Genomic DNA, 144,179 nt, shown 5'->3' on the forward strand with positions numbered 1-144,179 from the left:
ATTCAAAGCTCTCGAGGACCTGAGAATATCATTTTCTAATACTCTCCTCCATGTAGCCCATGCTTTGATGAATAAGGACTCCTTTGTGTCTCCAGCATTTCCTCTGTACTTTTGTTTCCCCTATCTTTGCTCACATGATTCTCTGTTCCTAGAATGTCCTTATCTTTACTGTTTATTGAATCCCCACCCATCTTTTAAAGCCTAATGCAAAGGCTGTCTCCTCCATTTATTAGCTTTTCTTAAAGTCTCCAACTGGTAACAAGCTTGCTATGACCTGACCCTGCACTTTTCTTCTACGTCCTTTATATATTTATTGTGTGTTTCGTAGCATTACAGTCATTTGGCTAGGTATCATGTCTCTCCATTAGGTGTTAAACTCCATGAAGGCATGTCCCATGGAACATTTATTTGGTCATGTGTCATCTTCCTACTAAACTTTAGGCTCCATGAGGACATGGACTAAGTCTCATTGCAACTTTTTGTTCTTCCTAGGGCTTCCTAGGATTTCCAGGTGGTGTCATGGATAGAGCATGGGTCCTGGAGTCAGGAGTACCTAAATTCATATCCAGCCTCAGACACTTAGTAGCTGGGTGACCTTGGGCAAGTCATTTAACCCTGTTTGCCTCAGTCTTTCATCTGTAAAATGAGCTGGAGAAAGAAATGGCAAACCACTCCAGTATTTTTGCTAAGGAAACCTCAGATGAGGTCATGGAGTGTCAGAGATGACTGAAAGACCTCAATAACTACAACAATGAGGCTTTCTCCTAGGAGCTAGTACTGTCCTTTGCATATGAGAGGTGTATAATAAATGTTTGTTGGACAAGAAAGGGAGTAGTGTCTTTCTGGAAAAGGAACTGGGCTCCATTTGTTGCTTGTTGACTAGGCACAGTAATCTGTGGTTTGTCCTCTTGTCAATGACCATCTACAAAAAGCTGTAGCACCCAACTCTGCCCAAAACAAAGGACTACCCCAAAATCTTTCTCCAAGTGTGATCCCTGATAAAATACAAAGAAAATCTCTTCACTCACCAAGTGTTGGCATCTGTTCTCAGTTTGGGGCAATTACTCAGAACCCCAGATGAACTCTGGAGGAATGACTCTATTAAACTTTCACAGAATCTTAGATTCCTGGAGAGAGTCTAAAGAGTTCTAAGTCATTGGCCGGTTATCGTAAATATGTGCATATCAAGGGCCCCATCCATGGGGAAGAAAATAATCTAGAAGTGGGGTATGCCAGCATCCTATATTGAGGGTGATTTTTCCCCCTTCTATAAAATTGGGATCATAATAGGACTTACTTCCCAGGGTTATTGTGAGGATCAGATAAGTAATCAGATGTAAAAGCACTTTGTAAAGCTTAAAGCACCATATAGATACACCTTATTATTATTTCTTTAATACTTGCGAGATCATATGCTCTAAAGCCAGTGGTAGGGAACCTGCAGCCTTGAGACCACATGTGACCCTCTAGGTCCTTTAGAGTAGCCCTTTGATTGAATCTGAACTTCTCAGATCAAATCTTCTTAGTAAACTCTTTGTTCTATAAAACTTGGAGTCAGTCAAAAGTTTGCACCCGAGCACCTAGAAGGCCACATGAAGCCTTGAGGCTGCAGGTTCTGCACCCCTAATTCTAAACAACGTGGACACTTTCTTCACAACTTGAGATTGTAGTTCCTCTATGACTTTGTAGATGGACTTCAAGACTTGCTGTGGCAAAAACAAACAAACAAATAAATGATTGATCACCCTCTGGTCAAACTCTGGTGCTCAGATGATCTCTAGACAGCCCATCATTGGCTTCACTTGACTTTTCTTTTTAACAATTGAATTTCAGATATGGAAGGAACTTTTGTTGTCATCTAGTCCAGTTCCCTTTACAATGTACCCATAAGAAATTATCCCAATCTTTCTTTAGATATCTTTAACGAAGAGCAACACATTACCAAGTTTTTTCTGGACATCAAGCCTGAATAGACCCCTTTACAATTATCCTCTGGAGCTAAGTCAAATTCTTTATCTACATTACAATGTTTTCAATACTTGAAGACAGCCATCATGTCCTCCCCAAGTTTTCTCTTCTCTGGGCTAAACATGGCCAGTACCTTTGCCCAATCCCCATGTGGCATGAACTCCACCATCCCATTTGCCTTTTTCTGGATACTCTAAAGCTCATTCCTGTCCTTCCTTAACTTTGTGCCCAGAACAGAACACAATAGTCCAAATGTGGCCTGTCTAGATCAGACAGAACATGGTGGGACTATCACTTCATTAATTTTAGAAACTTTACCTTTCTTAATGCAACCCATGATCGTATTATTATTCTTGGTGATCATATTAATCAATTAATCAATAAGTTAATCACTATCTAGTCATTGCCAACTGTGGCAGTCACTTTCTTAGGACCTGGGGAAACATACAGAGAATGAAACAACCCCTATTCTCCAAAAGATTACGTTTTATCAGGGAGAAGACAAGTAAGCATTCATACATCCAACAGTATGCAATACAACAACACAGTCTATATGTATATACATACATACATGTACACATATATATTATACATACACATATATGTATACATACATGTGTGTGTACATAGATGCAAAATACATATTAATTAATCCAGCAATAAGCATTTAGGAATTGTTTATTTGGTGACTATGAACTATGCCAGGTTCTAGAAAATAAATACACACAACAAAACAGCTGCACTCTCAAAGATATTACATTTAATTGTTGACTCTTATTGAGATTATGAGTTGTTTTTCAGTCATATCTGACTCTTCGTGACCCTATTAGAGGTTTTCTTGGCAAAGACTATGGAGTGATTTGTCATTTCATTCTTTACAGATGAGGAAACTGAGGCAAACAGCGGTAAGTGACTTGCCCAGGGTCCCACAGCTAGTAAATGTCTGAGGCCAGATTTGAACTCATAAAGATAAGTCTTCTTGATTCCGTGGCTGGCAGTCTGTCCACTGCACCAACTACCTTTCCCTAACTGAGGTTATAGTTCACTAAAAACTTCATTTCTTTTGCACATAAAAGTAAATAATGCCTCAAATGATTGTTATTTCAATTCTCTCTACCACAAAGGTTGGAAGCTTTGGAGAAAGTCAAATGTGAATACGTACGTATGTTTAGAGATGTTGAAATTGCTTACCACCTGTCTTATCAACAGGCAATCTTTCATGTAGATCTATCCCAAGGAAAAAACAAATGGAACTACTTAGACAATTTTACTGTTTTTTTGTTTTATTTTTGTACTTTTGGCAGGCTTGCCAGGTTGATTGAATCCAAGGAATTAAGAGTCTGATTTGAGGCATGCCTCATCACAATTACCCAGCCTCCTTAGTGCCAGGGAGAAAGACTCTCCATCAATACTTCTCAGGCGAAGATAAGTCAGTTCTGCTGTCTTGTCTAGTCTCTGTTATTAGAGCATGAAGCCAGCGCTCTGTCAGCCTCAGGCAGAGTCTTCCCAAAGAAGATGCAACTTTGATCTGGTGTCTGAGGCCCTTTGCAGTTACCTGGAGCCTCCCAAATGCCTGGCAATTATCCGTCTGTTAGCTTCTAGGGTTGAACATGCTCTCTGGCTTCATGCTGTTTTTCTTATCATTTTTTCCTCTTGCAAAATCATCTTTGGTTTGATAATGAGAGAATGTGATGAGACACAGAGTAGGGAGGAAAGAAGGGAGGTGGTAGGGTCCTTACTCAAGCACAGGAGGCTGCAGATTCCTGTCTGAAGCCACAGCTGGGGAGCATAATATAAACAACAGAATGAAAGCCCCTTGAGGACAGGCACTGTTTTTATTTTTGACTTTGCTTTTCTCATATCCAGCATAGTTCCTTATTATTTTTCCTATTTTAGTCCAGACCTGTGATTTGAATGTGTACATGGAAATCTTATTGTCGGGGTGCTTAGTAGGAAATCTAAATCATGGGGTAATGCTAGAAAGGGGGGGAATCAATGAAGAGGGGAGAATGACTATGATGATTATTTAGAGACAGGTCATTTTATGTATGTTTGTAATTTCTCTGGGGTAAGCCAAGTCACCTTAATACCCAATATGAGAAAGCTGAGGATTCTCAACTGGTGAAAACCTGGACTAAAGTTATGTTCTGAGATTTTTCAAGCATATGATGGTGTCAGGGATAAGCTAGAACCAACTTAAACAGGCTTGGGAATTAAGTGTTAATATTTCATTGTGAACATTTATTCCTCAGAAATTGGTAAATATTACAAATTAATATTTGATTGTTTTGTTGATTGTCTAGACTCCAAAGGTTTTAATGATGCAGATCAAATTTAAAAGTGTGTCATGCCTTCATTCCCCTTCCCCCAGAGTTGTTGTTCAGTCATTTCAATATTCTCCAACTCTTCATGACGCCATTTGAGGTTTTCTGGCCAGAGATACTAGTGTGGTTTGCCATTTCCTTCTCCAGTTCATTTTACAGATGAAGAAATTGAGGCAAATAGAGTTACGTGACTTGAGCAGGGTCACACAGATAGTGTCTGAGGTCAGATTTGATTTCAAGATGATGAGTCTTCCTGGCTCCAGGACTGGCACTCTATCCACTGTACCATCTAACTGCCCAGTTTTCCTGAAGAGCAGATTGTTAAAACATTTTACCATCATACTCTGAAGTGGAAACAACATGAACCAAATAGATATGCTCTTTTGTCTAGCCTCCAAGATTATACCCATTCTATGTGAATCCAGAGTGTGGGGTACTGGGACATGGACTGCACTGAAAATATACCCCCTTTAATGTCCCACACTGCTCTGATTGTTTTTTGGGCATCACTCCTCATCTTATTTCTCCTCCTTTGCTGTTCTGGGCTCTTTGCTAAAACTCAGCTCACCTGTTATTTAACAACTAGTTATGCAAAGTGAATATTTCCTATGGGTACCACGGCATACTCAGGACTGTCTTAAATGAATCCCTATAATGTCCTTCTAAAACTTTATGTTACCCACTAAACTTCTATTACCAACCCCATCTGGGCTCCTTCCAGCTACCATGTCTCTCCCCTTTCCTGCAGTCATGTTTTCTTGCCATTACTGAAAATAAAACCATCATCCTTGTTAAAACAAGGTGCCTTCGAGGTGCTCATGTGCCTTAGATCATTTTGGAATGAACTATTTTCCACTTCAACTGAAAAATGAAAGTTGTCACATCTAAAGTAATTGGGAATTGGTGGGACTTTGGGCTTTTAAAAACTGCTCCAGGAAGGTAAGTTTTCCCTGTACAAAAGCTTCTTCCTAGTGCTAAGTAAGGTCCCTTTGGAAAGTGCATTAACTTTGAGGACTTTAAGATGTAATTTTTGGAGGAACTGCTTCCAGGCATCTTGTGCCGGGGATACATGTTGATTTGTTTTGGGCCATTCACGGAGATTTTCATTTCACCCAAATGTCAGGTGTTAGCATTGTGATTGGGAGTGCAAATGGGGATAGTGAGCTTTATTACCAGAGTAATGACTATCTTGGGGAGGAGGTGGGGTGTTTATCCAGGGTGTTTAAGGAGAAAGAAGAGTAACTATCCATTCCTGTTGGAGGCAGGTACTTCCTCTGGTTACTTGATCCAGTAGCAGGTAGTTGGATGAGCAGGCTTTTGTGGTTATGTTGTGTGCTGTGGCTAAGTCTGGTGGGGTGGGCAATATCCTATTAATGGCTAGTTGGTGATGAGAAAGTTTTTCAGATGCAGCCCACTCTGTAACTCTGTATCTTCAGTCTAAGAGTATTTTTTACACCTGTATGTGTCCTTCAGCCCAACTAAGCAGGATTTTCAACTCTATAGCCCCATTTCCTTGGCCAATAAGGGGCACCCCTGTGCTCTTTATTCAAAGTTGAGTTCTGTTTTGGTCTTAGTGGATGCCTATATAATAAACTCAGTCAGGCTTCCAATCATTCCTGTTGAACTGATTTGGCTTCCATCCAGGTGGAGAATTTATGGTTAAGGTACTTGTTTGTCTGTGTCCCTTTCATGGTGGTGGATTTTTATGAGCTTGGATCTTCATTCAATTGAAAGGCTGAAGATGAAGAACCTTTGGGTATTTGGGGATTCTCTCTGTTTCTCTCTGCCTCTCTGTCTGTCTCTGTCTCTGTCTCTGTCTCTGTCTCTGTCTCTGTCTCTCTCTCTCTCTCTCTCTCTCTCTCTCTCTCTCTCTCTCTCCAATCTTATCTCTTCTGTCTCTTTCCTGTCCCTCTATTTCTATCTGCCTTCTTTCCTCTCTCTCTATCTTTCTGTCCCTGTTTCTTCCTATCTCTATCTATCTCTCACCCAGTTCTGCAGGAGAAACAACTCAGGGCTTCGGGCTTCCTTTCCATCTATATATCTGACCCTCAGTTCATTTTGTCTCTCACAGGGTTGGGGGATCAGGAAAGGAGTGCTGAAGAAGGTTTCTTTTTTTAAAATTAATTTTATTTATTTTCAGTATTCTACAATCACTACTATATAACAGATTATTTTTTCCCCTCCCTTTCCCTTCCTTCCCCCCTCCCTCCCTGAGATGGCATACAATTTTATATTATTAATAAATAATTCCAAAGTTCTTTCTCTGGATGTGGAAGGCATTTTGCCTTAAAAGACCATTGGGAATTTTTTTAAGTCCTTACATTGCAATGAAGATCCAAGTCTACCAGAAAAAAACTCTCACACACAGTGGTCGTTGCTGTGCACAAAGTTTTCCTGGTTCTGCTGCTTTCACTCAGCATCAGATCATATAAGTCTTTCCAGGCCTCTCTGAAGTCTTCTTGTTTGTCATTTCTTATGGCACAATAATGTTCCATTACATTCATATACCACACTTTATTCAGCCATTCCCCAATTGATGGGCATCCCCTTGATTTCCAGTTCTTGCCCACCACAAAGAGAGCTGCTATAAATATTTTTGTACATGTGGGACACTTTCCCATTTTTATGATCTCTTGGGGATACAGTCCTAGAAGTGGAATAGCTTGGTCTTAATAATAGGATCATAGGCTTAGTGTTCAAAGGGAACCAAGAGACCATTTATTCCAGTGTTCACATTTTACAGATAGGAAATGAAGGCCTACAGAGGTGAAGGGAGATGCTCAAAGTAATGCAAGTAGTCAGTGGTAGAGCCCAATTTGAAGCCAGGGCTCTTGACACTGAGTCTCTCATTCTTTCGAATGCACCATGCTGCCTCTTATGATGCTAAAGTTCACCTAGTCCAATTCTCTCATTTTATAAAATGAGGAAACTGAGGTTCAAAGATGGGAAGAAGAAAACAAGTATTTATTAGTCACCTACTATGTGCCAGGCACTGTGCTAAATATTTACAAGTATTACTTCACTTGTTCCTCATAACAACTCTATGTTGTTCAGTCATTTTTCAGTTGTGTCCTACTCTTTGTGACCCCACGTAGGGTTTACTTGTCAAAGATACTAGAATGGTTTGTTATTTCCTTCTCCATCCCATTTTAACAGATGAGGATATTGAGGCAAATAGAGTTGAGTGACTTACTCAGGGTCACACAGTTAGGGAGTGCCTGAGGCAAGATTTGAACTCGGGAAGACGAGTCTTCCTGATTCCAGGACCAGCACTGTATCCTCTGTGCTATCTAGCTGCCCAACAGCGTTATGAGGGGGGGGCCGTTGATATTCCTACTTTACAGTTGAGGAAACTGAAGCAAATGGAGGTTACATGACCTGCCCTGGGTCACACAGCTAGGAAGCATCTGAGGCTGGATTTGAATTCAAGTCTTCCTGACTCCAGGTCCATCATTTTATGCACTATGCCATCTAGCTATCTAAAATAACTCCCCTAAAGTCTCAGAGGTAGTGAGTGAAAGAGTTAGGATTAGAAGCCAAGACCTCTGCTTCAAGTTCCAGTACTCTGACTATGGCTCCAAGCCTAACCTTTAGCTCCATATTGTACTGACACATTTCTGGAATTCTTTTCTCTTATTAATTTCAGCTCTACATTATCAGAGAACAGGGAATATCATGATAAGAACAAGGTCCTGGCTGGGTCCTAATTATCTACCTCTATCTTCATTAATGAGTTTTCCTAATATAAAGTGAAGTCTGAATTACAGCAGGTACATTAGACATTTAGGTACATTTTCAGTGCAGTGTATAGGACTGCAACTGTGTGACTCTTAGTAGTGTCAATGGAAGCTTTGCCCTCGAATTATCACAGAAAACGCTAACATCTTAGCCTTGGGCTTAAAGGGAAAATATCATAGCATTTACCAATTACAGACCTTCTGCATATAATACACAGCATACCCTTTTACTGCCTCAGAACCTGGATGGAGCTTTTTAAAAAACCACATGAGGTAGTCACCTTACACCACAATACCTTTCTCTTGGACTAATGCAGTAGACTCCCCATTCATTTTCCTACTTTCAGTCTTTCATTTCTCCAACCCATCCTCCATGCAGATGTCAAACTGATATTCCTAAAACATAGGTTAGACTATGTCACTTTGCTAATCAAAAACCTTCAATGCATCTTCATTGCCATTAGGCTAAAATACAACCTCCTCAATCGAGCATTTAAAGCTCTTCACAATTTGTCTCAACCTCACTGACCACCTTTGAGATCTTATATCTTATTATTTCAATTATATCATCCAATGACCATTTAAATAAGGCACTATGCTACGTGCTGGGGATCCAAAGAGGAAAGAGGAAGTAGCCCTCACCCTCATGAAGTAAATATCTATCAGAGTATTTAGCATGTTGACAGATGAGTATATCCAAGTTCATGATAACTTGAGGCAGCAGGGAGTACTAGTAAGTGAAGGTGTCAGGAAAAGCTTCTGGTAGGAAGTAGCAACTGAGGTAGATCTCTCAAGACCTAAAGACTAGGCATTCTAAGAAGTGGATTTGAAGAGGAAGGGCATTCCAGGCATGGGGAACAGCCTGTGCAAAGACCCAGAGATAAGAGATGAGTGCTAAGTTTGAGGAATTTCCCATCCTGAGCTCTCCATTCCAGTAAGATTAGTTGCTAATTGTTCTCTGTATGTGACCTTCTGCATCTCACCTTTATGCCTTTGCAAAGTGTCCAGTCAATCAATTGTAGAACTTTTATTTCCCGTAAAGCATGCTGATCTCTCTAGTTTTTACTGCTCTATATCTTTTTCAATTTCTTTGTATTACTTCAATTATTTTATATTACATTTTGTATTCCTCATTCCCTCAGACTTCCTCCCCCTAATTCCCAACAATTCTCAACAAAGTATAAACTTCTTGAGTGCAGGGACATTTTTCATTTTCTTTTTTCTTTTCTCCCTTCCTTCCTTCCTTCCTTCCTTCCTTCCTTCCTTCCTTCCTTCCTTCCTTCCTTCCTTCCTTCCTTCTCTTTCTTCTCAGAATATATACATCTTGTACATAATAGGTACTTAATAAATGTTTGTTTAATTGAACTATAATTAAATGATTCCTTCACACATCAATATTCAATGCTTTCCCCCCTCATGTAACATGTTTCTTCCATCAAAGTCTTTCTCTGATTAAGAGGTAATGTGTCATAGTTGCTAGAGTAATAGTCTTGAAATCAGGAAGACAAGATCAAATCCAATCTCTGGCATCTATTATGTAACCATGGGCAAGTCATTTAACACCCATAAGCCTCAATTTCCTCATCTGTAAAATAGAGAGAGTGTTTTCTACATTACATTACCATAAGATAATAATGCATGTCAATGGTGTTGGAAACTTTAACATATTATCTATAGTACATATTATTTACTATTATGATGATATATCATCATAATGTGGAGGCAACTCTGGTTTCTCCAAGGCTATGTCAGTGGAACTCAAGCTCTGCCAGATCCTACCAAAGAAAGGCTTTGAGCATAGTTGTAGGGGGGTGTGATGGGGGGTGGAGCCAAGATGACAAAAAGAAGTCAGCAATTTTATTGAGCTCTCTCTCTCTCAACAACTTTTAAAAAGCAAATCAAGTTAAATTATAAGTGAGATAACCAACAAAAAATTATGGTAAGTCATTTTTTTCAGTCCAGGACAGTTTAGGAGGACAGAAGGAGAAGTCTGTGGTCACTGGGGTGAGAGATGGCCCATCAGTAACTGTGAGCCTTGGAAATGGCAGCAACTAGGGCAGTAACACAATGCCCAGAGTTGATAAGAAGACTTAACATTTGGTCAGAAAGAGATTTTAAGTGGACCTATGGGTATACCCACTGGGTATAAGATTGGACACCATGTGGTATCTTCATAGCTTTGTACTCAGTTCAAGGTTACAGTTTCAGGCTGGAGAAGGATACTTCTTGCAAGGAAGCAGAGACCTGCTTTGGTAAGGACCAGAGCACAGACAAGCAGGGCACTGACAGAACTAAACCCGAGATCATATCACTTTAGAAACCCTGAAAATCTATAGATCCACAGACCTAAATATGAAAACAGCAGGACATAAAAGCCTGAAACTTAGGTTAGTCTCTCCCTTGTGGTGTAGCAAGGTGTAGCAGCAAGAACCTTGATACACCTAGGATGGCCTGATAGCACAGGTTGTAGACCTGCTTTTCTAAAAGGAAAGCAACTTCTGAAGGGTCAACAACCTTCCAACAGAGAAAATACAGGCAGAGAGACCAACAGACAGGGCTTCTAACTGTCTGACCATAAGCAATATATACATCACAGATCAACAGACAGATCCAACTGTCTCACCATTATATACATAAGTAGTTATCAGAAAGAGAAGCACTGACATCTGGGTTTTCAAAGCTGAGGGGCTCCTTAATGGCTTCTCAAAGTCTCATCAGGCACATGAGTAAGTGACAAAGCAAATATTTACCTCAAAGTATATATACACTTTTCAGAGCCAGAGGGCATGACCTTGTGACCCAGTGCCTTGTTAATTACCAAAAGGTGTGGGCCTTCCTACAAAACAAGCCTCCTCTAATCAAGCTTCCCTTAATGGGCTTCACCTGAGGTCTATTAATGGGGGTTGAGGGAGAAAGATCTTTAGCTCACATTACATGGGGTGAGCAGAGGCCAACTCTAACATAAAACCCAAAGTCAAGAAATTAGCAAACGATAACTATAAAATAATCTGATATGGTGACAGAAGATCAAGACACAAACTTAGAAGACAATGACATGAAGACATCTGCAAGCAAAGACGCAAAGAAAAGAAAAAGAGCATAGATCCAGTGATAAATTGCATGTCTATTATTTCTGTCCACAATAGATATGTGTGTGTGTTCATCCTTTGTTGCCGAAGAAGACCATGCCAACAGAGAAATGATGACATGACTTGCACTTGATTTTGTTTAGAATGAAGGAGGGCTGTGCAGGTCACCAGCCTCACTTCTCCTTCAGAGCCAGAATTCAGTGACCAAATATTCATCAGGATGACTGGAGATGACCCAGGATGAGGCAGTTGGAGTTAAGTGACTTGCCCAAGGTCACACAGCTAGTGAGTGTCATGTCTGAGGTGAGATTTGAACTCAGGTCCTCCTGATTCCTGCACTAGTGCTCTATCCACTGCACTACCTAGCTGCCCCTCCAACAATAGACAGTAGCCTGGAGCAGAGTAGGAAGACTTGAATTCAAATATACTCTCTAGCTGTGTGACTCTGTATTTCTCAGTTTCCTCAGCTGTAAAATGGGGATAATAATAGCACCCACCTCCTAAGGTTGTGATGAGAATGAAATGAGATAACATTTGTAAGGTGATTTGCAAACTTTGAAGTACTATATAAAGGTTAGCTATTTTGGTAGTAAAGTAGTGCAGTAGGAACGATGCTAGACTTGGAATCATGAAGACCTGAGTTCAAAACCAGCCTCAGACACTTCCTAGCTGTGTTATCCTGGAGAAGTCTGTTAGGCTTTCTCTGCCTCTATTTCCTCAACTGTAAAATGTCGATAATATAAGAAAATAATAAATGAGAATTTTGTAGACCTTAAAGTACTACAGAAATATGATTAATATTTTATGATTTTGACTACTACCTTTGTCTAAGGACCAGCTTTGGTGAATCCAGAGACTCAGGACCAGATTGCCTACAATGTGAGGAATTTTTCAGCCATACCACAGCTCTCAAAATTGTGGAGAGGCTGAAACTGCTAACAGGGTAGTTCCCACACCAAAGAAATCCCAAATTCTTGAATTACTTGAGTTTATAATATAGTTTTATGACCCAAAGATAGCTAGTGGCAACACCTGTTTTCCAGGAAATAAGGTTGGACATGCAAAGGTTTTTTCTTGGAAGCCAGTTGGCACTTTCCAGGTAATCTGACTACAATCTGGGCAACTAAAATAATCTCTTTTCTCTTTTTCTATTACCTTTAGAGAATCTCCAGATTTAATAGTTGCAAGGGATCTCCAACCCCTATATGAAATGAATCTCCATTGGAACACACGTGGAAAGGAATTATATGTTTTCTGCTTGAAGACCTCCAAGGAGGGCGAACCCATCACATCTCAAAACAACCCATCCAACCTAAATCTGCCTCTCTGCAATTTATACCCATTACTCCTGGTTCTGTCCCCTTGGGTGAAACAGAATCAGGCTAATCCTTCTTCCATCTAACATCCCTTGAGGTACCTGAAGCCAGCTGTCTCATTCTCCTCACCACCATCCTGACTTTCATGCCTCCTTTTGTGTTTTGTCCACTTATATTGTAAACTCCCCAAGGGCCGGGAGTATTTTTTTTTTTTTAGTAATTGTATCTCCAATGCTTAACACAGTGCCTAGAATATAGTAGGTGCTTAATCAATGTCTGGTGGATTATATTATAAGTAGAAGTGCTGGGATCTGAACTCAGGTCCCATGACTCCAAGTTCAGTGCTCTTTTATGCCATACCATAAGATCATAGATTATAATTCCCTTGGTACCCCATCCAGCATTTTTTCCCCTGTTCCCTGCTGACTCTCAGTTAAACAAGGACACAGTGTGGGCATGGCAACTGTACTCCAGCCTTGGAATTAGAATCACCCAATTTTGGAGTTGGAAAGAGACCTGAGGAAAGAGTAGGAAAAAAACACAGTATCTCATTTTCCAGGGTTTGTCTTGCAAACATATAACACTTGTTAGAAACCCCTTTCAGATGCTGACACTGGGCCAGATATACCACTGCACATGGTCCTTCAGAGAGGGCAGTACTCCCTTCATCAACCCATTGGCCTCCAGCTGCATGAAGTTTATTACATAGCCTCTTGATGAAGGAAAGTCAAAGGGCTGGTTCTTAATATATTCCCAGCATTGCTTTATTTTGGGTTATTTTTGCACTTGATCCCAAATGGGAAAGAAGAGGCTGGAAGGAAGAATAAATGCATCTTTATGAAGGAGTGGAACTGGTCCTCACTTGGCATCATTGGCTCACATAGAATTCTGTGGGTTGGTAAAACATGGGGGAAAAGATTCTTTCTTTATTAAGTTGCCATGAATTGTAAAGCAGAGCTGTAAATAACTGTTCCTTTTTGGGGGTAGAAGGAAGGGGTCTTGGACTTATGATTTCTTTTTTGTGGAAAATATCTCAACAAATTTGGAACAACAATTCATCTGCAGCTTAAGATTGCAGATGTGGCTTGCCTGGTTCCTGAGAGGTTGAAGGGATCTGAGACTCAGAGACTTGGAGCAGGGAAGGACCTTAGGAGCCATTTATTGTGACTTGTTTTACAATTAGCAAGTGCAGATTCAGAGAGGTTAGATAAGTTATTGAGTCAGTTACACCAGAATCCAGGGTTTACTAACCCAAAGCCAACCCTCCAGACAGTGCTTTGATACTAACTCTATAAGAAGCTTCCATGATCCTGCTCTTCAGAGAATACTTTGAGATATAAAAATCATGTTACAGAGAAGTAATAGCAGTCATTGCAATTATACTCTGAGCCTATTATATAGGGACCTGAACAGAATCTCAGAATTCAAGGGAGTTTAGAGGTCATCCAGTCCAACCTATACCTGACTAAGAATCAATTCAACATTTCCAAATAAGTAATCCTACAAGAGTTTTCCTATAGCCTTTCAATGAAGAGGAATATCATCTCTTCCAAAGTATCCCATTATATTTTGGGATAATAGTAAGGAAGGAAGAAGGAAAAAGGGAAGGAGGGAAAGAAGGTAGGGAAGAAAATAAGGAATGAAGAATCGAAATAAAGAGAAGGGGAGGAAAGAAGGAAGGAGGTAGGGAGCAAGAGAGGAAGGGAGAAAGGAAGAAAAGAAGAATTTTCTAAGCACCTATGATTTGCCCGGCACTGTGCTAACAAATACAACCTCATTTGATCCTCATAATCACATTAGGAGGTAGGTGCCATTATTATCCTCCTTTTATAGTTTATATTTACAAGCAAATGAGGCAGATAGAGGTTAAATGACTTGTCCACGGTCATTTGTAAGGGTCCAGTAAGTATCTGATGATGTATTTGAACTTGGATCTTCTTGACCAGAGCCCTATCCATTATGGTACCTAGCTACCTATAGGCATTTTGGTTACTAGCTACAGTTTTGTCATATCAAACCTACATCAGGCCCTTCATAATGTCTCTATATTACTTCTATTCTACAACGAGTCAAGTAGAACAAGCCTACTTCTTTTTAAATATTTGCATATTTAAAGGTAACTATCCCCCTCCCCAATTTTCTTTAGGTTAACAATTCTTATGGCATTCAACCAATCCTTATGTGACATGAATTTGAGGTCTTTCACCATAATGGTCTGCCTCCATTGTTTATCATTGTTTATCCTGAAATGTCATGCTCAGAACTGAAAACAGAAGGTAAATTGCAATAAGGCAACCACTGCCTTATTCCTGGATTCTCTATCTTGCTTAATGAAACCTAAGATTACATTACCATTCTAGGTTGCCATCTCACACCAATGACTCAAAATGCCACATCATTCTGATGGCTCTATCCTTACCTCTGGTAAACCAGTGAAGCCACATGATGGGGGTGTTCATGTTGTGGGTACCATTTTTGTTTTTGTGAGTATAAGGATACATTTCCAAGCCAAGTATATTTCAATTATTCATTACGTGAGAACAAGAACTTGAAACTTCCTTAGATATGAAAGTGTTTGGATTGGCTGAGCAACTGGACCAAAGCCTTGGGCTTATACAAAAATCAGGGAATTAGTTGTAATTCAACCAACAAATCAATAAACATATATTAAATGCTTACTATGTGTCAGGCACTCTTGTAAGTGCTGAGGATACAAAAAGAGGCAAAATATAGTTTTTGCTCTCAAGGAGCTTACAATCTAATGCAGAATACAATGTACAAATAAGTACGTACAAAGCAAGCTATATGTGAGATAACTAGAAAGAATTATCAGAAGGAAGGCACTAGAATTAAAAGGAGGATTTAAGTACTTGGGGATTCAACAGAGTATCAAGCTGAGAGAGTATTTTAGCTAAACCCCTGAGAAGGAACCATTTGTGGGAGAGAAGAGTACCTTGATCCCCCTCACCTTTGATCAGAGGGAAACTTTATGAACTTAAGAAGTCAAGATGATTCGGGACTTTGAGGGAACAGGTAGCCAACTTCTGGGCACTCAATATCCCAGTGTGAGTGGGAGTTTGGGCAAAGACCCCTAGGTTTTATATGTATTATATAATGACTCCTGAAATAACCAAACTAGAAAAATACAACTTTGAGTATAAAATTAGAAAATGAAGATCATTGTAAAGTACTGTTTAAGAGCAAAGAGAAATAAGATGTCCAAATAGAAGGAATACACCACCCACAGAAACTTTTTACCTTCTTTCAGTTGTGTGTGTGTGTGTGTATGTGTGTGCCTGGATTTTAATGACAGTATAACCAAAATGGTAGGAAATGAACCCTATTGAACTAAAGGTCTATGTGGTCAATGGACAATGATGTTGACATGACAATAGTTTTTTATAGGGACCAGAGAAATATCAACTTACCTTAATTACATCTTCATCTGATGATCTACATTCCACAGATTCCAGAAGATCTGTCACAGTGCCATCCTCCTCCACTGAGACCACCTTTACAGGCACGGCTACTGTCTTCCCAGTGAGAATGGCAGTGTTCAAGATTTCTGCTTCCTGGAAGATGAAACAGAACCTGGGTTTTACATTCCTTCTCTGAATGCCTTTTCCCCTGAAATGTGCTAATTCCCTCTTTGGCCCTCCCTGCAAAGGGAATCTAATTTGCATTAGTTCCTGGAAAGGCTGGCACTATCACAGCAGTAGGGGGTTAATGAGATAGGTACAACCATTATTAGTTGTCATTACTCAAATTTCCAACAAGGTGCTCCAAAAACATGACAGAAGAAAAGTGTCCACACAAGGGAGCAAAGAAAAGAATGGCCCTAAATTAGTTCAACATAATACAACATCATGGACAAAGTCAAGGCAGGGGAAGGAGTTTCTGCACAGACAGCAATGTATGCAGCTGTCTACAAAGCTCATATTGTTTCTGGACCCTGAGAAATGTCCTCTCTCCTGAAAAATCTTCAGAGGCACCAAGCTTATTGATGTCCATGTACCTGGATGGAGGAGGGGTTATGATGAATTGGCTGTAATCAATCACCCAAACCAGTTTGTGAAAGTGGGACCAGGTCTATTTCTTCTTCTGGAACTTGCACTCCAGTCTTCCTTCCCTTGCTTGAGCAGGATCTTATGGCAGGGACTATCTTTCTACTCTAATAATAGTAGCTAGAACAGTTAGCTACATAATAGAAAACCAATCCTTGAGTCAATGTAAAGGCAACTACACTGGCATACCCAGGATAGCTGCTAGTACAGGTTCCTGGATATCCTTTACTAGGAAAGATAGATTTTTAAGGCATCGACAATCATTTTAATTACATCCAGAAGAAACAAACAGAGAAAATATAAGTAGAGAAATAAAGACCAACAGACAGGGCTTCTAACTGTCTGACCATAAGCAATACATACATCACAGATCAACAGACAGCTCCAACTATCTGACCACTACATACATACATAGTTGCATGGTTTTCAAAACCAGGGAGCTCATTAACAGCTACCCAGAGTCTCATCTGGCACATGAACCTTCTTCCAAAGAGTGAGCCCCAAAGCAAAACCTCACCTCAGAGTGTATATAACAAAGCCTCAGCTCCTGGTTGACTCAGAGTCAGTAGACATGAAACCTAAGTGACGCAGAACACTCACAGAACAATCAAGGTTCAAAAGAGATTGAGCCTTCAGATGCTCACAATTTGGCATGAATGTGGGAAACTGAACTCAAAAAGGAAAACAACAAAAAATCTCACTTTGCTTGCTGTGACAGTCAGGAAGACCTGGGTTCGAATCTAGTTTCTGACCCAAGTTATCTGTTTTTATCATATCCTTTAAGTCACTGAAATGTCCACTGCCCCAAGTAATGCTCTAAGGCTCTAAACTGTAGAGCGGTTACTTATCAGAATTCCTTCAGGGAATTTTCACAATGGGTGTGCCAAACTTGGATAAAACAAACAGGACCAAAAAAATACCCCACAACAAACCAAATGACATGAATAAATATCTGATGAAAACCTGTGCATACTCTTTTCTAGAGATAGTAAATATTCATTAAGTACCTACTATGGGACATGTACTTTGCTAAATGCTAGATATACAAAGAAAGGTAAAAATAGGGTCTTCAAGAATCTCACATTTTAATAGAGAAGACAGCATTCAAATAATTTATGCCTATGTATGACATGTATGTTTATATATATACATATATACAAATAGAGGAATCAGGGAAGTCCACTCTACCATACTGCCTGGCTTTAAATCCCTCCTCGGACTCTTACTAGTGTCATCAACCTCTATGTGCCTTGGTTTCCTCATCTGTAAAAATGTATAATAATCATTTCTACTTCACAGCTCTATCATGAGACTAAACTGTGAAGGAGCTTTTGAAAACTTATGCAAAACATAAATTCAAGCTATTATTAAATATCCCAGCAGTAGTGTCAGTCCAAACATTTGCCAGTTCATTCAGTTGTTTACTGTAGCCCTAGAGCAAAGAAAAATCTCTTGTGGGAACATGGTGCCATCTTCCATGTCAGCTCAAGATTACTATAATAACAAATAAACCTTTTGCCTGGGCAGTGAGAAAGCTTTTGAAAAGTCTTTCTTTGAGTTCATAGACATTCTGAAGACCTCCTGAGCCCCACCAGTCTTTCACCTCTTCTTTAGTAAATGGTACATGCTCTGGGTTTTGAGTCTGACCTCACTTGAGTTTGGGGGAAAAGAAACAAAATATAAGATAGAAGTAGTTGCCTTTGGGTAGAGCAAGAAAAGACATGAATCTCCCTTATCCAAAGGGCAGGAATCAGAAAGAACTTGTCACACAGTTGAACAGAAAGATTCCAGCTTCTCTCCTCTCTCCCCTGACCCCAAGCCTAAATTCCCAAGTCACTTATAAATACAGGCATATCTCATTTTATTGTGTTCCATAGATATTGTGTTGTTTTTTTTTTTAATAAACTGAAGGCATGTGGCAACCCTGCATCGTGAAAGTCCATCGGCACCATTTTTCCAACTTCATTGTATCTCTGTGTCACATTCTGGTAATTCTTGCAATGTGTCAGACATTTTCATCATCATAATATCTGTTATGGTGATCTGTGATCAGTGATCTTTGATGTTAATATTATAATTGGGATGGATCACAATCCACACCCATATAAGACAGCAAATTTGATCGATAAAAATTGCATGTTCTGACTGCTCCAGCATTGGGGCATTCTCCCATCTTTCTCCCTCTCCTCCCTATTCCCTAAGACACAACAATATTGAAAGTAAGTAACCCTACAATGGCCAAGTGTTCAAGTGAAAGGAAGAGTCAATCCATGTGGCAAACTTCATTATTATCTTATTTGAAGAAACTGCCACAGCCATCCCAACCTTCAGCAACTACCAGCTTGATCAAGCAGCTCTTGTCAACATCAAGACAAGACCCTCCAGCAAAAAAAGTATGACTTGTTAAAGGCTCAAAGGACGGCTAGCATTTTTTAGGCATAATATTTTTAAAATAAGATATGTACATTGTATTTTGGACACAAAATTATCACAAACTTAATAGACTCCCAGATAGTGTAAACATAACTTTTATACACTGGGAAACAAACAAAAAAACTCCTGTGGCTCACTTTATTGCGATATTGTGGTTACATTGTGGTGGTCTGGAAGAGAACCCTCAAAGGCATGTCTGTAAAAGAAACCAATGAAAGATCAGCAGCCCGGCCTCATTACACAGCAGGAAGAGGCATTTTATAGACTGACAGAAAGGAGAAGAATTTCTCAGCTCCCAGAATAAAAAGTCAAGAGTGCCTTTTAAACATTTGGAGATGTGGGTACATGAAGAGGAAAGGGGCTGAGGAGGAGTGCTGACTGGCAGTAGAATGCCCATCTGGGTCAAGGGTATTCTTATGATTGGAACAGAACTTTTCATTCTATCAGGTGAGATCTGGTTGGGGACTGGAAGGAAGCTTTCAGATTTTACTATTCTGCCTTTTGCCTCCTCCAGGGTCCACAGCATCCCAAAGGTTCTGGAATTCAAAAAGTGTCTCCTTCCCTTCAAAGGGCTTGTTGCTCCTGCCCAGATAAAATTGTCGGATTTTGTAGCTTTTATTTCCTTGCTTTCTCATTCTCTCACTTTTCAACCCTTTTGAAATAGGATGCCAGATGTTATTACTCAGCTGAAAGTGCGCTCTCCAAGGTCTGATCTGTTCATTGGTGATTTCAGTGGCTTTTTTCCCATCCTCATCTTGTTTTCTCTGCAGCTGGTAGGACGATATTCCTAAAGGAAGTGTCTGAGCACTCACTCCCTGCCTCAGTATGCTCTAATGGTGCCTCCAACTTCAACGATCAACTATGAACTCTTCTGATTGGCATTTAAAGCTCCAAACGCTCCTACAACCCACCTACACCTACAACCATCCACTCCCCCCACACATACACACTCTCACACACACATACACACACTCAAACACACGCATATACTCACACACATTCACACACACATTCACATACACATATACACACATACACAGATGTACTCAAATACACACACACACCTTGTCTGTGTATACTTATATATTTATTGATATACATATCACTTTATGTACATACACAAACACTCAAATTTTGTGACTCAGCTTGCATATATACATGCACACACCTAAACACACATATACACATAACTACACATCTACATATGTGTTTATATACTTGTGTTTGTTTATATTAAATATGGACATCTATACATGTATGTTTGTATATATAAAGCTATCTATGTGTGTGTATATATTTATATGTAACATACATATATAAACTCTTAAGTTCATATAGAACTCAAGTTCTGTCATTCAGCACACAATATACATACATACTTACATATAAATACACACCGGTATGACCTACATATATGTAGTTATGTACTGTGTAATCATATGAACACAGATTATTTACATATGTGCAAATGTATACATACATGTAGGCATTATACACATGTACACACATTTTTATATACATGTCATGAATCATAGAATTTGGGAGTTAAACAAGACCTCGAGCCCAACACACAGATTAAAATAATCCCCACTCTGACATATCCAACAAGAAGTTATTCAGTGTCTACTTGAAGCCTCCTCAGAGGATTCCACCTCTCAAGGCAGCTCATTTCACTTTTGGACAGCTCTCATTGTTAGGTGGTTTTTCCGCCTCAACTGGTCTGCCCTCAGGGAGTGACAGCATGCACATGTATGTATGTATACATACATAATACAGACACATATATATTTATCATTTAATATTTAACAAGTCTTTATTAAGCAGTTACTATGTACCAAATACTGAGCATGCAAAGACAGAAGTGAGACTATTCCTCCAGCTTTCATGGAGTTTACATCCTAAAAGAGTTGGCAATATGCACATAAACAAACAACCCAATCAATCAACAAAATACTATGAACATAAGCAGAACACTAAGGCTCTTATAGCCAGGGATTAACGGAAAGTCTTTATGTAGAAGGTGTTGTCTGAGTCAAGTCTTGAAGGAAGTAAGGGACTTCCTAGGAGACTAAGTGAGGAGGGATCGCCTTCCAGGCAGGAGGGGACTGAAAAGTACACATGGATGGAGAATGAAGGGAATGTCAAATGTAAGGAACAGAGAGAAGGCCAGTTTGCCTGGGCTATAATGTATGAGAAAAGGGATTAACGTATAATGATACTAGAAAGGTATTATTATATGTTATAATTTTCTGAATGTGTGTTCATTCATCAAAGATTTACTAAATGTGTATAGAACTCTGCTATAAGCACAGAAAACTATAATATAGGTAAAGAAAGAGAGAGGGGTCTTTCCAGGTATAAAACAGAGAGTAAGTAAAAGCATGGAGGTGGGACAATTCAGGTCACATTATACCAGGTACCACAGAGCAGTAAAATTTAACTTCATTGTACAATGTGGAATGGGGAATGGAGGGTGAAATATGAGCTAACGCAGGAAAAGTAGAATGGTGCTAGGTCATGGAAGGCTTCAATTACCAGGAAGAGAAGTTGGAACCTTTCTTGAAAAGCAATAGGGAGCCACTAAAGATGTTTGAGCTGGTGAATAAGGTGACCAGAACCATGAGAAGGTTCATTCTGGCTACAGTGTGATGGATAGATTAGAAGGGGGAGAGAATGGAAGAGGGAAAATCTGTTAAAACTAGTTTGCAACAGACCAAGTGGGTCATAGTGAGAAGATCATCTGAGGGTGATGGCAATGGGTCTAGGGGTGGGGAACCTGCAGCCTTGAGGCCACATGTGGCCTTCTAGGTCCTTGGGTGTGGTCTTTTGATTGAGTCCAAGTTTTACAGGATAAATCCTTTTATTAAGGGGATTAGTTCTGTGAAGTTTGGATTCAGTCAAAGGGACACACTTGAGGACCAAGAGGGCCACATGTGGTCTCGAGACTGCAAGATTCCCCATCCCTATTCTACAGAGAAGAGATGGTGAAAGATTTTCTGCATATAGAGAATCAAAAAGCAATTTTTGAAGCATTTACCATGTACCAGAAACTATACTAAGCACTGGAGATATGAAGATAAACATGAAACTGAACTCAAGGAATTTATCACGGGAAGCAACATGCCATTTCCAGGTATGAGGTAGGGGAGCAGAAGGGAGACTTAGCTTCCCCAATTGCAGTTCAATCTGTGCCTCAGTTTCCTCATCTGTGAAATCAGAGAATTGGAAGCAATACACTCTAAAGTAAGGTCCTTTCCAGCTCTAAATCTATGATCCCATGACCTCATGTTTGGGGAACAGCTGGTGGACCAGTGTGACTGGAACAGTGGGACAGGTATGAAGGATGGGAATGTGAAACAAAGGGATTTTTGGAATTTTGTGGGGAAATCTATAAATTATACAGGAAAGTGAATGAATTTAGTTGAGTAATTCATATATAATGGAATGGATTGTGTGACATGGGAGACATAGGAGACATAGGACCACCCAGCATGGTGTGCTCTCATCAGAGAAGGTGCTGTGCTCTATGAGCAAAGTAGAACTGAAGTAGCTCAAAGGAAATGCAGAAAGCACAAATTTAGAGAATCCACCCCAAATGTTCACACGAACTATTTGTGCCTGACCTGTGATGGAGCATTCTGAGATCATACTGCTCTGGTCAGCCACAGTTGGACACACTGTAGCTTGACTCTAACATAGTGATGTCATTTTGGTCCTCTTTGAGAATAAAGGACAACAACCAACCGATATGCATGTGTATATGTATGTGTATGTGCATATGTGTATGTGTATGTATGTATGTATACATCTCTCTCCCCCTCCCTTTCTCCTTCCCTCCCTCCCCCTCCCTCCCTCCCTCTCTCTCTCTCTCCCTCTCTCTCTCTCTCTCTCTCTCTCTCATTCAGTCAATGAAGTCATGTTTGGCTCTTGAAGTTTTCCAAATCCTTCTCTAGTTCATTTTACAGATGAACGAACTGAGGCAACCAGAGTTAAGTGATTTGCCTAGGGTGTGGATGTGTGTGTGTGTATTATATATATACATGTGTGTGTATGTATGTGTGTGTGTGAATATATATTATGAACACACATATATACATACTCACAAATGAGAGTCCATTATTGAAAAAACATGATATTGTGGTCACCTATGAATTCACTTAAAATTTTAGTGTAAATTTTTCAAAATGATCCAGAAATCCTAGACGCCCAACTAGGAGGAAAAAAGAATTGAAAAAGTAAGTATTACTGTTCGCTCAGTTGGCTACTTTCTCTCCTTTAAATTAAAGTATTAGAAACACACTATTTGTGGCAGCCCTATTAAACATGGGGATAAGAGAACCTCCAAACAGATAGGACTGAGCCCCAGTTGAATACTACTTTTCTCTATAGGGCTACACAGGCATCATTACTTGGAATCAGGGACCATGCCTGGAAGAGGGTTACAGCTGAGCCAATCACCAGAGAGCAGTCCCATCAAATCCACTTCAAAGCAGATAAGGGGATTCACATCATTTACTTCGCTGTGAGGGAAAATGTGAGTAAAGGCCATTTGGGGAAAGGGGAGATCAAAATTTACTGGCAGCTGAAGCTGGATTTTTACTTGGGATTTATTCACAAAGGCAGCATTTCCAATAGGGGGCCAGAGGCTAGCCCGAGGGTCCCTAGTTAGACATTTGTAAGAATTTACAGACAGGAAGCCTTGTGAAATGGGGAACAGGTCACGTGGCTGGGGGCATGAAAGGTGAATATGTCCCTAACATTTTATTAAAAGCTATTACTAGAACTCAGAGTAACTTCTAACAGATCATTTTAATGATGATCGACCTTAATTTGTGTAACTGTCAAATGGAATTGTGGGAGATGTCCAGGAGTGGAATTAACAAAAAGAATGCTAAGGCAGCCTGCTGCAGAAGACAGAGGGCCATTTGTGGAGCTGGGAAGATCCAGGTTCCAATCCTGGCTCTGACACATATTAATTGTGAAACTACAACCAAATCAGTTTCACCCCTTCATGTTCCAGGCAACTCTACAACAGGGGTTTCTTAAACTGGGCTCCATGAACTTAAAATGTTTCCCCCAATAAAGTTGGTTTCTTTTGTAATCCTATTTTTTTTAATGTATAGAAAGGTATTTTTGTAAGAAGGGCTCCACAGACTTGACTAGATTAACAATGAGTTTCATCATATTAAAAAGGTTAAGAACTCTGACTTATAAGATAATAATTTATGGATCAATCCATCAATAAACATTAATTTTGTGCCAGGCACTAGGCTAGATGCTGGGCATGCAGAGAGAAAAGTATGATGTTCCTTGCCACCTCTATCAATGAAGACAGCTTCTGAATGGCAAGTTCCTTCAACTGAAAGAATCTTAGGTCTGGACCCACAAACCCTCAAGCCATTCCCACCCTGTCTCCTCCCTCCTCCTAACCTCCCAAAGAGGAAACCCAGGAATATAAAGGTATCATAGAAAGGAGAAAGGACTCTGATTTTGGAGTCAAAGGGCCTGGATTGCTACTTATGATCTTAGGTGTCATTTAACTTATATGTCTCTCAGTTTCCACATCTTTAAAATGAGGAGCTGGAATAGATTATACCTATGATCACCTGTGGACTCAATGATTTCTTCCAGTTCTAAGTACCATATAGCTCATCTTTCCAGGGATCAAGACTTCTCCATCCAGCATTTTAAGATAAGAATTAATTCGGGCTTCTTTCTCTTCCTCCTTTGCCTGTCTGTCTATCTTTGAGTCACACACACACACATGCATATGTATATATAGAAATATAACTATGTATACACACATATATAAACATATGTTTACATACACACATATGTATACATATGTATTATATGTCTCTAGCTATACATCTACATTTGTCTATCTCTATCTGTCTATGAGAGATCGATGTGGCATAGTTGATAAAGGGCTGAGCAGGGATTAAGGAAGATCTGGGTTCATCATCAGGCTTCTGCCATATTGTACTATGTGTTCCTAGGTAAGTGAGTTAACCTCTCAGTTTATACAATATAGAGCAGATGCAGACCTGCATACACACATATATGTGTGTATACATACAAATGTACATTATACACATATGTATAAATGTCTTCATATACATGCAAAATATACATATATATGTGTATGTATGCAGGGGATCAGTGGCTCAGTGGATAGAGCAAAAAGATCTAGAAACAAGAAACTCATCTCCCTGAGTTCAGATCTGACCTCCTCAGATACTTACCAGCTGTGTGACCCTGAAAAGTCATTTAAGCCTGTTTGCCTCAGTTTTCTCATCTGTCAAATGAGCCAGAGAAGGAAATGGCAAACCAGTCCAGTATCTTTGCCAAGAAAACCCCAGTGGGGTCATGGGGAGTTGGACACAACTGATCAACAATAGATTAAGTGTATATCTATATACATAGGTACAAAATATGCATATAAATAATACATGTATATATACATTTCTTTGAGGATCTCCTGGGATGCTGAGAGATTAAATGATGTTGACTTGTCCCGAGTCTTACTGCTAAGTACTTTCTGAAGGAGGGCTTGACCTATGTCTGCTAGCTTCTAAGACTTTACTAGGTCAGACTTCTCATTAATATGTTCCCAATTGCTCTCATATTATTATTATTTAAATAGAGAGACCTGGAGATTTCTCCTTGTCACTAGGGACACGTAAATATCATTTAAACCAATTTAAGCAGTTAGGTCTTGGAGCTTGGCTCTTCTGCTGATCTGTTTAGTGGCAAGAAAGACTCAAGTTTCCCTCAGGGCAAGCACATAAAAAGAGTCTTTGATCTCAAGAAGCTTCAACTTCAGGCTGCTGCTGATATTCCAAAGCCTACCAACACCTGAGGAATCCAGATCTTCTCATTTGAACAGGTGCCAGCAGAGAAGGGGGGTGGTGACTGACTGAGCAGATTACACTGAATTGTAGAAGTACCATCAGATTTCTCATTAACATTGACACCATTTGGATTTCCCCCCTGAAATAGACATCCAATTTTCACCTGGATCGATCAAATTTTCATCATTCTACTGTTCCTGATACTTACACTCTCCCAATATTCCCACAAATTTCTGAATTGTTCTGCTACATACTTTCCAGGGTTTAGAGGAGAAAAGCGCTTTGCAAACCTGAGCATTATCCAAAGGTGACATTACTATCAGTAGGTTTTTCAGCTGAGTTTGACTCTTCGTGACCTTATTTGGGGTTTCCTTCTCCAGTTCATTTTACAGATGAGGAAACTGAGGCAAACAGGGGTAAGTTACTTATCCAGGGTCACACAACTAAAAAGTACCTCAGGCCAAATTAGAACTCAGGAAGAGTCTTTCTGACTAGGCATTCTATATCCACTGCACCACCATTTTATTATTGCTTTGATTTATTGTCCTATCTGTGATCACAGTGATGTTGGGCACTCCCTCCAAGGATGTAAATTGCAACTCATTCACATATTCTTATCCTTATATGTACTTGATATATATGTGTTTATGAATACAGGGAAACTATGTGGCACAGTGGATAGAGATAAAGACAAGAAGATTCATCTTCCTGAGTTCAAATCTGACCTCCTCAGACACTTCCTGGCTCTGTGACCCTGGATGAGTCACTTCACCCTGTTTGTCTCAGTTTCCTCATCTGTAAAATGAGCTGGAGAGGAAATGGCCAACCATTCCAGGATCTTTATTGTCTCTTCCATTAGAATGAAGCTCCTTGAGAGTAGGGACTGTCTTTTGACTTGTTTTGTATCTTCAGAGCTTGGCACAGTGCCTGTCAGATGGTAGGCCTTTAATAAATGCTTCTTGATTGATCTTGTAGGAAGGGGCAGGTTATGAAAGGCATTGAAGGCCAAACAGAAGATTTTCTGTTTCGTTCTAGAGGCAATAAGGAGCCACTGTACTTGAGTGTGAGTGTGAGTGTGTGTGTGTGTGTGTGTGTGTGTGTGTGTGTATGATGCACCTGAGGTTTTACAAAATAACTTAGGTGGCTGAATTGGAGAATAGATTGGAGTGGGGAGAGACTGGAGGGAGGAAGACCCACCAGCAGCTATTGCAATGGTCCAGATGGGGGTTGATGAGAGTCTACAACCAAGTGGTGGTAGAGTCAGAGAGAAGGGGGCAGATTTGAGAAGTGTTACAAAGATATCCATTGGCAACACAACCCAGGAGGAAAAGGCCTTCACAACCTAATCCCTCCCTGTCTTTTCAGTTTTTTTACACCTTGATCCCGGCCATGTCCTCTCCAATCCAGTGACAGTAGTGTTCTTTCTCTCACACAAGTAAGACACTTCATCTCTTGATTCTAGGTATTTTTTCTGACTGTCTATCTCCCGTGCCTGGAATTCACTCCCTCCTTGTCTCTATCTATTGTCTTCTTTTAAGTCATCTAAAAGTCCCATTTTCTACAGGAAGCTTTTCCTAACCCCCCTTTAATTCTAGTGCTTTTCTTACCTCATTTACTTCCTATTTATCCCGTATATTAGGAGCCAATATTTGTTGAGAGTGGGAGGATTGAGGAGAGAGGAAAGGTTTGTGTAATTCTGACTGTGGCTCCTCAGTACTTGAATACTTTCTATCTAATGACAGTATTAATTTTTTTAAAACCTGGAAGTTCGGAATTCTAGCTATTGATGTTCTTGGGAAGTTTATTTAATTTCCTTCTGGAGGTGATTGATGGATCCTTTCTATTTCTATTTCGCTTTTTGGTAGTAAGAGATCAAGATAATTTTCTTTGAAGATTTCTTGAAATCTTTTCCCCATAGTTTTCAGGTAGTCCAATGTATGTTTTTTCCTCCTCAATCTGTCTTTTAGAGCGGTTTTTTTTACTATGTGATATCTTAATTTTTCTCCTATTTTTAATATCTTTTGACTTTGTTTTACTGTTTCTTGTTGTTTCGTGATGTCGATTTCTGTTTGGTCCATTTTAAGTTTCAGGATGCTTGTTGCTTGGGCAAAGTTTTGTACCTCTCGTGCCAAGCTGTTGATCCCCTTTCCGCTTATTTCTTCCATATCTCTCATTTCTTTTTCAGTTCTCTGCTCCCATCTGTACTCTAATTTCACATATATGTTAGGACCAGGCTCTGCATTCTTCCTAAGAGAATGTATGTGCTTGTTCTGCTGTTGTTTTCTTAGGGTCCTGAACACTGCTATTCCAGATTCTTAGGATCAGCTCAAGCTGATGGTCTGAAAACTTTCAATACTCAGTGTTTTGATCCAGGACAAAGTCTGACCACTGTTTTCCTGATCTGAGTTCTGCAAGCTCCTTGGATCTGAGCAACAAGTTGTTTCCCTTTCCCTTTAGAGTTTCACTAGACTGCTGTTGGACTCAGTCACTATTTGTTAGCTGGGTTCTCTTTCATCTAGGATTCCTGTCTTGGTTATTTCTTTACAGTCTTCAGTCTATGCTGGAGGCTTTAACTGAGATGTTGTTCAGCTCCTGATTTCTAAGTCATACAGGTATTATTTATATCTGAACTTGCTCTTTGCTTGGTACCCAGTCTTTGCTACCTCCTCTGGTTTAAGAGGAAAAAGTGGAGGGGGATATATAGACTTTGCAGCTAGTTTGTAAAAATAAACCAACCAAACACACAAAAAAACCATAGGCTAACAGCTGACTGGACAAGGCAGCATTCTGTGAAGAGAAAATCTAGCTGGGCATACTTGGATTATCAAGAGAGCCAATCTCAGTAGTTTTATTGTGAACTGTTTTGTTGAAGATAGCGAGATTTGATTGGATGATGCAGCATTCTGGTGAGTGAAAAGATGACTGAGCTTGTCTGCTTTACCCAGATGGTGAATCTAACAGGTTTTGAAGTTCCATGGCTTAAGGAAATTTCATATCTCTATAACAACATAACATTTTTTTTGGGGGGGGGAGTGATCTTTTAAGAGCTTTTCACTGTTTTATCAGTTCAAGTGCAGAAGAATAAATTGTCCCAGCAATAGAGCAGTGATTGCTTGAAATGGAGCAGTTAGCATAGAAGTGGTTTTATGGGGAAAAGATTACTTCTGAAGAAATGAAAGATATAAAGACTTGTACTGAAGAGTTTTGAGCTGTTCTGTGCACACAGTGCTTTCCTGCTCTCATGCTTTCCTGATAGGTTTCTTTGCTTACTTCCTTCCTTTCAGAGACATTGTGTGTGTTAGTGGGAAAATGTGACCCAAGTATATGGATGAACTGTGATGTTTTGATCACTACTACATTTTACTTTATGCTAAGTAATTGATGCTATAATGATTCTTGCTTTTGGCTTATTGTTAAGTAATTTTTTTATGTTTAGGAGTTAAAGATGATATGGAGTCTGATTTTGTAGAAATGGGATAAGGTATGTAATGTTAATGTTAACAAGGTTAATAGTGGGTGGGGAGAAGAGTTAAAGATCTTTCCCATCCATAAAGAATCTTTTGTTAATTTCTAATGAGGCACTGGGTCATGATGGTCATGACGGTCATGACCTCCAGCTCTGAAAAGTGTGGATGTACTCTGAAGTTAGGTTTTACTTTAGGGCTTATTTTTTGGAAGAAGGTTGGTGTGCCAGATGAGACTCTGGGAAGCTGCTTAGGAGCCCTCCAGCTTTGAAAACCCAGATGTTGGCGCTTCTCTCTCTGTTAATGACATATGTGTTGTTGGAAGCCCTGTCTGTTGGTCTTTCTGTTTGTAATTTCTGTTTGTATTTTCTCTGAAGTTCAGGGTGCTGACTTTCTCCCCTGAACTAAGTGAATGATATATGTATTTGATTAAAATAGATTGTTGATCCCTCAAAATTTGCTTTCCTTTAGAAAAGCAGATCTAAGAAACTGTACAGCAAGCCCTTCTGAACATGCTGGGGTCCTTGCTGTTACAGGGTGGGGTCTCACAGGCTATAATGACCAATAGTAGACATGTACCTCTCCACAACATGGTTACAAGAACCTGAGAGACTTTGAATCATACCTGATTGGTGGTCATCCATCTTCAAAAACCTCAGAGCTGCCGGTGTGAGGACAGGTTAGTTGAGAGGTGAGTAAATTGTGTGTGTGTGTCTGTGTGTGTGTGTGAGAGAGAGAGGGGGAGGGGGAGAGAGAGAGGGGGGGGGAGGGGGAGAGAGAGAGAGAGACAGACAGAGACAGAGAGAGACAGAGAGACAGAGAGAGGGAGAGAGAGAGAGGGAGAGAGACAGAGATAGAAACAGAGAAAGAGAGAGAGAGCGCACCACATATATTGTTGTTAATCATTTAGTTAATTAATCAATAAACATTTATTAATATATCTATATATGTCTATATATTTCTATATCTATCTAAATCTATCTGTTTAGTAGTTTTGTAGAAGCAAAGAGCACTAAACAGTTGAGATGATAAGAGAAAAGTGAGCTTTGAAGAAAGGCAAGAATTCTCAGATTACTAAGTAAGGAGAAAGTGCATTCCAAGCACAAAGGACAGCTTGTGCAAAGCACAGAGATGGAAGATGGAACATAATGATGAGGAATAGGAAGGCTTGTTAGGTTGAAATGCAGATTGTATGAAGTAGAGTCAAGTTTAGCCATCCTGGATATCTATGCTGGAGATTGAATGTGACTGTTTTCAATGGCAAAGAAAAGGACTTGCATTCGACCTTAGCTTCACTCCCAAACTATTAGAGCTTTTTGACCAGTGTGGGAAAGACTTGATTAGACTTGGGTTTTAAAAATATCATTTTGGCAGTTTTGCGAATAATTGAAGGATAGGAATATCAATTAGTCGATAGATGAATGGATAGATACAAAGATTAATGGATAGATGAATGAATGGATGAATAGATGTTGAGTTTGAGGTGCTTATGAAGCATCTAGATGGAAATACCCAGTAAGCAGCAGCTAATATGGGCTAGAACTCAAGAGAGAGCCTAAATTTGTATTTATAATTCTGGGATTCATGATAATTGAACCCACAGGAGCTAATATCGCTCCTGTGAGAAGAGGAAGAGAGAAGAGGAGAGGAGAAGAAAGAAGACCGAAGGAAAAGAGAAGAAAATGGAGAGGAAGAGAAGGCCGAAAGTAGCACTTTGGGGTACTTCCACAGTGAGGGGATATAGCATGGTTGATGAACTAGCAAAGGGAAGTTAGAATTAACATTCATTGAGGTAGTCAGTCTATAAGCTTATAAAACTTATTAAGTGCTACTCTGTGCCAGGTAATGTACGCTCTGAGGATACAAAGAAGGACAAAAATATGGTCCTTACTCTCAAGTTTCTCACATTCTATTGGGAGAAGAAAATATGCAAATAGCTATAATACAATACACATGTACTATATGTGTATATATATACACATATTCATATATGTATATGTGTATATGTCATATATGTGTGTATATATGTAATAGAGATAGATGATAGATATCAAAGAGGGAAGGCATTGTTGGGGGGGGAGGTAGGGAGGTGGAAAGAAATGAAGAGAATGAAATGAAAGTAAAACCAGAAACATTCAGAGACTCAAGAATATGAGAGAAAGAGAGAGACCAAGAAGGATGAGGATTGAAAACAGGTCCCTGAATTTGGTGATTAAGAGATCACTGGTAATTTAGCTTCTTTTGAGTGACAAAGTTGGAAGCTAGATTGTAGAGGGTTGAAGAGTGAGATGAGAGCTATAGAGCACACATTCTCTCTCTCTCTGTCTCTCTCTCTGTCTCTCTCCCTCTCTTTCTATTTTGCTTTACACAAACATACAGATGTGTGTGTATGTGTGTGTGTGTGTGTGTGTAAACTATTTCAATATAATAGATTTCCTTTGTTATCCTATTTATTTTCATAGGTTTCACCAGACTGTCCCAGGGATCCAGGACAGAAAAGTGGTTAAGAACCCCTCAACTAATGGAAAGTTTCCTGAGCATTGGATAGACTCTCTGGGGAAAAATTAACAGAAGGACACAGAAAAGAATCATGATGGATGATGGAAAGACATAGATGACTTAAAATTCACGTCACTGAAGAGAGTACCCATCTTGATGAGATCACAGGTCCATCCAAGAATGCATGTCTGATTCCTCTGGAATGTCTTCCAGATGCATATCCCTACCCCCATTATCTGGGTTGCCATGGCTAATTAACTCAACTTTTGGTAATCAGCCTCCCCACACCTAATTAGAGGGATCTTTGAACAGTAGATTTAATCCATTGTCCAGAAGTAGTCAAATCCTTTCCAGTTTGTTAGATCCTGTCATTTTTGTACTCCCCTGGCTTTACCTGCAAGGGCTCATTGTGACCTCTGTGACACCATTAGGCAACTTCTTAAAATAAGTATGTATGTATGTATGTATCTATACACACCTACACATAAATACACATACATACATACACATGTTTTTAGTACAATTAGATAGCAAATTGGAAAACCATGAGGGACTTTTGTACTAGGGAATAGAACTTCTTCGAAATATTCCAATTGATGGGATCTGCCTCTAATGACCTTCCACTGAACCTTTTCTTATTTACCAGCATAAAAAAAGTAGGGGGAAAAAGAAGACTCTAACAAAACCTCACCAGAATTACTGGGAAACCGGCTGCTGCTTTTTTTAGGATGCTAATGAGGTGGTGTATTTTATTTAATATCATAAACTAATTATTAATTTATGTTGGAAATAAAATAGAAACTTTCACATTATAAATTATAATGTTCTATAAATGACTCGCCCACAGACTCTACACAGTCTTAGAAACTGGCATTTAAAGGATGCCATAAGCTGGCTCCCACCTACCTTTCCAGCTTTATTTCTTTTTACTCCCCCTCACAAATTCTCCTTCCTAGCCAAAATGGACTCCTGGCTGTTGTTCCCTGAACTCTACAACCCATCTTTTGTCTCCACGTAAGCACAGAGGCTCACCCCAATGCCAGAAATATAATTACACCTCATCTTTGCCTTGAGAATCCTGTCTTTCTTGAAGCATGGGAAAAGCACTGGGTTCTAATTCCACCTTTGATATTGACAACCTGGAGATTTCAATTTCCTTGTCTGTCATGAAGATATTGGACTAAATGATCTTGGAGGGCTCTTCCAACTAACTCTAGGGTCTCACAAGCCTAATCTATAAGCCTCAGTTTCCTCATCTCTAATATAAAGGGGTTGGATTAGATGATCTCTGACTTTCCTTTTAGCTCTAGGTCTTTGAAGTCTCAGCTCAGGCACCATCTCGTTTGTAAAGCCTCTTTTTAAATGTACACCCCTACCTCAAGTACTGAGTGTTCCCTTTCTCATTTTTTGTGTACTATAGTTAGATGTGTCTCCTTTGGTGCCCCCCCCCCCAGTGGAATGTTTACTAAGTGTGCAGAAGCAGACGTTTAGTAAATGTTTGTTCAGTGGTCTGGATTAGAACTGTTCCTTTATAGAAGGAGAGAGCTTCTGAAGATGGAAAGATGGCGCGTGTAAATGATCAGAACAAGGTGGCCAGACGGGTACATTGGGAAGAGGGCACACAAATGGACCTGGAACAAGAGGAAGGATGGCATTCTTCTTTCTGTGCTATTCAAAAAATCAGTGGTGGTTTAATATACCAGCTCTGCATCCAGATTTCCAAAGGCATATTTGAGGACTGCTTCTGTATGGAAACTGCAACTAGGACTTCCTAAAGCCTTGATCATGTCACCGCTCTGCTCAGGAATCCTCAACAAGTCTCTGTTACCTCGAAGATGACCACCAACTCCCTTGTTTGACATTCCAAGCCCTTCACGGTGCGGTTCTGACCCAGATTTCCAAATTTACTTCACAAGGCAAACTTGCATGTGTTTTATGGCTCCCTTCAAACTGCTCTAACCACTATCCCCCAAACTCAGGATTCTATCTCCTGCCTCCATACCCTTTACACAAGTCATCCACAATGCCTGTAATGTCCTCCCTCCTCATCTTGTCCTCTTGTGATCATTAACTTCTTTAGTTTTCATGTCAGATGCTGCCTCCAACGGAAAGTCTTGCCTCATCTTCCCAATTTTGACTGCATTCTCCTTCTTCTTCTTTTTCCTCCTTCTCCTCTTTCTCCTCCTCCTCCTCCCCCTCCTTCTTCCTCTTTTTCTCCTTCTCCTACCTCTTCTTCTCCTTCTTCTCTTTCTTCTTCTTCTCAAGATAATAAAGTATTTAACTAGTGGTGTACATCCTTCATCTCTAGAAGAAACTAAGCTCTTTAAAGGAAGGAAGGACCTTTCACTTCCTAAAATACTTCTTTAACCTCTATCATAGCACCTAACATACAACACTTAAATGTTTACTGAACTAAATTTTAACCAAAGCACTTAAGAGGACCCCAAGTCTCAGAACCTAATTGAAGCTACAAAATAATTTCCAACTCTTAAGTTCTAAAGTCCTTACCCAGAAATATGGTAGGTGACCGCTTATCTGCTAACCCCCCATACACAGCAAATCTGTCCCTTCCCTCTATGTCTCTGCATACCCACTGTCCCCTGGACCTACAATGCACTCCTTCCTCCCTCCTTCCACCACCATGAAATATAGATGGTTCAGTAGATAGAGCACTAGGTTTGGAGTCAGGAAAACTCATCTTCATGGGATGAAATCTGGCCTTTGACACGTAGCAGCTTATGACCCTAGGCAAGTCACTTAACCCTGATTGCCTCGGTTTCCCCATCTGTAAAATGAAGTGGAGAAGGAAATGGCAAGACTCTAGCACCTTTTCTGAGAAAATCCCAAATGGGGTCATGATGAGTTTAAGTTCCAGACCTAATGTCACATCCTATAGGACACCTTTGCTGATGCCTTCAGTTGTAACCTGGGAAAACAGTTGACCTTCACATTGTATATATTTTGTATCAACTTCCTGGATACGTGTTTTCTCCTCCTCTACCCCACCACGGTAGAATGTATCCTCCTTGAAGGCAAGGAGTGTTTATGTTTATATGAAGCACAGAGCTTAATAATAAAAACAATAATAGTAAGAGACATTTACACAGTACTTTGACATTTACAAAGTACTTGACAAATATAGCTTAGCACCTCGTATCATCCTGTGAGGTAGGTGCGATTAACTACCCCTTTTACAGATGGGGAAACTGAGGCTGAAAGCAATGAAGTGACTTAATTATGGTGAAGCATCACGTAATCATAGATTTAGTGCTAGAAAGGACCTTAGAGCGCAGGTTCCTAACCTGGAAATCTATGAAGTTAGTGGGTTTTTCTTTAATATTTTAATAACCATATTTTAATAGAATTAATTTCCTCTGTGTAGTTTATTATATATATCATTTTATAAATCGTATGTAGTTTATTTTATACAATTTAATACATTATTCTGAGAAGGCTTCCAAAGACTTCATCAAGGAGATTAAGATAAAGAACCCCAGTCTTTGAGGTTATTGAAACCAATCCCCTCTTTGACAGATGAGGAAAACAGCAAAATTAAGTAACTTGCTCAGTGATACACAGGAATTCAAGGTCTGAGTCAGCACTGGAACCCAAGTCCTTGTTGAATGGAATTGAATTTGCACCAGGTAAATGACTATTTTCTTCAGCTCTTTTTAAACTGAAGAAGCAGTACCCCAAACTTTTCAGGTGCCATCAGGGATATCATTTAGTTCCCTGAGGTTTCTCTGCCTCCTTATTCCTGATGGGAAAAGAAAAAGTAACCTCTCTGGGGAAATCTTCAGACTTTTATAAAATCCGTCATTCCTCTTTCTTCCTTCATCCTTTTCCCTTCCTACTCTGCCCTCCAAGAGCAGCTGTCACCAAAGATCCAGAGCTGACCTAAGAAGACCCAATCCAGTCTCTGAGGCCCTGGCATGATATTAAGTCCTGCCCACAGGGCCCCTTTGTTTTACCCTGAAAGGAAGCTGATGCCAAAGGACAAAAGGAAATTTATTGAAAAATCCTCTGTGTTTCCTCCCCAAAGTGCTTCAGCTAGATTAGAGAGTGTCCTTTTAGCAGGGTCAGCCTCTGTCTTTAGAAATAGAGCAGCCCAGCGAATGACAGAGAACAAGGCCCTGGTTTGTTTTCAAAGGGAACCTACAGGCACAACCCTGCTAAACAACCATAGCAGCCAAGGCCTCAGTTCTTTATGGAGAAAAGTGTGTAAATCTTCCCTCTGCTCTGTCCAGCCTTCTCTCTGTGATAAAGACAATGTGAGGACTGTGGAGTATTCTGCAAACCTGCCTGAGACTTGCTAGCTGTAAATCTCAAAGCACAGTGAAGGTTTGTAGGAATATAAGCATCCTGTTACCATTTCAGTTAGATTCAGGTTAATTAACATTTAGTAAGTTCCTATAGCATGCCAGACCACTGGAGACACAAGAGAAAAAACAAATAAAGCAGTCTCTGCCTTCATGGAGCTTATATTTTACTGGGGAAGGGGGTCATAGTAGGTGGTGTAGTAGATACAGCACCAGACCTGGAGTCAGGAAGGCTGAGTTCAAATATGACCTCAGACACTCGCTGTGTGACCTTGGGCAAGTCATTTAACTTTGCCTCAGTTTCCTCACCTGTAAAATGAACTTGACAAGGCATGGGCAAACCACTCTAGTATCTTTGCCAAGAAAACCTTAAATGGGGTCAGGAAGAGTCAGACATGATGGAAATGCCTGAATAACAAAAGGAACAAGCATTTATCCCTTGTACAAGACATTGTGCTAAGCACTTTATAAATATTATCTGATTTGATCCTTTACAACAACCCTTCAAAGGGGGTGCTGTTAGCATCCCTATTTTACAGTTGAGGAAAATGAGGTAGACAGAATTGAAGTGACTAGCCCAGTTACATACCTATCTCATCTGACTCCAGGTCTAGCACTCTATCTACTGTACCAGCTCCCATCAAGTAAATACAAAAAAAATGAGATGGGGACTAGGCTAGTGATTTCATAGGTAGGGGGTGGGGGTGGTATGCTTAGCAATGCAGATCAACTGCAGCTCTGTAACTCAGTCTTAGAAAGTTACCTGGGGGCACAGAGGGTGGCAGTGACTTTTTCAGTCACAGAGCCAGGATATATCAAAGGCTAAACTGGAACTCAGTTCTTTCCAACTCTGAGGCTGGTTCTCTAGGGTGTTACCTCCCTCTAAGGGAGTATCTGAAAAGGCCTTAACCTTAAAAGGCCAAGGTCTCCCATTGCATCCTAGGCCATCTCCAGTCATCCTGATGAATTATCTGGTCACTGGACCCAGATGGCTCAGGAGGAGAAAGTGAGGCTGGTGACCTTGCACAGCCCCTCCTCTCAAAACAATGTCAAGTATAAGTCACATCACCATTTCCCTGATGTCATGGTCTTCTTCTAAAATGAAGGATGAACACAACAATAATCACAATTCATAATACCCTGATGTATATACAAAGTAATTTCAGGTGGAAAACACTAAGAATTCAGTCTCTCTGTCTGTCTCTGTCTCTGTTTCTCTGGCTCTGTGTCTCTATCTCTTTGTCTGTCTCTGTGTTTTTCTCTCCTTTCAGGAAAGGTCTGCATGAGCACTGATTTGAAGGAAGCCAGAAATTAGTGGATAGAATTCTGGGCCTGGAGGTAGGAAGACTCTTCTTTGTGAGTTCAAATCTGGCCTCAGACACAATTTGTGTGACCTTGAGCAAATTACTGAACGCTCTTTGCCTCAGTTTTCTCATCTGTAAAATGAGTTGGAGAAGGAAATTGCAAACCACTCTAGTATCTTTGACAAGGAAACTACAAATGGGATCATGAAGAGTTGGACGTGACTGAAAAATGACTGAACTAGAGAGATTCTAAGAAGCTGAGGTAAGGCAGGAGAACATTCTAGACTCAGGTAAAAACTTATACAAAAGCATGGAGGTGGGAGGTGAATAATAAGAAACTTTGTTTACAGATAAGAGGGAGGTAGGATATATTGGTGTAGAAAATGACTATAGGCTTTGGAATATGAAGATTTGTATTCAAATACCAGTTAAGTACCTTATCATACAAGGCTGTATGGCACAGTGGGATGCTAGATTTAGAGTCTGAAGACCAGGTTTCAAATTCCAGCTCTGCCGTTTATTACCTACACGATCCTGATAAGGTACTTAATCTCACTGGGTCTCCTTTTCTTTATTTGTAAACTGAGGAGGTTAGACCAGATAACCTCAAAGGGCCTCTAACTGTATCTATGAAAATATACTGCAAGATCCTTGAAAACAGGTAAGATTTCATGTAAATGTAATCTTAGTGATATTTTGCTGTTTTGCTTAGATTCCTCTGAATGGGTGTTGCTTTTCATTCATTCATTCATTCATTCATTCATTCATTCATTCATTTCAATATCCACAGCATATGTAACAAACATTGTTATATATGTTGTGAATGTTACTTTCCTGATAAAACTCAGTCTCTGCTCCCAAGGAATTCACGCTGGACAAATCACTTAATTTCACTGGGTCTCGGTTTCCTTAACTGAAAATGGGGATAAAAACAACCTACAGTATTTAACTTCAAAGGTAATGAAAGTCCAAAATGATAATGTTGGAAAGACCTCACTTTGCTAATTTTATAGAATAACAGATTGATAGATAGATACAGATTGGTGGATAGATTATAGGTAGTTGGATGGATAGATGGATGCATAGATGGACAAAGACAGCTGGATAGACAGAAAAATAGACATGTGAAATGTATGTTTTCCCCTCCCCCCAGAATATCATAGTTATCAGATACCAACTGCAGCCTTGATTTAACAGTCATAGGTTTTCAATAGGGCTGCCCCATTCTGTCAGGGCACTTCGTTGTATTCTTGGCATTGTGGATGGTTTCTGAAGTATCTTCCATTTTGCTCTCAACAGAAATCAATAACCTAATAAACAGAATAATGTCACATCATCTCATCCTTGTCTCTTGTTGGCTTTGAGAAGCTCCATTATGGCAGCTTCCAGATAATAAATAGGGAGTACAGTAATGATATCAGGCTGCAGGTTTTTCATTTATACCACATTAAACAGGAGGCCCAGATGACCATAGAAACAGTGTATCTCATTAGCAATAATGCGGCATCTCTATAAATAACCAGGATGCTTCTTTTAATGAGTAGAGGAAACATCAGTCACATTGCTCCTTGCTCTGCAGTCAGATTTATTTCCTGTCCTATTTTAAAATGTCTCAGTCTCTGGGCTTAATGGCCATGGGAGATGGGGGAGGACTGCTGGGTTTTAGCAACCACATGAGGTGAGGAAAAAAAAGATTCCTTGGCAGAAGCAGGAGTATAGACCCCCGAGCACTACAGCAAGCTGGTTCGATATAGCCCTGGGCAGACCCCCAGCAGGATAGACTGCCAGCCACTTCAGACAAGGCTCTGGCCAGTCAGAGTCAGAGTAGTAATTCATACATCTACTCAGCCTTACAGTTTGCCGATGCTTTCCTTATAACAGCCCTGTGAGGATTAGCAACTCCATTTAACAGATGGGGAAACTGAGTCTCAGAGAGGTTAATGGGATACTATTAATGATCTTATGGTGATTAAGTGACTGAACTGAGACTCCAGCCCAGGTCTGCTGACTCCAGTTTGGAATCTTTTTTCATTATGCCATTGTATAATTGGTGAGTCAATCAATGCCCATATGTGCCAGGCACTGTACTGCTAGGTGCTGAGGAGATACAAAGATAAAAATAAAACAGTCTTTGTCCTCAAGGAGCTTCTATTCTATGAGGAGAGAGATTATTTAAATGGAATGTCTCAAAAATCCTACTGATGATATGTGTGTATGTGTATGTATACTCACATATTTATTTATTGTTGCATACACATACATATATACACAGTGCTAGGTGATGCAGTTGATAGTTCTGGCCTGGATGGAGTAAGGAAGACTCATCTTCTGAGTTCAAATCTGGCTTCAGACACGTCATAGCTGTGTGACCCTGGACAAGTTCCTTAACCCTGTGTGCCTCCATTTCCTCATCTGTAAAATGAGCTGGAGAAGGAAGTGGCAAACCGTTCTAGTATCTTTGCCAAGAAAATCCTAAATGGACTCACAAAGTGTCGGACATGACTGAAACAACTAAACAACATACAAATACATCTACACACATACATACATACAGAGAGCTACTATATATGTACATATATACATGTCTATGTGTGTATATTTTATATGTATGTATACATAAATATATAATCACATACATAAAATAAAGACAAGGTACTTTGGGAAAGGGTAGAGGACACAGTGATGAATGAGACATGACATGGTCCCCGACTTCAGAAAGCTTGATAACTGAAATTTATGAATCATTTAAAAGTTTTCAAAGTGGTTCATACACATTATTCCATTTGAACTTCACAAAAACCCTATGAGATAGGTACTATGAATGTTATTACCCCCATTTAATAGATAAAAAAGCTGAGGCTCAGAGAAATTAATTTGCTTGCCCAGGGTGACAGTGCTAGCAAGAATTGACCCTGGATTTTCTTGACTTCCAGTCCAGCATTCTATCTATTCTATCTGTTGTTGTTGATCATTGGTTTCAGTTGTGTCTGACTCTCCATGACTTCATTGGGGATTTTCTTGGCAAAGATACCAGAATGTTTTGTCATTTCCTTCTTCAGTTCATTTTACAGATGAGGAAATTGAGGTAAACAGGGTTAAGGGATTTACCTAGGATCACCCAGCTAATAAGTGTCTGAGGCCAGATTTGAACTTAGGAAGATGAGTCTTTCTGACTTCCTCCAGGCCAGCACTATCAATTGCCCCATGTAGCTGTGTGTGCATATGTACACAAATACACATTATATATATTATATATATATATATACATACACACGTACATTATATATAATTCTCTCTCTCTGTGTCTCTGTCTCTCTGTCTGTCTGTCTGTCTGTCTGTCTCTCTCTCTCTCTATATATATATACATATATAGACACACACACAAACACACACACACACACACACACACGTGTCATCTAGTAAATGTTTGTTGCTCGATTTCAACTCAGGAAGATGAGTTTTCCAGACTCCAGGTCAGACATCTATTCATGGCACCACCTTGTTGCTTCCCACATAGTTGGAGGTCTAGTAAGGGGGTACTCCAATCACTATAATGTAAGACCAATTATGATGGGAATCAGGTTGAAGGAGAGGTGATTTCTGGCTGGGAGAAATCAGGGAAGTTTTCATGGAAGAGATAGCTTTTGATCTGGAGTTTTAAAAATGGTTAGGATTTCATCAAATAGAACTTCAGATAGTGGTTGCTCTAGAAAGAGGGAAGAACATTGACTGGCTTCTCTTCCTGTCCCCAAACAAACAAAAATAAAACTTGCATGTGGAAAGAATGTCTTGGTCATGTTTATACATCCAGAGTAATGGAACAGTCAGTTTGAGGGTTCTGATAAAAAGTTTCTTTAATAAAAACATATCTTATAATTGCCTGGCAAAAAGCAGTCCCCATGGAGGTAAAAAGCAGTCCAGTAAGATAAAAGCTCCTGACAAGATTAAAAACATTAAAAGGTAATGAAGCTTCTTGGGATGTCAGGAGCTCCCAATAAAGTCCTCATATCCTCCTGGACCAAAGGGAACACAGCCAGATGGCAGATCAATCTGGGGTGAAAGTTGACTCAAACTTTTCCAGATTTGCTGCATTGCTTCTTGACTTACCACAGCCCCATTTGTGATAGGAAAGTGATTGGGGAAACCAAAGTCCCCCTAGTTCCACTAGCGTCCCCTCCCACAACAAGGCACTAAGCACTGTCCACACCTATCTTCCAGCATATGGCCATAGTTTGCCCCTTGGTACAAATCACTCTCCTAAGGAGGAAGTGATCATCCCACATCTCCAGGGGTAAGCCCCCAGCAGAGAAGAACCTGCTTCCCTACTCTCACTAAGCAACCCAATAATTTCCCAGGATCCTCAGGACAATCTTCTGGACTGTCCCCCTCTCACACTAGAAACACTCTGGCACTTTCCAGAAGCCAACAGTGGTCATCTTAGAAACCACTCCTCAATCATATATAACTAATTTCCAATCTCATTGCATCAAATCTCTGAATTAGGAAGCTAAGTGACAGCTGTTTAATTAACTCCTTAAGCTGATTAGACAGCATTACTGAAATCCCCCCAAGGAGGAATTTTAAAACTGTCAAGAGAACCCACGGCCATGTTAATGGTGCTGTTTAAATTTAGTAAGCTTCTAAACTAATAAACAGTATGCACTTGACATCATCCAGGATGTAGCTGAATTGGGATTTTTCATCTCTTTGCATTACCAGCTGTGGAGGATGTCTGATAGAAACAATAAGAATAAGTCTTTGGAATTTGCAAAGCAGGAGTCCAAAAGAACATGAATTCAAAGAGAAGTTTCTCCAGGCTGGCATCTTTAAAGGCCATAAATCTCAGGTGCTTGCTTATTATCGTATCAGGAGAGTATCAAGCTTTGGCCCTCACTTGATAGGCTCCATCCCTGCTCTTTCATTCACCATCCCTGACTGGTTGGTAGGAAAAACACTCATTTATTAATTAAAACACTTGCATGAATTTCAATCATAATTCTGGAACACTGAGAAGGGTGAAATCACTCTAGGGACCTGGTCAATGAATTGGGAAATATTTATTAAACATTCTCTGTGAGCCATGAGTTTTTCCTAAGTGCCTTGGATACCAAATTGGAAACAAAAATAAAAAATAGAGCAGTCCCTACACTCAAGAAGAAGTTAGGGGAAGTGAGGTGGCACAGTGGATAGAGCACTGGGCTTGGAATCTGGAAGACCTGAGTTCAAATTTAGCTTTAGAAACTTCCTAGCTGTGCGACCTTCGTCAAGTCGCTTAACTTCTACCCCTGTTTGCCACTGAAGGAGGAAATGGCAAACCACTCCAGTATCTTTGCCAATAAAAGCCCATAGACAGAGGTCACAGGGTCATGAAGAGTAAGCCATGGCTTAAAAGACTGAATAACAACCACAACACTCAAGAAGATCCATTCTTCTTAGAGGACATAAAATTGATTCAACAAACATTTCTTACACATCTATTATGTGCTAGGAATTGTACTAGGTACTAGGCCTTCAGGGACAAAAACAAGAAACAATTATATCATGTTGTTACTCATTAGCATTTATTAAACACTATGTGTGAGAGACTGGGTCAGGGGTTAAGGATACACCAACAAAATTGAGTCAATTCTTGCCCTTAATGAATTTCCATTCTTTGGAAGAAAGATTGTACATCTATAATTATACAAACAAATATAAGGTAATGGGGAAGGGAAGGTACTAGCATCTGGGTGTCAACAGAAAAGGGTCTCCTGAAGAAGAATATTTGAGTTAATTGATGGAATGGTGCTGTCCAACAGCTGTCCAACCATCATGTTATCTTGTAGCTGCAGGCTGGATATCATATGACTCCTAACTTCTGCAGTGAATAGATGGGTGAGTGAATGAAAAGGCACTCATTAAGCACCTACTATGTGCCAGGTACTATACTAGGTACAGGGGAAGAACTTCCTGTTCATTTTCTTTGCTACAAATGAATGAATGAAAAACAATGTACAAATTTACTGGATGACAAACACAACGTTAAGTGCTGGGGATTTCTCCTCTCAAAAAAGGATATAGTAGCTGCCCTCAGGATCAGTTAGGTGGTGCAGTGGATAGAGCACAAGGTCTGGAGTGAAGAAGACTCCTCCTTGTGAGTCAAATCTGGCCTCCGACTCTTTTTACCTACGTGACCCTGGACAAGTCACTTGGGTTCTGTTTGCCTCAGTTTCCTCATCTGCAAAATAACCTAGAGAAGAAAATGGCAAACCACTACATGTCTGTTAAGAAAACCCCAAATGGGGTCAGGAAGAGTCAATATGATTGAAATGACTGAACAGCAACATTCTCTTCACCACCCTCACTATTCAGTCCAATGTAATTGTCTTACATTAAAGTGTAAGCTTCTTGAAGGCAGGGTCATTATTCTTATTCTTTGTATGTAGATCCTCCAAATTTAGCACAATGCTCATCAATGCACACTTGTTGCCTGCCTGCCTCCTACCATTCTAATACAGGGAAATGGTGGCCAGGGGAAGGTGTTTTGGATGGTTGCTGTATTGTGCCACAGCGGGTAATGAGACTCAATCAAACTGAAAACTTTTCTAAGAAAAGCTGAAAAGCAGGGTCAACATCATGAGCTGGCCTAGAAATAAACAGGCACCAGTAACGATAGTAGTACAAACAAGTAACGTTGGTACAAATCTTTAAAATGTGCAAAATACTTTTCATGCATTCTCTCAATTGAACTTCACAACATTCCTGGGCAGTGGACATTAAGAGTGACTTTGCCACTGAGCATTTTCCTCACAAGAAAACTTCCTTCAATTAAATGCAATGTAGCAACCAGAGGGTCTGAGAGAGTAGTCTGGGGACATTGATGGTTAAATGACTTAGCCAAAGTCTCACAACCACTGAATGTCAGAAGCAGTCCTTTGACTCAGTTTCCTAATTCTGAGGCAATCTCATCTTTTACAATTATTATCCCCACTTTCCAAATGTGAAAATTGAGAAAAATGAAAAACAATTAAAATAGGTAGCATTTATAAAGTGCTTTAAGGTTTGCAAATGCTTTATGTATAATCTCATTTGATCCTCACTAACACTGCTATTATCAGCATCTTTCAGATAAAGAAACTGAGTTCAAGAGAGGATATGTAGCTTTCCACATAGCTAGGATATTTTATAGTTGGGAAAACTCAGGTCATATAGACTCCAAGTTCAATGCTATTCACTTTGGAATTAATATATGAGCTCTGGTCAGATTGAGATCTCTATGACCCAGATACCAGTCCCTTCTACCTGACTCCTAGACCATCCCTCATTACTCACTCCTCAAACACTATCTGATTCTGGTACCAACTCTTACTTCTGGTCCAGACAATATGTTCTGCTGCTAATTCCCTTACTTTTACCTTCCTATAGTAGGAAATGGACATGAGCTCTGCTTGAGTAATCTAATTTAACAAAAAATCTCCCCATGAAGACCTTGAGTCCATACCATGTGGAAATTGGGTGAAGAAATTGGCCTGGAGCAAAGAAGATTTAGGAGACCTTTGATCCCTTGTGTCCCTTTCCCCATAAAAGACAGTAAAAGGTCTATCATTATAATCCCAACATTTGTTTAGTGTAACTGGGTGAGATGTAGAATGCAATAGTCTCTGAAGAATTAAAGATGGCTGCCACACAGGTTGGGAAGTGTAGAATGGCTGCAGCATAAAACCAATGAGGAACTCTAAAGAAGCATAGGAGTAAAAGGATGTGACCTAGAAATTTCATAATAGGAAGAGAAGATTGCCTGGTCATATAATTTGGGTGAGACATAATGATGAGTGGTCTCTATGGTTACCCTCAAGATTTCAGGAGAAAGAACAAGGCATCAAGTGTTCTAGATCAATCTTTTGCTACAAATTCATCGGAAGACATAATGGACAAGGATTGTGTAAGGTTGGCTTGAGATTTGCATTGTCAGTGGGAATTCTCAATCAGACAAAAGTCACTTATCTATTTGAGTGAGGGATATTTTGGGGGAAGAAAGAGGATGAAGGCAGGGAGACCAATTAGGAGGCTATTATGATGAGGGACTGAACTGGGATCACGGTTGTGAAAGGGAGGAAGAGAAAGACAATGACAAAAAATGTATGTCAAGCATTTTGTAATAGCAAAGAACCATCTATTCATGAATGATTATTACTTCCCTCTTTCCATGCTCCCCAAATTTTCCCAGTTTCACATCATTGGTATAATGCATAGGAAACTGGACTTGGTCTCAGGAAGATTTGAGTCTGAATCCCCACTTGTTATTTGTGTCACACTTGATACCTGTGTAATCATTCATTCCTTTCCAGGCTCTATTTCTGACTCTCCTGGATGTGACACACTGGAAATACCCTGTGCCCCTGAGGCATCTCATCTTATTGGTTATTTCCTTCCAGCTTCCATTTTAAGGAGAATATTCAGGCCACTCATGTCTTTATTTGTCTCAGGTTCTACTCTTGACTGTCCTGCCTTATGCCAGGAACCTTCATTTCTCTACCTCATCCCCACCATTTTCAGCTCCTCCTTTCTATGCATTGTCTTCCCCCTTTAGGGTCAATCACGTGACTCAGAGGATAGAACACTGGGCTTGGAATCAGGCAGACTCATCTTCATGAGATCAAATCCAGCCTCAGACACTTACTAGTTGGGTGACCCTGGGCAAGTCACTTAACCCAGTTTGCCTCAGCTTCCTCATCTGTGAAATGGAGAAGGAAATAGTAAACCACTCTAGTATCTCTGCTGAGAAATCCCCAAATGGAATCTAAAGAATTGGATATGACTGAACAACAACTTCTCCCAATAGAATATTACTTTCTTGAAGTGAGGGGTATTCTTTCTTTCTGCTTATCTTCCTTAACCCAGTATCTGGCACAAGGTAAGCACTCAAATGCCTATTTACTTGACTTGTAATCTTGAGCAATCATTTTATCTTCCTGAGTTTCAGAACCCTCAGCTGTAAAACGCATATAATAATAGTCTCCAGTTGCTGCTACTTTAGATGAAAATATAATTTGTATAGAATGCTTTGTGAACAACAACACAAACTATGATTATTGTACAATATGCTGAAAAGTCCCCAAGAGAAGATGATGTTTACAAGTTGGTACAGTGTTCTTGGGGACCAGAGTCCTGCGTTCAATCCCCATCTAGATTCCCCATAAGTAATTTCCTGTGTTCTCATATGCTCTTTCTGACCCAGTTTCTCAGCTTATTCACTGGATTATACCCAGTTCTCTAGCCATAAAAAATACATAAGTTAGGCTATACTCAGAAGAATTCCAGAAAAATAGGAGCTTCTTGACAATAAAGATTGTTCAAGAGTGGAAGAAGTTTGATAGTGGATATGAAACATCCTAAGGTTTTTTTTCAAAATGGACCAGTTGGCAATCTGCTGGGAGATAGGTTGGTACTGTTGCCAGGGAATCAGTCAACCAACTTAAAAAGCATTTATTCAGCACTTAGAAGTTTCCAGACTGGACTGAGCATGCAAGAGGAAGGGAGGGGATGATATAAACATTTACAAAGAACCTACTATGTGCTAGGCACTGTGATAAGCACTTTACACATATCTCATTTGATCCTCACAGCATTCTCTGAAGTAGGTGTTATTATTCTCATTTTACATTTGGGAAACTGAGACAGGTAGCAGTTAAGTGACTTGCCCAGGGTCACAAACCAGCAAGTGTGTGAAACTGGATTTGAACTCAGGAAGAGTCCTCATGATTCCAAGCCCAGTACTCTATCCATTGAGGCATCTAGCTGTCAAAAAGCTTACAGTCAATCAATCAATTTACAAGTATTGATTAAGCTCCTACAATGTGACATGTACTGGAAATAGAAATGCAAAAAATGAAATAACCTCTACTTATAATGAGCTTACATTTTAATGGGGGATGGAGGAAATATCAAACATATATATTTATATAACATAGAGTTAATAATTACAAATACATCCATAACAGTTAAAATTCCACATAGTTTGTGAGGAGGGCACTATGCCAATTGGGGAATTCAGGGAAGGTTTCATGTCAAAGATGGTGTCTGAGCTGCATCTTAACAGAGAAATGAGTCTCTATAAGGCATAAGTATGGAAGGGATGCGTCACAGGAATTGATTCCAGAATGCAAGATTGAGAGAATGTTCATTGAGTCTGGAAATATCGGTTGTAGTCTGCTTGTGTAAAGATTTAAAAATTAAATAACAAGCATTTATATTTTATTTTAGAAGCAATAAGAAGTCACTAGAGCAGGTTGAGCAGGGGAATCATCTGATTAGATTTTGTGTTTAAGGAAAATTACTTTGGCATAAGGATGCCCTGGTGAGAGATTTGAGGCAGGGAGTTCTCACAATAATCTTGACAAGAGGTCTGATGAGGCCCCGAACTAACACGGTCACTATGTGAGTGTAGAGAAGGGGTCTGATAGGAGAAAGGTGGAGATTAAAATGACAAAATTTGGCAACCAATTGAATATGTGGAGTGAGAAAGAATGAAGATTCCAGGATAACACCAAATGTATAACTTTGAATTACTAGAATGATAGTTATGCCTTCAAAAGATATAGAAGGAGGGGATGGTCTAGGGCAGAAGTATGCTGGAGCCAGACCTAATCGACACACAAGGGCTGATTGTTAAATGTTCAGTGTGACCATTTTTATCTTAGAAATTGACCAACCCTCCAATCAGGGTTTGAGTTATTGTTTTGTTGATTATCTAGACCTAAGAAAATGAAAGAGAAAATGTTACCAATATAAGTTGCATCTAAAAATTTGTCCTACAAATGACTTTTTTTGAGGGGGAGCTGGTTGTTAAATATTTACTGGTACACTCTTGGTTTAGGGGGTAGGATAATGGATACAGTTGTCTAGTTAGGAGTGAAAATATGTAGATATATGTGAAATGGGAAATAATACAATTTTAGGGGAAAGACACCAGTATCTAGAGAGATCAAGAAAGTCCTCTTGTAGAATACAGTGTTTGGAAAGAGAATGACTGCTATCCTAATTACTCCCCCAAGGATGTACTAACAGCATTTGCCAAACCATTCGAACTTGTTTTCAGGCACAGGGTGATCTGGTTGTCACTGGTATTTAAACACTACCAAAATAACTTCCTCCCATCTTGTTTAAATAAGATTTTACACTTGAATTGTATTATGTAGTTAATAGGTGGCACGTATTAATATGTGGCACATAGTTAATACATGGCAGATCTTTGTGGCACAATGGGAGGAGCTCTGATCTTGAAGTCAGGAAGACTTTGGTTCAAATCCTGCCTTTGATACTGAATAGCTGTGAGACCCTGAGAAAGTCACTTTACCTTCATGTGACATGGTTAACTTGCTTAGACTTCTTTATTAGGAACATAGGGTGAATTTTAGACCTAGAAAAGACTTTAAGAGTTCATTCTTTTACAAATGAGGAAACTGTTCTCTAGAGTCATATAAGTATCTGGGGCAAGATTTACACCCAGGTCTTCCTATTTTTGTGCTCTATCTACTCCACCATGATGTCTTATATCAGTTGTGGGAATGACAGCATAGGATTGTCAAGCTGGAGAGTGTCTATTTTTCTTCATTGGATTTTCAGACATAGTCTCTTTGTGACGCCATTTGGGTTTTTTCTTTTTAGGGTACAGATACTGGAATGGTTTGACATTTCCTCCTCTAGTTCATTTTATAGACGAGGAAACTGAGGCAAACAGAGTAAAGTGACTTGCCCAGGATCACACAGCCTGAGGTCTGATATGAACTCAGGAAGATGATTCCAAGACCAGTGCTTTATTCATTGTACCACCTAGCTGTCCATAGGAGAGTGTCTGGGATCTATGCAAATGGTGAAGGACTTTAAATTTGTATGGTTTGAGGGTTAGTTGAAGGAATTGGGGATGTTTTTTTCAGAGAACAGAAGATTTCAGGGTGAGGGAGTTTGGTAGCTGTCTCTTGTGTCTCTGGGTTCTAGTCACTGAATGCATTTAGATAAAGGATAGATGATCGCTCATCAGCCATGTTGTACTTTGGATTCATTTGAGTTGAACTAGATGGCTACTGAGTTTCCTTTCTGGCTCTGACAGTTTATGGTTCTGTGATTCATGTAAGAGTTGTGAACTGCATTGGTGGAGGAAGTTCCCATACTGGGAGTTCATCTCCATTGCAGTAGTCCCAATGAAATGTTAATTGAAAAACTCAAGTTGTTATGACTGAGAAGTGGAGAAAGTACTCAGGATTATTCCTAAAGCAAGTGTTCAACTTAATTTGGTATTTTCCAAAAGCATGGAGTTCCTCTCCTTAGGAGAGGATGGTTCAATCCCAGGGGTAGGTGTCCATGATTTAGAAATGATAATGATGCCACTAGAATGCTTCTAAGTATACTACACGCTTATCAGAAAACCATGACTGTGGCACTTGAGGGTCACATGTTGTCTGGCAGTGTGTCTAATTAATTTACAGGCTCAGAACTCTCATTTCATGAGACTAGGCCTGAATATGAAATTTCTGTCTCCAGATGGAGTGCTTTCACTGAAAACTAAGATGTGCTCTATAATCTGAGAGAAGCTTTCCCCTTTAGCCTTTAACTACACAAGTTGTCAACCCGTTTCTGTACTGCTATCAAAAAATGTTTGTCATATTGTCAAAGGCAGTAGAATTTGCTACAGATTGAGGGATGACAACTGAGTCCATCACACCTAATAGAAAGGCAGCAGGGAGGTGATGTGGCTCAGGGGACAGGGGGCTGGTCTTGGAGTTATCAGAGCTGGGTTAGACTCATGCCCCAGACACTTACTAGATCTGTGTTCATGGGCAAGATCAGAAGTGTGGGATGATAGAAGGAATGCTAGATTTGGAATCAAATGATAAGACTTTCAGATTCCAGTTAGGTTGCTTACCACCTGTGTGACCCTGGAAAAGTCATTTGCTTATTTTACTTCTCAGTTTCCTTAGTTGTAAACAGAGGGTATTGGATTAAATGATTTCTAAATACTCTTATAACTTTGACTCTATGATCCCGATACTCAGTGGTTCGAAACCTATGGGATAATTTACTCTTTCAGAACCTTGGCTTCCCCATTTGAATTTTGAGGGCCATGTTCAGTCAGTTAATCAAATACTTATTATGTGCCAAAGATTGTGCAAGCTGCTAGGGATACATATATAATGTAAGCTGTGTTCCTCATTCCCCAAAAGAGCTTGCATCTTAATGGAGAAAACAAGTCTTCATATAAATCAGATAACAGATCAGCCAGTAAATAAACACTTATTAAACATTGATGTTTCAGGAACTGGATGAAGTTCTGAGTACACAAAGAAAGAAAATGTCAGCCTCTGCCCTCTAGGAGCTCCTAGTCTAACGGTAGAGACAACATGTAAATATGTACAAACAACCTCTACATAGGACAAATAAGAAATAATCAGAAGAAAGTTCTAGAATTAAGAGAGATTGGGAAAGGCTTCCTGTAGGCGATGGGATTTCAGCTAGGACCTAAAGGAAGCCAGGGAAGACTAGAGATGGAGATGAGGATTGGAGAGCCTTCCAGGTGTTGGAAAAGTGAAAAGACCTGGAGTCTGGACTTGGAATGTCCAGTGGGATCAACAGCAAGGAGGCTGGTGTGTCACGGAACTGAGGAGCATGTGGGGGGGGCATTGCAGGGGTGGTGGTGGTGTAGATATAAGAAGACTGGAGAGGAGGGGAGCCCCAGATTATGAATGACTTTGAATGCCAAATGGGATTTTGTATTTGATCAAGAGACATTGGAGTTTGTCGAGCAGGAGGATAACATGATTAGGTTGGTGCTTCAGAAAAAATTACTTTGCAAGCTAAGTGGAGGATATATTGGAATTAAGAGAGACTTGAGGCAGACCTACCACCAGCAGCATGGTATAAAGTGTAAGTACTTTGTAAATCTTGAAGCATTACAAAAATGATAGATATTATTAAATGATTATTATAATATCTATAATATTTTGAATCATCTGCCTGTCTAATCTCTATCATCTATCTATCTATCTATCATCTATCTATCTATCTATCTATCTATCTATCTATCTATCTATCTATCTATCTATCTATCTGTCTATCTACCTGTATATCTGTCTATCTACCTGTCTATTTATTTATCTATCTCTTTGCTCTCTCATAATTAGTGAGAGAAAACCCCAAATACTTTAGCGATATGTGTCATGACACAGTAGCACCAAAAGCTATGGAATTAAATCTAATTGGTAGATAGGACAAACAAAATATCCTCAAATCCAAATTCTTATCCCAGAACTGAGAAACAGCCCCATGAACTGAAAGGCTTAAGTGTCTTGGAGAGGTCATCATGGAATATAGGATAAAAAATGGAACTTAAGAGTTAGGAGGACCTGGTTTCCAGTCCTGGCTCTGACATCCAAATCTTTTAACCTTTCTGACAATGTTGGGATCCATTGCTGAATGGACAATACTGAAAGCCACAGATCCTTCATTTGGATCAATTTAGCGAAAAGCCATGTGGCATTACAGGAGATACCTGTGGGACTTCCTATTGGGAAGCAGTGGTAAAAAGGAAAAGGGACCAGAACAGTGTCCTCCATTCCCTCTCCTGCTCTCCTTTACCCAGTAAAACAGCAGCTGATATTTCCAAAGCCAGGGTGGCTTGCCAACTGTTCTTCTGCTAGAAGACTGCCTTTGTGTCCAGTTTGGTTATTGGTGTTAAGATGTTAAGCTCTCCCTCCCTCTCCTTCCCTGTCTCTCTCTCCCATCCCCCCCTTTTCTCTCTCTCTCCCTCCCTCCTTCACTCTCTCTTCTTCTCCCTCTCCCTTCCCCCTCTCTCCTGTCTCACTCTCCTGTCTCTCTCTGTCTCTCTCTTTCTACAGTGTTGTGGAAAAAATCTCTAACAGGAAAACACTAAAATCCTGCCATTTGGCTTCAGAATGCAGAATATAATCCGCCAATATACCACCGATTTCTTAATTGCATCTTGCTGAGGTTAATGTTCAAAGTAGTTTGCATTTCTGGAGCCCTCTAATTGGACAAAGCAGAATTGTAGACTTCAAATGATTATTTAAGTGCAGGAGTGTGCCAGGTAGCAGAGGAAAACCCATTTGGGATAAAACATTAGCCGAAGAAAATCTACACACAGATGAGTATTGGCTAAGGACATAACATTTGCTAAGGCAGAAAAATGTTCTAATTCTTTCCTACTGCTAAGAAAGAATGGTTGTCTTCTGTGTAGAATCCCAGAATACCAGAAATTTAGCGTTGGAAGGGACTTCAGCAGTCACCTATTTCAACAATCCCTTGGTGTTGCTGTAGAAAACGTGTCATCTCAAAGTTCAAATGGGTCTCAGAGACCCTCTGGTTCAATGGTTGTTAACCTGACTGTGCACACATGCATGTGTGTGTGTGTGTATGTGAGTGTGTGTGTGTGTGTGTGTGATGACCTTTTCTGGAGGTCTTGAGAAGTCTTTGTATCCTTTCTCAGAATCATGTCCTTAAATGCATAAAATAAAATACATAGGATTACAAAGGAAACCAATTATATTGAAATACGGTTATTAAAATGTTAAAAAAAATAAGTTTATAGGCTCCCAGTTAAGAACTCCAATAAGTACCAGTAACTGACTGAAAATCTATTCCAGTATTATCCCTGACAGGTCATCATTCAATCTTTCCTGGAAGCCCTGCAGTGAGGAGGAAACCAAGGCATTCCCTCACACTTTCAGACATCCCTGATTTGAAAACGTTTGTCCATCTACCAAGCTGAAAACCGCCTTTCTGCCACTTCTGCTGGTCACTCCTACCTCTTCCTTTTGTGATTGCAAACAGAACAAGTCACATTTCTCCCCTCTCATTCTCCTCCATCCCCACACCCCCCATGACAGCCCTTCAAATGCTTGAAGGTAATAAGAGTCGCTGGAAAGAATACTGGACTTGGAATCAGAGGACCTGGATTTCAATATGAGCTTTGCTTTTTACTACCTGACTAACCTTGGACAAGGAACCACACCTGAAGTCAGGAAGACCTGAGTTCAAATTTGAACTGAGATATTTACCTGGGCAAGTCATTTAACTTTGTTTGCCTCAGTTTCCTCATGTGTAAACCAAGATGGAGAAGGAAGTGGCAAACCATTCTAGTGTCTTTGACAAGAAAACCTCATGGACACTATTGACATGCTATGGTCCGCAGAGTCATGAAGGGTCAGACATGATTTAACAGTAGTAATAAAGGCATATCATTTCTCTGGACCTTGGTCCATGATAAAACAGAGGGATCTGAACCACATGGTCTCTGAGGTTGCTTCCAGTTTTGAATCTATGTTCCTATGTGTCTCCTAAATCTTCTCTAGTTTAAAGACCCCCAGTTTCTTCAACTGATCCTACTATAGCATAAAGTAAAGACCCTCCACTAATTTTATCATCTTCCTCTGGACATTCACCCAGCTTATGAATGCCCTTGCTAAAATGTGATCACTGGATCTGAACACAGTACCTTTATATTGTTTGATTATAGCTGAGGACTGAAGAATTTAAGATCATAGGCTGAGAACTAAACAAAACCTTAAAAACTGTCTAGTCTAACCCCCTCATTTTACAGACAGAGAACTTTGGGTCCAAGTAATTTAAGCGATTTGTCTAAATCAGCTAAGTGGTGCTTTGAGTAGAGTCCTCATCTTGGAGTAAGCAAGTTCAAATCTACCCTCAGACTCTTACTAACTCGATGACCCTGTTCAGTCATTTTTCAGTCATGTCTAATTATTTGTCGACCCCATTTGGGGTTTTCTTGGCAGAGATATTTGAGAGGCTTGGCATTTCCTTCAGCTTTATCCCCATTATCCCCATTTTACAGGTGAGGAAACAGGTAAGCAGGGTTAAGTGACTTGGCCATGGTCACACAGTTAGTAAGTTTCTAATACCAGATTTGAACTCAGGAAGATAAGTCTTCCTGACTCCAGGTCTGACACTCTATCCACTGTGCCATATAGCTTCCCGCAGTGCTAGACAAGGCAGTTAAACTCCCTTAGTCTCAGTTTCCTCATATTTAAAATTGGGATAATAATAGTATCTACTTCCCAGAGTTGTTGTGAGGCTTAAATGAGAGAATAGTTGTAAGACACTTTACAAAGAGCCATGTAAATTCTAGTTGTGTGTTTGGTATTGTTATTATAATTAATTATTGCATTAATTGTAAGTATCAGAGATGGAATTTGAGCCTTGGTCATCTCAATTTAGAACCAATGCTCTTTTTGCTCCAACTCACTATTATCATCTCTCTAGACGATTCTGTTTTTCCAATTCAAAGGTTGTTAATTCAGGGAAGCAGAACGGGTTATTTTTGATTCTCTTCTAATGGACAGTTCTCTAAAGGACAGGCTCACATAGTGTCCTTGGATTCCTGGTGGGAGAAAGACTTCTGAGCTGTGCAGATTATGAATCTGACCTAGGGAAAATATTTCTGATGCTCTCAAGGGTTTATGGAGTGCTGCTCCCAAATGTCAGCCAGAAGCAATATGTCTTTTTGAATACCAAAAAGCTGCTTTGCATAATGCTAAATACACAGGAGATGCATAACAAATGTAGGATTTCATAGATTTGAAGCCAAGAAGGGAGCTAGGAAATCATCTAATCCAAGCCATCATTTTACAGAAAGAAAAATGGTCTAAAGAGTTTAAATAACTTGGCCATAATGAATGAATGGAAGAACCAGAATTTGAACCCAGATCCTGTCATGGGACATAGTGAGCTCACATATTCAAGCAGAGATGGGATGACTACTTGTAGTGTTTACTGTGGAGGGGATTCTTAATTGGTTATTAGCTGGGAAAGATGACTGTCAAGGTCCCTTCTAGAGCTAAAATTCTGTGATACAGTTCTCTAGCATCAAATCAGGCATTCTTTACCCTCCGCCATTAAATAGGAGAAGATATTGATTGGCTAGGGGATCTATGAGACCTATCTTTGTCTTGCCTGAGAAACCATATGAAGTTCAGAGCAAAGAAAACACTTGTGAAAGGGAACAGAGGGAGAAGGTAGGGATATAGAGTTAGATCTGGGAGGCACCTTGGAGGTCATGTCATCTAACCTCCACATTTTACAGTTAAGGAAACTGAGGCTAAGAGATATTAAGTGACTTGCCCAAGAGCTCCACAGCCAATATTTCAGACACAGAGATGGAATTTGGAATTGGATCTTTGTGATTCTAATTTTCATATTCAGGATTATAAAGGATTGGTTATTTACACAGGTCTTTGGAATAAATGCTGCCCCATCAAGGGTCTCTTTTCTGTTTTCCTCCTTTTTAATAAAAATTTCTCCTGTCAGGTTTTGTCTTGCACGATTGCAAGTAAAGAGTTGGTCTCAGGAGGCTGGCAGGTGATTCGTAGTGATTTTTCCAAGTTTTCAGGGTGGGGGTTAGGAATCCAAAGAAATGGATAAATCTCCTAAAGTCTGGGGCCTTCATATCGTAAACGTCTTTGATATGAAGGTGCATTATTGTCAGAGATCATGATTTCAATTCATCTTGCCCCCCTGGAAGGCAGAACTATTTCATTAAAACCAAGATGTATTTGTTAAGCACCTAATTATGTGTCACGCTTAGTTACGAGGTAAGTACTAGGGATAAAAAGTTAAATAAAAGTCAATAATAAGTAAAGTGGAAGAATAAAGTTTAAGAAGTAAATAAAAGTAAAATAAATTAACATTTCTGCTGCTGGAAAAACAACATGTAGGCAGATACATGGATTTAGCCAGTAGGCAGAGGTTCCCTTAGAGGCACTCTTGATATGCCACAGACCTCCATAATATATATATTTGTAGTGTTGTGTGGTGTGTGTGTGTGTGTGTGTGTGTGTGTGAAGGGAAAAGAGAGTCTGGAATCAGTTTGCGTAGACCTTTAAATGCTTTGTAGAGAATTTTATATTTTGTCTTAGTGGCTGTTATATCACCAGCACATAGCACTGGTCCCAGTACATTATAGGTGCCTAATAATTGTTTATTGAATTGGTAATATTGCAGCCATGTTTAGCCAAATTATTCCTTGAAAGTTGAGTTTTCCTTATTGAAATATGGTCAAGAAAACAGTTCATTAGCTAGATCGTTCAGAGATAGCACTAATGATGTCAAGGTCATGATTTCAACCACCATATTGACCATAAAGTTGATCCATGGGTATAAATTCCACCTCCTAACCCTTCTCAGCATATTTAGAACTATTTAACTCTGTGTGGGTATGTGGAACATTTATATCTGTACCTAGATAATTGGCACAAATATTGGTTTTAACTTCACAAGTACAAAATGAAGGGGTGGGGAGATAGTGGACCAAGTAAGAAAGATTTAGAAGTTTTTAGTGGACTATAAGCCTGAGATGAGTTAATACTTTGACTTGATGGTCAACAGAGATGACGTGAGCTGAGTTTGCATCAGGACAGGCATGATATTGAGGGCAGAGATGGTTAAAGGTACTGTAACCTGATTTGGCCACATCTGCTCAGTTCAGGGCAGCAAATTTTTGGCAAGGCATTGGTAACTTGGAGAGTGCCACAGAGTCATAGATTTAGAGCCTGAAAAGGTATCAGAGGTCATCTCATTCAATGCCTTCATTTTACAGATGAGGGCATAGAGGCCTAGACAAGTTCATTGACTTGCCCAAGGTTAAACAGATAGAACGTAGTATTTGAGGACCCAAGTCCTCAAACTCCAAATCTGGCATTCTTTGCAAAGCACCACTGGTGAAAGACCTTAACCTTACACGATGTCAAGGTGGGTTAAAGAACTAGGGATCTTTACTCTGGAGAAGTGGAGACTCAGAGGGTCCATGTCAGTTGTGAAAGGATGTAAGGTAGATGAAGAATTAAATTTGTCCTACTAGGCCCAAGAAGGCAAAAGTAGGAAGCAAACTTGGGGATTTAGGCTTGACATCAGAAACCAATTCCTTGACATTTAGAGTTATTCAGAACTGGAATATTGTTGGCTCTGGAAATAGTACCATCAGCTGAGGTCTTCAGACAAAGACATGGCTCACCATTTGTGGTGTCTTCCCTATAAGGGATTCTCTGAAAGCTGTCTCAGCTACCCTCTGTCTCTAGGATTCTTGGTTCCTTAAATATCCCCTCTACTCTTCATAAACAAATACAATTATCTCTTCTGTATTGTGACTTTCCCTATCGCTGTTCTGCTATATTGTGGGTTGGCATAAGGAATTAAACAGGATTTTTTTGGAGTTTCATGGAAGCTGCAGACAACAAGTAAAAGTCAAAAGATGGCACAGAAATAGTTTAGTATAATTTAGTATAACATCAACATATTTTAGCTTTTAATACCAGAGTAATTCAGGCTTCTTCTCTGGTAACAAAAGAGGACTAAAAAAACTTTGTGCAGATTTTCCAGATGATGGGAGCACTGAGTCCCTACCCCCTATGATGTGGAAGGGATAACTGTAGCTAATATTTATGTATCACTTTACTGCAAATTTATACTTTAAATATGTAGCGCTATAGTTCATATTTACAGCCATCTCCGCTCCAGGTGTTCATACAGACCATTGATGCCTGACCTGTGGTACAGTCTTCTGAGCTCATATTGATCTGATCAGTCACGGTTGGATGTGCTTTACCTTGACACTGACATAGAAATGTCATTTTGGTCCTCTTCCAGAACAAAGGATTATATTTTAATGATCTCCAGAAAAAGATGTTATAATTATCTCCATTTCACAGATGATCAAAGTGAGGCTAAGAGAGGCCATCTAACTAGTCCCAAATTATACAGCTAATAAGTATCTGAGTTGGGATTTGAACCTTGGTCTTCTTGACTTCCAGCTCACTGTTCTATCTCTTACTCTGTTACCTCATGAAGAAATGAAGATGGACCTGCTACCAGCAGATATAGATGCTTGGGGGATAGGATAGACTAAGCAACTGGGGTCTGGAGGCCACAGTCCAAGGCATTTTTCTCTGTGAGGAAAAACCAACCACTACCACCAATCACTTCAAACCTCCCCTCAGTTGTTGTGAAATAATAAAACATAGCCCATCTCTCAGGGCACAGACAAGTTACGAGGACATGTGTTTTATGACATCTCCTTCCAGTGGGCATGGTATATACAAGTCAATGAAGTTGGGGGTGGGAGAAGAGAACTGACAAACTGGTATTAGTCATAAGGGTTTACAGCTCAATATTTAAGGAATATTAAAAGAGAATGATGATGCCATAAAGAAGGCAAGAGAAGGACACTTTGGCCTGAGCAAAACTCAGTACATACATCTGACTCCAGGATTTGGCAGCTGAGGAAATGACACAGCCCCATTCAATATGGAAAATGTTATCCTACAGAAGTCAGGATGAAATCCATTATGTACCCTTTCAAGTGAGTCAATAAGCATTTATAAAGTGCCTACTATGTGCTAGGCTTTGTACTGAGTGCTCTATGTCATCATAACCTTTGGGAAAAAAAATAAACAGCACCTCCCCTTCTCCATTACCAGCCCCTTCGATCCCAAGGAACTGCATTGGCTGCTTTCTCTGTACAAGGGACTCTTCTCTCTTAAAGTCTTTTTCAGTTCAAGTATCATAAAAAGCAAATACAAAATATAGACAATGCAAATAAGCGACATCATGGAGCACTGGAAAGAGAGCTGATCCAGAAGTCAGGATGACTTGAGTTCAAATTCTGCATCTGATCCTTACTGTCTTTGGAACCTTGAACAAATGACTTAATTTCTCTAAGGCATCTTGCATTGGTAGAGGGAGCTTCATCACTGGGAACTCTATCTACTGATGAAATCACAGGCCCATTCTCAGATGGATGCTGAGCCCTACATCCTCACCTCTGCTGGAGGCATCCCAGAGGTAACTCACTCTGCTCTGACCCTTGGACTCCCTCTGGTCTTGATCAGGGAACATCTGCTCTGCCACTGCTAACCAAAGTCCTCAGGTCTTACCATCTTCCTGGATACTGTCCCAACCCAAGTAATAAACAGCTTCTCTGACACGAACTGAACATCAATGCACATCTTTCTCTGTGTGTGGTCTTCCCCCCTTTAGAATGTGAGCTATTGAAAACAGGGTTTGTCATGCCTCTAATTTGTATCCCTAGTCCTTAGCTCAGTTCTTTGACATTGTAAGTGCTTAATAAAATGCTTTTTTCATTCCATTCCATTTGGTTCAGTTTGATTCAATTCTACTGCCAGGGGAGAAGTGTTGAAAATGGGATTCCTATTCAGGTGAGGGTTGGGCTAGATGGCTTCTGAGGACCCTTCCCAATCTGAGAATCTGTGATTCTCTGACTCATACTCACACCATAGAAACTGCGAAACTTAAAACTTGCTCCTTTCTTTGCAAACCTGGCCACTTTCATTGTTGAATGTTTAACTTGCACATGGCCATGAGACTTAAATGCTCTAAGACCTATGGCAAAATGGGCTTTAGTGCAAATGCCATTTTGAAGAGAGTAGCTGGAGAAAACCTAATTGCATAGGAAACCAAGCTCACATCAACTCTACAAAAACCGGTGAAGAGCCCTCCTCAATTACAGGGGGCAATTTAACTAAGGAAAATGTCAGGAAGAAAGCACTTGTGGACATCTGTGAGGCTAGAGAGGGCTGAACGCATCCAGATCTCCAAATTACTATGGGAAAAACGTAATGAGTTTCAGAATGAAACCCTACGGCCAGGCAAACTCAAGATTCTGAGCCCTTCAGATGACAATGGGCAGCAGAGGACTGGTGGAAAGCTAATCCTTCCGGACTGATTACCAGGGAGCTTGTGTTAATGTCAGTTCTGTGTGCTCAAGAAAAGAAATCTGGGTTTGGCTCTGCCTTGCGAAGTTTGCTCCCTGAAACGTCGACATATTTCTATAATCTGATTTCCAGGTGCCCACAGGCCAAGGCTTACCTGGAAATGGCACAAAGTTTCAGCTTCTTATTACAAATAGACCTTGTCTTAAGCTTTAATGTATTTTGCACATACTTGTTTATATGCGTGCACTGCATCATTTCTCCTAATACAATGGAGGCTCCCCAAGGGTAAGGATGAAGATGATGATGACGATGATTTTTCATTTTGTATCCCCATGGCCTGCCATAGGGTCTGGCACATAGTAGGCACTTAATAAATGTTTATTGATTGAGAAATAGATCCCAAAGCTTTCTAGAACCTTTCTAGAGAAAGAAAATATTAATACTGGCAACTAGATGCATTTTCTAATTTACAAATGTACAAGATCTGACTATTTCATGATGACTTAAAAAAAGGAATTGGAGGTCTCTCATTTTACCTTAAAATCTTTAATGTTATTGAGTGTATAAATATACACTCCCAGCTTGATATAAACATCTGATTCTTGTGTTTCTTACATATAGAGCCTCGACTGTGATTTTGGTCACCTTGGGGAAATTCCATTGAGGGTCAAAGAAAGGCTGCCTTGTATAACTTTATAGAGAAGAATTAAGCCTTCCCCTATTCACACTGTCAAGACATCAACACCTTGGGCTAAAGCCCCATAGTCCATAGGCAAATTATGGTTTGACATACATATTAAGTGGCAAGATCTTTAGTGACCAATATGCCTGTAAGTAGTTTTTATTGTGACTGAAAATAACCACTTAGAGTCTCAGAGACAGTATGGGTGAAATCCATTATGTTAAAAGTATTTTGATAAGGATAAATCCTTATATAAAAGAGCTATGCTTCTCTTGTATAATTGTTAAATCTCATTAAACATGCTTAATAATTAGTAGGCCAAAGAATCTCCTTAGATCTATGTTAAATATGTATTTAAGACTATTTGAAACACTTTATTAGAAGAAACATGGTGTATTATAGTGTATAACTTCAGTCAACATTCCCTTCCAAATATCTGTATTTATGGTCAATTTTTAGCTTTTTAGGGGCCAGGATAGAGTGTTTCATGGAATTTTATTACTGGAAAATCTGCTTTCTCCTTCCCCCCTCAAGGGAATACAAAGCATTCTCTGTCAGGTAGGGTAGGACCCTCCCTACCTACGTTAGCTCAGGCTTGTAGGTGTTTATTCTATATTGAAGGTCCTTGAGAAAGATGATTCAGCGTTATTCCTTTTTAATTTCATAGAGATATTCCTTGAGTTTCTTTTACCACCCAGGCTCATTGCCAATATAACTCCCCAGGCCATGATACAGTGTAAAGGAAAATCAGTACCAGAGATGCTCCCTGGGGGGTTAAGTGGTTACTGCCATTTTCAGTTCCCAGAATCACATGCTTTCTGAGTTGGAAGGGCTTTCACCACCTCCTTAGTCCAATCTGATACTGAGAATCCCTTTTATGTTATTGTTCACTGGTCATCATCATCATGGAAGACCCCCAGTGAGGAGTTCCCCTCCTCACCCTAAGCATGCCCATTCTCATTTTAGATGACTCTAATTACTAGATAGTTTTCCTTTAGATCAAATTGAAATCTCTTTTCTGCAACCTCTATTCAGTGTTTTAGGTTATAAATTCAATTTATGCAATTCAACAAAATTAAAGATGGGCCCTACTGTGTGCCAAGCACTACCCTAAGCTCTGGGGCAGGAACTATGCTTAAAAAAGATAGTGGCTGAATGTCTAACAGGAAGACACCTGCACAAATAATAAGCATACATTTTCTATGTTTAAAAATATGCTTGTTGAATGGATATTTCGTTAATAATTACTCTCTTAGATATATCACGTGAATATTAAATGCCTTGTGGTTTTGTTAGCATGTAGAATTTCTGGTCTGGGAACACTGTCCACCAATATAAATTATAACCCATTTATCACCTAGCAGATTAAAGACAATGCAGCAAGTCTCATCTTCCGGAGTTCAAATTCAGCCTTAGACATGTATGAGTTATGTGACCCTGGGCAAGTCATTTAACCCTGTTTGCCTCATCCTCATCTGTAAAATGAGCTAGAGAAGGAAATGGCAAACCACTCCAGTATCTTTGTAAGGAAAACACCAAATGGGATTGTGAAGAGTACGACAGAACTGAAAGGACTGAGCAACAGCATCACTGGGTTTGGAGACAGGAAGAACTATGTTTGAATCCTGCTCAAATAACGAAGATGAAATAGATGACCTCTCCAGTCCCTTTCCTTTCTGAATTTATAATTTTATGATCCTAGAGAATTTCTTCAGCCACATAGAACTTTAATGAAGCCCCATGTATCATACTGCTAGTAAATATCAGAGGTGGAATATGAGTCATCTGTGTCTTCACGTTGAACGTCTTAGAGGAAGGAGAAAAGGAAAAGAATACACATTTATTTGGTATCTACTATGTTCACTTTGTGCTAAGTACTTTATAAATATCTCTTATTTGATCCTCACAACTGTCTTATCCCCATTTTACATTTGATGAAACTCAGGAATGGAAGTTAAGTGATTTACTCATGGTCACACAGATAGAAAGTGTCCAAAGTAAGATTTGAACTCACTTTTTGACTTTACACCCAGCTTCCCATCTACTACTCTTCCTAGCTGTGTCCATTCCAAATGTTCATATGGATTATTTGTGCTCAACCTGTGGTAGAACCTTCCAAGATTGTATTGGTCTGATCAGCCAAAGTCGTGCACACTGTACTTTGACTCCTACATCAGGATGTCATTTTGATCTTCAAATATAGAAGACAAACAACCACCACCACCCAGCTGCCTTTGATAATGAGATCATGGAGATATAGCTCTAAATTCCCTCTGAAGTAATCAACCCTAAACTTATTTAAAAAGAGGGAAACTGAGGCCTACGGAGGTTGCTATGTTGTTTCCACATCAGAAAAACGAATTCAAAAATATACTAAACTAAATATGTAACAGATCTGTGATTCATTGGCATGGGGAACTCCCAATGCGGAAATTCCTTCTGTTTAAGCAAGTAGAACATGCAAAGTGATTTAGCGTTAGAGTTGCCTTGGGTCACTTTTACCAGAAGTTAAGTGACTCACACAGGGTCACACACATAGCATGTGCCAAAGGTAGGTCTTGAACCCAGCTCTTCCAGATCCCAAGGTCAGTTCTCTATCCCTTATGCCACGTTGCCTCTCAAACAAGACAAGACAGTTTTATTTCCAAAACTTAAGACCTCTTACTTCCACCCATTATCTTACAAGGGAAGGGAGCTAAACTGATGCCCAGAAAGAGGAAAGTCTTTGGTACAAAAATTTTCAGATTTGAGGATAAATGAGGATGATCTTAGTGGACCTTCTGGGTAGAACTGGTGCTCTCTAATGACATAATAATGCAGTAGTCTTGGGTCTAAAATTCCAATAGTACATACTTAAGTATCACTGCATCAACAGCTAGGTGGCACAGGGGATAGATCCTTGAGCTTGGAATCAGGAAGATTAATCTTCCTGAGTTCAAATCCAGCCTTAGACACTTACTAACTGCGGGACCTTGGGCAAGTCACTTAAACCTGTTTGCCTCAGTTCCTCATCTATAAAATAATCTGGAGAAATCTTTGTCTGAAACAACTGAGACAATTGAACAAAAATCATAGCCTCATAAATTTAGAACTGAAAATGACTTTACAGATCATTTTGAGGTGAAAAATGTAGCCCAGTGATTTGTCTAAGGTCACACAGCTAATAAGGATTGGAGCTAGAATTCACAGAATGTCAGAGTGGGAAGTGATCTCAGAGTGTCTAAGAGTGCACCTGAAAAACATAACTCTACCACAACCCAGATGAACGATCATTTAGATTTGACCTCAAGAACCAGTGATAGCTATGGATGGTTCTGATATTTAGAAATTTTTTCCCTTAAAAAAAGTCTGCATTTGTCTCTTTGTGACCATCCCCTCTTGTTCCTTGTTCTGCCTTCGGTCCAGGGATAGCAACATTAAACCTCCTTCTACATTATAGCTGGGTCATCATATTTGCCTCAATTCCCTGATCCTCAATGTCCTGTACTTTTTAATCTTGGAGGATGCTATTTTAATTATCTAGGATTTAAATAAAATTGGTTAGAGTTAATCACTCTTGAGGTTTGTCTTGGCTGTCAACCTTCAGCTCCTCAATATTCTGAGGAGTGGGTTGCCTTAGGAGGTGGCCAGTTAGTTCTTCCTCATTAGAAATCTTCAAGCTAAGATAGGATGCCCACTTGTTGGGCATATTAAAGAGAGAATTCTTTCTCAGTTAATGTGACCAGATGTCTTCTGAGGTCCCTTCCAACTCCCAAATTATTCATATGCTCTATCATAAAAAGCACCCCTTGCTAAAAAAAAAAGAGTTCTTTGCATATGTATGACCAGACTCCCTCCTTTATCATTATTCTCTTCTAAGAATCACTAAGGCTGCCCCATAAATGAGCCCAAATCTAAGGTTAGGAAAAATGTTACCTAATATCAAAGAAATGAATCTGTAAGATAGAATACTGTACTAATATGAAATATAGTAGAAGAGCTTGTTAAAATTTTTTGTTTAAATAGCCCACATTTCCCTGCATGGGGCTTGCACATAGTAGGTATTAAATAAATATTAGTTGAATGTGTAGTACTTGGGAGGCATTCCTCCACCCATTTGTACCCTAATTCTAGCACTCACATAGTGGTCAGAAGGAGTAATACAAGGACACTCTCAAGATCTATCTCAAGAACTTTGGAACTGATTGTGTGACATGGGAAACACTGAGACAGGACCGCCCAGCATGACTTGCCCACATTAGAGAAGGTACTGTGCTCTATGAGCAAAGTAAAATTGAAGTAGCTCAAAAGAAACACAAGAGACACAAATTTAGAGAATCCACCCCAATGTTCATGCGGACTATTTGTGCCCTATGTGTGGTAAAGCATTCCAAGCCCATATTGATCTACTCGGCCACAGCTAGACACACTGCAACTTGACTCTCACATAGTGATGTCATTTTGGTTCTCTTTGACAATGAAGGACAACAAACAATCAACCTTGATTATCTCAGTCAAGGCTAACCCAGGCTGAAAATACTTTATGGGTCTGTATCCACTCAAAATCAAAGTTCTTGAGTCCAAATCAATGAGTTTACTTCTAGTCAGTCTGGAGACACAAATAGTTCCAAATAAAATTATTTAATATAATAGAAAAGTAATAAAGTAGGATTAAAACCCTTCCCTCAGAAATTGGGGTGGGGGCCAGTGGTTACTCACACAAACACACAAAATACACATACACTATGTGTATACATAGAGATAACATGTGAGAAAGGGAACACACTTAATGTACATACCTGTGAAAGCTGCATACATGAAGGGGACATATACTTAAGGAAAATGTGTGGCTGAAGTTTTATCATTCCCAAGACTCTTTTTGTCTCATAAGAATAAATGGAGGGATTCAGAGAAACACAGAAAGATCTGTTTGAACTTAGAAAGGAAATGTGATAGTGAAAAGGAAAGTGCTGTTGTTCAGTTTGTTTTCAGTCACGTCTGACTCTTGGGGTGGAGAGAAATGATTATTTTTCTTGGCCACAATACTGGAGTGGTTTGCCATTTCCTTTTCCAGCTCATTTTACAGATGTGAAACTGAGGCAAACGGGGTTGAGTGACTTCAGCAAGGTTACACAGCTGGAAAGTGTGTAAGGCCAGATTTGAATTCAGGAGGATGAGTTTTCTTGACTTCCATACATTGAGCCACCTAGCTGCCCTCAGAGTCAATGGACAGGGGATCAAATTCTATCTTCAATGCTAATTACTGTGGGCAAATCACTTAACCAACCCCTTGGTTGAAGTCCCAATTAAAATTCTACCCTCTACAGCAATCCTTCCCTAACCCCTCTTAATTTCCATTTTAATTATTACCTATTTATCCTGAATATAACTTGAAAAGATCAAAGCTCCCCACTTCATCCAGGGCTATCTCCTGTTCTCGTCCATATCTGGATGCAGATGGCTCTAGAGGTGAGAGTGAGGCCGTTGACTTGACACAGCCCTCCCTCACTTAAATCCATGTCATAGAATCACCTCCCTCATGTCTTTGTCCTCTTCTACAAGGAAGAAGAAACAGAAGCAGCAGCAGCAGCAGCAACACTAAGCTTACTTTGTTTTTATCTATTTACAATGTTGCCTTTCCCATTAGACTGGAAGCTCCTTGAGGGCAGGGATCATTTTTTGCCTTTTTTGTTTCAGGGTGCTTAGCAGAGTGCCTAGCAATAGTAGGCACTTAATAAATGACTGATTGACTAAATGGTCTCAGAAATCTTTTTTTAGCTCTAGCCCTATGATCCTATAATACAAATAGAAATCAGCAGGATGAGGGGATCAATCCGCACCATGACCACAACTATGTAAATGAAAATATTACTTAAAGGAAATCAGACTCTGAATAACTGAAAAACTGATGAAAGTCTTTGAGAACAAATGAACTATGTCTCCCTCCTCACAGCAGAGAATTGGGCGACGAAGTATATTGTGTATGTTGTCAGATGGGCGACTGCATGGAAAGTTTTTGTTGAATTCTTTGTCATAAAGGAGTGATTGGTCTGCTAGGTGGAAGCGGGAAGGTTGAGATGACTGAGAGGGAAAAAAGAAAAGACATCAATAAAGCCTATTCTAAAAGAAGAAATCAATTTGACTGCAAGAGATGCGCAAACAAAATGGAGGCCAAGAAGGTCAAGGTCATTGTCTTCTTCTGTCTAGCGCCATTTCTTCATGTGATCTGTGTAAATGGATGATGACTCCCACTTACCCACAAATTGAGAGATTAGGGGATTTGATTTGTGATTAATTCACTAAGTGAAAGTAAAACATCCAGGAATCAGCCAGCTCTAACAAAAGGTTTCTGATGCTGCCTAAGGAAGAAGAAAATTTCCGAGTGAACAAAAGCCAATATGTTACTGGGGAAGAAAAAAAAGATGTTAATATATGCATTCCATGCTTCCCTTAAAAAGGGCAAATCCAAGCTGACTTCAGGGCACTTTGCTATTGGCTTATAATGATCCTGACCCAATAAATAAGCCTGTCACAGGACCCCAGCACTGGGGTCTCTGTGGCCATCTATCACCTCATTATTGGCCACAGAGACTCTGCCTCTAGACATTTCCTGTTACAGAAGGTAGGGTGACAAATGGCAACACTGGGTACAATACTGGGGCTGTGTGACAGCCTTATTTATTGGAGAACCAAAAAAAATCCTGTTATGTCTTAGCAATGAAAAGATTTCTTCTCCCACAAGTTCCCTCCCCCACCACCCCCAGGTATCCCAGACTCAAATTTGACGTATATAAAAATTTTAGTGAGTTGCTTCCTGGAATTCTCCCAGGAGGTGAAACTCTCTGTCAATGAGGGGACATGGATTATAAGATCATGGATCTAACCTGGAAGAGAAATTAGAAGTCATCTAATATAACTGAGAGGGAAAGAAGTTAAATGACTCACTCAAGGTGGCACAGGCAGGAAGGCATTGACTGATCTGGGATTTTAGTTCTGGTCCTCTTATTCTTAAGTACATCTTTTTTTTTCCTACCATACCTTGCTGATGCCCAAAATTCTTGGCCCAATTCAAGTGTCCTGGCTCCTTGAAAATATATCCAGGCATATCTGTGTGACCTGGGCATGTAACTGAGGCAACCTGTCTGCCTCAGTTTCATCACAGCACCAATTCCACAGAGTTATTGTGAGGAACAAATAAGATAACATTTGTGAAGTGCTTTGCAAACCCTAAAGGACTATATAAATGCTAGTTATTATTATTTTATACAGATATTAATAAAATATGTTATTCTGTTTTAAACCTGTGATAACAGCCATGAAAGTTGCTCTCAGGAAAATAAGCTTGTTCCATAAACAGAGGCCTACAATTTGTCTACAGCTTACCTCAGAGAGTCACTCGAGTATCTAAATGACTTACCTAGAACAAGAAGACAGTAATACACACACACACACACACACACACACACACACACACACACACAATCTTACCTCTGATACATATATATATGTCAGAGGTAAGATTTGAACTCAGGTCATCTTGATCATAAATACCCTTTTCCATCCAAGTTGCCTCTTCTTTTCTCTCTAGTGTCTTTTGAAACTCCCTACCCATCCTTCAAGGCAGTACAAATGTCACCTCCCCCAGGTAAACTTCCTTGGACATTTAGAAATCACCTTTACTTCCTCAGACCTTCCTTGGCAATTGGTATATTTTCCCTCTACATCTATCATGTTCTTTTGTGCCTTATAATTCTTTGCATGTGTGTTTTGTGTTCCCCTATAGAAAGTTCCACTATGAGTGAGGACCACCCCACTCTCCATTCCTGCTCTCTGAAAGGAGCAGACAAAAATAGACTTGATCCAGTAGGAGCCCATGTGAGAGACTTAATGAAATAAAACACTCTAATCACCGGTTATTCAATAATTCAGTTAAAAATACTTATCAAGCACCTACTATGTGTCAAGCACTGTGCTATATGTAGGGATACAGAGACAAAAATGGAACACTAACAGCCCTCAAGGAGCTTATAATCTGGGGTAGAGGGCAAAGTGGAACATTGGATAGAGAGTTGAACTTGGAGTCAATAAGTCCTGAGATCAAATCTTGTCTTAGACATTCATTAGCCATGTGACTCTGGGCAAATGACTTAACTTGTCTTCCTCAGTTTCCTCATCTGTAAAATGAGGATAACGATAGCACCTACCTCATAGCATTATTGTGATGACCAAATGAGATATTTATAAAGTGCTCTGCAAACCTTAAAGTCCTATATAAATACTAGCTGTTATTATTATTATTTTAAACAGATGTCAACAAAACTATCTTTTTCTGTTCCAAATCTGTGATTTTATCCATATAGGTTGCTCCAGGAAGTAAGCTTGTTCCATAACTATAGGCTTGTCATTTGTCTACACTTCAGGGGTACTGAGAGTCTAAATGACTTGCCAAAGCTAACAAGGCAATATATATCAGAGGTAAGATTTGAACTTGGGTCATCCTATCACAAATCCCCTTATCTATCCAAGTTGCCTCTTTCTGTATAAAATAATAAAATCTGAATCCCACCCAGGGGAAGATGGAACACTAATCACTGGAGATATATGGAAAGGCCTCTTGTAGAGTAATTAACAGTTGTACTAGCTGGCCCTTGGAGCAATTGCAGTTATTGAGACTTTGTGATTCATACATATTAGATACCAAATTAAAGGGGCCATTCCTGGATTCCCTTCTTAAAGAGGCCTATTCACTGAATGAGTGTTACATCACTCAAAGTGAGCACCTGAAAAGGCCTTATCCTAAAAGGGCCATGGTCTCCCATTACATCCTAGGCCATCTCAAGTTGTCCTGATCGATATCTGGCCACTGGACCCAGATGGCTCTGGAGGAGAAAGGTAACTTTGCACAGCCCTCTCTCACTCAAATCAAAGTCAACTGCAAGTCATAGCAGCACCTCCCTCATGTCATGGTCCTCCTTGAAAATGAAGGATAAACACAACAACCCTCTCTTTCCATTGTGTTCTCTGAAAATCCATACTGTTGTTAACAAACAATCCTGTATATGAGACTTATTTCTTCCTTTTGGAAATTACTTTGTCCATATTTTGTATTTTCTATGTATAGGCTATTTCTTCCAGTAGGATAGAAGATTCTTGAAGTCAAGGACTATATCATTTTGTTGTGCAAGATTTCCTAGGACAGTCACAGTAGCTGTTTAATAAATGCTCTTTGGGGGCAGCTAGGTGGTACAGTAGTTAGAGCCCAGGGTTTGAAATCTGGAAGACTCATCATCCTGAGTTCAAATTTAGCCTTAGATACTTAATAGCTATGTGATCCTGGGCAAGTCACCTAACCCTGTTTGCCTCAGTTTCTTCATCTGTAAAATGAGGTGGAGAAAGAAATGGCCAACCATTCTAGTAACTCTGCCAAGAAAAGCCCAAATGGGGCCATGAAAAGTCATACAGGATTGAAAATGACTAAATAAAAATAACAAAATACTCATTGGGTTGGATGAGACTGGAACCTTGACTCCACTTCACCCTACCTGTGAGATTTCCATTCCCTTTGGGCCTCAGATTCCTCATTTTCAAAATGAAGGTTCCACACCGTATGACCTCTTGACATTTCTTCGAGCTTTAACACTGTGAATACCATGTGTAACATGAGGGGTTTGTCTCAATGGCCCGGCGCATTGGAAAAACTCAGTAAATGCATGGTGACTGATGAATAACTTCTAAGTTCTCTTCTAGCTCCAAATCTGCGAGTATTCTATCCTATGATTCTTTGACTCCTTTCCTTATTGGCCCCATCAAAATCATCCTGGATGATTTGGCTCAAAATTCCTCAAAGGAGGACTTATTAATCCAACGACAATGTATATGTTTTAATGAGATCATTTTCTGCCATTCGTGGAGGAACATAAAACATCAATATTAAATAGCAAATTACTTTCAATGAAAGCTTTATGGGCTTTGCTTAGGAGGAATTGAATACAACTTCACTAATTATTTCTTTGCTATCCCCATCTCAGATTTTTAATTAACTATTTGAAATTCCTCATTTTGATGGCATATTCTTTTTTTCTTCCTTCGACCAAATTGTTAGATTGTATATTAAAGTCTGAATGCCCATTAAACATCGAAGAGTTGAAGCTTTAGCCTTTTGAAGGAATGAGCTAAACCCCAGGCTCTGGATCCAAGGAAAGTCTTTTACAAAGGTATAGGAAGAGGCCAGAAGACAAAGGAAAGGCTGAGATGAAGCCTGGATGGGGAGCTCAGAAAACAGAGTCAATGTATCCAAAAAAGAATGAATAGAAATGAGTTTGGCCACGTATTGAATTGAAATATGTAAGAGGAAGCAGGTTATAGTGGAACACTTTGCACCTCGAAAATTGCTACTTGGGTGACTGCAAATTACTTATTTCTCTGGGTATTGGTTTCTGTACATTGTGAAGGTTAGACTAAATGGGTCTTCCAATTCTGAGATCTATTTTCAGCTCCAGCCCCATGTTATAGCATTGGTGTTTGCTTATGTTGTTCTAGAGGAATGTAAGGGAAGATCAGAGAAGCAAGGTAAATATTAAAAAGAAGTCTTGGGACATTGAAAGAGCATTTAATGAGTTGGATTTGTTTGATGGAGGAAGCGTGCTAAAGAGAGAGGCTTAGACTTGGATTTAGGAGAGACCTGGGTTTAAATTGTGCCTCTGACACTAGTTGAGAGTCACTTATTTTTGGGGGCAAATCAATTAACATCTTAAACCTCAATTTCCTTTTCTATAACAAGCGGGTAATAACAACTGGAATGCTTACTTCACAAGGCAAAAAGGGAAAATAGAGAGAGGATGGTAGCTTAAGGAGTAATAGGTTCAAGGGAAGGCTGCCATTTGAACAATGCTTGAAAGAACCAGCAGTGTAATGCTTAGCAGTTCTTCTTAAACTGTGGGTTGTGACCCCATATTTGACAATAGTAAAAGGTTTCTGAAAGTGAGATGACTAAAATTTAATTAAAAATCAAATGCATAATGCATCCAAAGAGTTTCTGGCAGCACTTGCCTGTATTGCATCTCACACCTTCAATTCAGTCTTGGTTCTGAACATACAGCATGTGCACTTTGCACTGCACATGCCCTCAAGTCATGCAAAGCTAATGAACCTTGCTGAAACCAAAAAGAGGTTTCGAGTGGAAAAAGTTTAAGAAGCCCTGGCCTAGAGAACACGAGACAGGGTGATGGCATGATAACTATCTTCAAGAATTTGAAAGACTTTTACGGAATAGAGATTTGTCCTGTTGACACCAGAGGGAAGAATAAGGAACACTAAGTAACCTTACTGTTTTGGAGAGAATTATGAAACAGATGAGAGGAATGCTATGAATATGGTTTACCTTGGTTTTTATCAAAGCATTTGATAAAGTGCCTCTTACTAATCTTATGGAGAAGATGGAGAGTTGTGGATTATATAATAATATAATTAAATGAAATCAAAGCTAGCTAGATGGCCAAACTCAAAGATATTAACATTTCATTTTTGCTATTTGTCCTTCATTCTCGAAGAGGACCATGACAACAGAGAGGTGATATCATGACATACATGTGAATTGGATTTAAGTGAGGCAGAGCTGTGCAAAGTCACCAGCCTCACTTTCTCCTCCAGAGCCATCTGAGTCTAGTAGCAAGATATAGATCAGGACAACTGGAGATGGCCCAGGACATAATGGGAGACTTTGCCCTTTTCAAGCTAAGGTCTTTACCATGTCTCAGTTTGATTGAGGCAATGCCCATTCAATGATTAAGGCTTAATAAGAGGTTGTTTCAGTGTAAATGTGATAGAAGCTCTCCAGGTTTGCAAGGGGGTCTATGGTTAGTGCTGTGCTGTTTAACGCTTTTATTGGTGATGAATATAGATGGGACAGTCTTCAAATTTGCAGGTGACACAAAGCTAGGAGAAATGGCTAACATCAATGGATGATAGAGGCAAAACCCCAAAGGATATTGATGGACTATAGCACTGGGGTGAATCAAATGGGGATAAATGCCAAGTCTTATATTTGAGTACAAAAAATCAAGTTCCCAAATATAAGCTGGAGGAAGCATGGATAGATAGCAGTTGTTCTGAAATTTATTTGAATGTTTCTGTGAACTAATGAGGTTAATATAAGTGACCATTGTGAGATGGCAGTCAAAAAAAAGTAAATGCAATTTTAAGTACATTAAGAAGGGACATACCTTTTAGGAACTTCATTGTAATTTACCCTCATCAGAGCTTATCCTGGCTTACTGGGTTCAGTTTTGAGAACCACTGATAAGAAGGACATTGATAAATTGGAGACTGTCCAGAAGAGGGTAATGAGAATGATAAGGACCTAGAGTTCATGTCATCTGAGCAGCAAGTGAAAGTACAGGAACATGCTCTTCATGGGGGCCAGGTCATGACAGTCATGTTCAAGTATTTGAAGGACTGTCACATAGAGGAGATAGAGAGATCAGATTTATTCTACTTAGGTACCAGAAGACAGAACCAGGAGTAATGGGTAGAAGCTGCCAAGAAAAACTATAAGACTTTAGGTCTTAAATAAAGACTTTTAGGGGAAAAAATTATTCTAGCAACTGATATTGGACCAAAGTGGTTTGGGGTGCCTAAAGAGGTGGTGCGTTCCTTCTCCTTGGGAGTCTTCAAGCAGAGGTGGGAGGATCTCTTACTGATATATTATAGTGGGGATTTCTTCTGTACACCACTTGGACTAAATTGCCATTGAGGCTACGCTAATTCTCAAATTGTGTGATTCTTTGAGCAATGGGTAGAAATTTAAAAAAAAGACAAATTGAAGCTTGATGTCAGGTCAAAATGTCCTAAGAAAACTCTCTAAAAATGGAATGAGACTGAAAAAGGTACTGTATCCCCTTTATTTAGTACATAGTAGACTATTTATAAATGCTCATTAAATAAAGTAATAACTGGTTCTGTTTATCCCCAGAAGAAAGAAATGGCTGGAAATCACAGAAGCAGACTTCAAGTCAATGAAAAGAAAATGTAAAATTTAAACCTTTCTCCAGGAATAGATTTGCCTTGCAAAGTAGTTAAGTTTCCCATCATCCATCAGGAAAGTCACTTAGGAATAGAAGGAATCCCTATTTAGATGTGGGGCAGATCAGCTGACCTCTGAGGTTCCTTCTAATGTTGAACTTCTGTGATTTTACATCTGTCAGCAACAGTCCCGGTGGAGAAAGATAGTAGATTAAAGGTTGAAAATGAGAGGAAGGGAGGGAGGGAGTAATGAAGGAAGAGAGAGACAGAGACAGACAGACAGACATACAGACAGAGACAGAGACATAGAGAGATACACACAGAGATAGAGAGACAGAGAGATAGAGACAGAGACACAGAGACACACAGAGAGAAAGAGAGACAGAGAAGCAGAAAGAGACAGAGACAGAGACAAAGAGAGATATGCAGAAAGACAGACAGAGAGAGACACACAGATAGAAGAGAGAAGGAAGGAGGGGGAGGGAGAGAGGATAATTGATAGATCAAGGTCAAAGAGGAAACAGCAGGGTATGTGATATAGATCAGTCACTATCAATCCATGTCATCTGTAGCATGAAACACAAATTATTTGCCAAATAAGTTAACGAGAAATATGCCAATGATCTTAATTTACTGGACTGTTCCAGTTCTTAATAGACACATCCTTTTCCAGATCCCCTCAATTATTAGTATTCTCTCTCCTCTTCAAATTACCACGGATATTCTTCACATATGACATTTCATCTCCCATCTTCCTGGGTTTGCACTGACTATCCCTAGAATGCTCTCTGTCCTCACGTCTAACTTCCTTCAGAACTAATCAAATCACACCTCAGGCAGAAGAGCTTTCCCAGTGGCTGCCCCACAGTCTTACTTGGCCCTTCTAGTCTCAGTCCTTTGAGATTACCTTTTAATTCACACCATATATAATTTGGATGAACATATTTATTTACATGGTCTCCCTTCAATTAGAATGTGCCTTCCTTGTGAGTGGAGGAGGGGAGTGTTTCATACTCTTGTCTTTTTTTTATCCTCAGTATTTACTGTATCTGCAAGGTAATAAATCCATACTAAATGTTTAATGACTGGTTGACTATTTTCATATTGCATCTCTGTAATAAAATGTAAGCTAAAGAGCAAGGATCCTTTTGTCTCTCATTTTCTTTTATTTGTACTACCCAGCACAATCCCTGACACAGAGATGTTTAATAAATGGATTGGAAGGTACATTATGCCAATTCTATCTGTTTCATTAATATAGCCTAAGAGTTGGAACATGCCAGTCTTCTAAGAATTGAAAAATGGCCATTGCACAGAGACCAATGGAGAGGAACATGTGGGTGGGAGGAGGCATTGATGCAGAACCGATAATGAACTTCAAGAAAGAACCAAAGCCAAAGAAGATAGCACTAGGAAATATGATTGACTGGTCACAAGTGTTCCATTGTTCTCCTAGCAATGACAGAACAAACTGAGGAAGAATTCCAGCAGAGTGGAGAAGTACCCTACAGTGAACTTGTGAGAGAACATGGGCAAGAGTGGCACAGACTGACTGAATATGGTGGAGTGGCAATCACTGGAAGCAATGGATAAGATTACAATTCCATTTGAATATTTGAATGAAAACTGCACACGGTGTAATGTTGATTTTTCAAATGGGGCCTCATTAGGTCTTTCTTAGTGCAAATGGAATTTTTAAAAGACTTTTAAGAACATGCCTTATCTATTTAAGAATAATGGTATTCACTAATTGTTTTGTTAGGTGTAAGAGGCTACAAGCCAGGGGACGTTGGATGGGAAATGTATTTCCTGCTATCAACTTTTTTATTTTGCCATCTCTTTCTCTCCTGCCCCTTTTGGTACCGATCTTGAGTTTTCTGAATTTCAATACTCAAAGCATGAATGGACATGTCTCATGTCTGCAGCTGGCAGGTGTCAGAATAGATTTAGAAAGCATGGTATTTCTAAGAGAAGTCTAGACAAAATGTCCAATGCCTCCTCCTCCCCAGGTTTTTGAAATTCTCAACACAAGATGCTCCATCAACATGGGAAAAAAGTCACTATAAGAGGCCATTTTCCAGAGGTGGCCTTCAAATGAGATTTTCTAGCATTTCAATGACCACAAAACAAACTTCCTAACTTTTTATTTTGACATGGAATTATTCCGTTCATGGGAAAATTGTGGTTTCTTATTCCGTTCTCCCAAAGACAGGACATTATGCATGTAAATTGACCTAATAAAAACTCATAAGAATATGGGGAAAATGTCAGATGGACTTATTTAGAAAAAAAAATCACTGTATTAGTAGAAAAAAAGGAGTTCCACTAAAAACAAGAAAATCAAGAGAGAATACTGAATAACAAGCTGAAAAATAAGGGGTTTGGACTAGAAATCACTCAGGTTCTGCTAGCTTGGTACCCAATGATCACCCCCCTCATTAGCATTAAGTAGAGGTATCCACCCATTCATCTCACAGATGTGAGTGAAGAGTTAAATATTAATTTATAAATTTACTGGAAAAGGAATTGATATTTTGTAACTCTTGTTCACCTGGGCACTTAAGAACAAATGGGAACACAGGAGGATTTTCCATTGATATTCCTGAACTAAGCCTACCTTTCTGGAGCCTCAGAAATTCCACAATGCAAGGGACCTCAGAGTTGATGTGATCCAAATTATACCTGAACTGAAATCTCTCCTAGAATATCCCTCACAAGGGGTCATCCAGACTCTGCTTATAGATTTCCAATGAGGTAGAAACCACTTCCTCCAAAACTAGCCTATTCTGCCTTGGCATAGCTATAAGTTTTAGAATATTTACCCCCCTTATGTCAAGTATCTCTGCAACTTCCATCCAGTGAACCCAGTTTCTCTTCCTAGGGCCAAGTAAGCCCAAGGAAGAAGAACTAGTTAAATCCCTCTTCCATGTCCTACCTCTTCAGATACTTGAAGACAATTATCATGCCCCATTTCCCCACCCAAGTCTTCTGCCTCTATGTATAGCATCCCCAAAATCTCCAAATCATTCAGTCCCTTCAAAGGTCATACATTTGACTAGAAGGATATAAAAGGTACAAAAATGAGTATATTATAACCTGAGGTGGGCAAAGGCATTAATAACTAGGGGGAGAAGGAAAATTTTTATGACAAATGAATATCGAGATACTTCTTGAACAATTCCAGAAACAGGGAAAACATTAACACAAAAGACGTTCAAAACACATTCAGTCTCTTAGATCACCCAAATTATTAGACATTTCCTCCTATAACATCCATTATTTGGCCCTAGTTCTATGCTTTCGGTCTAAGCAGAACAAATCTACCTCTTTTATTATATTTTCCCTCTTATCTCAGAAGGAAGGAAGGACGACTTTGATATCGAACAGGAGAGAGGACTACAAGGTCATGGATTTAGAAATGGAATGGAATTTAAGGCCTTCTATTTACATATTCTCATTATATAGGTGGGGAAACTGAGGCCTATGGAGGTGAAAATGTCTTGCCCAGATATCAAATAGCAGTTGGATTTGAACCCAGGCCCACTGATTCCAAATCTAATATTTTTCCACATACCATACTGGCTTCCTGAGAGCACTAAAACTAAAAACAAAACAACCCACAGAAAAGTGAGCTTCAGGGTTCTACTTCCCAGCTCAGCCTTATAGAGCTTTCAGGGAATTCTTGAGAAATCAGAACTCATGGTAGGCTCGACCTTTCATTCAGATCAGCTCTGGTTCCACAGCCTGTCTCTTAGTCCAATCTGCTTTTTTTTGCATTTCTCCCATTTTGTATGCAGATCTGGTTATTCCAGATTTTTTTGTTCTGTCATTTTGTTTTGTGCTATTTTTTCCTTCCCAAATGATTTATCACTAGAGATTGTATTTAAAAGGTAAGCACTGTCAAGAACTAGTTCATTATCAACCTAAGACAAGTCAGAGACTATATGAACCATCAACTCTTGACTCTGACCTGGTTGCCATAGAAACCCCTAGAAAGGAGGGCATAGCTGAGACTCAACCTTTGGAGACTTCAGAATCAAAGACAGGTTTTGGAAAATTACAGTGCAAAACTTGACTTGGGAGTTCACAATAACGGCAAATCTTCAAGAGGGGTATAATTGGAAAATTGAACACGAGTCCATCTTCTGAATCCTAGAAACCAACACTGAATTCTCTTGGTTCATAGGTTCACTTTCATTTTGATTCTAGACAATGCTTCATCAGACTAAGTGAAAAGTATTGCCTTTGACCTCTCAGAATTTGGACCTTAAAGATTATTCTTTGACCTTTCTGTGGCTCTGTGTTTTTTTTTTTAACCTAGGTGTTCATTTCAGCGATGGAGACTGAAACCCACTCACGCCTCTTCACCCTGCATTCCTTTTGACTATCTCAATGTGGTGTGGTTCTGGAAAGAAACTATAGAGACTGGGATCTCATTTCAAATACATACAACCTGTATGACCCTGAGGAAAGAACTGAATGTTTTTCTGTCTCCATTTTCTCCTATGTAAAATAAGAGAGTTGGACTTGGTGATCTCTAAGTTCCCTGATAGCTCTAAATCTGCGATTCTATTCTAAATCTAAATTATTGTGGCATTTCTGTTATGTCTGACTCTTTGTGGGGTTTTCTTGGCCATGGTACGGAAGTTGTTTGACATTTTCTTCTCCAGGTAATTTTACATGTGTCCTTCTTGACCCCATTTGAGATTTTCTTGGTAAATATACTGGAATGATTTGCCATTTCCTTCTCCAGTTCATTTTACAGATGAGCAGCCTGAGACAAAACAGGGTTAAGTGATTTGCCCAGGGTCACACAGCTAGTATTGGAGGTCACATGTGAATGTCAGTCTTCTCTCCAGGAATGGCACTCCATCCACTGTGCCACCTATTTGTAGCACTTTCTGAGGTGAAAATGTAGCACTGAAAATTTAAGAATTGGCTCTTGAGAACTGCCATGAACTTGCTCAGGATGTTCCTGCCTTCAACAAAAGACGGGGGCAAATTAGAAAGACCCTGGATATGGAATCAGAGGGATTAGGTTTGAATCTAAGATTTGTTATTAACAAGTAATGAATCATCTAGAAAGTCACAACCTCTCTGATTCTCAGTTTTCTCCACCCTAGGATAAAGGAGTTAAACTAGATCTCTAAATTCTTTTCCATACCCGTGGTCTTCCCCTCTGATTGGCTGGTTCCTTTCATGTCTTGAGCAAAGGGATTATCTTCCTTTTAGTGCATATTTGCACTCCCAAGTGCTTATCATAGTATCTGACATGTAGTAAGTGCTCAATAAATGCATACTGATCTGATTCCATGAACTGAGTGAAAATTTTAACCCTATCATTTATTGTGATCTTGGTCAGTTTATATTTAAAAATCCTGGATCTCAGGACTAGTCATGTAAAATTAAGATGGGGGTGATGTGTGAACTAAACAGCCTTTAAGGTCTCTTCTAGCTCTGAGAAAATGATTCTGTGCTTTTCCCTTGTTTCTGCCCAGAGTGTCCAACATGGCAAAGGAGGTAAATCTTCTCTAGGTCTCTTCTTTGGGTACTGATGGAGGCTATCCATTGGTTATCACTCAGTATCTCTGCTTGCCTGACCCCCCTCCTTTTCTAGTCAAACCAACCTCTAGATAATATATGCATTAAGTTTCTCGTAGTTTTATTCATGTTTTCTTATCAAGTGAACACACTTGACATACATCTCAGTTAAGTTACATGTTTTTTTTTTCATCTCACTGCACAAGCAGGCTGTCAGAAACTTTCTAATAACAAAGTATGTGGAGACTTTACTAAAAAGCTTGGGCTTTCACCTCAACTTGGCCCAACATCAAAATATTAGCACTTCTCAGGAAGCCATCAGTGATAATTATAATCCTCAACAAAATTTCACGCACAGAGCTTTTTCCTCCCTTTTGGTTTTTGAGTTAGTTAGGTGTTAGAATGAATATCTTGCCATCACTTCTAGGGGTTTCATATTCTGATCCATGGGAATTCACTTTAGATCTGTGACTGTTTGTCATGGCAGCTGCTTTCAAACTCTCTCAGAAGGGAGAATTGCTGTTGTTATCCAATGTAGTTGAACAAAAAATAGAAAAAAAGAAGAAAAATTGATAAAAATGTGGAAGCTTCCTCAGAGTAGCTTTCTCCCAAAGCAGTAGTTTTTAAATAGCTGTTAGTGCGACATACATAAAGAAGGAAACAAACCATCATTTGCTGGGTTTGAGTTATTCTGTTGGTGGAAAACACCAGAGACTAGCTGCTTTTCAAAAAGTGTGTGTGTGTGTGTGTATTGTGTGTGTGTGCATGTGCGTGTGTGTGTTCATACGCATGTTCTGGTGGGATAGGGATTATTTATTTATTCAACAGGTTTCTAGCTAGGATGTCATTTCCCTTTTTTACTTGGTAGATGAGGGTGAAAGCCTCCTAGGATGCACATCGTTCTTGGGTACAGTTCTATCACAGGTTCCACAAGGTTAGAGCATGGGTCTCCTATGGGTTTTAGCAAATAGTTATTTAAAAAAAAAATTTAAGCGAGGACTTAGTTGTTAAGATAATTTTCATAAGGGCCTGGCTCCAAATTCAAGAGGCATTAATTCTTCCAATTAGCCTAATATGTAGCAAGGCTAGCTCCTCTTAGCTGTATTTAATATTGACCAAGGACCTCCATATTCTAGTTCCAGGCTTGAATTGATTGCATGACATGGGAGACACTGGCACAGGATATGGTGCACTCACATCAAAGAAGGTGTTATACTCTGTGAGCAAAGCAGAATTAAAGTAGCTCAGAAGAAACATGAAATGTACAAATTTAGAGAATCCACCCCAAATGTTTACATGGATTGTTTATACTCAATGTGTGGTAGAGCATTCTAGGCTCTTATTGGTCTGATCAGCCAGTTGGACACACTGTAACTTGACTCTAACTTAGTGATATCATTTTGGTCCTCTTTTAGAATGAAAAACAATGATCATTTTCAAAAAAATTAAATTACATACAGACAAATACATACATACATACTATATGTACATATATCTCTTGTTTTCACATCACCTTCAATTTTGAATGTATACCTCCTCTTTCCTCTGCCCAACAAACCATCTCTTTTGGTAAAGAATTTAAAAAGGAAAAGAAATAAAATCAGCAAAACCAACCAAAAATAATTCAGTAAAATCAACCATTACATCATCTGTATCTGACATTATATGCAGCATTCCATAGCCATAAGCCTTCCTCCTCTATGCCAAGGAAAGGAAAATGTGCATTCTCTGAAATCTTTTCTGAAGCCAAGCACAGACATGCCAATTACAAAACATCCAGGTTTGTATTTCTTGTTGTACTTTCCATTTCCATTGCTAGTTATAGTAGGTTTCATTTTCCTGGTTCCACTCTGCATCAGTCCAAGTCTTCCAATGCCCCCTCAAATACTTCATTATTCATAGCTTCTTACAGTGCAATAATCCTATTGTATTCATGTACCATAATTTGCATATTCCTCAGATGATAGGAATCTACTTTATTTCTATTTCTTTGTTACTCCAGAAAGTTGGTTGGTTGATTCTCAAGCACAATAGTCCATGTAAACATTTGGGGTGGATTCTCTAAACTTGTGCATCTCACATTTCTTTTGAGATACTTAATTTCTGCCTTACTCAAAGAGCACAGTACCTTGTCTGATGTGGGCATGCCATGCTGAGTGGTCCTGTACCAGTGTCTCCCATGTCACACAATCAATTCCAAACTTCTTAAGACAGACCTTGAGAATGTCCTTGTATCACTTTTTCTGACCACCACGTGGGTGCTTGACCTATGTGAATTCTCCATAAGATAGTCTTTTTAGCAAGTGTACATTTTGCATTTGAACAACGTGGCCAGCCCATCAGAGTTGCGCTCTGTGCAATAGAGTTAGAATGCTTGGCAGTTTAGTTTGAGAAAGGACCTCAGTGTCTGGTGCCTTGTCTTACCAGGTGATCTTCAGAATCTTCATAAGAGTATTTTGAAGTCTGTATCTATAGCAGGAATATTTGTCATCAGTCAGGTCATAAAAATAATGAACTTCTGATGTGCAATTCTAGGCATCAGGTCATGTCTGGCTAAGAATATGGCAAGTGCTAATTTTTTACTGTCTATAAAGATATATTGTGCTATGTCCACTATTTCTCAATGCAGGGGCTATTTTTTGTCTTTCTTTGTATTCTTATTCCTTAAAACCTAGATAGCAGGTAGATAGCAGGTACTTAATAAATGTTTTTTTAACTTGATTTGGCTTCCATATTCTGCATTGATCTTTAAATCTGGAATCCTTAAGATACTCTTTCTGTATCTTCTGGTAGTAATGTCTTGGTTACTACTACTACTATTACTACTACTACTACTACTACTACTACTACTACTACTACTACTACTACTACTAAGTTGATTGCCACTAGAAATTACATAAAGGTAAGGATCCTGGATTTATTGGTCAAAGCAGGGGCATAACACCAGGAAATGATGAGAGAATGGAAAGCCTCATTGCTTGCTATAAAATTGAGTGCCTGTACTCAAAGGGCTTTAAAACTGTGTGTGCCCTTTGATCTAGCAATACCACTACTACATCCATATCACAAAGAGATCATAAAAATGGAAAAGGACTCACATATTCAAAAATATTTATATAAGCTCTTTTTGTGGCCAGAAAGAAATAAAAATTGATGGGATGCCCATCAATTGAGGAATGGCTAAATAAGTTGTGGTTTTTGAATGTTATGGAATACTATTCATTGTTCCATAAGTAATGATGAGCAGGTGGATTTCAGACAAAAACTGGAAGGAGTTACATGAACTGATGCTAAGTGAAATGATCAGAACCAAGAGAACATGATACATGGTAACAACAACATCGTATGATGACCAGCTTTGATATACTTAGCTCTTCTCAGCAATGCAATGATCTAAGACAATTCCAAGGGACTCATGGTGGAAAATGCTATCCACATCCAGAGAAAGAACTATGGAGTCTGAATGCAGATCAAAGTATACTATTTTTCTTTCTCATAGTTTTTCCCTTTTGTTCTGATTCTTCTTTTACAACATAACTAATGTGGAAATATGTGTAATATAATTGTAAATTTATAGCCTATATCAGATTGCAGGCTATTTTGGGGAGGAGGAAAGGGAGGGAAGGGGGAAAATTTAGAACTCAAAATCTTTTAAAAGTGAATATTGAAAACTAAAAATAAATTAAAAAATAAAAATTGAGTACTATTGCGTATCTAGCAATAGCGATTATCCTTTAAATTAGTTGATAGTAGTTGAGGGACACAGAGCCAAGATGGCAGAGTAAGACAGGCACTTGTCTGAGTTCTCCCAAATTTCCTTTCAAATAACTTTAAAATAATGACTCAAAACAAATTCTGGAGTGGTAGAACCAACAAAAGGACAAGGTAAAGCAATTTTCCAGCCTATGACAACTTGAAAGGTGTATATCTTTGAGATGAGACTGGAGCTGAGCACAGGTGCCCCAGGCAAGATAGCAGCAGGTGCACCCCAGCAAATCAGCAGTGAGGCCCTACATCCTTGTGCAGGATAGAAGTGAGGCCCCTAATCTCACAAGAGATCAGTGAGGCCTCATACCGCAACTCAGGCTTGAATCAGGTTCTACTCCAGCAAGCACTGGGGGCAACTGAATCAGCAGCAGTACCTTCTTGAGTTTTCAGCCCACAGATAGTAAAGACAGAGGAAGATTGATTCAAATCTTACAATATGTTATTTACAAGAAACATATTTGAACCAGGGAAACACACAACAGAGTAAACGTAAGGGTCTGTTCTGCTCTGGCTGAAAAAAAAAAAGTGGTGTTGCCAGTCATGATCCCAGACAAAGCAAAGCAAAGTAGATCCCATTTAAAAAGAAGAGGAAGGAAACTACATCTTGCTAAAAGATTGGCAATGGAGCCAATCCATTTGGATTGGCCAATGAAGTAATATGAATAGTAAATGGATATGTATCAAATGGTATAGCATCCAAAATTTTAAAGAAGTTAAATTAATTACAGGATGAAATAGACAGTAAAACAATACTATTAGAGGATCTCAACTTTCCACTTTCAGAACTAGATAACTCTAACCTGAAAATAAACAAAAAGTTAAGGAGGGGAATAGGACTTTAGAAAAGTCAGACATGATAGACTTCTGGAGAGAATCTGAACATGCCTTTTTCTCAGCAGTATATGGCATCTACATTACAATTGACCATATACGAGGGCATAAAAATCTTACGATTAAATGTAGAAAACCAGAAATATCAAATGCATCATTTTCAGATCATAATGCAATAAAATTTATATTCAGTAAAGTGCTATGGAAGTATAGATTAAAAATTAATTGAAAACTAAATAATTAAATCCTAAAGAATGAGTAGGTCAGAGAACAAATCACAGAAACGACCAATAATTTTATTAAAGAGAATGACAACAATGAGATAACAAACTGAAATTTATGTGATGTAGCCAAAACAATACTCAAGGGAAAATTTGTGTCTCTAAATGCTTATGTCAATAAAATAGAGAAAGAATACATCAATGAATTGGGTATACAAGTAAAAAAAAAAATAGAAAAAAAACTAATTAAAAATCTCTAATCACCAGATTGGAAATCCTAAAAACCAAAAAAGAGATTAATAAAATTGAAACCAAGAAATTCATTGAACCAATAAATAAACTAGGAGCTGGTTTTATAGAAATAAATACCACAATAAAATAGATACACTATTGGTTAATTTGATGGGAAAAAAGAAGGAAGAAAACCAAATTACCAGCATAAAAAAATGAAAAGGATAAATTTACCACCAATGAAGAAGAAATTTAATCAATTCTTAGTAGCAATTTTGCCCAATTATATGTCAATATATCTGACACTCTAAGTGAAATGGATATTTGCAAAAATATAAATTGATCACAATAGCAAAAGAAATAGAATATTAAATAACTCCATCATAGAAAAAGAAATTGAACAAACCATTAATGAGAAATCCCTAAGAAAATAATACCCAGGGTCAGGTGGATTCACAAGTAAATTCTACCAAACATTTAAGGAACAATCAATTCCAATAGCATATAAACTATTTAGATAAATTGTTGAAGGAGACCCACCAAATGCCTTTATACAACACAAATATGGTGCTGATACCTAAACCAATAAGAGCAGAAAGAGAGAAGGAAAAACATAGACCAATTTCCCTAATGAATATTGATGCAAAAATTTTAAATAAAATACGAACAGGAAGATTATAGCAAAATGCCACAAATAGAAAAATTGGAACTGTAATGCATTGCTGGTAGAATTGTGACCTGAACCAACCATTCTGGAGATCAATTTGGAACCATGCCCAAAGGGCCATAAAACTGTGCATATCTTTTGACCAGGTTTATATTCTAAAGAGATTTAAAAAAAAAAAAAACAGGCAAAAGTCCTATTTGTACAAAAATATTTATAGAAGATCTTTTTGTGGTAGCAATGAATTGGAAATTGAAGGGAAGTCCATCAACTGGGGAATGACCAAACAAGTTGTGCTATGTGATTGTGAAGAAATGCTGTTGTGCTATAAGAAATGACAATTAGGATGCTTTCAGAAACAAACAAACCAGGAAAGACCTATATGAACTGATGCAAAGTGAAGTCAGCAGAACCAGGAGAACGCTGTACACAGTAACAATAATACTGTACTATTATCACCTGTGAATGACCTATTCTCAGCAATACAACGATATAAGATAATCTCAAAGGACTCATGATGTAAAATGCTGTCCATCTCCAGAAAAAGAACTAATGGAGTCTGAATGCAGATTGAAGCATACTGTTTTTCACTTCCACTTTTTTTGGTCTGTTTCACAACATAACTAATATGAAAATATGTTTTACATGATTACACCTCCCATGGATGACCCATGTCAGTTTACTTGCTGTCTCATGGAGGGGAAAAATAAAACAAATGTTAAAAGTCAATAAACAAGCATTTACTAGCCTTCTACTATGTACTAGGCACTTTATTAGACTTGAAAGATTCAAAGACAAAAGGAAATGAACTGAGCTTTGCAGTCTGTGAAAGACTTTAAAAATGAATAACTACTCAAAGGACAATACCATTGATAGAAGGAGGTAAATCGCCAAGAAAGTTGGGAATCAGTTTGTAATATGCTGTCTTAGGGGTATTGACTGGACACCTTATTGGACACGTCCTTTAAGTAGTCGGAGTCATAATTTCCCTCCTAAACCCAACCCCTAAATCACAGAATCTCAGAATTGAATGAGACTCTGGAGGTCATGTGGAACAACCCTTCCTTGAAGCAGGAGTCTCCTATAAAACATCCAAGATGAATGAAAATCCAGCCACCACTTAAAGACCTCTAATATCATGAAGCTCACTAAGTCAACCTGGGAACAAATCTACATGTTGAGAAGTTTTTTCATCCTGAGTCCAAATCTGCCTTTCTACAGATTTCATATTTTTGATCCACCTTGGTCTAAGTCTTCCACTCAGGGGCTGAAAAAAAGAAGCCTAATCCTTATTCCATGAGGAAATCTTCTAATTATTTAAAGATAGCTACTTTAGAAGAGTAGAAATATCACTATATTGGGAGTCAGATCATCAGAGTTCAAATCCTAACTTTTTAATCAATTGTCTACAAGACCCTGGGCCAGTCATTTCACCTGTATTTCCTCACCTCCCTCACTTAAATTCAACTCATTTGCATGTGATCATGTCACCCTCTCCCACCCCTTCCATATCATGGTCCTCTTCAAGAACAAACAGCAAAAACAGCATGCTAGGGTTAGATTAGAAGATCTCTAATGTCTTGCCCTCTCTAAGTGGAGTATTCTGTTACTCTTAGTCCTGCTAAGTCTTGTTTTTTCTCTCAGGCTCCTTTCATCAACCTTTCTTCCTCTAACACTGTGTTCACATCCTGCCTTATCATAGTTACCTATCCCAGGACAGGCACCAGCTTGTAAATTTCCCTCCAAAATCATGTTCTCCAAACATGAAGCAGAGTGCCTTTGTGAAATGAGCTCTGAGTTTGAAATCAGAGGCTCTGAGTTCTAATCCCACCCTCTGTTATGGATTCTCAGGCAAGCTATTTCTTCTTCTGTAGGTTTCAGTTTCCTGAATAAGGGGGTGAAGCAGAAGAGACTAAATGACTCCCAGTCTAGGGTAGTTTGGCTGAAAATCGTATAAAGGGGAACAGGAAAATTAGCTGTTAGAAAGATAAGCTGGGGGGGGGGGGTGTTCAGAAAGACAGGCATTATAATACACTGCAAGATCCCTTTCAAATCTAAATCTATGAGCTCATATTGAATGGAATGAAGTTAGTGAAGATGTCTCAGTGCTTAATAAAAGGCTTTTAGTAGATGGTTAGGCCTAAGTTTCAGTTTCCCAGAAATCATATGCCACATCAACATAGCACAACTCCCCTTGGGTTGCCATCACAACCCCCCCTTGCCTCCTTGGGTTAACACAACCCCCTTGGGTTGTCATAACACAACCCCTCCTTGCCCCCTTGGGTTGCCATATCAGCATAACACAGCCCCTTCTTGAGTTACCACATCAACATCCACATCAACATAATGCCTATTGGTTATTCACAGGGTAGACTGTCGTATTTAGATTGTTAACCTGCCTCCCAGCTAATGGGAGTAAAAGCCAGCAGTGAGGGTGGGATCTGCGTTAGGGCTATATAATCTCTATTTTTGTCTTCTGTTATTGCCTCACTTTTCTGACTACCTGTCAGAGCAGAGATGCCCTTTCTCGCGAGATCATAATAAAATCTTGTTGCTTTGCTTCTACCTTGAGAAGTCTCTGATTTTTGTTTGAGTCTCTGGTCTCAGACCCATACAATATGTTATGAGAAGGGCAGAGTACAACTAGACTATTACCACTCACCTACATACTTGTCAATATCCCTGAAGCTTGTATTAGTTCTTTTTTTAAAAAATTATTATTTATTTTTAACAGTCTTTAAAATTTTTTTTGAGCTCCAAATTCCCTCCTTCTCTCCTGTCCTTCCTTCACCTATAGAGAAGAAAGCAATATGATATAAATTATATATGTGAAATGATGCAAAACATATTTTCATATGGCATGTTCTTACATTACTTCATTTGGCTACCTCTTCTCACTGTAGATTCAGATAAATGCCCATTATCCCAGGTGCCATTTCATGTAATGGTAACTCCCTTTATCATAGTCCTTACAGGGTATTCATGAAGCCTGCATATTTGGGGGAAGTTTTCTGCCAATCTCTAGGAGATGTGTTAGCTTTCTCCAGCTCTCTCTCACCAGTACTTCCTATGTATTTGCCAAAGAAGAGGTACTCTTGGGCTGGGGGATTGTAGAAGATGCCGCCTCTGTGTTTTCTGTCTTTTATCAATAGTATTAAGATGTACTGTTTGCAATGAATTATCCACTGACCTAACTCCAAGCAAAGCTATCAGAATCAGTTTTCCAGATAAAGTCACAGTGAAGTCGAATCCATTTATCAGTGCCAGGCACACAGCCGAGCTTAGCACTGAGGCCATTTTTCAAGTCTTCTTTCAGTACTCAACAAGGGGGAGATACAAGTGAATTACAACCCATTTACACCAATAGTTTAAAATAATTACCAACCACTTATTGTTTGAAAATACAATAACACAATTCCTGCCTCCTGGTTTCCTGAAAACTTTATAACAAAATAGCACCCAATTTGTTTATCTAATGCAGAGTGCTGAAAATTAGCCTGACAAGGCCAAAATGATTTATTGTTCTCAAATTATGCGAAAGGCTCAGGATAGATCATGCCTCATTATATGCAATCAAATCCATTACAATTTAGTTGAATGAGAGTCGATAGGGAAGAGTCAGAAGACCTCTTTGATTGCAACCCACAGAGTGGATATAGCTTACCCCACAGATCCTACAGCCTTGGGACTGGAGGAATACAAAGGTTGGCGGGAGGAAAAAGTTGGATCCATTCCCTCCTTCTTGAAGCTGGCTATTTCAAAAGTACAGGATTGCCCATATCACTTCCACCATTAGGATGCTCCTGAGTCTCTCTATTGCTTTGAGGATCACAAGTAAGCTTCTCTGTTTGTGTTTAAAGCAATAGTCTTTCTCAACTGTTTTTCTTCCTATTATTATCCTGCACTCCCCTTTGAACATACTACATTCTGGCCAAATTGGTCTATTTGCTATTCCCTTGTATAAATGGCTCTATCCCCTGCCTGCCTGTTCATTTGCACAGACTGTGCTGGGGACTTTAAAAGCATCACCTGTTCACCTTGCCTCTAGGGAGGGTTCCACCTGAAGCTTTTTGTCCTCTTTTTCCTTTTCCTCTTTTTCTCCTCTTCCTTCCTCATCATCCTGCTTCCCACCCTCTTCATTACTGACTTTATAAATATCATCTTATTTTAGTCTCAAAACAGCCCTGCTTTCATTTTACAGATGAGGAAACTGAGGCAAACAGTTAAGTGACTTGCTCAGTCACCCAGCTAGTGAATGTCTGAGGATGGATCTGAACAGGAAGCTCTGAACCTTGCATTCCATCCATTGTGCCACACTTTATTTGCAAATTACTATTATACAATCATGGCAGCTAGGTGATACAGTGGTTAGAATGCCAAGAAAACCTCAGAAGGGGCCATGAAGGGTGAGACTGAAATGACTGAACAACATTATATGACTCCGTAAGGGCAGGGCTTGTTTCATTCTTTGGAAAGGCTGGCTCATGACTGAATGAATGATTGGTTGATTGTAGATTTCTCTCTCATTAGAATGTAAATTCCTTGAGAGCAGAAACTGTTTCCTTTTTGTCACTGTAAAACCCAGAGCCAAATCCTAGTGCCTAGAGGAGAGTAGACACTTCATAAATGCTTAATGATTGATTGGTTAATATAGCATGTGCTCCGTGGCAACTATCCTAAGCCCCTACTCTCACTAATGAGTCACATTTCCAGAGCATGACAACTACTTCTCCCCTTAGGATCTAGGGAGCATTCTAGAAGATTTAGGATGTTGTTTGTTTAATACTATATAGATTAATTATGAGGCCCCATGACTATGGTTAGAATTTAACATATAATTTAGTTAGTCAGACAATTACTTTTTGGTAAGGAGTATTTACTAAATAATACAGTAAGAACTATTGGTATAAAACATTCTTCCAAAAATCTGTGACACTTTCCCATGAGTACATACTGAGTCCAAGTGGACTCAAGGTCAGAGGACATATGTGGCAAAGAGGTATCTCATAGCCTTAGAAGTCCTAAGTCACATGGGGGCCATTTTTCAAGTGTTCTTTTAGCATTGGACAAGGGAAAGATACAAGAGTTGGAAGTAACATGTTTTCTTCTAGGTTATCTTTAGATCTTTGACCCAGTAGCCAGCCAATCTTTAGCTTCTGAAGCAGATATAGCTGTCTGTTTTTGTAGGAATAGAACTAGGATGCTAATGGGAAAATGGGAAATCCAAAATTTTCTAAACTTCAGAAGTTCATGAGGTTGTCCTTCAAGGAAGTAGTGAGGAAGACCAAAACTGAGGCTGACTCAAGTCTCTACTCCTCCATAACAATGGATTCTTTTTCAATGATTTAGTTGGACTATGATCTTCTCTTATTGACTAAGCCCTTGAACCTTTCTGAATGGGTCATCTATCTTTTTAGAAGATTCACAGGACATGGTCAAGTCTTTATGCCAATTCAGACAGACTTCTTGTCCAAGGGAATCTCTAGGTTTTGTTCCTATCTAATGAACAAGTGAGAACTGTAAGTGTATAGCAGATGCTAACTAAATGTTTATTTACTGATCCACACCGAAGCAAGTGGATTTAAGAGTTATTTTGACCAAAATCAAGTTGTCATCTGTTGGTCTACTTTCTGGTAATGAGTCTTTCCACATGGGGAACTAGTCTACAGATAAGAGTTAATCAACATATATTTGTTAATTAAGTTTTGGGAATACAAAGACAAAAAACGAAAGTGCAACTATTAAGAGACTACCATTCTATTGGGGGAGAACTTATATTAGACTTGTGTACAATGGCTTTTTCAGCTACCTTCATGGCCACTGGCACAAGTTGTTCTCATCCACACATTCCATCTGGAGAAAGTCTTCCCATGCTTGGGTTAAACATCCCCTCACTCCCAGTCTTTATCAGACTTCCAAAAAAGTCCATGGCACAAAGTAATTAAGAATTCCTGAGCCAGAGAGTTCCAGAGGAGGACAACCAAGATGGTGGAAAACTTTTGGCCCAGGCCATCTGAGGACTATTTGGAGGAACTAGGAAAGCATGGCTGGAAAACAGGAGATAGTGTGGACATTTTAGAGGCTGTCCAGTGACAGTGAGATCAGACATATTCTATCTGACTTCAGTAGACAAACTAGGGGGTAATGGATTGAAGTAACAGGCAAATTCAGGCTGAGTAGTAGAAACTCAACAATCTGAGCCTTTCAGAAGTAGAATGGTTGACCTTGGGTGATAGGCAGTATTTGCAGAGAAAAAAACCTCCTCATTGGAGGTGTTCAATCAAAAGTTGGATGACTATTTGATGGGTATAAGATAAAAGGGATAATTTTTCAGAAATCATTTGGACTCATTGTCAACTGATGTTCTGATTCTGAAACTGTATGATTAATCAACTCAAGAGTTTCTAAAATTGCCCCCTATGACTCAACAACCCAGTCTGATACAAGACAACTTTTCTTTGTCTTCGTAGACACTGACTCTGTGTCCTTTTCAAGATAAATTCCCTGACAAGACTCTGCCATAGTGATTAGCTTCTGGTGACCCCCACAGCTCACTGTTTGAGACGGGATATTGAGAGAATAGACTTTGTTGATTGTTAGCCAATCATCAGTTGGGCCAAATAGTGACCCCTCTGTACAGATGAAGGGTAACCTATCTCAGAGCTCTTGAAATCCGCACTGCTGCTGGGTGGTTACCAAAAAAACCAAGAATATATTTTAAAAGAAGAAATTTCTAAAGTGAGGGCATCCTTTAGAAATGAGGAGAAAAGCTTATTTGAAAGGGGTGTTGGGGTCACAGACCTAGGCCCCAAATCAAAGGGATGTTAACACTGAAGAGCTCACTGACCAGGTTATCTCTCTGAGAAGCATCATCGAATGAATGAATTATAGAGTTGGAAGTGGCCTTTCCCTCTGAGATTACCTTCTGTCTACTCTGTAAGAATCTTCCAGGTGCCCAGTTATTTTCATGTTTGCCTACTCCATTAGAATATAAGCTTCTTGAGGGAAGAGACTATGTTTATGCCTTTCTTTTTTCCTCAGGGCTTAGTATAGTTAGTGAGGGTTTAACAAAGTCTGGTGAACTGAAGGACTTCCTAACAAGGAAAGAGCTATCTTACCCAATCTATACTGTCTCCAGAATAGAGTACAATGAAGTGTCAAGAGTATTGGAATTAAAATCGGGGAACCTGGGTTCAAATCCAAGTCCTATCCCTAGTAGGACCTTAGGCAAGTCACCTCCCCTACCTCAGCTTCCATTTCCTCATATATAAAATGAGGGGAATTGACTAAACCCTATGATGATGATGATCCTTAATACAAAAGACTCAACAAGCAGATCCTGGAACCTTTGCTCTAATATTTGCAACAAACTTCAGTTCACTAACTCTGAAGGAAGCCCATTACACTTTTGATCACCCTAATGGTTAGGGAAGCTTTTCCTTCCATTGAGCTCATTAGAATTTCTACCCATTGTCCTTACCTAATTTCACCTGATGGAGAGAATGAGAACAAGGTGAATCCTTCCTCCAAATGACAACTTTTCAAATACTTGAAGATGACCATTCTAATCCCTCCTATGTCTTCCATTTTTCAGTCAAAACACTCCCAGGTTTTTCCATTCATCCTCATAGACTCATAGATTCAAGGACATTTACTCTTTTTGTCCTTCAGTTCAATTCAATAAACATGCGTTAAGCTCCTACTCTGTGCCAGATACTGTACTTAGTGCTTAGGATACAAAAAGAGGCAAAAGACTGTCCCTGACCTCAAGAAGCTTAGAGTCTAATGGGGGGGACAAAATGCAAACAAATATGTACAAAGCAAGCTATACAAAAGATAAATAACTAACTGAGGGATGGCGCTAGAATTAAGAGGGCTTAAGGAAGCCTTCTTATAGAAGGTGGAATTATAGTTGATACTCAAAGAAGCCTGAAAGTTCAGTGATCTGAGTGAAGGAGGAGGAGCATTTCAGGCATGGGAGATTTTGTTATGGTTGTTAAGTTGTTTTTCAGTTGGGTCTGATTCTCTGTGATCCCATTTGGGATTTTCTTGGCAAAGATACTGGAGTGGTTTTTCATTTTCTTCTCCAGCTCATTTTACAGATGAGGAAACTGAGGCAAATGGGGTGAAGTGATTTGCTCAGGGTCACCCAGCAAGTAAGTGTCTGAGGCTAGATTTGAACTCATGAAGATGAATCTTTCTGGTTCCAAGCCCACTGCTCTATCCACTGTGATACCTAGCTTGACATGGGAGATAACCAAAGAAAATGTCCAGAAGAGAGATGGAGTGTCTTGTTTATAGAACAGGTAAGAGGCCAGTGTCACTGGATAGAAGAGTATGTGATAGGGTGTAAGGTGTTAGAAGTTTGGAAGGTAGGAGGGGGCTAAATTATGGGAGGGATTTGAATATCAAATGGAACATTTTGATTTTATACTGGAGACAATGCGGAGTGACACTGGTAGAACTGTTCTTTAAGAAAATCACTTTGGTTGCTTAATAGAGGATGAATTGGTGGGGCAGACAGATCCACCAGTAGCTATTGCAATAGTCCATGTATGAGGCGATGAGGGTCTGCATTAGAGATGTGGCAGTGTCAGAGGAGGGGGGGAGGTGTATTTGAGAGATGCTACAGAGGTGAAAATGAGAGGTCTTGGTAACCCATTGGATATGGGAGTAGGGTGTGGAGTGAGAGATAGTGAAGAATGAAAGATGAATCCTAGCTTGTGAGCCAGAGGGATTGAGAGGATGCTGTTACCCCCTACAGTATTAGGAACTCTTGAGTTTATCAATGTTCTTCCTAAGATGAGTCTAGAAGTGAACGCTATATACCAGACATGTATATTGTCTAGACTAGACCAGGAACATCACTGCACTTCTCCTAGAAACTGACTTTCTTGATGAATCCTAAGATTACATTAGCTTCCTTACCTAACATATTGAACTTCAGTCCCTTAAAACTCATTTTTTCCTCCCAAATACCTTTCTGAATAACCTTGCTTTCTCAATATTATGCTTATGAAATTAATTTTTTAACCCAAGAGTAAGATTTCACAATAATCCCTATTAATTTTCACCCTTTAGATTTAGCCCAATGTCCTAGTCTATCAGGCTATTTTGAGATGCCAAAATATCATTGCATTCACTGTTATTCCTAGCTTTGTATCGTTTGCAAATCTAATAAAGGTATCTTATATTCTATAATATAAATCTTTGCTAAAAATCATAAGCAATACAAAGTCAAGATGTGCTTCCTCATAGCACCTTACCTCTAAGGAAAAAAACAGGATAGAAAGAAATTCTCAGGAATGCCTACTTCCTTCACTCACTTCCTGTCATCCCATTGGCTCTATGAAGTCAATATCCAGAATGCCAGCTGATGCCATAGGCAACCATTAGGATTTATTGACACTGTACTTGAAGAATGTTTGTTGAATTACTTTCAATTGGACTGTAGGAGTTACTGTTGTCTGCAGAATAAGGCACTCTCTCCCACTTTGGATGATTCATCTTGTGGGCTTTGAATCTAGGAGGGGCTGGGAGAAGAGTACTTTCTAAGAGGATTAACTCTTCAAAGAAATTTACCACATATGCCTCTTGCAGCAGAGTGATCTGAATTGTCCAGCAGACTAAAAGGAACACGTAGCCACTGGCTTGGAGGCACAGAATAATTGCCCAGGCAGCAAAAACCAATGCAATTCTTAATACTCCTTAACCTAACAACAGGACTTGTCCGTATTCTTTACTTAATCTCTTTCTTTTCCAGGCCATCCTTCCCCTGACTGTCAAATTGATATTTTTTTTAAAGCATGGTCCAACATTGGCTCAAGAAGCATCAAGGACTCCCTATTGCCTCTGGGATAAAATGTAAAATTGTGGATTCATTGTTTTAAAGTCTTTCACTGATGTGGCTCCAACCTATCTTTCCTGATTGATTTCCCATGATTCCCTTTCCAATGCTCTGTATTCCAGTTGTCTCCCTCTAGTTTTCCATATAATGTTACTAAAAGTCCTGCCTCCATACCTTTGTAACACTATTCTCCCAAGCCTAGATCTTGCCCCTTTTCCTCTGAGTATGGGGATCCTGAGCTCCATTCAAGGGTATACTCAAGTGCTACCTTCTACAAAAGACCCTTGCTATTGGTGGTGCCCATCCCAAATTCCCAATGAATTCATTTGTATTTCTTTTGTAAATATTTACTTATCTGGCTTTAAGTTATCTTTCATAAAATGTAAGTTTCTTGAGGGCAAGGAGGAGTTGTCTTTCTATGTTTTCCCACCATCTAGAACATAAAGATTTAGGAGGAAGATTTTGACCTATCATTTTGTTAGTATAGGAAATCAAGTGAAGAAACTTCTTATCATTGCAAGCCAATATATTCTCAGAAACTTCTAGTCTAAGACAGTTGCCTAGGACAAAGTTTAAGTGATTTGTCATGATAACAGAACCAGGTTCTTAAATGCAGATCTTCTTCATTTAAAGACTGACTTTTCTAATCATTGAACCATGCTGGTCTCCCATAATGGGTGCAAAATCAATACCTGTTGAAGTAGCTTTCTACATGAGAAGTCGGTATTATCACAAAAGTCATTAAAATGCAATTTTAATTGTGAGGAAAGGAGGGAGGCTTGTACTCTTTCAGGTTTATGACTGACCTTTAAACACTAGGATTTTAGGCAGCATTGGAGAATAGCCAGAGGACTAAGATGGTAAGGGACCTCAACTTCATGTCACATAAGGATCAGCTAAAGGAAAAAGAAAATTGGGAGACAGCCATGGTCAATTACATGAAGGCCTGTCAAGTGGAAGAGGATTAGATTTGCTCCAAGCAGGTGGAACTACTCCTAATATTAAAGTACAAACCCAGCTATCTATTAGTGGTGGTTATGGTAGTAACAACAAAATCATAATTGGCATATACATGGCACTTTGAGGTTTGAAATTCACTTTATACATTATTTCTTTGAGTCTTCACAATGAATCTGTGAGGCCAGTGGTATTATTATATCCATTTTACAGATGAGAACAATGAGGCTGAGAACAGGTAAGTGACTCATCCAGGGTTACACAGCTATAAGTGTTTGAGGAAGGATTTGAACCCAAATCTTTATGATTCCAAGTCTAATACTCTATCCATTACTCTGATTCTTAGAAGCTGCAGCAAGGCAGATTGTGAGCTTTGTTACAGGAAACCAATTCCCTGAAAATAAGAGCTATCCCCAAGTAGAATGGGCTCACAGGATAGGTTGGGTTCTCCCCATTTGGAGCTTTTCTAGCTGAGGCAGGACCACTTATCTGAGATGATGCTGATGAGATTCCACTTCAGGTGCGAGTTAGACTTGTGTGATTCTGTGACCATCTTGAACTGTGTCAATGAGAATTGTTTTGAAATAGGACATAGCTTTCAACCTTCTCCCATGAAGTTGGCAGGATATAGCCAGAAACATAAAAGTGCACAATCTCAAAGCATACTGCTGTCTTGGATTTCTCTGATTTGTTGGTTTTATCATTTGTAGTGTGAACCAAGAATATATTCTGGATAGAAAGGCACACACTCAATCAGAGCTAATCCTTGAAAGGCAATCCACCCAACCATACTTCAGTCAACTCCCAAAGGGATCTTTGCCTTTGCAGTCCATGGGTAAATATTGGCTTTCCTTCTCAGTACATTGCTTATGCTTCTGTCCAGTGGCTTGTCTCTCCCATAGCTTAGAAACTGGTAATAGCAGAGGCGTTTAATGGTGATCCTATTTTTCAAGCTGCCCAGCAGATGACATGACTTCATAAAAGACAGAATAGAGATAATTTCTGTCATCAGGTAATTTCATTGTATTTGAAGTTAAGTATGTTAATGTAGCTTGAATTAATTTTCATGGTGTTAGAGTGCAGTCTAGGCCAATAAAAGTGACACATTGACTTTTTCCAGGGAATGATGTTCAGCTGATGAAGAATGCAACACAAATGGAAATTAGCCTCAAGACAATGTTAATTACACTTTCTCCATTAGGAGAAGGATAATCGAATCACTCATTTTGGCAGCAAAGAAAACCCTGCTGGCTTCATAAAGGGGAACTATAGTATTTAATGTTCTAATTGAAAATGAACAGTGCAACAACATACAAAAGGAAAAAAACAACCAAAAATGCCTTGAGAGATAGACAAACATGGAGAGATGGGAGAGAGGGTCATCTTGTTGAGGTCCTTAAATATGGTCATTCTTCTAAGTTGTAAAGGGATAGTGTGAAGAGGAGATTAGGAAGCAGGCAGGAGGCCACCACAAAGCAGTATTCCATTTGAATCCAACTTGGAGCAGTTTCTGTGACACACGCATTTGCCCCGAGAGAACACAAAGCTGGCTTATTGTTGCAGGCGCCGTTTAAACAGATATCATTACTAACAGAGTGGGGATTAAATAGCAACAATGCAGGATTTGTTTTTCTAAAATAAATCAAAAGGAAGAATTATTCCTCAAATATCTTATCAGATCAAAAGCATACATACATGAAGGTGAATGTGGATATATATATGCGCCTATATATATATATTCTATACATATTCTATATATCCTATAGGTACACATACGCATACATATGTGTACATGTATATAATAGACCCACAAAGCTAAAATTATATGTATTATGTGTATATGTGTATTACATGTATATATATTATATGTATATATGCACAAACACATATATACACACAAACATATTATGTATATATACATATACATGTATATACACACACACACACGCATACACACACTCATACATCTATCTCTATCTGACTTCTAAGAATGAAAGAGCAGTAGCCCTTGTAGACAAAACTGACATGTAAGAATTCCATGAGATTTGATTCCTGGATGATGGTTTCAGGGGGCAAGCTAAAAGCTGGACCAATAGTCTGGAGTTGGGGGATGAGGAGGTGGGGCTTCTATTCCTGAGGCTCTTGGGCTCAGGGTTCTGGGCCATTCATTAAGGTCTGAGGGGAGAGGTAGGCAAGGTGGTAGCATTGATTTACCTCACTTGGCACATGCTGCCTGAAGTCTTCCTTCAGGGTGTCTTGCAATTTTAGCCAGGGTGGTTTTCCTGTTCAGTGGGTGGAAGCTGGTTGGCTGCCCATTCTGTTTCTGTTAGGAAATTTTTACTTACATGAAGTCTAAATTAGCATCACTTCAACTTTTTCTCATTGTTCTTTTTTCTACTTCCTGGGACAAGGAGAAAATAATGTAATTTCTTCACCATGTGACAGTCCTTCAAATACTATCATGTCTTTTCTAAGTCTTGACTTCTCAGAGGTAACCACTCCTAGTTATTTCTATGGGACTTGCTATGAAAGAGAAAAAGTGACAAAGGCAACATATACAAACCTGGGAAATGGGGTGAATGGTTTACTTAGACTGAAATGGTGGTTAGAAGGAGGATGGAACAAGTCAGTGAATCCACCAAAGGACATTTATTAAGCATTAACAATGTGCCAGTGGCTGGGCTAAGCACAAGGGATATGAACAGAAGGAGAAAGAAAGAAATATCTGCTCATCAAGAACTGACATTCTACGGGGGGGAACTCAACACAAAAAAGGGGAGCTGAAGACCTAGGGAATGGCAAAGACAGTTAAGTCAAAAGAGTGAAAAGCAGAACCTGGAGAGGAAAGAAGGATGATTCTCCCCAGCCTTCCCCAAATGGAGCTTTCAGGAGGAATCTGGGAGAAGGGAATATAGGGGTGGAGGGATGATCCAAGATGGGGAAGCCATGGGAGTTGAGGGAACTTTCAGGATGAGAAAGTAATTGAAGATGGTTCCAAAGTATGCAGATTCCTAGGCAGAACGGGAAAAGGTAGGGTCCCCCCCACCACCACCACCAGAATTCCCTGATGTGCAGCTTCAGACTGCCCAGCGTGCTGCTAACCATGACCTTGAAGAGAGTTGGAGAGCTCACAGCAAGAAAGAAGGGGCTACAATGAGACAAATGCATGGAAATATGGGGCTGAAGCTTTCAAGGAATCTCATGAAGATGAGGTTTGGGAATCATTTGTGTAGAGCTGTTTATTAGCTTTCACTGTGGGACTGAATGAGATGAAGGAAGAAAATGTAAGGAATGAAAATGCCTTTGAGTAAGTGCTCTCTCCCTTGTGACATTTGTTTGTAGATAGTCTGTATATATTGCATCTCCCGATAGAATGTTAAGTCCCTTGGGAGCAGGAATTATTTCACTTTTGCCCTTGGATCCCCAGTACTTGACATAGAGGATGGGACTATGATTTTATAAAGAGGAAACTCCTCCTACCAAAAATAGATCCACACCTCTACAACTCACAACAGGATTGCCTGAGGCACAGAGAGCTTGTTTAAGCAACTGGCCCAGGGTCACACAGGCAGCACGTGGCAGAAATAGAATGTAAATCTAGGTCCTTCTGAATCCAAAGCAGGCTCACTGTATACTTCGCTATGCTACCTTTGATGTATAGTAGGTACCTAATAAATGTTTGTTGAGCTGAACTGAAGGGAAGAAGGTAATTTTTTTCTAAACTGTCAGAGGTTGAGGATCATTTTATGCACATTCCCCATTGGACTGTGAGTTCCTTGTGCACAGGGAATGTCTTTACTTTAGTAGTGCTTACTATATGTTTATGGACTTGAAGGGCTTCTTGACCACCTTCAGATAGCTAGCAGGTCACTTGCTCCTTCATAGTAGAGTTGTATTATCAGCAGCATACAATGCTGTATTTGTTCTCTTTGCCCAGCATGGCTTGTGCAATAGAGATATAAGCCCTCAGTGAACAGACATAACTTTTTCTCCGACCTATCTCACAGGGCCACTGGGAGGGGAATACTTAATAAACCATAAAGTTTTATACAAACATGAGCTGCTGTTATTACCAGAGTCCTAGCATTTTCATTTAGAGCTGAAAAGGAACTACTTACAGAAATGTAGGACTTGTTTTTGTTTAGTCAGTCAGTTGTATCTGACTCTGTGACCCTGTGGACCATACCACACCAATATGGTCCATGGGGTTTTCCTGGCAAAGATGGTGCAGTGGTTTGTCATGTCTTTCCATTTCATTTTCCAGTGGATTAAGGCAACTAGAAATTAAATGAGTTGCCCAGGGTCTCTGAGGTACTAAATGTCTGAGGACAGATTTGAACCTAGCTATCCCTGACTCCAGGTCCAAGGCTCTATCCATTGCACCATCTAGCTGCCTGTACCACAACTCATAAGACTATATCATAGATTTAGACCCAGAAGGTCCATCTCTTTCCATTTTGTAGATGAGGAATTTGAGGCACAGAGAGGTTAAGAAGTTTTCCCAAGGTCAGATAGTGAGTAGCCATGTGAGGCAGGGTTTGCCTAGGTCCAGTGTCAGCATGTCATGCTGCTTAGATGACGATATGCTAATGTAAATTTGAACTTGTTTCAGGGTCCAATCCAAAAAGTGGTCCAATAAGGATTTATTAAGGGCTTACTGTATCCAAGGCACTGTGCCAGGTACTGGGGATTCAGGAACAAAATGGGGAAAGAATTCTTATTCAAAATAATACATTCTATTGGAGAGATGCAAGATAAATATAGTTAAAATATGCATGAAATTTTGAGGAGGAAGGATAGAGCCCTGATAACTAAAGCAATTGGGTAAAGCTTCTGGTAAGAGGAGGGACTTGTATTGAACCCTGAAGGAATCTAAGGAGTTTAAGATGTGGTAATAAATTAGTCCATTCCAGGCCTAGAGAATAGCCTGTGCAAAGGCCTGGAGATAAGAGATGGAGTGTTGAGTTAGAGGAACAGTAAGCCAGCTTTGTTGGAGTGCATGGAACAAACAATACACCTAGAAAGGTAGACTGAAGTCAAACTGTGAAGGGCTTTAAACACCCTTTAAAAGAAGAAGAGCTTTCATTTTATTTTGTAGGCAGTAGGAACCATTGAAGGTTCTCAAGCAGGGAAGTTCCATGGTCAGATTTGTGCTTTATTTTGGTAGTTCTGTGGGAATGAGTTGGAGAAGGGAAGTTGGTAGTTCAATTGGGAGCCTGTTGTGATCATCCAAGTGATTTGCTAATTAGTTGTGTCAGTTGAGTCCAACTCTTCATGACCTCATTGATCATACTATAGTTGGGGTTTTCTTAGTAAAGATACTGGAATGGTCTGCCATTTCCTTCTCCAGTGGATTAAAGAAAACAGAAATTAGGTGACTTGCCCAGAGTCACACAGCTAGTAGAGCTCGTAGAGCACACACAGTGCTCTATCTCCTGAGCCATCCATCCAAGGATAAACTGTTCCAAAACTGTGAATGGAAATAAACAGCTATATTTGAGAGATGTTGTGGAGGTAGAAACAAGACTTAGTAAATGATTGAATAAGACTGGGGAAGGATTAGTGAGAAGGTGGAATAAAAGACAACTCTGAGAATGTGAATATGGAAGACTAGATGAAGGATAATGTCTTTAGCAGAAATAGAGAAGTGGGTTTTTCAGAGCAGGCTAGATGAGTTCTCTTTTGTACATGAGGTGCTTGAGATACTAACGGAGGAACATCATGTTGGAAGGAGGTCTCCACTGGAGACCCCAAAAGATCTATGATGTTTCATATTATCACTTAAATAAAGGACCCTATCACTTGTTTGAAACTGCTTTCTATGAGGTCATCACTAAAAACCACCAATGTTTTCTTTTGTTATTGTAATTCAGTTGTTTCAGGATGTTTGTGACCCCATTTGGGGTTTTCTTGGCAAAGATATTGGAGTGGTTGCCATTTCTTCCTCTAACTCAATTTACAGATGAGGAATATTTTTAAGTGACTTGCCCAGGGTCACACTGATAGTAAATGCCTGAGGTCAGATTTGAACTCATGAAGATGAGTTTTCCTGACTCTAGACCCAGCACTCTATTCACTCCACCAGCTAACTGCCCTTTGTAACTCCTTCCCACCTCCTTTACTTGGATATATTCTAGCTACATCAAGTCAATAAACAGTTATTAATCTGCCATATACTGCACCAATCTCTGAGTATTTCTTTAGAGAAGAGATTCCTTTTGTGTATGGGTAGGACTAGATTATAGGAACATGGATTTGAAGTTGGAAGGGAACTTATAGGTCATCAAATTCAACCCCTTCATTTTACAAATAAAAACATAGTAAGTTTCTGAGTCAAGATCTGAACTCAGGGCTTCCTGACTCCAAATCCTGTGCTCTATTCATCATGTCATGCTTGGTGAGAAATCCCCAACTCTTGAATGCTGTGATTTTTAATGAGGACCATGAAGCCAACTGTACAAGGAGAATGACAGAAGGTTTTACATTTGCCATTGGAGAAAATGAAGTAGGAACAATTTAGTTAGATGGGGGGGGGGGGGAGGTTTCATTGACTAAAGGGAACTGTGAAACACTGGAGAGTCATAGGAGGAAGTTGGAGAAATGGTCCTCTCAATAAAAATACCTGGTGTGTTTATAAAGTGGTCTTGCCTTTAGGATGGAGGATGGGTCAGGCAAGCCTTTGAATTTCTCTTTCCCACCCTACAACTGACTCATGTTTTTGTACCAAACACCTTGATGTGACAATATAGCTACTATGATGAAATTCAAGTCAGAGAGCCCGCTACATTGCCTCTGTCAGAAGCACTAGCTTTGCTTTATTTTGAGGAATGTCCTTAGATCCTTACTGGCTTTGTTGAAAGCCTATCAAGACATGACTCCTGTGCCTAGATGTGGACAATGCCACATTTCCTTATCTACTCATGCACATTCCAACTTAGAATGAAATTCTTTCCATCATCTTCCATAGGATCATAGGTTTCTGAATCTACAAATATACACAGAAAAGGATTTATTATCTAGGGAGAACAGATTAAAATAACTTTGCTTAACAAAAAGAGAGAGAAAGAAAAAAGACAGAATGAAAAAATGAAAGGAAGAAAGAAAAAAGAAAGGAAGCAAGAAAGAGATACTAGAGGAAGGAAGGAATGAAGGAAGGAAGGAAAGAAAAAAGGAAAAGAAAGCACAAGGCAAGGCTGAGTGGAGGTACATTCCTCTAATTCCTGTTGCAGAGGAATCTGAGACTGGTGGATCTCTTTAATGTGGAAGTTAAGAGCTAGAATGGGCTATAGCTTCTGTAAGCTAACAATTAAAGTTACCTAGAGTTGAAGTGGGCTGAGCAGGGGCAGCATTCATGAAAGGTCTTCAGAAGGGGCCTGCATAATGAACTTTGCGTTGGTTTCTCGTACATACTGATCAATTCAGTATCACCTCTTCTCTACCACAGAATGTAAATTGCCTGAACTCAAAGAGGGAAAGAGTCCCTTAGATGTTCCTCTTTCCTCTGAGGGTATGTGTAAGGATTCCAAGGAATATGGCTCACTCTGAGCCGACAACCTATACTGTTACCTGCCTCAACTCTTAAAGTCAGGAAAAATACGCACAGTCTATCATTAGGTTTGGATGATATGGAAGTCTTTATGTGACTTCTCAGAAAAACACAGTCTGGGGGTTCACACTCTCTCATTATCTGGGGTAGGGGCAGCATTGGTATAATGTTTAGGGCACTGAACTGGAGACAGCAAGACCTGGCCTTAAATCTTGACTTAGACACTTAATAACTGTGTGACTCTGGGCAATTTGTGCCTCAGTTTCCTTATCTGCAAATGATGACTTCTAAGTTCCCTTCCAATTCTAAATCTGTGATATCATAATCCTAGGCAACTTGTAGGTTATTGTCTTTCTTCGAGTCAACAGATTTATTAACAACCTGTTATGTGCTGAGAAGGAGTTACAAAGGCAAAACAACATCAAAAATAACTTTTACCTTCAAGGAGCTTACAGTCTATTGGATCATGACACTATCCTACTCTTTCCCACCTGCTTACAACAGACAAATGAGAAAGAATAGTGCTGTTCATCATTAGTGAAAAGATTCCAAACGTAAATCTCACCAACCTGAAAGAGAAACTCTTTGCTATCTATTGATCTTACTTAATGTGGCCATGTGTCAAATAAGGCTTGTGACCAGAGGTGCTAATGGGCAACTGACCTTTTGAGTGCTTCCAAGAGGAAATTCTGGGGGTGATGGCTTTGCCTAAAAGAGACTAGACAGTTGTTGCTTAAGATAGACAATCCAGCCCCAAATAGACGATCTGGTCATACTGTGTGGGTGGCCGCAGGGCTGTGATAGAAATGATGGTGCTGCAAGGGACTCTGGGATAGAGCACTAAGTGCTACCACTCTGACCCAAGGTTCAAGAGAGAAAGTCACATCCATAAAAGACCTTACCACTCTCAATGTTATTCCTCTACTAGTGAAAAGGAGCTTATTATGAAAATGAAATGACTCTCATTCATTGTCATTATCATTCCCTGCTCTTTATTACTTAACTCCTTCCCCAGCTCCCCCCCCCCCCCCCCCCCAAAGAAAAGAGCTTTCTATTTTGACATGGCTGGAGTTATCATTTGCATTTAAATAAAGCTGTCTAAAAAAAAAGAGTAGAGAAGGAACTTTATTCTGTGTCCTTTCCTGCAAAGTATGTAATTCTATCTCATTCTGCACATCTCCCATAATATCAACAGGGCTTGGCTCTCTGCTTCATTAGAGAGTCGATCAGGAACCACTGTTTTAAATGGGCTCAACATTTCTGCAATTTGAAAAGCAAAATCTTGGTGAGTGATGATTAGATGGCAAAACTTGGTCATTTGAGGTGAGCGATGTTTTGTTCTCAATAACTGGACTAAGATGTCTTCTAAAATGGAGTTCTCAGAGATCATTGACTTTCTCCTCTTCCTCTTTTCACCTTTACCTTAAAAGAGTTCAAATGTCATGAGATTCTGTGACAGAAGGAAAGACAGGCTGGTTATGTGACAAGTTTGAGGGACGACAGGTACAAAGTCAAAAAACTCCGGTGGTACCCTCTTGATAGCTTGATAAAATTGATTCTGTTTATCCTTTGTTGCTGAAGAAGACCATGCCATCAGAGAAATAATGACATGATTTGCCCTTGACTTTGTTTTGAGTGAGGGAGGACTGGATAAAAATTGAGAAAACATTGAGGAAAGAACAGTGGAGCATCCTCCGGAGATTTTAGGAGGACATGGACAAAAGTCAAATAAAATGGATTGGCAGGGATGAGTTTACGATCCACTTTAGGGCAGCTCGGTGGCATAGTAGATAGGAATGTGGGACCAGGAGACTGGAGGACCTGAGTTCAAATCTAGCCTCAGACACTTACTAACTGTGTGATCCTGGGCAAGTCAATTAACATCTTTTTGGCTCTGTTTCCTCATCTGTAAAATGAGCAGGAGAAGAAAATGGCAAACCACTCCAGAATCTTTGCCAAGAAAACCACAAATGGGGTCATGAAGAATCAGACAAGAATGAAAAATGAGTGAACGACAATAACAGATTGTGGGAAAGAAGTCCTAATCAATAATATCATGGAGCCATTTGAATATTTGTGCAATTGTATCATAGCATATCCTATTGTATTCTCTCTATTCTATCATACACCATATCATGGATTTACGGTTGGGAGGGTGCTTAGAGCTCATCTCACCCTATTCTGCCATTTTACAGATGAGGAAATTGAGGTGTAGAAAAATGAAGGGATTTGTGCAAGGTCACAGAGTTAGTAAATGACAGAGCTGGGATTTAGCACTACAGTCTTCTGACTCCCAATTCATCCCCTTTTCATTTTATGTGACATGAGGGTGACCAGAAGTAAATGAGGAATAAAAAGCCAGTGGTTTGTGAATAGCTGCAGTAACCAAGCAGATCCAAGCCTCCCTTCTGCACATGTTGTTTCCAGTTTTAGCTTTGTTAGGGAGGAAATTATGATGACATGCTAATGACTTCAGGAGAACTTCAGAAGGCTTTAGACTAAGTTCTAGCTCAGGGTACAATTAATAATACAAACAGCCAGCATTTATACCATATTTTAAGGTTTACAAATATGATCTAGTTAAATCTTCATAGCAATCCTGGGCAGTAGGAACTATTATCATTCCTATTTTACAGATGAAGAAACTGAGGCAAACAGGGTTAAATGACTTGCCCAGGGCCACATAGCTAGTAAGCATCTGAAACCAGATTTGAATTCAGGTCTTCCTGACTCCAGGCCCAGTGCTCTATCCACTGAACCACTTAGCTGACATATATTGCTGCCTCTCAAATAAATGGTTCCTGGACATATGGACTAACCCAAGTGATCCACAAAGGGTGGGAAATCTGTACTCACCATAGGACTTCTGACATATAACCTGTTTGGGACTCAGTTTCTTTTGCTGTAAAATGAGGAGGTTGCATTGGATTATCTGCAATGTCCTTTTCAGTTTCAACACAGCAATCTGTGATTCTAAGTTTAAGAAGCAAAAGCAAAAAATACATTTGTAGTGGGAATAACCACCCACTATGTTATCTGCTGACCAGATTTTCATTTGCAGAAAGAGAAAAGGGAAGAGGACCTTGGACATCATTTAGCCTAAGCCACTGATTTTTACAGAAGAGGAAACTGAGGACCAGGAGTGGGGGAAACTGATTTGCCCAACTGACAATGGGGTTGAGTTAGGAGTAATTCCATGACTCTTGGCTTCTGGACTCTTTACCCCATAGCAGTGTTCCTCATGATAATTTCAAATGATTTCAAGCTTTATCAGGGCAACATATGAAAATAGTGCTGACTTGTAGGCAGAGGAGTTGGCTTTCAGCATTGGCTCTTCCTTTTCCTATTTTTTGACCTTGAGAAAGTCCTTTTCCTTCTCTGGGGTTCAGTTTCTTCATCTGTAAAATGAGGGCATGTCCCATCTATATTTAAACCTATGATTTTATATATATACATATATATATATTTAATATAATTATTTTTTTACTTGTAGGTGTTTGTGTATGATCCAGATGAATTTATAATATGTTCTCCCTGTCAAGTCAGATAACTCCTCACTGCCCTGGATAACCCTTGATGACACTAACCATAAATTCATGCTAACAAAAACTGAAAATCCCCTCCTCCCTCTCCCTTGATCAATACCCCAACGCACAAACACATAAAGGAATCACAGTTGGGAGGCTAGAAATTGTCAGTACCCTACCCTCATCTCACAGATGAAAGAAATGAAATGTGAAAAAGAGGAAGAGCTGGGACTATAACCCAGGTCCCTTGACTTGTGGTTCAATGTCCTTCTAGACTAGTTTTGCATCAGTCAGCAGCATTTTATTGAACACCTACTATGTGCTCAGTGGAGACATCTAGGGGAAGCATACTTCAACCACAGACCAACAGAGAATTTTGAAGGAGTCCTCCCGTGCTAAACGTGAGATTGCATTTTCTTTTGTGCCTCTCCCATATTATCAATAAAGCTCTGCATTCTGATACTTTAGGCAGTCAATAAGCAGCTATTATTCCAAACACTGAAGGAGGACATTCTTAGACTCATCATTTCTGAAATTTGAAAAGTAAAATTTTGGAGGCCAAAAAACAGTTCTAGAGAATTATGAGATGACAAAACCTGAAGGACAATGGGGAAGGAGGGGGTTCACGGTGTAGGGAAGAAAGTACAAGGTATACTGAAATGGGAAAGAACAGCACAGGATCAGGGAATAGCGAGGAAACCAGTTTGGCTGGATTAGAGAAATACTTGAAAAGGACCAGTGGGACATGAAACAGTAAAGGTAGGTGTGAGCTGGGTTATGGAAAGCTCTGGAAAGGCCAGGGGAAGAGTCTGTATAATATAATAAAAGCCAAAGAGGTCTCATTCAGAGTCTGAATGAACAATTTCTGTGTTTGTGGCAGCACAAAGCGTGCCAAGGGCAAGCAACAAAGCAGCATGGTCATGCCCTCAAATCAGCTGTGTCCAGCTACTGCAGGGGACACAGGTGGGCAGAGCTTGCCTGGGATGTGGCCAAAAATGAGAAGATATGGCCCATCTGGCAGCTTCCTAATTTAACTAATTCTTCTTCTTAACTGGGCACCTAACTGTTTCCACTCTCTTGAAAATGCTTTAAATTCAGGGCCCTGGCAAAGCTTTCATTGCCTAACTCTAGAACTAAGAGCAGGTAGGTGGTGAGATGGGTAGAGCAGCGGACCAGGAGTCAGGAAGACCTAAGTTCAAATCCAGCTGGAGAAACTCACTAGCTGTGTGACCCTGAGTAAGTCACTTCACTCTATTTGCCTCACTTTCCTCATCTGTAAAATGAGCTGGAGAAGGAAACGGCAAAGCACTCTAGTATCTTTTCCAAGAAAACCCCCCAAAAGAGTCATGAAGTTGGACGTAACTGAAAAATGACTGATTAACAACACTGAGAGAAATTTAAAATGTTATTCAACAAATATTTATTAAGTAACTAGTAACAAGGACTAGGGTCCACAAAGGGTTATACATATATTATCTCATTTGATCCTTACAACAACCCTGGGAAATAGGGGCCATTACTATTCCAGTTTTATAGATGAGAAAACTGAGTCTGGGAGAGATGAAGTGATTGGCTCAAGGCCACACAGTAAGGAAGTATCTGAGGCAAGATTCCAACTTAGTTCTTCCTGACTCCAAGTCCACCACTCTGGTGAGAGGTAGGGATATGAATAAGGCAATGCACTAGAAAAATTATTTTTGATAACTTTGAAAGACTTAAGAACTTTGGTCAGGAAAATAATTAACCCTGACCCCAGAGGACTCACTAGGGAAAAAATGCCCAACCTCTTGATAGAAGTGATAGACCCAGGGTACAACCTGAGACATATTTTTGGGGATGTGGCCAATGAGGAAATTTGTTTTACTTGACTATATATATTTGTTTCAAGAGTTCCCTCTAACAACACACACACACACACACACACACACACTCACACACACTCACACACACTATACATAGGAAATCAATGATTTGTATGCAATTACTAACAACAAAAAAGTGATATAATAATATAATAACAATAAAGATACCACACCAGCACCACAAACCAAACCGTAAGTATTCCAAAGACCACATATTATTTTAATCATTATTTTTTTCTAGCCCATCTGGGCACTGTTAGTGATAAAACTGTGATTTTTAAAAATATCTTAATTGGAAACACAGTTTTCTTCACCAAATAAGAAAGATGAGTTAGCCAAGATTAAATAAAAAGTAAGCTATCCTAACCCCTATCCAAATGACCTTTAGAAGGCTCCTTTTGTGGAAGAAGGGGACGTTTCTACGCTTCTATAAATTCTGTTATACCAAATAATGACCATCCAGTCCCCTTGAAGACCCTAATAACACAGCCCTTTCCGGCTGAGAAAAGCCCTACAGCTCTATAGAACTTTCACAGGCAATGAGAAAACCTCAAGTGCTGTTCTTATATGCTTTAAAATATGCCGTTTGCCCAGAACACAAAGACCTCAAATTCTGATTTTTAAAAGGATGCTGGAGGGGCTGAAGCAAGCAACACAGCCTTTGCTCTTGGGAGCCTTAGTCCATTGGGAGTCACTGGGTAAAGAAGATTCATAGAATAATGGGTGATTATAATGGGCCTTTTAAAATGGAGTGGGGTGCCAAAGTAACCTTAGAGGAGATGAGGACTGTTATAAGCAGCTGCTTAATAAAGATGCGGGAGTGCACAGTTTCAATTCGATACTCCCAAGGCCAGCAAACTCACTGAGAAACCATTAACCTGCAGAATGAGGCAAAATGCCAAACAGTTATCCTATAAAAGGAGAGAATTCAGGGAGTCATAAAAACCAGAGAAGTCAATGACCTGCCGTGGCGAAAAGACAACCAATGGCCGCTTGGCAATCTGCATGGATGAGGAGAAAATGAGACAGTCCTGCAGCATTGGCCTTCTGCCTACACTTAATGATAGGTACCTGCCTAACCAAGGGAGAAGGCAGAATGTGGGGGAGGGAGGTCACAGGCACACACAGAGGAAGTGTTCCATACTGGGAGGGCCCTCCTAGATTAGATATGCTATTATGCAATGTTGATTTGTTTGGGTTGGTCATTCTACCTACTGGGAATTATCAATTTTTATCACGATCTGCAATAATATGCTATAGTAACCTATACAATATAATACAATATGATATAATACAATTTGATATGGTATAAGATATAATATAATATGATATAATGTTGTGGAAGTACCCCCTGAAAGATTAATATGTCTGTTTTCTATGAGTTAGCTTGCCAGGCAGGTGCACTGGACACAGAGTAAGCCTGTTCACTGGAAGGAGCTAGTAAGGAGCCTGAAGTGAGCCAAAGTATTGCTAACTCCCAGAGACCTTTGCTGAGCTATGACTCCTCTTCCTACTACGAAACTGGCCCAAACCAGCCTCTTGCAGTTAACCATTCCTGTAAAACACCCTGCTTCTATGTCCACTTGTTCCTGGGATAGATCATCCATTCTTTTTTACCCCCAAGCCCTCCTTGAACCTCTCCTTTGTGGTTTTCAAGCATAAATCTCCCCTGCCTTTCCTGGGCTGTGGGCTCCTATGTAACTTGTACTGGGGGCCTTGACACTGTATCTGATTTTCCTCCTAATAAAACTTTTCTGCTTGAACTCCTCTGGATTTTGAGGGGTGGGCTTTACCTGGTTGACAATATAATACATTGTATGTAATATAAAATTACATGATACAATATAATATATATTTACACACATAATGCAATTGAAATTTTATGTTGTCATGCCTTTTTTGAATGTGCATCGTAAGGGGAGTGGAAAATCAAAAAATTAAAGGATAAAGAGAATGAAAAAGGTCTTTAGAGATTTAGTTTAAGAATTTTTACTCTGTGTGTGTGTGTGTGTGTGTGTGTGTGTGTGTGTATGTGTCCTTGGACTTCTTGGTAAAGTCCATAGACCCCCTTCTCAGACTTAAGTTTTTAAAAGCATAGAATAAAATACGTAAGATGATACAGGAAACCAAATTTATGGAAACATAGTTATCAAGCTATCAAAAAATATAAATTCACACACCCCAAGTTAAAAATCTCTCTCTCTCTCTCTCTCTCTCTCTATCTATCTATCTTTCTCTTTCTCTCTCTCTCTCTCTCTCTCTCTCTCTCTCTCAATCAATCAATCTCTCTCTCTCTCTCTCTCTCTCTCTCTCTCTCTCTCTCTCTCTCTTTTTCCTCTGTGTGTGTGTGTGTGTGTGGTGAGGAGCTAAGAGAGGTCAAAGAACCAAAGGAGAGAGGCTGAAGGGATCTTAGAGATTATCTGGTTGAAACCTAGCCCCCTCATATTTTCCAAAAGGGGAAACTGAGGTTCAGAGAACAAATTCACACAGGGAGCGACAAGAGCCAGGTTTGGAATCAAGGTCCTCTTACTCTAACTTCAGGGCTCATTCTCTACATGCTTTGGAATCTTCTGAAAGATACTATTAAATTATTTCAAATTAAATTGGCTAATATTTACTCAGAATTTACCATAATAGAATGTTTATCATAGATGTGTATGACTGTGTGTATACACAAGCATAATGAATCTTATTTGCTGCACAGACATATAGCTATGCATATACATATTATTTACATATTTACATCCAACTAAAATGATTCAAATGTACTTCGAATAAACTAAAGCAGTATAGATTATTAGAAAGGGAGCCAGCTAATAAGTTAATAAGCATAACATTCTAGAAAAAGAGCCTGTTAATATATTGGAGTCAAAAGATCTGGGTTCAAGTCTTATCACTAACACCCACAAGTTACATTACCATGCTCAAGTCCAGGGCTTCTTCAGAAACTCTTGATTTCTAAGGTACTCCATAATGAATCCCACCCCTGATGCCTGCCAATATTCCCTATACTGATAAAAACACAGACATGGAACCATTACCACAATACCCTTTCATTAGAAAAGGAAAACAGATAAGCACACAAGAAAAATGAAATAGTTAAAATTCCAGAGAACTTTCCAATTAAGAAAGCAACAGCACTATAATATCAGATTTAAAGTTCTTTCCAAAAAGAAAGTTAGCATCATTGATCAAAAATTATCAAACCATTTTCAGCCATCAGGGAATGACAATTGAGCAGAGGTCTTTGGTGGTCTCGTCAAGACCAGCCTCTCTCGGTGCAAGGGACCCAAAGGCTCATCTTTTACTTCCTGTAACACTGATCCAAAGATGACAACTCTTTGCCACTCAATTCCAGCCTATTCCATTCAGTAGGAACTTACCTTCTAGTGTACTAGTCATTGTCTCCAATGATGTTGGTTCAAAGACAAACAAAATAATTCTTCCCTTTGAGGTCTTAGATGCCACCCACCCTGTTGATTATCAATGGGCACAAGGGCATTTCTCAATAAGAGATGCCGCAACTCGATGCAGTGGGAAGTGCTCATTTTGGAGTCAGAGGCTCTGGATTCAAATTCTGCCTCTGCCTCTTGCTACCTGTTTGATGTTGGGTAAATCCCTTCATCTCTCCAGGCCTTCCTCTGTCTCCTCCTGTATGAAATAAAGAGACTGGACTATAACTCCTGTGATCACTTACTGTCTAAGGGCACCTTCCAAATGCCTTTCCTGCCCAGATTTAGCTCACTTCATCAGATTTTAGATTTTGAGGTGAGGCCATCTAGACCAACCATCCTTGTTTTAAATATGAGAAACTGAGGCCCAGAGATGTTAAGTGACTTGCCCCAAATTACATAGATAGTTATATATAAGAGGAAGATTTGAACTCATGTCCTCTGATTCTCGTGTTTTTTTCACTGTATATTCTTCTTCCTATACCAGGAGGGGGAAGAAACACACAAGTCAAAATGTCTGATTTCCCTATTTCCCATGCTTAAAACATACAGTAGGTCACTCCAATACAAAGGAAATTATTTTCTGGATAGAACTTCCTCCCCGAACTAAAATGGATGGGAAAATAATGATGGTGTTTAGAGGTGATCTCAGTCTCAACTGTAACACTTTGTTAGAGGAGGAAGCAATCACCGAACAGTATATGCTTTCGGGTTCATCTAGACAATGTTCAGAGAACAGCCCTCAACAGCTGCACCTCAGAACTTGCAGTTACCCAACGATCATCCAAGATCAGCCCCATTCACCTCTCTGTCTGAGTCTGCAGCTCTCAGATAATGCATTTCTGTAGACTTTCCCCAAAGTTCACCAGCAGCTTTACTCACAACAACCTTGAGGGGGAGGTTGTGCAGAGATATAATGAAGGCAGAACAGCCAGGCCTTTGCCCCTTGCATTGACATCTGGGCTAAGTGCTGCTTGGTCCTATAGATAAAAGGGGGGTTTCATGTATCCATCCTGCTGTGGCACAGAGCCCATTATCTACCTGTTTCATGGTTCTGTGCCCAACGGGAGGTGATGGAGGAGGCATGTGTGGAAGAAGGCAAAGCAGTGGGGTTGCTGTTAATAAAGGCTGGAGAGAGGAGTGGGAGGGGAAGGGCTGACCCCTTTCTCCTCAGGTCCATCTACTTTCTTCTTCTCTGTGAAACCTTTTTCCCTTGCTTATTTCTCCACATCTTTATCTCTATCTGGCTCAATTCTAGAACTCAATAATCCTTAATGTTCTTTTTTCTCCTTTCTAAGGTATCCCCTTCTTGTTATGTTGTCATGCCTGACTCTTCATGACCCATTTGCAGTTTTCTTGGCAGAGATACTAGAATGATTTGCCACTTCCTTCTCCAGTTCATTTTACAGATGAGGAGACTGAGGCAAACAGGGTTAAGTGACTTGCCCAGGGTCACACAACTAGCAAGTATCTGAGGCTGGATTTGAACTCAGGAAGGTGAATCTTCCTGGCTCTAGGACCAGCACCCCTATTCATTATGTCACCACCTAAAATCTCTTCTTTGTCTTCCCTTCCTATTCCCCCCATCTTCTAGTGCTCACTGAAACCTTTCACCATCTCTCTTGTCACCCACTCCAACGTTGCCTGTTCATTCTCTGATACACAAGACCAGGAATGGATACATGGATGCCCGCAATGGATTACTCCCTAGTGACCCTTTAAAGCCTTATCCTAGCTGCCATACCTCAATAATGTCTCCTCCATTAAAGCTCAGAGGATCACATAGCTAGGTAACACAGTGAATATAGTACTCCAACGGAAAGCAGGGAGATCTGAATTCAAATTCTCTCTGAGACCTTCTCTTCTCTGACATTGCCAGCACTTTGGGTCCTTACTATCTCACAACTGGACTGTCTGCCTCCAGTCTCTCGCCATACCAGTCCTTCTTCCACTTAAGCTGTCAAATTTTTCTTCCTAAAATGCAGGTCTGACCATATCCTGCCCATCTCCACCCCAGTTCAATAAACTGCAGTGGCTCTTTTCAACTTCAGGACCAAATAAAAAAATTGTCATTGGTCTTTAAAATCCTTCATAACTTATCCCCTTCCCACCTTTCTAATCTTCTTAGATCTTGCTCCAGTACGTATATTTTCTGTCATCTAGCAATACTGGTCTTCTTACTGTTCTCCAAACAAGATACTCCATCTCTCAACTCTGGTCATTTTCGCTGGTTATGCCCATGCCTGGAATGCTCTCTCTCCTAATCTCAAACTCCTAGTTATCCTGGTTTTCTTCAAGTCTTAGCAAAAGTACCAGAATCTTTTCCCAATATTCCTTTATCTAAGTGCCTTCCCACTGAGACTACATCCAATTTATCCTGTGTACATAGTTGATTACATGTCTCACCCATTAGTATGTGAGCTCCCTGAGAGTAGGTATTGTTTTTGCCTCTCTTTGTAACCCCAATGCTTATTCCAGGACTTGGCACATGGTAGCTGCTTAATAAATGCTAGTTGACAGATCACCTGACTTTCTAGCACGTTATGTGTATGGGCATGAGGTTTACGAGAAGTGGGCAATCAACCATTAGGAAAATAGGTTTGCCTTGTCAGCAATAATCATAGAAGGGGGAGTGCTTCTCATTCTAGCAGCACTGAAAAGGATGTCTGTCCCAACAGCCACCACTTGAGTGTTAGAGGGGAGTATCAGTTTGGTTCAAACTTTGTAAATAAATGTCAAATACAGACAGAGTCACCGTAAACTTCTCTCTATATCCAAAGGAGAGGCAGGCAGGAAATAGAACAATCTGTATTGTTGAGTAACACTTGGCTTAATTTCTCCTCGATGCCTTCTTAAAATAAAAACTCCTGTAAATTCATTTGCATTCCCTGGGCTCAGCATCTCACCCACAGGCCAGCTGTCATGGCGCCTCGCGTGCTGCACACAGTTATATGAGTTGTTCTTGGGAAATGTTATCTGTGGATCCCAAAATCTTATTATAACAGCAGAGTAAATAATACCTTGATTTTATATAGGGCTTTTCTTCCTAAAATTTAAAGTACTTTAAGGCTTCCATCTATATTTATTTTCCTCAAATTCTGCAATGGAGATGGTTTATCCCCACATCATAGCTGGAGGAAATGACAAGTAGTGTCCACTCTCCTGGAAGTCTAGAGGCTTGTATTCAAGTCTTGGGTGTGCCCCCTTATTCAGCCAATATGGAACAAAGCCCTTTGTTTTCTTAGGCCTCAAAGTTCTCATTTGTGAAATAAGGAGGTCAGATAATATAACCTCTAAGGTCCAAATTCAACTCTAACATTCTTTGTTCTAAAGGTTCTCTTGGTGCCTAATCACCTAACTTTTCTGTGCCTCAGTTTCCTCATCTGTAAAGTGGGGATAATAATAGTACCTACTTCCCTGGGTCATTGTGAGAAACAAAGGAGAAACTAATGTGTTCTAAAGGTCCTTCCTAACTCTCATATCTTAGTTTCTTTTCTCCCCTGTTTATTTTTAAAATTATTTTTACTTTTAATTTTTAATTTTATTTTTAAAATTAACATTTAAAAAAAACTGCTTTGTCTCTCTTACTATCCCTGCTTCCCATAACTGAGTTAATAATTTTTTGTTCAGTCATTTCAGTTCTTGGCAAAGATACTAGGATGGTTTGCATTTTCTTCTCCAGCTCCTTTTATAGATGAGCAACTGAGGTAAACAGGGTGAAGCAATTTACCCAGAATCACACCGTTAATAAGTATCTGAAGTCAGATTTGAGCTCAGGAAGATGAGTTTTCCTGACTTCAGGTCCAGCGCTCTATCCACTATACCACCTGACTGCCCATTACCTCTCTGTCAGGAGGTGAGTGGCATGCTCCATCTTCCTTCCTTTGGACTCATACTTTGTCATTGCATTGAACATAATTCTAAAATCTTTCAGAGTTGTTTTTCTTTCCAATATTGTTAACACTATATAGGTAGTTCTCCTTGTTCTATCCACTTGACTGTGCCTCAGTTCATGGAGGTCTCTCATATTGTCTCTGAAATTGTCCATTTCATTATTTCTTACAATACATTGCTAGACCACAGTTGGTTTAGCCATTTACCAATAAGATGGTACACCCTAAAAGAGATGCCATTCATATTTTTGTATGTATGTCTGTTTCCTTTCTTTGATTTCTTTTGCAGGTATGGTCCTAGAAATGATTAGCTGGGTCAAAGGGTATCCACAATTTGGTAACTCTCTGGGCATAATTCTAAATTGCATTCTAGAATGGCTAGACCAATTCACAGCCCCAACAACTTTGCCACAGTGTGCCTGTTTTTCCCCTGCCCCACCAGCACCTGTCATTTTACTCTCCTGTTATCTTTGCCAGTCTGACAGGTGTGAGCTGGAATCTCAAATTGTCTTAATTAGCATTCCTCTACTTGTTAGCGACCTGGAGCATTTTGGCAAATGATTGTTGGTAGCTTGGGTTTCTTTCTTTGAAAACTGACTGTTCAAATGCAGTCAGTCTGTATGCATTTATTAAGCATCTATTATTACTCACCTCTGTGTTAAGTCCTGGGACACACACACACACACACACACAAAAAGCTAAAAGATAGTCCCCTGCCCTCAAGGAGCTCATGGTCTAATAGAGAAGACACCAAGTAAATATTTACAAACAAGCAATATCCAGGATAAATTGATAATTAACAATGGAAAGGCACTAGACTTAAGAAGAGATAAGCAGAAGCAAGAGAACATTGTATAGTCACAGCAATACTGCTTTGAGAATAACTTTGATTGACTAAGTAATTTTGACCACTGTAAATGCCCAGATTAACTATAAAGGATCCATGAAGGCAAACACTATCTTCATCCAGAGAAAATACTGATAAATAGAAGTACATATAGAATGGTTTTACACACACATACATACACACACACACACACGTAATATACTGTGTGTATCATAATAATAGTAGAGGAGGGAAGAAAACAGAAAGTTACATGACAAATTTATTACATATTTAGAAGGAATAACAAGTTGTATAGAATACATTTGCAGTTTCATGTGCAATCATCTTTTTTCCCCTGTTGTACTATGTTAAGGAAATGCTTGTTTTATTTCTTAAGTTCAGAATAAAATAAATTTTTTAAGAAAGGTTTGGGGAAGGCTTCCTGTAGCAGCTGGGATATCAGTTGGGATGTGAAGAAGGCCACACAGGTCAGGAGTTGCAGTGGAGGAGGGAGAGTGTTACAGACATGGGGATGCCAGAGAGTATGCCCAGGGCTGAGAGAAAGTCTTGTTCATGAGACAACCAGGGAGAGAATGTGACAACTGGATCAAAGAGTACATGTTGAGAAGCAAGGTATAAAAAGACTGGATAAGTAGGAGGTGGCTGGTTATGAAGGGATTTGAGTACCAAACAGAGCATTTTGTATTTGATCCCCGAGGTGATAGGGAACCATGGATTTTATTGAGTAGAGGAGTGACATAGTTGGAAAATTGATTTAGTAACTGAATGGAGGATGGGTTTGGAGTGTGGAGAAGCTTGAGCTGGGCTGACCCACCAATAGCCACTGCAATAATCTGGGAGTGAGGTGACGAGGGCCTGGACCAGAGGGGTAGCAGCATCAGAGGAGAGAAGGGGGCATATTTGAGAGATGCAGCAAAGGTGAAATTGTCAGACTTTGGCACTGTATTGGATATGGGGGGGGGGGGAAGGGTGAGAGATAGTGAAGGATCCTGGATGACTCCTAGGTTGTAATCCTGAGGGACTAGGAAGATAGTGTTGCCCCTGTAGTAACAGGGACGGTCCGGGAGAAGGGGGCACAGCTTCACGAGCAGAGATAATAAGTCCTACCTTGGACATTACAGGGCATCCAGGATGTCACAGGGCATCCAGTTTGAGAAGTTTGAAAGGCAGTTGGAGATATGATAAATATTTTGGTTATTTTTATGTGTGGAGGAAAATAGCTCTTAGTTTTATAAATTTGAATAAATTCCTTATTTATCTTGAAAATGAGATCTTTATCAGAGAAACTTGTAAAGATTTCCCCCAGTTACTTGTTTCTCTTCTAAGTTTTCCCAGGTTAGATTTGTTTGTGCAAAAACACAAGGCCCCTCTCAACTCTGTGATTCTGCATTCTTAGCTTCTTCTTTAGGACTACGGCCCTTTGACAATTATCCTGTATTCCGTGTGTGTGTGCGTGTGTGTGTAGTATATATGTATATATTTTATATATACACACATAACATATATTACATCATATATTAAATGTATCGTATACTTTATGTGTTGCGTGGTATATATGTTATATTTTTATAACATATGATGCTGTATCCCCCATTAGACTATAAGGTCATTGAGGGCAGGGCCTGCTTTATTTTTGCCTTTCTGTCCCTAGTGCTTAGCATAGTACCCCATTAACAGTGAGTGCTTAACACAAACTTGATGGATGACTATGTAAGCGTTAGATCCTTTTATTAAGGGAATTTCTTCTGTGAAGTTTGAATTCAGTCAAAGGGCTGCACTTGAGGCCCTAGAGGGTCACATACGGCCTCAAGGCCACAGGTTCCCCACTCATGAAGGTTTCTCCTAGCTAATATACCATGGGTCTGTGACCAAAGACACATGGTCACTGTGACACGTTGGATACTGCCTTGGACTCAGGCAAGAATCTTGCCTTGGTCAGTTACTAACTGTGTAACCCCGAGTGGTTCACTGAATAGCTATCTGCCTCAGTTTCTTTACCTGTAAAATAAAGATAATTAGACCACTTACTGCCCAGTCTTATGAGGAACAAATGACACAGGAAAGATGCTTCGCAAATATTACAGTATTTGATAAATGCTCCCTATGCCTGCACCCTCCCTTCTAATTGCCTGTAGACTATAAACTCCAAGTGGCAAGCCTGTGTTGTGTCTCTTCTTGCCACCTCTCTCACCCCCTCCATACCCCCCACTCCTCTCCACACACTCTCACACATACACACACCCACATACATCTAGCATAGTACCTTGTATACTATGAAATTAAATTTGCAGGTAGGTAGGCTGATAAACTGTGGCCTGGAAAGAGAAACCCAGCACAATCTGTGCATTCTCACTATCTTATTTGGTGATAGACACACATCAAGGACCCTAGGCGAAATGAAAATGGACTGCTTAAGTGAGAGATCTGCCTGAACAAGGCAAACAAATAGCTATGGATGGGTACCTATTAACCCACCGATTTAGATGTTAAGTTGAGGCAAGAGAAAGCAGAAAAGAGTAATTCCTTCTAGAAATCCATTAAAAACTTCCTTTTTGGTGAACTGCTAAGCCTCATAATAATGCTAATTCTAACAACAACAGTGAAATGGTGCTGACGAAAACAAGAATAATTCCTAGCATAGGTTATATAAGGCTTTAAAGCTTGTTCAATGTTTTATGAATATTTTTTCACAACCACTCTGGGAGGCAGGTGCTATTATTAGCCCCATTTTATAGGTGAGAAAATGGAGACAAAGTGACTTGCCCAGGGTCACCTGGCTAGTAGGTATCTGAGGCCAGATTTGAAACTCTGTCTCCTAAATCACTTTGTGGTACTGGAAGAGTCATTTACGGTATGTCAGAAGACCTGGGTTTCCTCCCTCACTTTCTGGACTGGACTGGGCTATGCAATTAGCAGAATTCACTCAACTTCTCTCTGTCTGAATTCCTCATCTATACAATGGAGAGAACATCTACTTTAGAAGCAGGTTACTTGCGTAGCAAGAGCATTGACTCTGCAGGCAGAGGGTTTAATCCTTGGTTGTGCCACTGAACTTGACCAAATCATTTAATATCTGGGCCTCAATTTCTTCCCCTTTCGAAAGAAAGGATTATACTGGATATCCTCTAAAATCCCTAGTTCTAGGTCTAGGATACTCTTCCTATGTCACTGAGGTGTTGAGGATTTTTTCTACCAGACATTATGAGGGTAGGTCTTATCTAAACATTGTACCTGCATCTAATGCCTAGTACATTATCAGTTGTTTTCAGTCTTTTTTAGGACCTCCTTTGTGGTTTTCATACCAGCAATGATACTGGTATGGTTTGCAATGTCCTTCTCTGGTTCATTTTATAGATGAAGATAGGGAGGCAAACAGAGTTAAGTGACTTGACTAGTGTCACACAGCTAGGAAACGTCTGAGACTGGATTTGAACTTATGTCTTACTGACTCTAGATTGGTTGCTCTATCAACTATGGTGCCACCTAGCAGCTAGGACCTAGTACAGTGCTTTGCAAACACTGTGTGTTTAAAAAATGTTTGTTGAATGACTGGATAGATAAATGAAATCACTAGTGGATAAAATGTAGAGCCTGGAGTCAGGAAAACCTGAATTCAAATCTGATTTCAGTCATTAGCTATGTGATCCTGGGAAAAGGTGCTTTAATTTCTGTCTCTCTCAGTTTTCTCATCTGTAAAATAGGGAGAGCAATAGTACCTACAGCCCAGGGTTGTTATGAGGATCAAATGAGAGCATATTTGTAAAAAGTACTCAGTACAGTGCCTGGCACATAGTAGGTACCATGTAAATGTTAGCCTATTATTATAAGCATTATTATTTGTGTAGCTTAATGTATTCCTTAGTTAAAAATAACAAAAATAATGATTTCTAACAGGTATTGCCCGAAGAGGCAGATGCTACAGTTGATATAGTCCCCATTTTATAGATGAGAAAACTGGAGATCAGAAAGGGAAAACTACCCAGGATCACATAGCTAGGAAGAGTGAATTCCAAGATTTGAATCCAGCTCTTTCCTGACTCCAAGTCTGGTTCTTTTCATACTTACTTGCAGAATATAGTTCTGATATCTATACAAAGGGCATGACTTAATTCCTGTGGGCCATTTTCCTCTGTCATATTAGATATTTGGGAGGATTTAGACAACATTTATTGTTTTTCTTTTATTTGTTGGTTTTTTTTCTTTCTCTTCCTCTTTGTTTAATGCTATTGTACCAACTATCAGTCAGATAATCGATTACTGGATTTCTAATTGGTGGTGCAATGGATAAGGGTCTGGAGGTAGGAATTTAGGAAGACCTGAGTTCAAATCCAATATCAGACACTTGCTAGTTATATGACCCTGGGCAAGTCACTGAACTCTGTTTGCCTCAGTTTCCTCATCTGTAAAATGATCTAGAGAAGGAAATGGCAAACCTGTCTTTGCCAGAAAAACCCTTAATGGAGTGACAAAGAGTCATACATGACTGAAATGACTGAACAAATCTCTAATTAGGTAGCTAAAGCAGTTGTGTTCCGAGCTTCACTGTTGTCTCCTGCCTAGATTTACTCATCTAATCTTGCTCTGACCTATTAACACTGGGCTTTTGTTTCCTTCTTGTATCAGAGATACAGCTGGGTTGGGAAGTACTCTAAGGAATATGGTGACTCGGGGTTGGAGGTTTCTTTCTTTGTCTTCTCAAAGGAGGCAGGGTTTTGCTCCAAGGCCTCAATTCTTCAATAGCATGCTTCCATAAGTTAATAGCTAGAAATCTGGACTAGGAAATATAATATCTGGGTTTGAATTCTGCCTCAGATTCTCAGTCTCTGGGTCAGCATGGGCAAATCACTCACATTTTGTCATCTGTAAAAAAAAATGGATATCATAATACTTGTTCTCTATACTTGATGAGGCTAGAGAAGGGTTTTTTGCTAACTTTAAGATGCTACAGAAGTATGAGTTATTATTTTTATTATTTCTTGTTCTGTCCCACCAAGAGAAGTATATGGTCTTCTGTGAGGTACAGTGAGTTTCTGGTGTACTTGGCTAGGAGATTCTTATTTGTTAATTAACCAGCAAACATTAGGAGTCCAGTATCTTATAGACTGAGCAATTAAGGTCTGCTCAATAAACTGAGTATTGGATAATAGACCATAGCTCATTCCAGCCTCATTCAAGTTTAATAGGTAGCCAAGCTAAGTAATTAAGGAAAAACACAAAAAGCAAAACAAAAATTGGCAAAGTCCAGTCATAAAAAGGCAACAAGAAAGAACCCACAAAGTATTTCTGCTGTTTGGGATTCAGAGTCCATTCCAACAGCACACCTGTACGTCCTTCAATTGCACAGTGGAAGGAAAGAGGAATTCTTAAACTGGGGAAAAGCAACCTTGGGGGTTCTTGGGGTGGAGGGAATAAATCAAATGATCATTTTTCAAGTGTCTGGAGGCCTATGATATAGAAGGAGGACTGTAGCCCCAGAGGGTAAAACAAACAAGGAGGAAAATTTGGAAGATGGCAGATGGCAGGTTTTGGTTCCATGTAAGGGAAAAAAACAACAACAACTTTCTAACAATTACAGTTGTTGAAAAATAGAGTGGATTGCCTAGGGAGGTAATGAGACCCATCACTAATGATTTCCAAAGGTTGGATGGCCACTTGATGAGGATACCCTAGAGGGGACTGTCATTCAGCCAGGGATTGGAGTAGAATGCCTTGGAGATCCCTTTTGACTCTGGGATTCTATGACCTTGGCAAATTATACAAGGACAGGTAGAAAAGTTATTCTAAAGCACCCTATTCTTTACCAAAAAATAGAAGCAACTCAAATGTCCAATGATGGAAAAATGGCTGAATAAATTGTGCTATATCGATGTAATGGAATATTATTGCACCATTAGAAATGAAAAATGGGAAGAATTCAAAGAAATATAGAAAGACAGTAAATGACGCAGAGTGAAAAAGGCAGAATTGGAGCAAAAATATGCACACTGATGAGAAATACATAAAAACAGTGATAAGAATAGTATGAAACAAATGAGGAAAAGAAATAAACAGGAGATGCAGAGGCCAGAAGAAACACAGAAGTCAAGAAGATGGGGTTTTTTTTTAATCAAAGTTGAAATACACAGTTAAAAAATGTATATAGTTTGGAGTTAATAGTTTCATATCTGATTTCATTTTTTATTTTGTTTCTTTTTCAAAGTTTCTGAGAATGTCAATAGCCTCCCCAGACATCTGAAAGAGGAGAAATTATAAATTCTCATTAAAAATGCCTAGCTTGTCTGTATTATCAAAAAAGGCAATAATCATGATAGCTAGCATTTATACAGAACTTTAAGGTTTAGGAAGCACTTTCCAGGGCAGCTAGGTGGTGCAGTGGGTAGAGCACTGGAGTTGGAATCAGGATGATTTATCTTTAGACACTTAATAGCTGTGTGACTCTGGGCAAGTCACTCAAGTTAACTGGTTTCCTCAGCTGTAATGTGAGCTGCAGAAGGAAATGGCAAACCATTCCAATATCTTTTCCAAGAAAACGGCAAATGGAGACATGACTGAAAATGACTGAATAACAACAACAAATTTGATTGTCAATCAACAATAAACACAGTAGATCTTGTCTTTTCAATGATTTTTGGTTAGTTGTGTGACTGTCATTAGAATGTGAGATCTTTGAGGGCAGGAATCAATTTTTTCAACCTTTTTCTGTATCCTCAGCACTTTGCTCAATATTTGACACATAGTAGGTGCTTTAAAAAGGCTCATTGATTAATTGATTGACTGGAAAATGTAGTCTATTGTAGAATGTTCATTATAAGAATCTGTATGTACTTTGCTTATACATTAGGAATGGATGCTCTCAATATATGTATAGATTATTCTCACCAATATTTTGTAGAGATGGGAAAAGAGGCATATGGTCCACTAGGTATTGATCCTTTGTTTGTAAGCTCATAGAGTTAAAACTGAAAAGGCATCTAGAGATCATCTAATCTAGCTCCCTTGTCTTACAGAGGAACAAACTGGGACTCAGAGAAGGCAGACCTGGGATTTGAACTGGGATTAGGTTAACTACAGGTTGATCACTTTTCCACTGCCCCATGCTAATTTGCTTAATGAAATAAAACGTATAAAATGCTTTGTTTTCATTCAGTCAATTTTTTCAGTTGTATCTGATACTTTGTGACCCCATTTGGGATTTTCTTGTCAAATATTCTGGAGTAGTTTGCTATTTCCTTCTCTAGATCATTTTACAGATGAGGAAACTGAGGCCAAAAGAGTTAAGTGACTTGCCCAGGGTCACAACAGCTATTAAGTGTCTGAGGCTGGATTTGAACTCACAAAGATGAGTCTTCCTGACTTCAGTCCCCATACCCTAGCCACTGTTCCACCTAGCTAGCCCTGTCTTGAGAGGTATTCCTTTGTATCCTCAGAGGTTAACACAGTGCCTGGCATTAGTAGGTACTCAATGTATGCTTGTTAACTGACTGTTAAATAGCAATTGAATAATAATTTATTTATTTATATTTATATAACTGCTTTAAGGTTAGAAAACACTTTACATGAATTATCTAACTAATACTAACAACAGCCCTGTAAGGTAAGTTTTACAGATGTGGAAACTGAGGCTGACAGAGATTAAACATTTTGCCCAGGGTACCATGACCAGTAAGTTTCTGAGGTAGGAATTTAACATAGATTGATATTTTTGACCCCAAGTATGTGCTCTATCCACTGTTCAGTCTTCAATTCAATTTGACAATCCAGTAAGCATTTATTAAGTCCTTACTATGTTCCAGGAACCGTGAGAGACCTGAGACTACAAAGATTATTTTTTTAAAGTAATTAAAGTAATGCTAACTTTCTACCATTGGTGGGGTATTAGAAGAGTATATTTCTCTTTTGTTTTCTGAGCACTTAGCTTTTAAATCTGGCCAATGTTAAGGGACTCATAGGATTATCAATTCCAAAGTAGAAAGGCCCTCAGAAGTCATCTAGTTCAAACCTTCATTTTAAAAGAATGAGGCAACCGAGGCAAGAGAAGTTAAATGGCTTGTCCAACGTCACACAGGTGAATGAACACCAAAAATGGGATTTGAAGGCAGGGTCAATGTTCTGTCCAATGTACTGTTCTTGCCACAGGGCCTGGCCCTGGCCTGATAAGTTTGTTTGTCTATATGTGGCTTTTAATGCTACAGAGTTTCCCTCAAGTCAGGCCCGATTTCTTTTTCTGACATTCATGCCTGGCTTCTGGCATTCTACCCCACAGATGGCAGTACAAGGTAAAAGTTAGCATCTGTTCCATCACCTCTGAAGCACGCTTGGTTATGCTTTGCAAACCAGGATTTTGTAGGTGCCCCCATATTAGGGGGCATACACACTCCCATTAGGTGGTGAAATTAATTGGCCATTCATACACATATCCTTAATGGAAATGGAAGATTTATGGTGAGGATGTGAGTTCTCCCATCTCCAATAATGTGCCTACCAGAGGCCTTCTTTTAATCATTCTACAGTTCCTCCATATGTTGTCTTATTACTCCACTGTATTTCATTGCAAATTTGTAATGTCTGACATCCTACTTTCCATTTTCAAATTGTCAGGGAAACTGATTTGCATCGAACATGCTGAGGAGTTTAAATATTTCCTTGCCCACAGTTTGGAACTGACAGGTTTAGGGGGAAAAAATCAGTTGGATAAAAAGTCCCTTTGAATTGTACTATGTCTTCAGGCTACAAATATTGAAGGATTCAACTGTGGGAGCAGTCATTATGCTCCTTTATTAGCATGAGAAATAGAAAGAAAAAAACAAGCGGTTCTCTGGCAAGTCCCTTCTTTTCTACTTCATCTCCCCAACTTCTTGAAGCTTTTTTGATGTGTCTATAATGCGGGCACCTAAATATTCACTTTCTCCATCTTAGGAATTCCTGCTCTCCATCTCATCTGTCTTGCCTGTGATTTCCCAGAATCATATAATGTCAGGCCCCAAAGAAACCTTAGCCTTTCCATGTCTACAAAGGGATGCCCTCTACAACATATAGTATTAGTTGAAAGAACTCGGGATGTTGACCTTAAAGATGAAAAGACTCAATGAAGACATGAAAACTATATTCAAGAAGCAAAAAGCTTATAATATGGAGAAGGGATCAGGCTTCTTTTATTTGGAGCTAGAGGGCAGAACCAGGAGCATGGGGGAAAACTGGGAACAGGGAAATTTAGGCTTGTTAATCCGGAAACAAACACTCACGATTACTACTACCCTAAAGTGAAATGAGGTGCCCAGCAGCAAGTAGGTTCCCCTTCCTAATGAGAGAAATGATTATTAAGAATCAATCGTTTGGGGAGATCCCGAATTCCTTCCCTCCCTTCCCCCCTCAAAGTCCTGATTTTAAAAAGTTCAGTCTCTTGAAGGACATTGTTGATAACGAGATTGGAATAACTTTCTTGCTTAGACCTCACCCAAGTGAAGTAGCCATTGTGTTCTGCTCAGGCTTGGTTAGGGCATGTATTTTTTGAAGAGATTGTCCATGGCTGGTCTAGAGATATAGAGATAAGTTATAGAGATAACTTATATAGTTATATATAGATATATATATAGGGTATAGAGATAAGTTTCTCTGTGTAATGCGACATGATGTCACTCTCAGTCCCTCATTGACTACTTACTCTTTGAAGGATATATAAACTGTGAGCCTGTCACCATGATGGTGTCTAAGAGAGATGACCAAAGGACCATCCTTTTATCAATAATATGCTGGCCTTATTAATAAAATGATTCAATTACCCAGAAACTATGTCTCTTGAACATTTTTAATCATCAGACTTGGAAGACTCCAAGCAGATGCTGGGTGACCACTTGTTGGGGATGTTATAGTGGGAATTTCTTTTCTGTTTGGGTTGAACTTGATAGCTACTGTGGTCCCTTTCAATTCGCAAATGTTATCATTCTGTGACACCTGATAAGTCTTCTAGATTTTTCTTCAATGAGAGAGATTTCACTTCTACCTTGAACAGCCTATTCCACTTTGGGACAGCTCTTAGGAAGGTTATTTTTCTTTTCCTTTGATGTCCAGCCTAAATATGACTTTATGACAATCCACTAAATGCTCCTGGTTTTGTCTTCCATGGCCCAATGAAACAAGCTTAATCCATCTTTCACATAATGGGTCATCAGCTACTTGAAGATAGAATAATGCTTGTCCCCTGCTCCCAGTCTGCGTCTTCTAAGGCATTTCATCTTTTCCAGGTTGAATATTCCATCATTCAAACAAGAATCTTCCTTATAAGATCCATTCCTCCACCCAAAAAGTGATCAAGCACCCTTTCTTTAAAAATGTTAGCAATCAGGAAATCTTCTACCTTCTGAGGCAACTCATTCCACTTTGTGGTCAGACGTATAGTGAGGAAGTTTCCTTTTTGAACCTAAAATGGTCTTTTTGCAACTTGGACTATGTGACCCTGGGCAAATCACTTAACTATGTTTGTCTCAGTTTCCTCGTCTGTAAAATGAGATAAAGAAGGAAATGACAAACTATATCTGCCAAGAAAACCCCCAAAAGGTGTCATGAAGAGTAAGACACCACTGAAAAACAACTTAACAACAAGTCCTAAACTGACCCTTTTGGGCCAAACAGAACAAAACTTTTATTGGCAAAGATATTGAAGTAGTTTGTTATTTCCTTCTCCAGCTCATTTTACAGATGAGGAAATTTAGGCAAACAGGGCTAAGTGACTTCCTTAGGGTCACACAGCTACTAAGTATCTGAGGGCAGATTTGAACTCATAAATATAAATCTTCCCAATTCTAAGCCCAGAGCTCTATCTACTGTGCCACCTAGCTGCCCAATTGCCCTGGGCACAACTTAAGTGACTCAAAAACAACAAAAATGAGACAATAGGCTACTTGGATGTCAGTCTGAATGGCGGACCCTTTGACATTCTCAATTCCTGCATTTTTTTTAATCCAATAGGCAGAAAGTAAATAGTTTGTTTGGTTTCTCTTTTCTGAAAAGAGTATGGTTGTACAATCTTGCATGAATCAATTAGCTGAATTTTATGCAATGAAATAAGAGGGAGAAAGGGGTTCCATATAAGTCGGAGTAATCTGAGAAGAAAAAAATAAATCTGGGATTTATAGTGGATTATAAATTCAGTAGGAGTTAGCAGTGTGATATATTGTTTCCCCAAAGCTAACATGATTTTAGGCTGAATCAAAAGGGGCCTGTTGTCCAGAATTAGGGAGGTGAAAGTCCTGTTCTTTTTCTGTGATGGTCAGATAATACGTGAAGGATCACATTCAATTCTGGATACCACATGACTGGAAAGGTATTTGAAGCTGGAACATATCCAGTGGTAGGAAATCATAATGGAGATGGAGTTGGAAACTATAAGATCAAAGAATTTAGATCTTTTAGGGATCTCAGATATGATCTGCAGGAGTGTACTTAAGTAAACGTTTAATAACCTGCTCTCCAGAATATATATATGAGGGCATATATATATGCAAACACATATCTGCATATACATATATAGAAGCACTTTCAACTTCATTCTAAATTACTGACATTTTCTCCACTTTCTTTAATTTAGATAATCAATAAAATAATAAATCAACCTCTGATTTGTAGCATTTGCCATTTTCTGAGGTGTAAATGATCACACACAAAATTTAACAATCAGCTGTTGTGAGCTGGTTCAAGCTGGCTCCAGCAGACCCCTGATTAGAGTCCAACCCTTTTTTTTAATAGAAGAAAAAGCCAAGGTTCAAAGGAGTTTAGTGACTTGCTCTAAGTCACATAGGTGGTAGTAGAGCTGGGTTTCATGACCAGATTCTCAGTACCCATTATATTATTCTTTTTACCCCAGACATTAAGTGATGAGACATGTCCTCCACCCACTCAGCCATATTATCTCTAAGGCTAGGAAACAGGAAATGCCTGATATTTTTCAAAGCATTGTTCTTACATTTCAAAAGGCAGGAAAGAGGCATATTGACAGTGCTTAAACATCATTACCCAGCCATCTGCTGAGTTAATATATAGGGAGGAGGATGAGAGGAAGAGACAGGACTCCTTTTGTTTACTTGACCCCAGACTGAGAATATACCCTAAGAGAATAAATTTTAACATTAGAGAGAAGGATAAATCAGAGAATTACTGTCATTAATCCGAAGGAAATCAAATTAATTATACAGGAAGAGTGATTAGCCTTCTGAGAAATATAATTCAAGGTATTCTGGACTTAAGCTTACTACTTGTCAAATTACCCAATTACACACTTGTTAAAAATCTTTTTTCAGTGAACATTTCATGGCTAAGAAATAAATACATTTGTAGTTTTCATCCTCAGCTTAAACCTAATCTCCCAGAACCAGGAAGGTATGAGGGATCATAAATGTAGTTGAAGGGACTTCAGCGGCCATCCAAGACAACTTCTTCATTTTACAGATAAAGAAACTGAGGCCAAGAGAGGTGATCTTTGGCTTACGGTCATAGAGATGATAAGTGTTAGGGGCAGAGTTTGAATTTAAGTCCTCCAATTCTTTCTCATGGTACCATGCTTTCTTTCTTAGAGATCACTGACAAAATACCCCACAAGAGACAAGCTGAAAATAAAAAGCCTTAACTTTTCCTTCCTTAAGCTCAGCATGACATATGGCAATGACCAAGAAAAACAAGGGGTGGGAGGCAAGAGATGATTTCTCTTTCCTGTCTTGGGTAAGCATGTCTGAATAATTAGAGAGAATTTGAATTTTTCCTTAAAGCTTTTAATACCTAAGATGGGTTAAAGAATTTCTCTATAGGAGAGGTGATGTGGAGCATGGGTAAGGCCCTGAGGTTAAAATCAGGAAGACCCAGATTCAAATCTTGCCGTTATTACTTACTGCCTGTGTGACCTTGAACAAGTCTGTTCACCATTACATACCACTGGCAGGTCCAATGGCATGATAATGTGGTGGAAAGAGCGATCAAATAACAAGCATTTATTAAGTACCAATTATATACAAGACACTATGGTAGGTCTAGGATATACAAAGAGGAAAATGCTCTCAGGGATGCATTGTATTGGGGATGCAACATGAAAGTGAGAAAGAAGACTTTGGCCATTCACATTTAGTAGACTTGACATGAATTATAATACATCAAAGGAGACTGAGGCATGGTGAGACAGAGGAGAACCAGAAGAAGGAAGAGTCATGGAAACTAAACTTAAAGAAGTCATCCCTGTGGAGTTATCCCCTTACCACAGGGAAGTCAAGAAGGATGAAGATTGGTAAGAGTCCATTAAGTTTAGCAATTAAGAGATTGCCATCATTTGATTTGGAATCAGAAGACCTTGTGTCAGAATTTTGACTCTGCCACTAATTTCTTGTGTGACCTTGGGCAAGTCACTTCCCTTCCCCTGGGATTCATTTTCCTTATCTGTAAAATGATGGAGTAGGAGCAGATGTCCTCTGGGGTTCCTTTCAGCTCTAAAGATATGATCCCATGATTCCAGGTCTTAGGCAGGTTATGCCCCCTCAGTGAAAGAAATTTCTATGCCTGGTGTTCTCCACCAATTAAGACAGTTTTTTTTCATATTTCCCACAGAAAAGAAATGTTAGCCAAATTTGCTAATCGTTAATCAAATGGTACCTTCACATGAATTCATAGAATCAACCTTACAAATATAAAATTGAGGAACGATAGCTAAATAGCAGTTTAATCTGAAAAAGATTTAAGGATTTGAGAAGAGTGCAGGTTGCATATAAATCAACAAGGTATTAAGATGGCCAAGGAAATGGATGAGGTTAATGGCTGTATTAAGCAAGGCATAGTGTCCAGGTCTACAGAAGTAACTGTTCTGTTGTAATCTGATTGACAATTGTCCATAAGGTAACTAGTATTTTTGATCCCAAGGAGATTATATCAGGATAACTGTGTTCAGTTTTGGGTGCATTGATTTAAGAAGGTCATTGACACAATCACAAATGTCCAAAGGAGATAGACCAGAATTACATCTAGAGGCAGAAGAAACATTAAAGGAAATCTAGTTCAACTCCTTCATTTTACAGATTAGGAAGCCAAGGTCCATGGAGGTTATGACTTGCCCAAGGTCACACAAGTACTAAGGGGTCAGAAGTGGGATTTGAATCCAGATCCTCTAAGACTACACTTTGGCCATTGTATCATGCTACTTCCACTTACTCAATGAAAGAGTGTTCAGCAAATGTGAGACAATGACTAGGGACATTTAACCTGGAAAAAGCTCAGTGGGAAGAAACATGATAGCTGTTTTCAGGAATCTAAAGGGCTAATATATGGAAGAGGGATTAGATTTTCCTGCTCAGCACCACAGGATAGAACCAGGTACAATGGGTGGAAATTGTACATTGGAAGATTTAGTTTTGATGTCAGGGGAAAACAACTGCGATGACAATAAAAAAAAACTATAAGCATGATAGCATTCCCAAAGAGAAATAGTATGCCTCAGGAGGTCTTTAAACAGAGGTTGAATTGACTACTTGGTAATGTTATAAGTGGAGATTCCATCGTAGGTTCCTCCCAGATTTGAGATCTTGTGATCCTCTGAGGAGTTATAATTTTTGTTGGTTCAGGGAGTACCCATACTCTATAACAATAATAACCACAAAATCATAGAACATCAAAAATCTTGAAATAGGCACAAACAGGTACAGACATAGACACATTCAACAAGAAGAAAGAATGTTGATTAAGGAACTTGTATATGCTACCACCAGTAGCTCCCTTATTATTACTAAATTTCTTGGTCAATTCAAATAATTGGACTGATTTTTAACAGTAGGTGATAGACTTAATTAACCATATGGAGCAGTCTTTGACATTTTTTAGACGTTGTCAAAGAATTATTGGAAAATTCATGACCAACAAATCAAAGGTGAAAGAGGAAATTCTTTATAGTTATGGAACTTGAAAGGGAGCTGTCTTTAATGATATACTAACTCATAAATTTTAAAATTAATTCCATTGGGCAACTTAGATCATGCAGTGGATAGAATGCTGGGCTTGAACCTGAGTTTGAATTTGGATTCAGAAATTTAGGGGTTGTGTGAGCAAGTCACGACCCCTGTCTGACAAAGTTTCCTCAACTGTCAAATGGGGATAACAACAGTACCTACCTCCCAGGGTAGTTGTGATGATGAAATGAGATAACATTTGTAAGTCTCTTATCACAGTACCTGGCTGGTAGTAGCTGGTATTTAATTATTTATTTCCTGTTTCAGATAATCTCAGTACTTATAAATTCAACTCAACAGAACATTTGTTGAGTATCTATTATATAATCACTGTAATTGACATCTAGGATACAAAGACAAGCAATGCTGTAGGAAAGAGGCCTGGGGGTTTCTTCTCCTTTGAGGTCATGTGGTCCCAAGAAATAGGTCTCAGTCCTTGACCTTTACTTTGGTTCTTTCCCATTCCTGTGGTGGGGTTGGTTCCCCTGATCTTGTGACTTTTTTCAAAGGTGAGAACTTTCTAAGAATCCGTAGTTGATAGATAGTTTAGTACTGGTGCCCAGAGGAGTAAAGAGCAACTTTTAGGAATGACCTCTGGGGCCCAGCCCAGCTGTTACTAAGAGAAGGACTCATTCTACATCTGGAAGCCACATCTGGATCTTAACTTGGTGAGGAAAATGTTGTGTAGAAACTGGGCTAAGTTTTGAGCCTACCCTCTCTAGAGACCAAGGTAGAAAAAATGAGTGCTCGTGAAGTGTTTGGGGGGGTGGAGAGGGAGAGATTTGTACTTTTTGTTTTTGTTACATTTTCAAAGTAAGTATATTTTTATAAAATCTAATTGATATTAAAAGGTTAAATGGAACTATGGCAGCAGTCACTAGGACCTAAGGAGGGGGAGTGGAGGGAATGTAGCCAGTTTGGGGCTCAAGCCATTGGTAGTAGTGAACACATTGTGAAACAAATCATGGTTCTCTGGAAATCTGAGGAGAAAATGGAGTGGCTCCAGGGCATACATACTTACTACATTTGTGAACTTCTGCAATCAATCAATAAACATTTAACAAGCACCTATTATGTGCTTACTAGGCACTGTGCTAAGCTTTAAGGGCTCTAAAAGAGGTAAAAGGCAGTCCCTACCCTAAGGAGTTTATAATCTAAGGGGGCAGAAAACAAAGTAATTTCAAGGGGGAGAGAATCCTAGCAATGGGGTGGAACCAGGAAAAGCCTATGGGGAAAAAATAACAGCTGAGCTACGGTGGAAAGAAATGAGCCATCCTGAGAAGTGGAGGTAGGACAGACATGCCTTCTGGATGTGGGGGACCATCTTGTAAATGACCAGAGATGAGTATACAGGAAATCATTTTTTATTGGAATGGAAAGCGTATGAGGGAATATAATATGAAATAGGATTGGAAAGATAAGTGGAGGCCATACTATGCAGGCTTTTAAACACCACTCTAAAGATTTTGTATCTCATTCTACCCACAATAGGGAGTCATTGAATATTTTAGAATAGAGGAGGGGCAAGGTCAAATCTGTGTTTTAGGAATACCAAACTGGCACTAGGTGAGCATTATTTGAGAATACTTGATTCTAAGAACATTGGAGGGAAAAATAATTTAAATCTTTGGTTGAAAAACAACCACTTAGTAACTTTTTTTTTTAATTTGCTAATTAGAAAAACACTAAAACAAATTGTTTCTCATTAGGAAGTAATTTGGTATTTTGTGCCAACAGCTAATTGTTTATTAATTTAGGGTTTTTTGTGTGAATTTCTGTTTAAGTAGGCTATGCTCTGAATTCTCACTCATTTCCATTAGTTAGCGGATGTTAAATGGTCCTTTATGTAAGATACAACCAACCAACAAACAAACCCAAAACATGAACAAGAAACAAAACTAAAAAATTAGGAGAGTGACAGGAATTGACCGCTCTGCCCTATCTCTGAGAAGTCTCCCTTCTGCTACTTCTCATGTGAAAGAAGACAGGGTGGGGGTGGAAAGAAACAGGACTCAGAGTCAGGAAGACCCAGTTTCAAATCCCTTTTCAGACATTTATAAGCTATGTCTGTCTAACAAATCAATAAATGCTTCTTGATGGACTGACGAGGTATGTGACCCGGGGTAAGCCTCAGTGTCTCCTCTACAAAAGGAAGAGACTCAAATTAAGGAATATATGTACAAATGCTTAACAAATCTCAAAGTGCCATATGGAAGTTAGCTACTATTAATATTATTCAACCTAAAGGACTCTGAGGTTCCTTCCAGCTTATATCCTGCAATCATGTGATTTACCACCTCTTATTCTTTGCTTTGGCTGTTTCTCATTGTCCATACTTTCCCTCCAAATTACTGCATGCATGTATACATGTTTGCGTGTGCATACACACATATGTGTACACATACACGCACTGTGTATGTATTTTGTATTTATTTATCAGGGTATGTATTGGCACTGCATCCTTTCCCAGCAGAACATACCTGAGGACAGAGACAATTTAATTTTTGTTTTTGTAACTTCACTATCTAACAGTCCCTGGCATATGTTACCACATATTGGGAACTTGGTGAATGGGGTCAGGTGACACAGTGGATAGAACACAAACCCTAAACAGAAAGCTCAAACCTGACCTTAGACATTTACTAGCTGTGCAAATCTGCTCAAATCATTTCATCTCTGCCTCAGTTTCCCCAAGTGTAAAATGCGGATAGTTACAGAACCTCCCCCTGAGGATGGTTGTAAGGATCAAATGAGATAATATTTGTTACAGTGCTTAGCACAGTGCCTGGCACTAAATAAACAAATAAAGATTAATAAATACTTATTTCCTTCTTCTTTCCTCTCTTATTTATGTTGTTAAAAACCTTGTTGGGGCAGCTGGGTGGTGCAGTGGTTAGAGCACCAGTGCAGGAGTCAGGAGGACCTGAGTTCAAATCTCACCTCAGACACTTGACCCTCACTAGCTGTGTGACCTTGGGCAAGTCACTCAACCCCAATTGCCTCATCCTGGGTCATCTCCAGTCATCCTGATATCACTGGATTCAGATGGCTCTGGAGAAGTGAGGCTGGTGACCTGCATAGGTCTCCCTCACTCAAAACAAAGTCAAGTCATGTCATCATTTCTCTGATGGTACGTTCTTTGGCAGCTAAGGATGAACACACACACATTTGGACTCTAAGGTGACAGGACCATAGATTTAGAGCTAGAAGGGACCTTAGAGATCCTCAAATTCAACACTGTTACATTACAAATGATAAGGATCAGAGAGGTCGTGATTTACCTGGTATTACACAGCTCATATATGCGAGGGAAGGGATTTGCATATTGGTCTTCCTGGCTTCTCTTCCAGTGACTTAAAAAACAAAACAAAACAGCATTCATTGGCAGTTTTCTCTGGTTCATCTCTCAGATGGTATAAAAAAATTAATAACTGTTTTAATTGGATTGAACTGAATGTCAGTTATGATCGTTGTTAGTTTTTCCTCTCCCCTTTTTGGTATTTTAAACCGCATGGTCTTTGCTGGGGGGTCTTTGCAGACCCTAATGTTCATAGCCATTTATTCAACAACTTTATTACATGGCTACTATGTGATCTTGAAAATGTTTTGGAGGGGGCAGTTTCTATCTGATCACGTAATGGCTAATCTTCTCAGTCTCACCCATTCACTTCGAGCTAGGGGAAAGTACATCACTTCTGGCAGAGAAAACGAATGGGTCGCTTTTATGGCTGGGAAATGAACGCCTCCGCCAGGTAAAATAGATGTAATTTTCACTTATGAAAATATCACAGTAAATCACACATTTACTCTGTAAATCCTCTTCCCTTCAGCTTTAATTCATCAGAAGGATAAGAAGAGGCACATTTCTTCTTCCAAGGGGACTGGTTTTTCTGACACTCCACAATAAATTGCCCTGTTCACAGTGGCTTTGCCAAGAGCCAATCCAAACCCCTGCCACTCAATCTGAGATGCAGACTGGGTGTCTTCCCCACTGTCTTCTGTGATTAGGAGGGATTACAGCATTATTCATCTGGCAACTGATGACTATGACTGCTCTCCAGTCACAGACCAAAAGTCACATGCTAGTATACTCTTGCTATAACCCCCTCTCAAAATTTACATCCTGAAAATTCAGTCAGCACAAAGGGACAGAGATAGGCACCTGGTCTGTGATTACATTGATATAGGGATCTCCCAGATGTGGGAAGTCCCTCTACCAATATTTATTGACCCCTGCTCTGCAACATATAGTTTTAGTAACCTGGAAACACTGATTGGTTAATGACCAGTCTGAGATCGAAGCATTAGAAATAGATTGAATCCAGGTTTTACCAGTTCCAGCCAGCTTTCTATTCACTACACTATGTTATGCTGCCTGTTAACTGATTAAAAGACATTATGTGCCTTAACTGACATAGACAAAAATGGTCATTTCTTCATCACAGCGATGTTAGAGTTGAGAGAGACCATGGTGGCTATTTTGGGGCAGCTTTGTGGTGCAGTAGACAGAGTGCCAGGCCTAAAATCAGAAGGATCTGAGTTCAAATTCACCCTCAGGTACTTACTAGCTGTGTGACCCTGGGCAAATCACTTAACCCAGTTTCCTCATCTGTAAAATGATCTGGAGAAGGAAATATCAAATCTCTGCCAAGAGGTCTCCCAGTGGGGTCATGAAGAGTTAAACACAACTGAAAAAACTGAACAACAGGCCATTTACTCTAAACCAGACATGAACAATGAATCATTTCCTCTATAAGATCTCCAACAAGAGGTCATTCAGCTTCTCTTTAAAGACTCCTCCCCTCCTCCTTCCCTCTGCTTTCTGTCTCTGTTAGCCTCTCTCCACCCCCCTGTCTTTGTTTCTCTCTCTCAGTCTCTCCTTTTCCTTTGTTTTGGAGATTGGCTCTCCCCAACTCTCCCAAACTGCAAATGCCACTCATGGGCCATATCCCACTACTGATCATCCATTGCTCTGTTTCTGGGCTGATTCAGCCCTCCTTAGATGATCTGGAGGCTGCTTCCTCTCAGGGGTTATCATATTGGTACCAGATTCGGTATAGACACTGTATCATGCTAGTCAATTTTAGCTCAGAATCCTGAGCTCAAGTAAATCACCATCCTCAGCTTCTCCAGCAACAACAAATATTTGTGGGGGTATGCCACTATGCCTCATCCAGTTTATTCCTGTTATTATCGATATCCTTCCTAAAATACATCTAGCTCCATACAGGTTCTCATCAGGATAGAAGACTTGCTATGCCCAATTCTACCCAAATCTGAATCAAATTTCTTCTCCTTTGTCTTTCTTTACTGACTGGGACCAGGTATGTATCAGGTGGAGCTGACCAAACAATTTTAAGGTATTCCATTGAACGACCTGTTCAACAGGTTGGCTAAATGGTTAATTACAAAGCACACAATTATTATTGCTTAGCGTTCTTTGTGCTAAGGATTTCAGGAATGCTGTTTCTAAAGGAGCCTCCAAGATCTCTTTCCTTATGACAATGTATTTAAATATGAGGAAGGAAATCCTTAGTTCTGATTTATTTATGCAAACAAGGGAGCAAGTAAGAGCTTTGAATCCTAATTCCTACAGGAAACAGAAACGAAGGTATTTTGAGCTAGGAGGGGCTCAAGAGATATTGAATCCAATCTCCTAATTTGATACATGTGGAAACTAAGTCCCAGGAAGATTATGTGACTTGCTCAAAGGTATAAGATCATAAATAAGATATAAAATTTAGATGACTTTCTATAGATAGCCAGATAAAATGAACAATTACAAAATGTTGTCTTTTATTGTGACTATGCTAAGCTCTGGGCTAAATAAGAGCTGGGGAGACAAATAAAAGATAGTCATTGTCCTCAAAAAGCTTATCTTCTAATGAGAAAAAGATAACAAATAAAGGACAGGGGAAAGGGTCAGGTGGGAGGAAGGGGAATTTTTGTCTTTGTATCAAGATCCAAGCACAGTTCCTGAGCCTTGAATATAATAAGTACAAAATAAATGTTTGATCTTAGAGCCTACTGAATCCATCCCCTCTCATTTTATAATTGAGGAAACTGAGCCCCAGAGAGCGACTAGGTGATCTGTACAATGTCATAGGATCATACCATAGGTTAGCCATTTAGAGTTATTAGGGTTCTTGGGTGATCTAGTGCAATCTCTTCCTGCAAAAGGGTAGCAGAAGGCTGCTACATATTTCCTAGTTTTCTTTTACTTCCTCTAAGGTACCAATAAGTTGAATGACTAACTTTTTTCCTGCTATCTGCCTTCTGTTTCCCACCTCCATGCATTTGAACAAGGGCAGCTAGGTGGCCCAGGGGATAGTGTGTCCATCTGAAGGCAGAAAGAACTGAGTTCAGCCTCAGACACCTATGTAACCCCTGGGCAAGTCACTTACCACTCTTTACCTCAGTTTCCTCATTTGTAAAATGGGCTGGAGAAGTTAATGGCAAACTACTTTAGTATCTTTGCCAAAAAACCCCAACATATTGGGGGTCAGGACTTCTGCCTAGAATCTATCCTTACTCGTAATCTCTGTTCTTTGAAATGATTTCCTTTTTTTTTTTCAAAAAATAAATTTTATTCTCTTTTCCAAGACATGCTAGAAACTGATAAAAATTTTTAAAAATAAGAACCATTCTTCAATCAATAAATGGTCAAAGGATATGAACAAGCCATTTTCAATCCTCCTATCTCGAAGACTCAGTTGCTTTGTCCCCAGCAAAACCTTCTCTGTTTTTCTTCCAACCCTACAAAAGTGATCTTTCAGTCCTCAAAATTTTCCAGCCCCCATGGCTGTCTCCTTTGCTCTCAGGCACTACATTGACTCAGTGGTTAAAGAGCTGTACCTAGGGTCAGTAGGACCTGTGTTCAAATCTTACCTCAGGCACTTACTAGTAGTGTGACCTTGCATACTTTTTTACCTCTATCTGCCTCAGTTTTCTTATCTGTCAAAGAGAGATAACAATAATAGCTTACTCTCAGGTTTGTTGTGAGGATAAAATTATATACTTTTAAAAAAATGCTTTGCACACCTTGAAATACTATATAAACACTAGTTGTTTTAATTGTACATTTCATATCCACCTTAGTAGATTCTGAACTCCTTAATATCAGGGCCTATCTTTATATCTCGAGATCCTTAGTATGACATCTGCATCCAGTAGATAATGAATACGTTTCTTGAATTGAACTTAAAAAGATGGCTGATCACTGTCCCTTAATTAAAAACACCAATTGTTGATCCCTTGGGGTCATTGTTGTTTAGCTGTTTCATTTGTGTTCGATTCTTTGTGGTGACCCCATTTGGGTTTCTGTTGGCAAAGATACTGGAGTGGTCTGCCATTTCCTTTTCTAGCTCATTTTATAGTTGGGTAAACTGAGGAAAAAGGGTTAAATACTTGCCTAGGGTCACATAGCTAGTCAGTGTCTGAGGCCAGGTTTGAATTCAGGAAGATGAGTCTTCTTGACTCCAGGTCTAGCACTCTATGCACCCTGGTGGCTGTCATATGGTACCATTGGGGACCAATAAAACCAGTGTCTTCAAAGGCACTTTTTTTCTTCTCTCTGTGAAGACAGGGAACTGGACCAGATGACCCTACCGAGAAATATTCTGTATAATAGAGGTCTAGTTAGCATACCAGAGTCCCAGAATATCTGATACTCTTAAAGAGGTGACACATCACCAAGTAAGCAGGACAGACAAAAAAACAGATATTGGATGGGAGATCATTGAGTAATGGTGGAAAGAGACTTTGATTTGGAATAAGAGACTTGGGCTCAAATCCTGCTTTTGCCACTCACTACCTGTGTACTCTTGGAAAAAATATTTACCCTCCCTGTGCCTCATTTTCTTCATCTATGAAATAAGAGAGTTGGAGAAGATGGCCTCTGAGGGTCCTTATTCTAGATTGGTGATACCAAGTCACTTAATCTTTATAGGGCTCTGTTTCTCCATTTGTTAAAATGAGGGAGTTAGATGAGATGACATCTAAGGTCCTTTCCAGCTCTAACTCTATGAGCCTTTGAAATAACTTGCTTAAGGGCACAAAGTAAATTAATAACAATAATATTAATAATTGCTATTATATTTATAAACTTACTTTAGTTTTGTAAAGTACTTTAAATATATATTATCTTATTTGAACCTCAAAATAATCCTATAAGGCCAGGATTATTATTATCCTCATTTTATAGGTGAGGTAACTGAGGCAGATTGAGGTTAAGTGGCTTTTCCAGGGTCACATATAGCTAATGTATGTGAGTGAGGTAGGATCTAAACTCAGGCCTTCCTGATTCCAAGTTCAACATTGTACCCACTGTGCCTTTTTATTTAGTGGAAGAACTAGGATTAGAACCCTAACCTTTCTAATCCAGTGTTTCTAATCCAATGTTTCTTTAAGAATCAACCTAGATCAACCCACAGAACGGCTAGAGGGGAGTAACTCACGGCTAATTCTGCACCCAGAGGCCATGGAATATTGGAGCGAGGGAGATTTCTGTTCCAGAGAGACCTGCAAACCTCTTGCAAAAGGTCCATCGCGCTGCAGACACGGAGCCCAGTCCAGACCTGCGGCAGCCGGGGCTCTGAGAGGTACAGATCTGAGCAGGCTTCAGGGACGGGATATCCAGTGGCAGCACAAGCCCCCGCACCAACAGGTGACGAGGGTCGGTGAGAGAGTCTCTTTGGCGGGTCGAGAGGGGAGTGGGGTGCCCCCATGGCTCGGACCCCCCCGGGAGATAGAAGCTGAGAGGCGGCTGCAGACAGGGGTTCCCCAAGCGGGCGGGAGCCTGGATCCATCGTGGAAGGTCTGTGCATAAACCCCCTGAGGGAACGGTGCCTGAGAGGCGGCCCTGCCCCACCTGACCATCTGAACTTAATTCTCACACCGAATAGCAGCCCTGCCCCCGCCAAAAGCCCTAAGGCGGGAAGCAGCATTTGAATCTCAGTCCCCAAACGCTGGCTGGGAGGATCAGGAGGTGAGGTGGGTGTGAGGAGAATATTCAGAGGTCAAGCCACTGGCTGGGGAGAATACCCAGGAAAGGAAAAAGAAATAAAACTATTGAAGGGTACTTTCTCGGAGAAAAGACACTTCCTCCCTTCCTTTCTGATGAGGAAGAACAATGCTTACCATCAGGCAAAGACACAGAAATCAAGGATTCTGTGCCCCAGCCCACCCAATGGGCTCAGGCCATGGAAGAGCTCAAAAAGAATTTTGAAAATCAAGTTAGAGAGGTGGAGGAAAAACTGGGAAGAGAAATGAGAGAGATGAAAGAGAAGCATGAAAAGCAGATCAGCTCTCTGCTAAAGGAGAACCAAAAAAATGTTGAAGAAATTAACACCTTGAAAACTAGCCTAACTCAATTGGCAAAAGAGGTTCAAAAAGCCAATGAGGAGAAGAATGCTTTCAAAAGCAGAATTAGCCAAATGGAAAAGGAGATTCAAAAGCTCACTGAAGAAAATAGATCTTTCAAAACTGGAATGGTACAGATGGACGCTAAGGACTTTATGAGAAAGACAGATATCACAGAACATAGCGTGAAGATTCGAAAAATGGAAGATAATGTGAAATATCTTACTGGAAAAACAACTGACCTGGAAAATAGAATCAGGAGAAACAATGTAAAAATTCTGGGACTACCTGAAAACCATGATCAAAAGAAGAGCCTAGACATCATCTTCCATGAAATTATCAAGGAAAACTGCTCTGAGATTCTAGAACCAGAGGGCAAAATAAATATTCAAGGAATCCGCAGAACACCGCATGAAAGAGATCCAAAAAGAGAAACTCCTAGGAACATTGTGGCCAAATTCCAGAATTCCCAGGTGAAAGAGAAAATATTGCAAGCAGCTAGAAAGAAACAATTCAAGTATTGTGGAAATACAATCAGGATAACACAAGATCTAGCACCCTCTACATTAAGGGATTGAAGGGAATGGAATAGGATATTCCAGAAGTCAAAGGAACTAGGACTAAAACCAAGAATCACCTACCCAGCAAAACTGAGTATAATACTTCAGGAGAAAAAATGGTCTTTCAATGAAATAGAGGATTTTCAAATTTTCTTGATGAAAAGACCAGAGTTGCAAAGAAAATATGACTTTCTAACACAAGAATGAAGAGAACCATGAAAAGGTGAACAGCAAAGAGAAGTCATAAGGGACTTACTAAAGTTGAACTGTTTACATTCCTATATGGAAAGACAACATTTGTAACTCTTGAAACATTTCAGTATCTGGGTACTGGGTGGGAGTACATACACACACATGCACACATGCACACATACATAGAGACAGAGTGCACAGAGTGATTTGAAGAGGATGGGATCATATCTTAAAAAAAAATGAAATCAAGCAGTGAGAGAAATATATGGGGAGGAGAAAGGGAGAAATTGAATGGGGCAAATTATCTCTCATAAAAGAGGCAAGCAAAAGACTTATTAGTAGAGGGATAAAGAGGGGAGGCAAGAGAAAAACATGACGTCTACTCTCATCACATTCCACGAAAGGAAAGAATAAAATGCACACTCATTTTGATAGGAAAACCTATCTCATAATACAGGAGAGTGGGGGACAGGGGCACAAGCAGGGTGGGGGGGAGGATGGAGGGGAGGGCATGGGGAGGAGAATGCAATCCGAGGCCGACACTCATGGGGAGGGAAAGGATCTTAAGAGAATAGAAGTAATGGGGGACAGGATAGGATGGAGGGAAATATAGTTAGTCCCATACAACACAACTAGTATGGAAATCATTTGCAAAACTACACAGATTTGGCCTATATTGAATTGCTTGTCTTCCAAGGGGAAGGGGTGGAGAGGGAGGGAGCTAAAGAAGTTGGAACTCAAAATGTTAGGATCAAATGTAATGTTCGTACCACTGGGAAATAAGAAATACAGGTTAAGGGGTTAAGAAAGCTATCTGGCCCTACAGGACAAAAGAGAAGACGGAGACAAGGGCAGGGAGGGAGGATAGAGGAGAGAGCAGATTGGTCACAGGGGCAACTAGAATGCTTGGGTTTGGGGGAGGAGGGGAGAAAAGGGGAGAAAATTTGTAACCCAAAATTTTGTGAAAATAAATGTTAAAAGTTAAATAAAAAAAAAAAAGAATCAACCTAGATCTTTAGTGTTGGGCTTTAATATTAAGTCTGATACAGTGGAAAGAATACCAGACTTTTGGGCAGGATGCCAGGATTCAAGATTTAGTTCTGAAATTTACTAGGTGTGGCATTGGGCAAGTGACCTAACATCTTTTGGCTTCTATGCTCTCCTCTATGAAAGAAGGAGGTGCAACTAGGGCACTCACAAGGTCCTTTCCAGCTGCAAAACTTATTGCTCTATGATCTTACACAATCCCACTTCCCTATTCCTGATGTCTGATTTGGATCATAAGAAGCCACAAACCATAATGGATAGAGTCCTGGACTTGTAATCAGGAAGACTAAAGCAATTATTGGTTGTGTGACCCTGAGTAGGCTATTTAATCTAGGGCAGCTAGTTAGCTAAGTGAATAGAACTCAGAAAGACCTGAGTTCAAATCTGACCTCAGGCAACTTACTAGCTGTGTGATCTTGGGCAAGTCACTTGGGTTCTGTTTGCCTCAGTTTCCTCATCTATAAAATGAGCTAGAAAAGGAAACAGCAAATCACTCTAGTATCTTTGCCAAGAAGACCTCAAATGGAGGTCACAAAGAGTCAGAAACAATTGAAACAGCTGAACTACAACAACCAGCCTTAGTTTCTTCATACGTAAAATGGGGATAATAGTACCTACTTCAAAGAGTAGAGCATTCTGAGCTCATATTGATCAGTCACAGTCAAACCCAGTATAATTGGACTCTAAGATAATAATGTCATTTTGCTCCTCTTGGACCACAACCAACCAACCAATCAACTTCAAAGGGTCATTATGAAGATCAAATGAAATAACATATTTAAAACACCTTACAAACCTTAGAAAACTCAATAAATGCTAGAGATTACTGATGCTACCATTAACTCATAGATTTTGTCCTGGAAGAGATCTTAAAAGTCATGGAAGTCAACTTCCTCATTTTATAGATGGAGCAAATGAGGTGAAACATTTCATGACTTGCCAAGGATCAGACATTCATAGAATGTGAGAGTTGGAAGGGATGTCAGTATCCATCTGTCAGTATCCATCTGGTCTAGCCTATACACAAAAGGAAATCCATTATAAGATACTCAACAAGCAGGATTGTCTAGACTCTC

The sequence above is a fragment of the Notamacropus eugenii genome, chromosome 4 (genome assembly GCF_028372415.1).
Source record: "Notamacropus eugenii isolate mMacEug1 chromosome 4, mMacEug1.pri_v2, whole genome shotgun sequence".
Classification (NCBI taxonomy): Eukaryota; Metazoa; Chordata; class Mammalia; order Diprotodontia; family Macropodidae; genus Notamacropus; species Notamacropus eugenii.